Source organism: Anas acuta, chromosome 2 (assembly GCF_963932015.1).
Source record: "Anas acuta chromosome 2, bAnaAcu1.1, whole genome shotgun sequence".
NCBI classification, from domain to species: domain Eukaryota; kingdom Metazoa; phylum Chordata; class Aves; order Anseriformes; family Anatidae; genus Anas; species Anas acuta.
In genome coordinates this window covers 114090214-114202129 of record NC_088980.1, presented here as the reverse complement: position 1 = coordinate 114202129, position 111916 = coordinate 114090214, and the positions used below count along the sequence as shown (strand labels likewise).

The 111916-nt window shown below is 40.2% G+C and overlaps 2 protein-coding genes across 5 annotated transcripts; one reads left to right on the top strand and one right to left on the bottom strand.

Moving 5' to 3' along the window:
- Positions 1–42923: 42923 nt before the first annotated feature.
- On the top strand, positions 42924–45180 carry CATSPERD (cation channel sperm associated auxiliary subunit delta). Its single transcript, XM_068672828.1, is given in 3 exon segments — positions 42924–43995; positions 44954–44994; positions 44996–45180. Coding segments are annotated over 3 exon segments (741 nt in total). The 5' UTR covers positions 42924–43404; the 3' UTR covers positions 45105–45180.
- Positions 45181–48354: 3174 nt separating this feature from the next.
- TRAPPC8 (trafficking protein particle complex subunit 8) lies at positions 48355–96640 on the bottom strand. Of its 4 annotated transcripts, XM_068671802.1 has the most exons (31): positions 96267–96639; positions 91383–91577; positions 88501–88584; positions 85665–85754; positions 84264–84438; positions 83717–83870; positions 82588–82675; positions 81220–81467; positions 79605–79720; positions 78643–78793; positions 77763–77863; positions 77162–77267; positions 75490–75621; positions 73314–73538; positions 72410–72518; positions 71258–71452; positions 70953–71080; positions 70464–70538; positions 69690–69816; positions 68502–68659; positions 67583–68025; positions 65698–65845; positions 64345–64441; positions 63505–63573; positions 63351–63391; positions 61785–61970; positions 61124–61225; positions 53758–53805; positions 52264–52409; positions 51388–51477; positions 48355–49397 (listed from the first exon to the last, which is right to left on the bottom strand). In XM_068671802.1, the coding sequence occupies exons 1-31, from the start codon at positions 96421–96423 to the stop codon at positions 49163–49165; spliced, it is 4419 nt and encodes a 1472-aa protein (XP_068527903.1). In that variant the 5' UTR covers positions 96424–96639; the 3' UTR covers positions 48355–49162. The 4 variants fall into 4 exon arrangements, with proteins under 4 accessions (XP_068527903.1, XP_068527904.1, XP_068527905.1 ...); XM_068671803.1 differs by lacking the exon at positions 53758–53805 and having other exon boundaries at positions 96267–96640; XM_068671804.1 differs by lacking the exon at positions 88501–88584.
- Positions 96641–111916: the final 15276 nt, after the last annotated feature.

Here is a 111916-nt window from a genome sequence, read left to right as displayed (position 1 = left end):
TAACATAGCCACTCCAAAAGGAAGCATATTACTATACTGATGAATAAAATAAATAAATAACCAGCTGTTATTGTAACATAATCAATTACAAACCACCAACCATCAGCAAAGTAAACTGAATGTGCAAAAGCTCAGAATAACATAACACAGTGTTAATAATATGAATTGCTGAAAAAAAAAAAAATGTTCTGCAAGCACCATTCCTCATGGAGTAAATAAAATCAAAATGAACCAAGGGGAAAGACAGTAACTGCATGTTTAGATGATCAAGGCTTTGAAAGAGGTGTCTGACAATGATGCTACCTACAGAGAGAGAAGAAATATCATTAAATCATAGTGTCACAGAATCTGTTAACAGGTAAACAAGAAAACACTTTCAGGTAATCTTCTACTGACCTTTACATTTGTAACAACATCAAATCCATACCGTTTCCCTGCCCATTAAAAACTCTAATACCAGAGTGGAAAATGTATCTTCTGAGAAACACATTAAATAACAAAAAATAAATCAAATTAAATTAAATGAAGAGAGACACCACTCATGAAAAGAGTGGTTAGGGCACTCACTACAACAAATAGATCTGGTTCCTGAACTAGTTCTATATCACACTTCGCATTGCTTTTATTTTTAATGGTAATCCTCCCAGCACATCTAAAAACAGATGCAAAATGCAATGATGGAGGCTGGTTTGGGTCCAACAGTACAGATCAGAGCATGGCAGGTAAACATGATAGATAGCTCTCAGAACAGTTGAAGTTCCCCTATTTTGACTGGTTGTAACTACTCGTCTGATTCATTGGCTTCATACTGTGTTTTTGCCCCAGAGGAGAGGGGAAAGATAGCATCCACGAAATGAGAAAGCATCTTCCTTGCATGGTTCTGGTTTCATTAGTTAATTCATTATTCTTGCCATGCATTCCAATTTATCCAGTGTAATTACTAGAGTGTTCGTGCTTTTATTCTACTTGTTTCAATAACTGAAACAGCAATAAGACTCCTGTCCATTTCATATAAATCTCCAACTGTCCTTAAATAATCTATTTCCCATCTCATTTGTAAGAAGGAAAATGACAGTTGGACATTCTGTTTTCCACATAGCAATTTGCCTCAATGCCTTTGGGAAGTAGCTATTTTCCTCATTTTGGTTTAAATAAAATATATATTTAAGAGCCTTTATTTGGTTTTGTGAATCCTGGCCAAAACAAAATTCAGTAATAAATGACTTAAAGATACTTAAGATAAAGATACAACTTACTTCCACAATGTAAATGCAATAGATCCCTAAATCAATATAAGAACGAGGTTTGTGGCCTACAGGAGAAGCTGAGAGAAGACAGTTTTGCTCTTTAACAAGAATTCAATAATTAAGTGTGTTTTCAGGTTCAGATGATAAGAACCTCCTTGAGGCCATGAAGTTCAATGAGAAGAACTTAATTTTGGAAAAGAAAAGAAAAAAAAAAAAAAAAAAAAAGAGTAAATACCAGAGGTGACAGTAACAAATAGATGGAAAAAAATGCCTCGTTACCCTTGTGGAAACTTACTGTTCCAATTTCTTTTCTAATTTTGGTAGGATAAATACCTGAAAACTTTCTCATTCTGCCCCTGCCCTGCAGGCTCTTCTGTAGTTATTCTGGTATTGTCACAGTACCTCTAGGAAACACAAATCATGTTTTAAGAGACTGTTACTAATGGAAAATCCTGCAACCAAGATTCAGTTGGAAAACAATTGGTGCTGGATGCTAGTTGCCAAATGAAAAAGATAAGTGGTTTGAAAACAGCCAGTTATTAGCCCAAGTGCTACTTTCTTCATAAAAATATTGCATCTCTTTTACTTCACAGCTGACAATACCCAGCTGTACCTCACTGATATACACATGACCACATACATATTCACAGAATCAACCATTTCTTAGAAATTAAGAGCTTAAAAATATGAGGAAATCTGAAATCTGACTCCATACTGCTAGTCTCCCTCTCATGAGAGGAATGTTGTACCACTTCAGACCTACATCCTAGGCCTGTCAAAACAAGGACAGGAGGTTGGTGGTCAAATCCACCATACAAACTAGGAAACTAGAAAATAGAGGGGCCAATGGCTGAAAGGATCAAACACACTGCCAAAGAACAATGCCAGTGCTGGAATGATGGGCTCCAGAATAGGCCATGCTTGCCAGCTTTGAGCTGAAAAAGACATATCTGCAGTATGAGCGTGTGCTTTGATAATGTCACCAGTCATGTATTGGTTGTCTCTTTGCAGAATGATCATAGAAACATAGAATCATCAAGGTTGGAAAAGACCTCCAAGATTGTCTGGTCCAACCATCCCCCTACCACCAATGTCACCAACTAAACCATGTCTCTAAGTACCACATCCAACCTTGCCTTAAACAACCCCAGGTATGGTGACTCTACCACCCCCTGGGCAACCTGCTCCAATGCCTAACCACTCTTTCAGAGAAGAATTTTTTCCTAATTTCCAACCTGAAGTGATATTACAGAATGGTGCCACAGAATGCTCTATTTGTCCAAGAAAGAGGTCATAACCCTTAAGATACCCCACTTCTTCTGATCCTGAGGGTATCTAGATAGTCATTTCAGACTATATGCCTGAATTATTTGCTGAAGAAAAGTAATATGAATTTCACTCCTAACCACACCAACTACAACTAAGATAGTTAATAGTATCATCCAAACCTATCTTCATGATTTTAACGGTCTTTGAGCCTAACAGCTGTGATGTATGTATAAAGTACACCAGCTTGTCCAGTTGCAAAATACACTTTCTCAAACTTGTCATGACAAATTAACCTGTACAAAAAATACATAAAAAGTCTGCATGAGGAAGGCAATCAACCAACTACTACACCACAAAAACAGTGTGTGTTACTCAGCCATGTTTCCACTCAAGGCCAAGAGGAGATAACCCGTTATGCAGCAGTGCTTATAAAAGTCAAAAGTATATGCAAGTGCCTTTTTTCCGAAAACATTAAGAAAACAGTTGCATGAGGTACCTCTAACATAAAAAGAGACAATCTTTTAAACAAGGATTTAAAGGGAGAGCAATGGAGGAGGAGCCTGAGAATTATTCCCGGAGAACATAGACTGATTACTTGTGTCAGTAAAGTTGTCTATAGAAAGATTACACTCTGGTACTAGAACACTTAATTTTTTAATTGCACAAGAACCTTTCCTTATGAGATTGTTCTTTAATACAACAACAACAAATCCCATGGAAAACAAAACAAGAAAAAGAAAATATGCAAACATAATAGGAAATCCAACGAGGCTATTAAAGTGCCTTCAATATAATTCTTGCAGCTGCTGGTATCTGGCCCTTTCAGAACAGCAATTTAAAGAGCCATAGTTAGCTTCTTAAATGATGGAGAGTAATACATAAATACCTAGAGCCTGAACAGGTTAAGAGTGAGCTGAGTGAGCTTAGGCTTGGGTATGAATTTTACCTTCTCCCTAGACTTTGATGAAAAGTTCCCCACGGTAAAAGGCCAAGGATTCTAAAAATATTTGCCTGCTGTATCTCTGCCAAATGGCTACAGGTAGAGACACCTGCAGCATGCATTTCAGGACCTAGGGACTTCTTAGTCAATATTCCCCATTTCTGAGAGGAACACAAAAACCACCAGGTTACAGCAGAGTGGGAGAAGGGTTACTCTGTTAAGGAGAATCTATGATCCATGCAGATACAAGCTTGACTCTGGAACTTAGTGTTTGGGACATTTGCCTTGGAGAAGAGAAGAGGATGTTAAATTTGGCCCTTTTCCCATCTACCTCTTCTCCCCCTACCCTGATATTCATGCTGTCTTCTTTACCTTTTCATTTTGCTTAGTTTATATCATCTTCCTGATTAAATCCAGCATTACTCCAGTGTCCATATAGCTGTGATATATTGCATTAGATGGCCCTGGCCTCAAGAACAATGGATACATCAAACACCTCATGGGGTCCATACACACAAAGGTATAATACAAGCCCACTATTCTTATTAGCAATAGTGATAACAGAAAGAGGTATCTTTGCTTTTAAAAAATCTACCTCTCCTCCACTTACTGAGAGAAAGATATAAATGGTCCTTGGATACCTTAGAGAAGAAAATTGGAGAAAGGACATGTGGCAGACAGGCTCATCTCCTTAGAAAGTCTGATCTTGTGGAAAAGGGCCAGTGGGAAAGTTCTCTACTTCTGAGCTAGCCAGCCCAAACCCCCTGGTGCAGGCAGCCTTGCCAGCGTGTCCAGGCCATGAAGGCCTCATCCTTCACAGGATCCCTGCAAGAACATGTATTCCTCAACAATATAAGACAATAATAGCTCTGCTACAAGAAGCTGCTGACAAAGTCTCTGGCCTTGTTCCAAAGCCTAACTGATACCTGGAGTAAACACCATAGCAATTCTAGACCTCAGCCAATTGCAGATGGAATAGAAAAATATGTTAAACCACAGAGCTTTCATAGCCAGTGTTCTCCAGTGATAGATAACAGTAAATCTGTAAAAGATAAATGTTTTGAAGAAACCACAGACAAGGTACTACCAGACTCCAGGGGACAGAGGGAAGGATTGATTCAGATCATTTTCTTTGATAAACCCCAGAACTACCAAACTAGCAAACACAGAAGACCAAATTTGTTTAGAAACTAAGAACTTTGAAGCAGAAATAGATAGTTCAGACTTCAGACAGATGAACTTTTCATAGATATATGAAAGGTCTTTAGTCTTTTAAAATTAGAATTAGCTGAGAATGGATCCAAAGTATTTCTTCACAAGTGTCATTTATGTTCCTAATGATCCCATTTGCCACAAATAAATTGACATTGGACAATGAATGGGAAATATCTCCTTGCTATCACTTCAACCTCTTCATTGAAAAATGAAAATGGACTGGGACAGCCTTCTAATTGCTGTTTTTCTGAGTTGACAGGGCCAAGATTTACGTATCTACAAATGCTGTCATTTTGGGAATATTTTATGTTAGAAATTCAGACAGAATTTTTTCAGCAGCTAGAAAAAGCTGTTTACTTCTCAGACCAGAACCTTGAGTTTAGGTCAAAAGAAAAATTCAAAGGCATTGTTTATGTATAGCTTTCAAAAACTATCTTTGTACCCAAGTAACACAGTGGTCAAGCATGAAGGAAAAGGGGGACTTTTTCTGGGAATATGAATCAGCTAAGATACTTCGGAGGAGTTATTACTTCAGTGCACAAAGAAAAATTGTTAGAAATCAAGATTTTCGGTTACATGATGAGACCAGACATGATTATGTGACTCATGCCAAGGGGTTCTAAAATTGTTTTAATACCATGGCTCTGTTCCAAAAGTTTACAAAGTTGTTACTTTTTGCCAAACATCAAAGGACAAACACTAAACTATTTTCCTGGGATTTTTATTGCTCCAGATTCTTGCTAGTGTTTAGAATGACTCCTTGGAGGAAAGAAACCAGACAAAAATAGGAGAAAATAACCATTAATAAAAAATAAATAAATAATTATTAAAAAAAAAAAAAAGAAAGAAAGAAAGAAAGAAAGAAAGAAAGAAAGAAAGAAAGAAAGAAAGAAAGAAAGAAAGAAAGAAAGAAAGAAAGAAAGAAAGAAAGAAAAGAGAATGCCCAGCAATGTGCAGAAGGAGGTCTTTCAAGTGACAAGTGACATGCATTCTTTGTTCCTGAAGGAATCAGTGCCATATCTCAATATAAACAACTCATTTTTGCTAAAGATTTCTTGAGTTGCCTTTGCCTGAGGGTATCCTCCTGGGGTCCCCAGCACAAGAAGGACATGGAAGTATTAGAATGAGTCCAGAGGAGGGCCATGAAGGGCTGAAGCACCTCTTCTATGAAGACAGGTTGAGAGAGTTGGGGTTGTACAGCCTGGAGAAGAGAAGGTTCCAGGGAGAGCTTACAGCAGCCTTCCAGTACCTAAAGGGGGCCTACAAAAAAGCTGGGGAGGGACTCTTTGTCAGTGAGTGTAGTGGCAGAAAAAATGTGATGTCTTTAAACTAAAGGAAGGTAGATTTAGATTAGACACATGGAAGAAATTCTTCACTGTGGTGAGGCGCTGGCACAGGCTGCCCAGAGAAGCTGTGGATGCCCCATCCCTGGAGGTGTTCAAGCCCAGGCTGGATGGGGCTTTGGGCAACCTGGGCTGGTGGGAGGTGGCAGTGGAGTTGGAACTAGGGGATCTTTTATACTACTTATATTGTTACTACTTTTAAGTATATTTAGCCTTTTTTTTTTTTTCCTCAATCACTATTGATTTATTCCATCTTTGTTTCACATTTTACACTTAGCGATAGATTCATGAGGTTTTATTTAACTGCACTCTTTTATCGATTATCAATTCTTTCCCATTTTATGTGTATCTTTGCTTAACAACCCTACTCTTTCAAAATCTCAGGAAACCTGTTACACTACAGCTGGTCCTGCAAGTCTAACATCCCTTTTGCTGTTGCTGCTGTGGTTTAGGCAGAAGGTTATGTTAAATAAATAAAAAGTACTTTAACTTATTTTCATTTAGAGGATGGTAGCAGGTGTACAACCAGTGTAACCATTTTCCTCACTCATTACTCTCTCTGATCTGACATAATGCAAACCTTGGAGTCACAAAGTTACAATGAAAGGTGGATTACACCGTGACACATGTAAAATGACTGCTTATGAATTCCTGCAATGAACGGTACAATCGGAGCAATGGTGCAAATGAATGGTAACAACATTAGCTAAGCTACATATCCATTATCTTTTGAAAATGTAGTCTCTACTACAGTTGAGTATTACTGACTGCATGCAGCACTCGCCAAAACTTACTAACTTGTCTGTGGTCTTCTGGCTACTTTTAGCAGAGTCAGACTCGTAGCTAAAAGCAGGAAATATTAGGATAAATGTGAAACCTCTGCACTGTCTCAGCTTTACCATAAAAGCCAATTGTTTATAGGCAAACTTGCCATGCCAGGGGAATGTAGGGAAAAATCTCAGTCCTGCTGCAGTGAGTGTCACACTGACATCAGCAAGGATAGGATCTCCCCTTCCATTTAGCTGATAGAAAAGAGCACAAAGTGATTTTATTCTATGACAGTCTGGGTCATGATGTAACAGACTGGCAGATCTCAAGCAGTTATCTAAAGGTTTTAGATCTAGAAGAAGTTTAGATTTTTGAACAAAAATATCATATTTTAGCAAAAAAAAAAAAAAAAAAAAAGACTCTGGAATCAACAAGAATTTGCTATTAAGGTTTGGAGAATGACAAAAAACATCTATGCCATGCATGAATCCTGATTGCTATCAACAAGAAATCTTCTTGAAAACCCTAACAGTTATTTACTGAATTCATACATTCAAATCTAATAGGCAAAAGGCAAAAGCTGACTCAGCTTCAGATAACAAGGGAACTGCCATCATCATTCATTTATGATCAAACAGAAACAATTTTATTCTTTATTTTGTTATTATCCAATAGAATATAACCACAGCATGGCAAGTATTGATGCTCCCCAGTCCATTCCAGTATTCCTCTGTGAACAGCAAAACCTTCCAGTTTGGGAAGATACATATTAAAGGTTGGCCAGCTACCTTCTACTGTCATATTTGCCCCTGAGTATAACCCAGAGGGATTACAGGTCCAGAAATGTAATGCACTCTTCTAAACTTCATTACATTCTAACACAGAAACCCTCAGCCACATCATATTCAGGGAATGAATGTGAATGAAATGGGAAATACCAGGCCTAAAAAAATTCTCCAATTATATAAAAAAAGTGCAGTTCCACAAAAAAAAAAAAATAAACAAATAAATAAATAATTCTTAAAAACATCTGGTTTTGAGATTTTCCAGGAAATAAAATATACATTTTTTTTTCTTACAGATTCTTCTTCAGAGTTAAGTTCACCAGCTGATAAGTGAGAAAAATAGAGGTGAATTGTGTCTTTATTGGGTCACTAGTCCCTGTCTGTTTCTGTTTTCTTTGTATCTTAGGTACATCATTGGTACACCTCATGAAGTAGAATGTTTGGCTCATATTTGTTTTGTTTGGGGATATCTACAACTTATAAAATTAGGCCCATAAAAATGACTCTAGCTCATTAGTTGCAGATAAGCATTAGGCACTCTGTTGTGGGAACGAGAATCAGCATGCCTATACTTGGAAAAAAGTACCACTAAAACTGGATGGTAAAAAATTGCTTTCCAGTACTATTTGGGATAATATGCCAAGTTCCCAAAACTTTGGTTTTGGTATTTACATAGTCTGACAAAGAAACTTAATGCATATCATAGGCAGCCAAGACTGTTTCTACTTTTATCTGATCTTACAGTACTACCCTAAAGCACATTGCAGTCCTATCTGTGAGCACTGTTTATAAGTACTGTGTTTCAGCAAGTCTATTCCCCTGTAATCGCAACAACCTAACACCACTACCTAGGCAAGTTCTACAAAGTCATGAGGAAGTACAGGAAAAAATATATTATATCATCAAAAAATGTTTTGCAACATGTTTTGTACAAACAATAATAATAAAAACCTTAAAATATTTATCAGGCTCTTACCAGGCTTGACTAATAAACTTAGCAAGGGTTAAGTATAGCTGAAATTTTTTGTTAAAGAAAGAATGGTCATTAGAAATAAATAAAGATGTGGGGAAAAAAGAAATAGAGATTCAGTTTCAAATATTTTTTCTATAATTCCCCTTCCCAAAACAATTAAAATGGTATCCTTGAAAGACCTTTTGAGAAATAAAAAAAAAAAAAAAAAATCTTATTGTTAACAGGGTCATATTAAACAGTTATGAAAAAGTTGTTTATTTCCCACAAAAAATCTCCTTGAAAAAAAAAAAAAAAACAAAAAAACAAAACCAGAGGAAAAGAAGGGAGTTGTTTAGTTCTTCTTTCATTGGAGCGTAGGGAAAGGTAGACTTATAGCGTGTATAGTTTTTAAAAAAGAAATCACTGCTGCTTCACAGCACTAGTTATGTGTGGCTACTATAAAAAGAGATTCACTTCGGAAGTAGCCTGATATCACAGAAGTTTCATGCCTTTTTACAAGAAATTAAACTGTCCCTATTCAATGAAGTGGCCAAATGGGGAGGTGATCAGACGTTTGCACACCCTGAGTATGTAAGTTTCCACACCCTATCAGCAAGGCTGTCTGGGAAAGGAATAGCTTCAGGGGAAACCAGATATTATTTTTGTTTTTCTTCTAGTCAGAAAGTGCCAGCTTGACCAAAGTGAAACATGGGAAAGTGGTAGCAGTTTCAGCGGGAAAAGGAGCTCTGGTTCAAACAGGGCCTTGAAAAGCAGGTCTTATGGTGACATGGCATGCCCAAAAGAATTGAATCAGATGATGGGACTCATTTCTGAAACAACCTCTTGCATTCCTTTGGTTTACCGGCCACTTGGTGTCTCCAGCACAACTGTGCTAGCCGGTCAGGGGAAGGGATCGCTGTGCTCTGCTCTGTGCTCTTTCAGCTTCACCTCCAGTCCTGTGTGCAGTTTTGGGCACCACAGTAACAGAAGGACATAAAACTATTGGAGTGTCCAAAGGAGGGCTTCAAGCTGGTGGAGGATCTGGAGGGCAAGATGGAGGAGGAGCGGCTGAGGTCTCTGCTTTTGTTCGGCCTGCAGGAGACTGAAGAGAGGTCTCATGGTGGCCTACATTTTCCTCAGGAGGGGAGCAGAGGGCCTGGCACAGAGCTCTGCTCTCTGGGGACAGTGACAAAACTCAAGGGAACGGCATGAGGCTGTGACAGGGGAGGGTCTGGCTGGAGGTGAGGAAAAGACTCTTCACTGGCGGGGGTCTCGGCCACTGAAGCAGGCCTCCCAGTGAAGTGGTGAGGGCAGGAAGCCTGCTGAAGTTCACAAAGCGTCTGGGCAATGCTCTCAGACATGTCACACAGAGCGATGGGCTGTGATGTCACCCAGCGTTAGGCTGTGACCTCACGGCCCTCACTGCTTATATAGGGGCGCTGGCAGAGCCCGCCCCAGCCTGGCTCGTGCCTGGACTCCTGCTGAGCGAGTGTGCGAGGCTTGGAGAGACGAGCAAGGGTTTGGTGGAGCTGTGCTGGGGGGCCACTGGCAGCTGTTCTCAGTGCCTGTCCCCACAGCCAGTACCCGTGTTTCCCCGGCCCTGCCTGGCTCAGGCAGCCGGGGCCCTGTGAGGCGCGCTTGCAGCAACACAGGTGAGCTGTGTGGGGACACGTACCCTGGGGTGGCCCGCAGGGGGCACGGGATGGCTCAGCCGCGGGGATGGGGATGGGTCTGGGGGTTTCCTGCTGACCCTGGCCTCTCTCCTCCTTGCAGCGCGCAGCACCTGTCTCGGCGGCACCAGAGGGGAAGCAGCTCACCACCCGCAGCTCTCCCCAGCCTGCCGCAGCGAGACAGCACCATGGCCACAGAGGCTGAAGTCACCTGCCCTGTGTGCCAGGGGTCCCTGAAGGAGCCCAGCGTCATCAGCCCCTGTCAGCACCAGTTCTGCTTCGGCTGCATCATGCGCTGGGCCAAGAGGAGCGTCAGCTGCCCCCTCTGCAGGCAGGACATCACCTCCATACGCTACTCCATCTGGTCCGAAGACGACTTTCTGGAGGTCCAAGTTGTCAGCCATGCAGAGAACCAAGAGGACAGCCAGCAGGACGAGCAGGGGGCTGCAGTGCCGGTGCCCCCGGCTGCCGTGAGCGGCCTCCTGCCAGAGGAATGGGCGGCCCTCTTCAGGGAGCATCCTGAAATCCTCGGTCCTCTGAGGCCCTGGGTGCGCCAGCAAGCCAGGGAGTTGTTTGGGGCTGCCTGGTGGGACCAGGATGTGCTAGAGGCCAAGGTCATTGCTTGGCTGTGCCGCTTTGGGCTGGAGGAGGTGGTCTTGGTTCGCGAGATGCAGCCGTTCCTGCAGGGCCATACAGAGCGCTTTGTGAACCAGCTCATTGATAGAGCTGTAGACATGTGCAGCGACGAGTTCCTCGAGGAGCTGGGGCTCCTGGAGCCCCCTCCTGCAAGCCAGCACCAGAATGGCCCTGAGGTGGACCTGGGGTGCTCCCATGTCCGGGAGCCAGAAAACAGCACTGAAGCCACCCCCAGCCATGCTGCCTCCTGCCAGGATGCTCCTCTCACCATCGTGCTGTCCTCCAGCAGCTCAGAGGATTCTGATATCGAGGAGCTCCCCAGCACCTCCAGTGCCGCCCTGCGTGGGGGTCCTGCCCACCCTCCCACTGCACCCATCCTCACAGAGCAGGAGGAGCCCTGCAGAGAGCCGGGACAGGCGGCAACAGAAGGTGCCGCGATGCAGGGCTGCAGCCACAGGCCGTCTCCTCCTGGCCAGGGCAGGGAGAGTTCTCCTGGGGGGCCCCGGCGCCCACCGAAGAGAAGGTCCAACAGCAGCCCGGACTCTCCCAAACCCTGCAAGAGGCCGCCTCCCCGGCGCCTTTAGCAGGGCATGTTTAGTTTTGAATTAAAAAAAAATCTATAAAAGCGGTGACTCTGACACAGTGTCTTGCTCTTACTCCAAAGAGAGTTCAGGGCAGAGCCTACGTGTGATGCCACAAATGAGGGGTGGGAGGTGGGATGGGTGTTCCAGGAAACAGGGCCCAAAACTCTATAGTTTTTAAAAAAGAAATCACTGCTGCTTCACAGCACTAGTTATGTGTGGCTACTATAAAAAGAGATTCACTTCGGAAGTAGCCTGATATCACAGAAGTTTCATGCCTTTTTACAAGAAATTAAACTGTCCCTATTCAATGAAGTGGCCAAATGGGGAGGTGATCAGACGTTTGCACACCCTGAGTATGTAAGTTTGCACACCCTATCAGCAAGGCTGTCTGGGAAAGGAATAGCTTCAGGGGAAACCAGGTATTATTTTTCCTTTATTTTCCTGATTTCCTTTTATGGTAAGATCACCCGTATGGTGGACCAAGGGAAACCAGCTGATGTGATTTTTTTGGACTTCAGCAAGGCTTTTGACACGGTTTCCCATAGGATCCTACTGGACAAAATGTCCACCATACAGCTAAATAAAAACATCATACGATGGGTGAGCAATTGGCTAACGGGCAGAGCCCAAAGGGTTATGGTGAATGGCGCTGCGTCAGGCTGGCGGGCGGTCACCAGTGGGGTCCCTCAAGGCTCCATTTTAGGGCCGGTACTTTTCAATATTTTTATAAACGATCTGGATGTAGGAATAGAAGGTATTTTGAGCAAGTTTGCTGATGACACCAAACTTGGAGGAGTTGTGGACTCGAATGAGGGTGGAAAGGCCTTGCAGAGGGATCTGGATAGGTTGGAGAGCTGGGCGATCGCCAACCGCATGAAGTTCAATAAGAGCAAGTGCCGGGTCCTGCACCTGGGACGGGGAAACCCTGGCTGCACGTACAGACTGGGCGATGAGACGCTGGAGAGCAGCCTAGAAGAGAGGGATCTGGGGGTCGTGGTAGACAACAAGTTGAATATGAGCCGGCAGTGTGCCCTGGCAGCCAGGAGGGCCAACCGTGTCCTGGGGTGCATCAAGCACGGCATCGCTAGTAGGTCGAGGGAGGTGATTGTCCCGCTCTACTCTGCGCTGGTGCGACCTCACCTCGAGTACTGTGTGCAGTTCTGGGCACCACAGTATAAAAAGGACATGAAACTGTTGGAGAGTGTCCAGAGGAGGGCTACGAAGATGGTGAAAGGCCTGGAGGGGAAGACGTACGAGGAACGGCTGAGGGCACTGGGCCTGTTCAGCCTGGAGAAGAGGAGGCTGAGGGGAGACCTCATCGCAGTCTACAACTTCCTCGTAAGGGGGTGTCGAGAGGCAGGAGACCTTTTCTCCATTAACACCAGCGACAGGACCCGCGGGAACGGGGTTAAGCTGAGGCAGGGGAAGTTGAGACTTGACATCAGGAGGGGGTTCTTCACAGAGAGGGTGGTTGCACACTGGAACAGGCTCCCCAGGGAAGTGGTCACTGCACCGAGCCTGACTGAATTTAAGAAGAGATTGGACTGTGCACTTAGTCACATGGTCTGAACTTTTGGGTAGACCTGTGCGGTGTCAAGAGTTGGACTTGATGATCCTTAAGGGTCCCTTCCAACTCAGGATATTCTATGATTCTATGATTCTATGATTTTTGTTTTTCTTCTAGTCAGAAAGTGCCAGCTTGACCAAAGTGAAACATGGGAAAGTGGTAGCAGTTTCAGCGGGAAAAGGAGCTCTGGTTCAAACAGGGCCTTGAAAAGCAGGTCTTATGGTGACATGGCATGCCCAAAAGAATTGAATCAGATGATGGGACTCATTTCTGAAACAACCTCTTGCATTCCTTTGGTCTACCGGCCACTTGGTGTCTCCAGCACAACTGTGCTAGCCGGTCAGGGGAAGGGATCGCTGTGCTCTGCTCTGTGCTCTTTCAGCTTCACCTCCAGTCCTGTGTGCAGTTTTGGGCACCACAGTAACAGAAGGACATAAAACTATTGGAGTGTCCAAAGGAGGGCTTCAAGCTGGTGGAGGATCTGGAGGGCAAGATGGAGGAGGAGCGGCTGAGGTCTCTGCTTTTGTTCGGCCTGCAGGAGACTGAAGAGAGGTCTCATGGTGGCCTACATTTTCCTCAGGAGGGGAGCAGAGGGCCTGGCACAGAGCTCTGCTCTCTGGGGACAGTGACAAAACTCAAGGGAACGGCATGAGGCTGTGACAGGGGAGGGTCTGGCTGGAGGTGAGGAAAAGACTCTTCACTGGCGGGGGTCTCGGCCACTGAAACAGGCCTCCCAGTGAAGTGGTGAGGGCAGGACGCCTGCTGAAGTTCACAAAGCGTCTGGGCAATGCTCTCAGACATGTCACACAGAGCGATGGGCTGTGATGTCACCCAGCGATAGGCTGTGACCTCACGGCCCTCACTGCTTATATAGGGGTGCTGGCAGAGCCCGCCCCAGCCTGGCTCGTGCCTGGACTCCTGCTGAGCGAGTGTGCGAGGCTTGGAGAGACGAGCAAGGGTTTGGTGGAGCTGTGCTGGGGGGCCACTGGCAGCTGTTCTCAGTGCCTGTCCCCACAGCCAGTACCCGTGTTTCCCCGGCCCTGCCTGGCTCAGGCAGCCGGGGCCCTGTGAGGCGCGCTTGCAGCAACACAGGTGAGCTGTGTGGGGACACGTACCCTGGGGTGGCCCGCAGGGGGCACGGGCTGGCTCAGCCGCGGGGATGGGGATGGGTCTGGGGGTTTCCTGCTGACCCTGGCCTCTCTCCTCCTTGCAGCGCGCAGCACCTGTCTCAGCGGCACCAGCGAGGGGAAGCAGCTCACCACCCGCAGCTCTCCCCAGCCTGCCGCAGCGAGACAGCACCATGGCCACAGAGGCTGAAGTCACCTGCCCTGTGTGCCAGGGGTCCCTGAAGGAGCCCAGCGTCATCAGCCCCTGTCAGCACCAGTTCTGCTTCGGCTGCATCATGCGCTGGGCCAAGAGGAGCGTCAGCTGCCCCCTCTGCAGGCAGGACATCACCTCCATACGCTACTCCATCTGGTCCGAAGACGACTTTCTGGAGGTCCAAGTTGTCAGCCATGCAGAGAACCAAGAGGACAGCCAGCAGGACGAGCAGGGGGCTGCAGTGCCGGTGCCCCCGGCTGCCGTGAGCGGCCTCCTGCCAGAGGAATGGGCGGCCCTCTTCAGGGAGCATCCTGAAATCCTCGGTCCTCTGAGGCCCTGGGTGCGCCAGCAAGCCAGGGAGTTGTTTGGGGCTGCCTGGTGGGACCAGGATGTGCTAGAGGCCAAGGTCATTGCTTGGCTGTGCCGCTTTGGGCTGGAGGAGGTGGTCTTGGTTCGCGAGATGCAGCCGTTCCTGCAGGGCCATACAGAGCGCTTTGTGAACCAGCTCATTGATAGAGCTGTAGACATGTGCAGCGACGAGTTCCTCGAGGAGCTGGGGCTCCTGGAGCCCCCTCCGGCAAGCCAGCACCAGAATGGCCCTGAGGTGGACCTGGGGTGCTCCCATGTCCGGGAGCCAGAAAACAGCACTGAAGCCACCCCCAGCCATGCTGCCTCCTGCCAGGATGCTCCTCTCACCATCGTGCTGTCCTCCAGCAGCTCAGAGGATTCTGATATCGAGGAGCTCCCCAGCACCTCCAGTGCCGCCCTGCGTGGGGGTCCTGCCCACCCTCCCACTGCACCCATCCTCATAGAGCAGGAGGAGCCCTGCAGAGAGCCGGGACAGGCGGCAACAGAAGGTGCCGCGATGCAGGGCTGCAGCCACAGGCCGTCTCCTCCTGGCCAGGGCAGGGAGAGTTCTCCTGGGGGGCCCCGGCGCCCACCGAAGAGAAGGTCCAACAGCAGCCCGGACTCTCCCAAACCCTGCAAGAGGCCGCCTCCCCGGCGCCTTTAGCAGGGCATGTTTAGTTTTGAATTAAAAAAAAATCTATAAAAGCGGTGACTCTGACACAGTGTCTTGCTCTTACTCCAAAGAGAGTTCAGGGCAGAGCCTACGTGTGATGCCACAAATGAGGGGTGGGAGGTGGGATGGGTGTTCCAGGAAACAGGGCCCAAAACTCTATAGTTTTTAAAAAAGAAATCACTGCTGCTTCACAGCACTAGTTATGTGTGGCTACTATAAAAAGAGATTCACTTCGGAAGTAGCCTGATATCACAGAAGTTTCATGCCTTTTTACAAGAAATTAAACTGTCCCTATTCAATGAAGTGGCCAAATGGGGAGGTGATCAGACGTTTGCACACCCTGAGTATGTAAGTTTGCACACCCTATCAGCAAGGCTGTCTGGGAAAGGAATAGCTTCAGGGGAAAACAGGTATTATTTTTCCTTTATTTTCCTGATTTCCTTTTATGATAAGATCACCCTTATGGTAGACCAAGGGAAACCAGCTGATGTGATTTTTTTGGACTTCAGCAAGGCTTTTGACACGGTTTCCCATAGGATCCTACTGGACAAAATGTCCACCATACAGCTAAATAAAAACATCATACGATGGGTGAGCAATTGGCTAACGGGCAGGGCCCAAAGGGTTATGGTAAATGGGGCTGCGTCAGGCTGGCGGGCGGTCACTAGTGGGGTCCCTCAAGGCTCCATTTTAGGGCCGGTACTTTTCAATATTTTTATAAACGATCTGGATGTGGGAATAGAAGGTATTTTGAGCAAGTTTGCTGATGACACCAAACTTGGAGGAGTTGTGGACTCGAATGAGGGTGGAAAGGCCTTGCAGAGGGATCTGGATAGGTTGGAGAGCTGGGCGATCGCCAACCGCATGAAGTTCAATAAGAGCAAGTGCCGGGTCCTGCACCTGGGACGGGGAAACCCTGGCTGCACGTACAGACTGGGCAATGAGACGCTGGAGAGCAGCCTAGAAGAGAGGGATCTGGGGGTCGTGGTAGACAACAAGTTGAATATGAGCCGGCAGTGTGCCCTGGCAGCCAGGAGGGCCAACCGTGTCCTGGGGTGCATCAAGCACGGCATCGCTAGTAGGTCGAGGGAGGTGATTGTCCCGCTCTACTCTGCGCTGGTGCGACCTCACCTCGAGTACTGTGTGCAGTTCTGGGCACCACAGTATAAAAAGGACATGAAACTATTGGAGAGTGTCCAGAGGAGGGCTACGAAGATGGTGAAAGGCCTGGAGGGGAAGACGTACGAGGAACGGCTGAGGGCACTGGGCCTGTTCAGCCTGGAGAAGAGGAGGCTGAGGGGAGACCTCATCGCAGTCTACAACTTCCTCGTAAGGGGGTGTCGAGAGGCAGGAGACCTTTTCTCCATTAACACCAGCGACAGGACCCGCGGGAACGGGGTTAAGCTGAGGCAGGGGAAGTTTAGACTTGACATCAGGAGGGGGTTCTTCACAGAGAGGGTGGTTGCACACTGGAACAGGCTCCGCAGGGAAGTGGTCACTGCACCGAGCCTGACTGAATTTAAGAAGAGATTGGACTGTGCACTTAGTCACATGGTCTGAACTTTTGGGTAGACCTGTGCGGTGTCAAGAGTTGCACTTGATGATCCTTAAGGGTCCCTTCCAACTCAGGATATTCTATGATTCTATGATTCTATGATTTTTGTTTTTCTTCTAGTCAGAAAGTGCCAGCTTGACCAAAGTGAAACATGGGAAAGTGGTAGCAGTTTCAGCGGGAAAAGGAGCTCTGGTTCAAACAGGGCCTTGAAAAGCAGGTCTTATGGTGACATGGCATGCCCAAAAGAATTGAATCAGATGATGGGACTCATTTCTGAAACAACCTCTTGCATTCCTTTGGTCTACCGGCCACTTGGTGTCTCCAGCACAACTGTGCTAGCCGGTCAGGGGAAGGGATCGCTGTGCTCTGCTCTGTGCTCTTTCAGCTTCACCTCCAGTCCTGTGTGCAGTTTTGGGCACCACGGTAACAGAAGGACATAAAACTATTGGAGTGTCCAAAGGAGGGCTTCAAGCTGGTGGAGGATCTGGAGGGCAAGATGGAGGAGGAGCGGCTGAGGTCTCTGCTTTTGTTCGGCCTGCAGGAGACTGAAGAGAGGTCTCATGGTGGCCTACATTTTCCTCAGGAGGGGAGCAGAGGGCCTGGCACAGAGCTCTGCTCTCTGGGGACAGTGACAAAACTCAAGGGAACGGCATGAGGCTGTGACAGGGGAGGGTCTGGCTGGAGGTGAGGAAAAGACTCTTCACTGGCGGGGGTCTCGGCCACTGAAACAGGCCTCCCAGTGAAGTGGTGAGGGCAGGACGCCTGCTGAAGTTCACAAAGCGTCTGGGCAATGCTCTCAGACATGTCACACAGAGCGATGGGCTGTGATGTCACCCAGCGATAGGCTGTGACCTCACGGCCCTCACTGCTTATATAGGGGTGCTGGCAGAGCCCGCCCCAGCCTGGCTCGTGCCTGGACTCCTGCTGAGCGAGTGTGCGAGGCTTGGAGAGACGAGCAAGGGTTTGGTGGAGCTGTGCTGGGGGGCCACTGGCAGCTGTTCTCAGTGCCTGTCCCCACAGCCAGTACCCGTGTTTCCCCGGCCCTGCCTGGCTCAGGCAGCCGGGGCCCTGTGAGGCGCGCTTGCAGCAACACAGGTGAGCTGTGTGGGGACACGTACCCTGGGGTGGCCCGCAGGGGGCACGGGCTGGCTCAGCCGCGGGGATGGGGATGGGTCTGGGGGTTTCCTGCTGACCCTGGCCTCTCTCCTCCTTGCAGCGCGCAGCACCTGTCTCAGCGGCACCAGCGAGGGGAAGCAGCTCACCACCCGCAGCTCTCCCCAGCCTGCCGCAGCGAGACAGCACCATGGCCACAGAGGCTGAAGTCACCTGCCCTGTGTGCCAGGGGTCCCTGAAGGAGCCCAGCGTCATCAGCCCCTGTCAGCACCAGTTCTGCTTCGGCTGCATCATGCGCTGGGCCAAGAGGAGCGTCAGCTGCCCCCTCTGCAGGCAGGACATCACCTCCATACGCTACTCCATCTGGTCCGAAGACGACTTTCTGGAGGTCCAAGTTGTCAGCCATGCAGAGAACCAAGAGGACAGCCAGCAGGACGAGCAGGGGGCTGCAGTGCCGGTGCCCCCGGCTGCCGTGAGCGGCCTCCTGCCAGAGGAATGGGCGGCCCTCTTCAGGGAGCATCCTGAAATCCTCGGTCCTCTGAGGCCCTGGGTGCGCCAGCAAGCCAGGGAGTTGTTTGGGGCTGCCTGGTGGGACCAGGATGTGCTAGAGGCCAAGGTCATTGCTTGGCTGTGCCGCTTTGGGCTGGAGGAGGTGGTCTTGGTTCGCGAGATGCAGCCGTTCCTGCAGGGCCATACAGAGCGCTTTGTGAACCAGCTCATTGATAGAGCTGTAGACATGTGCAGCGACGAGTTCCTCGAGGAGCTGGGGCTCCTGGAGCCCCCTCCTGCAAGCCAGCACCAGAATGGCCCTGAGGTGGACCTGGGGTGCTCCCATGTCCGGGAGCCAGAAAACAGCACTGAAGCCACCCCCAGCCATGCTGCCTCCTGCCAGGATGCTCCTCTCACCATCGTGCTGTCCTCCAGCAGCTCAGAGGATTCTGATATCGAGGAGCTCCCCAGCACCTCCAGTGCCGCCCTGCGTGGGGGTCCTGCCCACCCTCCCACTGCACCCATCCCCACAGAGCGGGAGGAGCCCTGCAGAGAGCCGGGACAGGTGGCAACAGAAGGTGCCGCGATGCAGGGCTGCAGCCACAGGCCGTCTCCTCCTGGCCAGGGCAGGGACAGTTCTCCTGGGGGGCCCCGGCGCCCCCCGAAGAGAAGGTCCAACAGCAGGCCGGACTCTCCCAAACCCTGCAAGAGGCCGCCTCCCCGGCGCCTTTAGCAGGGCATGTTTAGTTTTGAATAAAAAAAAAATCTATAAAAGCGGTGACTCTGACACAGTGTCTTGCTCTTACTCCAAAGAGAGTTCAGGGCAGAGCCTACGTGTGATGCCACAAATGAGGGGTGGGAGGTGGGATGGGTGTTCCAGGAAACAGGGCCCAAAACTCTATAGTTTTTAAAAAAGAAATCACTGCTGCTTCACAGCACTAGTTATGTGTGGCTACTATAAAAAGAGATTCACTTCAGAAGTAGCCTGATATCACAGAAGTTTCATGCCTTTTTACAAGAAATTAAACTGTCCCTATTCAATGAAGTGGCCAAATGGGGAGGTGATCAGACGTTTGCACACCCTGAGTATGTAAGTTTGCACACCCTATCAGCAAGGCTGTCTGGGAAAGGAATAGCTTCAGGGGAAACCAGGTATTATTTTTCCTTTATTTTCCTGATTTCCTTTTATGATAAGATCACCCGTATGGTGGACCAAGGGAAACCAGCTGATGTGATTTTTTTGGACTTCGGCAAGGCTTTTGACACGGTTTCCCATAGGATCCTACTGGACAAAATGTCCACCATACAGCTAAATAAAAACATCATACGATGGGTGAGCAATTGGCTAATGGGCAGGGCCCAAAGGGTTATGGTGAATGGCGCTGCGTCAGGCTGGCGGGCGGTCACTAGTGGGGTCCCTCAAGGCTCCATTTTAGGGCCGGTACTTTTCAATATTTTTATAAACGATCTGGATGTAGGAATAGAAGGTATTTTGAGCAAGTTTGCTGATGACACCAAACTTGGAGGAGTTGTGGACTCGAATGAGGGTGGAAAGGCCTTGCAGAGGGATCTGGATAGGTTGGAGAGCTGGGCGATCGCCAACCGCATGAAGTTCAATAAGAGCAAGTGCCGGGTCCTGCACCTGGGACGGGGAAACCCTGGCTGCACGTACAGACTGGGCGATGAGACGCTGGAGAGCAGCCTAGAAGAGAGGGATCTGGGGGTCGTGGTAGACAACAAGTTGAATATGAGCCAACAGTGTGCCCTGGCAGCCAGGAGGGCCAACCGTGTCCTGGGGTGCATCAAGCACGGCATCGCTAGTAGGTCGAGGGAGGTGATTGTCCCGCTCTACTCTGCGCTGGTGCGACCTCACCTCGAGTACTGTGTGCAGTTCTGGGCACCACAGTATAAAAAGGACATGAAACTGTTGGAGAGTGTCCAGAGGAGGGCTACGAAGATGGTGAAAGGCCTGGAGGGGAAGACGTACGAGGAACGGCTGAGGGCACCGGGCCTGTTCAGCCTGGAGAAGAGGAGGCTGAGGGGAGACCTCATCGCAGTCTACAACTTCCTCGTAAGGGGGTGTCGAGAGGCAGGAGACCTTTTCTCCATTAACACCAGCGACAGGACCCGCGGGAACGGGGTTAAGCTGAGGCAGGGGAAGTTTAGACTTGACATCAGGAGGGGGTTCTTCACAGAGAGGGTGGTTGCACACTGGAACAGGCTCCCCAGGGAAGTGGTCACTGCACCGAGCCTGACTGAATTTAAGAAGAGATTGGACTGTGCACTTAGTCACATGGTCTGAACTTTTGGGTAGACCTGTGCGGTGTCAAGAGTTGGACTTGATGATCCTTAAGGGTCCCTTCCAACTCAGGATATTCTATGATTCTATGATTCTATGATTTTTGTTTTTCTTCTAGTCAGAAAGTGCCAGCTTGACCAAAGTGAAACATGGGAAAGTGGTAGCAGTTTCAGCGGGAAAAGGAGCTCTGGTTCAAACAGGGCCTTGAAAAGCAGGTCTTATGGTGACATGGCATGCCCAAAAGAATTGAATCAGATGATGGGACTCATTTCTGAAACAACCTCTTGCATTCCTTTGGTCTACCGGCCACTTGGTGTCTCCAGCACAACTGTGCTAGCCGGTCAGGGGAAGGGATCGCTGTGCTCTGCTCTGTGCTCTTTCAGCTTCACCTCCAGTCCTGTGTGCAGTTTGGGGCACCACAGTAACAGAAGGACATAAAACTATTGGAGTGTCCAAAGGAGGGCTTCAAGCTGGTGGAGGATCTGGAGGGCAAGATGGAGGAGGAGCGGCTGAGGTCTCTGCTTTTGTTCGGCCTGCAGGAGACTGAAGAGAGGTCTCATGGTGGCCTACATTTTCCTCAGGAGGGGAGCAGAGGGCCTGGCACAGAGCTCTGCTCTCTGGGGACAGTGACAAAACTCAAGGGAACGGCATGAGGCTGTGACAGGGGAGGGTCTGGCTGGAGGTGAGGAAAAGACTCTTCACTGGCGGGGCTCTCGGCCACTGAAACAGGCCTCCCAGTGAAGTGGTGAGGGCAGGAAGCCTGCTGAAGTTCACAAAGCGTCTGGGCAATGCTCTCAGACATGTCACACAGAGCCATGGGCTGTGATGTCACCCAGCGATAGGCTGTGACCTCACGGCCCTCACTGCTTATATAGGGGCGCTGGCAGAGCCCGCCCCAGCCTGGCTCGTGCCTGGACTCCTGCTGAGCGAGTGTGCGAGGCTTGGAGAGACGAGCAAGGGTTTGGTGGAGCTGTGCTGGGGGGCCACTGGCAGCTGTTCTCAGTGCCTGTCCCCACAGCCAGTACCTGTGTTTCCCCGGCCCTGCCTGGCTCAGGCAGCCGGGGCCCTGTGAGGCGCGCTTGCAGCAACACAGGTGAGCTGTGTGGGGACACGTACCCTGGGGTGGCCCGCAGGGGGCACGGGCTGGCTCAGCCGCGGGGATGGGGATGGGTCTGGGGGTTTCCTGCTGACCCTGGCCTCTCTCCTCCTTGCAGCGCGCAGCACCTGTCTCGGCGGCACCAGCGAGGGGAAGCAGCTCACCACCCGCAGCTCTCCCCAGCCTGCCGCAGCGAGACAGCACCATGGCCACAGAGGCTGAAGTCACCTGCCCTGTGTGCCAGGGGTCCCTGAAGGAGCCCAGCGTCATCAGCCCCTGTCAGCACCAGTTCTGCTTCGGCTGCATCATGCGCTGGGCCAAGAGGAGCGTCAGCTGCCCCCTCTGCAGGCAGGACATCACCTCCATACGCTACTCCATCTGGTCCGAAGACGACTTTCTGGAGGTCCAAGTTGTCAGCCATGCAGAGAACCAAGAGGACAGCCAGCAGGACGAGCAGGGGGCTGCAGTGCCGGTGCCCCCGGCTGCCGTGAGCGGCCTCCTGCCAGAGGAATGGGCGGCCCTCTTCAGGGAGCATCCTGAAATCCTCGGTCCTCTGAGGCCCTGGGTGCGCCAGCAAGCCAGGGAGTTGTTTGGGGCTGCCTGGTGGGACCAGGATGTGCTAGAGGCCAAGGTCATTGCTTGGCTGTGCCGCTTTGGGCTGGAGGAGGTGGTCTTGGTTCGCGAGATGCAGCCGTTCCTGCAGGGCCATACAGAGCGCTTTGTGAACCAGCTCATTGATAGAGCTGTAGACATGTGCAGCGACGAGTTCCTCGAGGAGCTGGGGCTCCTGGAGCCCCCTCCTGCAAGCCAGCACCAGAATGGCCCTGAGGTGGACCTGGGGTGCTCCCATGTCCGGGAGCCAGAAAACAGCACTGAAGCCACCCCCAGCCATGCTGCCTCCTGCCAGGATGCTCCTCTCACCATCGTGCTGTCCTCCAGCAGCTCAGAGGATTCTGATATCGAGGAGCTCCCCAGCACCTCCAGTGCCGCCCTGCGTGGGGGTCCTGCCCACCCTCCCACTGCACCCATCCCCACAGAGCGGGAGGAACCCTGCAGAGAGCCGGGACAGGCGGCAACAGAAGGTGCCGCGATGCAGGGCTGCAGCCACAGGCCGTCTCCTCCTGGCCAGGGCAGGGACAGTTCTCCTGGGGGGCCCCGGCGCGCCCCGAAGAGAAGGTCCAACAGCAGCCCGGACTCTCCCAAACCCTGCAAGAGGCCGCCTCCCCGGCGCCTTTAGCAGGGCATGTTTAGTTTTGAATAAAAAAAATCTATAAAAGTGGTTACTCTGACACAGTGTCTTGCTCTTACTCCAAAGAGAGTTCAGGGCAGAGCCTACGTGTGATGCCACAAATGAGGGGTGGGAGGTGGGATGGGTGTTCCAGGAAACAGGGCCCAAAAGGGGTGCTGCAAGAGGCCCCCACGAGGGTGGGGACAGGAGGTTGGTTGAGGCTCAGCTTTAGGGACAAGTAGAGACACCATCCCCTGGGCTTGGATCCCACTGCCAGAAACTGGAAATGCCTTACACTGAACGCTTCCTCAGGGGGGCTCTGTTTTTAGCAAAGATGGTGGTCACTGGAAACCACCTCCTGGTGTGATCCAGGTGTGTTAAAAGCGCTTGGTGGGTGACTGCTGAGGCCTGTCATGGATGCAATTGCAGTCGCAAAAGGGGTAGAGCAATGCTGCTCATGGATGTGGGCAGCATATCCCAATGCGCATTCAGCTCCAAGAAATGGCACTGCCATCAACACACTCTGCCTTCTGGTCTCTCCAGAGCCTTTTCAGGCATGTTTGCCAGGAAGGCAACATCCATGTCACCCCAGCTGCTGGTGCTGGGCTGGAAGCTCCTGAACACCCATAAGAATACACTGATGACAACGTGTGGGGCAACACAGCAGCAGCAGGAGTTTCTGAGAAAGGGAAGAAAATGGTCTAAATGCTTCTGAAAGGGGGTTTTGCCAGAAAGCCAAGGAAGGTCAAAGGAAGTTTTTTAGGAAGAAAACAGCAGATAGGTGTCAGATCCCCACAGACGTGACCAACAAAGGAACAGCAATGGCTCTATTTTCTCTAAACCCCAAACCCCACATTATTCTGCACTCTAAACTCCTTCCTTCAGTCAGACTCCTCAAAGCTGTGCCCATGACCCCTGCAGCCCATGGCGAAAATCTCTGAGTTCTGCCTCTCTCCTCTTAAGTCTGGACCCCTCAAGCAGCCAGAACAACCTCCAGGGTCCTGACCTCAACAGGGAGCTGCCTGGGGGCACAGACACACAAATCTTGACATCAGTCAGCTGTGGACTCACCACAAGTTACAGAATTAAGTTTCCAACAATCATTCGCATTTCTATAACCCAGATGTATCTTGTCTGCTTCCATGTGTTTTCCCCATGAAGTCGGCCTGTCCTCAATAAAATAATGGTAAAAATGTTTATGTAAATATCATTATATATTCCCACCTTTTCTCTCTTGTAATAAAGGAATTTGAAATGTATTTTTCCATCATGGGAAACAAAATGAATTTTCCTAGGTTCCTCTCCATGAGGGCGTACACAACCACACAGACAGAAGAGCTTCAGTGCGCAGTCGAAACTGTTTCAGGATGTTTTTGAAAACCATCACTGAACATGGAGAAAATAATGCATTTTTACCAATTACTTCACAAACACCAGGTAAGTTTCTGAAGCACATAGTCATACTCTTCCGGATCTGAACCACTAATAAAAGCAAAGTCGAAATTCTGGGCATGCTGTGACTTCTTGGTAATATCCATTCAAAAAAAAAAAAATCAAAAGGAATACACAGAGCTCCTGAATATATCAGTGAGCCAGAGCTGCCATCTCTGCAGGTGCAAACTTCTAGTTCTAGAGTTAGTCACTTTCATTCAACAGTTCTTTTCACTTTAAAATTTTCACATAGAATCTATTCAATCTCTTCATGCAGTATAAAATCTTTGTTACACTAGCACTGCTCCTTAATCAAGCACAAATTCTAAAGTTTTGCTTGTTTTCTTTTAAGTCTATTTATAAAAACTGGCATCTCTCTGTAGTCACTGGCAGCTTTGGAAATGGGCAGTTTTATGGATTTTCCACTCTGAGTAAAACCTTTTTTTCTCCCATACATGTTTAAAATAGGTCATTAAAAGACACAGTGGGTTATAAATGCTAATACCTCACAAATTGATCAAATTGCCATCTCTCTCAGCAGTTAACACTGCTGACAGATAAACACTGTGTAGAGCTTTGAGAGCACGCAGAACATTTGCCCACAGCCCTACAAAAGTCTGATTTTTTCTGAACAGTAAGACATTTTAAAACTTTTTATTATTATTATTATTATTTATCCCTGTCTAACTCACAGGCCCTGTTGGTTGCAGGCTGCTTTTTCCCTTTCATTTTCATCATGCCTCAACAGTTTCCCCATGCCAATAGTATTGGTGAGATGAGACCCAACTCTGCAGTCGGTGGTGTCTTCTGCTCTTTACCTGAACGTAATGAAAGGGACATGCCAACATCCTAATCACCCCCTTTACTGACTATGCACACACTAGGGCCAAACTGCCTCTGCATACCGCTGTTCTGCCAGGGCTCAGGAAGCTCCTGACGTGTAGGAGATGGGAAGCACTACAAGAAAACCTAACAATTCTCAACAGGGATTTTATACAGTCTCTGTAGACTCACAGAAGTCATCATTTGAAGATATTTGCAAAAAGTACAAATTAATTATAAAGCAAGCCTGGATCAGTGCTCTACAGCCTAAAACTGTGGAGACCAGAATCACAAATAGTACCAATACATTATTGAACGGCGCAGTGAAATAATCAAGTTCTCTGTGTTGTTTTCTAGTTGATGTTTTGCAATTTATTTATTTTTTCTTGTTGATAGCTGCTAGACACTAAATAACTGTTAAAGAGAACTGACCATTAGGAATACCTAACTTATTTTCTGAGCTGTGATAGCTAGCTGTTGCTCCTCAAGTTATTTACTCTTTACTCATAGTTACTTATAGTTATTTACTCTTTACTCCACACTCAAAGTTAATTTTTTTGGTTCTACCAACAAGTCTCTCAGTACCATCATACCTATTCACACTGCTTTAGGGTCAGTTTTACTCTGATCATTTATTATTAGCAACTGAAATGACAGAAGGGTAGTTTTGTCTGTCTCTTGTCTCCCAGTCTTCTCCAAGGATTAATCACCTTGTGAAGAATGTGGAAATATCCTGTCATTTTCCCCCCCTACCAGCCATATTTCTACTGCTGTGAATCCATCCTGTACTTCAGTGGTTAGCTCATTACCAGTATTTTATCAGAAATACCCATCACAGTCTAGGGTCACATCTGTCTCCTTTGTATAAGCACCACAATCACTTTATACATCTTATTCCACAGAGGAAAAGATGTGGGTTTACTCCCAAGAAATGAGGAGCCACCTATGCGCTGCCATCACCTGGCTGCTAGCAACAACTACCCTAGCTTTCTCTGTTCTCTGCATTAATCTGCAGGTTGTTTTCAGACAGTTAAAATGTACTAAGACCACTGTCTATATTGATGCCTCTTTAAATCAACCTTGAAAAGTTATAACAAACACTCATTGCTTCAACCCCAACAAAACCTCTGTTTGAAACCATTCTTTCCTGTTCTGCTAAGTTTTTTCAAGAGAACATCTGCTTTATCCTTGTGATTTTTCTTCATTTCTCTGGAACATAGATCTGTTTTCTTAGAAAAGGTTTTCTTCATGCACACTTTCACATCTGTCTTTGGCCAGGACATATCCTTCCTTATCTGTAGCTGAGTCACAGCTGCTCTCACACCCTGATTCCACCAGCCCTTTAAAAGATTTTGTTTCACACCGAAGGCTTAAGGTACTCGATTTTCTTCAATACTCAAAGCTCTCTGCTTAAATAATTAAGGATTTCTGTTGTCTCTCATTTACCTTGTCCAAATTCTTAATAGGACAGATACAATCCTTTCATCTAACTGCATCATTTTTGTGCCCGTCACTGTCCTCAGCTGTTTCTCTTAGCTGTCCCTTATTCTCTTCTCGATGTATTTTGATTTTTAATTTTCCCAATGACACCTTTTCATGTTTTAAAGCTACGTATGAAGATAACATATCTCTCCTGCCTTCTTCCTCTCTTTGCTTTATTCAAATTTTTATTGGCTGTAGTATCTTGACACTACAAAACTCACAGCAAGTCTCTGGAAATCAGTGTAAAGAACTCTCCTTCCATGAGCTTCCTCAGGGGCAGCTTTAAAAGAGCCCTCGGATCTCTTTCGTGGCATCAGGCTTAGACGCATTTGCTCTGAAGCATGGAGTAAGGAGTCTAATTGTGTGTGACTCAAGGAAGCATTTCTTATGTCTCATGATATTTTTGTTAGCCTTGAGGTCTTGCAGGATGTTTGGAAAGCTGCCTCAAGGTTTTTCTCCATTTCTAGAGTTCAGAGGTTCTTGAGACTTCACTGATTCCTGGCCTGGTGTTATGGGGAGACACTACAGGGTGCTAAAGAGAATCTGTTGCAGACCTACATTTCAGCAAAACGAATCCCATCTGGGTATAGCTCGTCCCAGGTATTTCCTCAATTCTGGGGAACAGAAGGATGGTGAGACAAAGCAGGAAAAACTTAAGATTGGGTTTGGCCCCGTCAATAGATGTCTTTAAGCCACCCCAGATAATTCTCCTTTATGGAGAAGTTTCTTTCCACAGTGTCTTACAAACTGTTTTCTCTCCCAGAGTGAATCACTTGCAGTTCCCCACCCTAACAGAGAAAAGAGCTCACACGACATCATTGCTGCAGCCTGAACCTGAAGCTATGCACACCCTACTCGCAGCAAAACCATGCACCCCACCGCCTGGTGGCTACACACTTGGAAAGGACTCCCTCTCTACAAACCTTTTTAGAGCTCAAGGAAAGTCTGCCCAAATGCACAAAAGCACAGCTGCCTCATTTCTTGGTATTACACAACAGAGATCTTGCTTCTCTCTGCAGAAAAAGGTTAAAACACATTGCTGCAAAAAAATAGCATTATCCCTTTCCTGTATGACAAGTTGTATCAAAACGAAGTCAGGTGCAGTTGCTAGCACTCACATTTTGCTGGACTTTTGCAGACAGTTTGAAAATACATATTACTTTACTATAGAAATACATTTTACTCTGCTATACTTTGCCCCACAGATCTTGCCTTGTTCCCAGGATGCAAACACCATGACACCAGCCTTAGCGAACAAAAATGTTGGACCTGTCATATTCCCCCAGTATCTGATAATTTCAGTAATCAAACTAGCTCAGAACCACTTAGCAGCATCACTGTTAAACAGTCTTAGTGTAAAAGTGCATATCTGAATCCTTCTGGTTGTTGATTGGGCTGCAACCACTTCTAAATGCAAAAGATAACAGATACCTCGGTAAGCCACTAGTACCAACAAAGGCTGCATCGCACAGTGCTACACCATGTCCTTCTTTAAAAATCTTTCATTTCCTCACGACCAGTGAAAAAGTGAAGCTGACCCGCGAACAAATATCAAAACCAGTAACCTATTTCTGTATGAGAATAAAACTACTCTTCCTGGTATTCAGCTTTCTTTTGATTGGAAGACGTCTGAACTGAATTTAGAGCTGCTGTTCACAAAAAGCAAGTTGGAAATTCACAGCTGAGATTTGTTTCATATCTAAGAAATATTTTTTGCTTCACATCCAGCTATAACCAGTACACGAGGGGCTGCAGAAACAACAAATACACATCCCATACCTTCACTAATCAAAGCTCAACTTTGTTAACAAATGTCCAGAGACTCAGAGAAACAATTTTCTAAGCTGCCACAAGCAGCAATGCATTTGCAAACAAAATACTCAAGGCCACTACAAAATGAATAAATTAAATCACCCATCCTACCAACCTCAGGAGCATTCAATCCACACAGTTCAGCCCTCAGCTATCATTTATTTTTTATAGATCATGGGATTTTTAGAGTAAATTCCAGATTTGCATTCTTTGTCTAATGGCTTGAGAGACTAAGCTGAATGGATAGCAGCATAATTAATTTCAATGTAGGATTTTCCTATAATTCCCTGAATCCTGGGACTGATGGCCCAAAAGCATCAATGTGGCAGGATGGAAAAAAAAAAGCAGTCAAAGCGTGGAGAAGACACACTACGTGAAACAGCTGGGTTAAAAGCCCGGCATTCGCGGGTTTGCAAAGCTCGAATAAGTCAGGAGGAGGAGGAAGAAGAAGAAGAGGAGGAGGAGGAGGAGGAGGAGGAGGAGGAGGAGGAGGGGGATGTACTCACGCACAGCCGCTCCCCACACGAACACCTGAGAGCCTCGGGCGCCGGCTCCCCACGCGAGTCCCCCACAGCCCCTGCAGGCTCCGGGCACCCCCACGAAGCCCCCGCAGCCCCCCGGCCCCAGCCCCGCTGCTGCGCACCTCGGAGCCGGGCTGCGGCGCTGCTGCCGAGCCCAGGGCAGCCCGGCCCTCCGGGGGGCTCCGCGGGACAGGGGGAGCCGAGCCCGGCCGCCCCACAGCGGGCTGGGGCCGGCCAGGTGCCCCCGGTCCCTCCGGGGGATGCTTTGCCCCAAATCCGCCGGGTGCGACTGAGGAGCTGTGGCCGCGCCGATCTGGCTGGAAAGAGCAGCAGTAATAAAGCTCGGCACTGGGGTGAAACACAGCCAAATAAAACCAGCCCCCTTATCTTCGCCATAAAAACTGGTATGTTCCCAGCGCTTCGCGAAAGCCCATCCCTCGACATCATCTTCTGCGCACCGAGGGGAAGAGGCAGCCCGGCTGCTGTAACAACCGAGGCAGATCTAAAGAGCACAGGATTCGGACTTGGACTCCCCGTGTTGTGGACGGGGGCCTGGGGCTCCCCACCCCGCAAGCCCAAATACTCCACGCTTGGCTGCTGCACAGTCTCAGCAGGGAGCTGGGTCTCCAGCAGCACCTGAGCACAAGTACCCCTGGATCTGGTGAAGACAACCTCTTCTAGGTTGCACAGGCTCTACAGGAGGTCAAATATGGCAAAAACTATAAAAGAAACTATTTTCTTTATAGTTTGCATCTGTTCCTGTAAAACTCTGATACTGAAACAGAGGAGGATGCCAGTCAAAACCTGATCTCACCTCTTTATTTTCCTTCCTGATATTAATATTAAATATATTGATTTATTCTCATTCCCACAAAGCAAGAAGTCACATAGACTGTTAATGTTACAAACATAACTATGGGATGGTGTACAATTCCCAGATACAAGCACATCTCCCAGAACACTTAAATCTTTTTTCAAAATTAATACACACCTAGAAACTGCTCTGACTTGGCCAACTCTATCAGCTGGTCTCCAAAATATATCACCATGCTCTGAACTTCACCTTGCAAGCACTCTAGCAGCAGTTCACAGGACACCAGCATGCTAACCAGTTCCTCTCTATGCCTCCATGCCTGTTGTTACCAGAGCCTTTCCACATCCCCCAGTCTCCAAGGCCACTGCTCCTCAGCTTAGAAACCCTTAGAATTTAAGAGAGCATCTTCCTCAGCCTCTGCAGCTGCAGTGATCACTACTTGCTTCTCTGTGTTAAACTTTAGCAGGAAGGAGGAGAAATCTGGCTGCTCAGCTTCTCTTCATCCCTTCATAAAATGAATGAGGCCTGGATGGAAATATCTGTATGGCTGTGGTCCATCCTCGGTACTGTAGTGAGTTTATTAGTGGTTTCTGAACACCGGTCTTTGCAGCATTAAGAGGAGGCAATGAAAACCCTGCCCCCAAGGGGTCTTTTTCTCAGCATTAGGTTCCACAACAGCTTAAAGCTGATACAAAGCAGTACAGCTGCAGTGCTGCCCCATCTCTTGGAGCTGCAAGAAGATTAAGAGAATTCAAGTCATTCAAACAAAACTATAAGAGCAACTAGATCATCCTCCTGAAACATCTCATTGAGAGCAGGAGCCTTGACTTGACTCTGTGCAACCACATGCTTTCAGATGAAACTGGTTCAGGTGTACAACAGAAAAAGGTAGAGTCTTCTTAATCCTCCTTAATTAATCTGTGATTTATCATACAGGTCCCAAATGGTTATATTAATACAAACAGCAAAAGAAGCCAAAGGCAAGAGTGTATAGATTGGTTTAAGTCAGCTATACATTGTGAAAGAACATTTGTGGGATAACAGCAAGAAGGGCAGGCAGGCCTCTGACTTTGGATAAGTGCCTTTGCCCTTCACACTCCTCCAAGAGCTGCTCAGAGCAATCCTAAATTTGGTACCTGAGATGGGCTGCACATCTCAGTTTTGCTCCTTCAGGTTCACTGTTCACAAACAGAGGCTGACGCTGTACCCATTGAAATAACATCTACCACTGGCTTCATTAAATGCAGAATTAGGAGGTTACTACACCCTGGTTTGCATCAGGAGCAATTCATTCCAAGTCAATGTTAATTCTTGAGAATAAAACAGATGTAAGACTCAAATTAAGTGAGTAGCATTCAATGGCTGCTTGCCATTTCTTAATCAGTTTTGCAGTTTTACCTCTTCAAAAGTAATTTGGAAAGACATATACACGTTTTAGGTCATTTCCGTAACAGTAAAATACCTAATAATAGCCTATGTGAGAACAGCTCTTTTTACTGTAATGTTGCCGAAATTCTGGGATTGAAAACTAGAGAAAAAGAAGTTAGATGCTGTTTTTTGTTTCCCATCAAAAAAAAAAAAAATCCTTTGGGTGGAAGAAGAAGGAGACTGTAACTGCTTAGTAAGTTCTAACCAGTTAACAAATCACTGTTATATAACATAAAACATATTTTATAATCCAGTGCACTGCTCTCAGAAACATAATAACATATATACTTCTTAAAGACTTTGCAATAGAATTGTCATCATATTTCTACCTTGCAGACCATGAATTTATCTCAGACCCAGTACAGTTAACTATCCAGGAGCTGTATATCTTGTAGTTTCATTAAATTGAGTGTAACTTTGGCCTCATACTTATCAGTCCAGGTATATTTATCAATTTCTCTTTCCCCTTTTTAATTAAGAGTTGTTAGCTTTTTCTGTGGGAGGATATCCACACACAAAGCCATTGCTCATCTCTCAAGAGTACTTCACGTTTGGCTTTTAAAATCCATGAGAGTGAGGATCCTTTAATTCACTGGTGTTATAGACGCCATTCTTGGTCAAGCAAGCTGGCAAAAACTATTAAAAATATTTCGCAGTCAAATCAGATTAATTTTTAGTCTGTTTATATTTATGAAATTGGGATGCACTCCACAGGTTTTTAAAATGTGGGAAGTAAAAGACAGGTAGTTTCTGTAGCCTCAAGATGTCTCAGTCACTACCTTCAGGGTGGTTATGCTGGCTGCTGCTGCACTGATGGACAATGAGAATTTGGGGATGAATGTTTGGGGATGCCTCCTCTGCACCTGAAAAAACTGGCTCAAGACCAGAAGGTACTGTGAGCTTCAGTCAGCTGAGAATAAAGTCTGCTGTACTTTACCTCTGGCTTGGACACCAGTTTTTTTGTGGCTGCAATCAAGTTATTTAATCTTCATCCTTCTTTCTTCCATCCATAACACAGGGCACCAATACTCACTGTGTTAAAACTTTCAGAAGGATGAACATCATGACTCAGCCCCCGTGTGAGATAGCCAATTGGCCAGTGGCTTGTGAGTCCTCATATGCAGGCCATTGTATTTTTCTTAGGTTTTCTATTTGACATAAGTTTCTGTAGCTCCTGGAGTTGTCTAGAATCCTACCTGCCAAGTCTATCTAATCTTCGCTGGACAGTAACCAGCAGTAGGTGGTTCTGGCTGTTTTGGGATACTCAGATCCTCACATTAAATCTCCTCTGGACATTAAATAACTTCAGAAATAATTTTCTGAAAGTTCTGTAACCAAATTCTGGGCAGATGTGCACAGCTGGAGAGTTACTTTCTGCATAAGAGGAAAAAAAGAAAAAATTGTGATGTGCTCCAAAGAGTCAGGCCATGAACCCACACTAGATCCCTCAGAGTGGCCCATGTCACCAGACAGCTGCACCATATTGTGATGGACAGGAGCTGGGTATGCTTGAAGAACAAGGCTATATTTAGTAATGGTCCTTAGGGGCCAAAAATGCCACAGGCAGATCTAGGGGCAATAGATGCAAAGGACTAACCTTGTTTTCCAGTTAGCCATGGATGACCTTAGTTCCTTGTAAAAGAAAGGGCATTTTTCCTGTGTTTGTAGACAATTACTTATGTAACTGACTTTCCCATTGGCATAACTCGAGGTTTTGTTTTCTTGCTGATTTCCACTCATGCAGTGCTAGTAGGATCAAAGTCTCCCATCCATGTGTTCTGTAGCCTTCGAGAATAAGATGGTATACACCATGAAAGGTTTTGTGGTTTAGTCTTGTATGAGCTCTCTCATTTAGTACATTTACATTTTCCTAATGCTAAGAAGAGCTTTTAAAGATAAATCAAAACAATGAGAGATATCCACATTGCTCCTACTGCTAAGCAGTACTGATGTAACTGTCACTTTATTCTCATCATCCACCTCTGTTGGATGCATCGATGTTCACTGAGGACATTAATGGGACGGTCTTTCATTTACTTGAATGATTTTACCATAGCTTTCGCCAGCTGAGGATCTGTGTCTGCCAAATGCAAAAAATGATGAGACAGCTGGCATCTGAAGTGACGATTTTCAGATGTGAATAAGTAGACTGTAATAAATGACAACCCATTACTCAAGACAAAGAAGAAAACATACTGTATACTCTTTGCTTTGAGGCATTTCAATGATCTTAAAGTCATGGATCTGAACTATTAATTCTAGATTTCCCTCCTGTGCCCAAATGACACATATGAAAAGAAAAATAGCAGCATCAGGCAAGGACTGGAACAGTTCCCCAGGGAATAAATGCTGAATATATTGTTAAATATTTTAGCAACTGCCTAGGTAAATATTTTGAATTATTTAGGTGTCCAATTAAAGGTAGACAACATACAAGCAAAAAATAAAATTAAAAAAAAAAAAAGCCTACATTATTATAGAAAAATATACATTACTCATACAGAATAGGTATAGTAAAACCACTAACCACTTTTCCAGATTAACTGTCAGATTCTGCAAAACTCTGGTCTATTTTGTTAGTAAATATAAGTAATTTTGTGGAGTTCTTTGATTTATTATGTAGACAAAATTAAAGCTTTTTCCTGATCTCTAACATTAGTTTCCATAACTTTCTAAGTCTTTTTCTAGCAAACTCAAATGACTAAAATAGGTCCCTGAAAATACAGGCTTGAGAATTAGTTTTATATTATACTCTTGCTGGGTTTGAAAGCTGTGTGACTTCAAATTAAAGGTACCACCTCCTTTCAGGAGACACTTATGGGGTTATAGAAGTCATTACAATTATATGGCGCTACTAGCAAGGGTGTATAGTGATTATTTAAATATTCAGTGGTTATTTAAGTTACCAGGCCCTAAATTTCATCCTTCAAATTAAGATATTTTTTTGACTTACACATAAGAACACAATATGAAATGAGCCCTATTGGTTCCTTGGACATCAATGGTTATATGCATCCATATGCATGTGTTCTTCACAAGAACCCAAAAACAAGATTGTCATCATTGTTACAGGCAGACATTCAAAATGTGTTAATGCTAAGCTCAGAATTTATTTATATACAGAGATGTTATTGTTTAGAGGATATAACACAACATTATTAAGATAGTGGAAATGAAGGACCTATAGGTAATTACTGATCCACTCTGACTATAAAATATCTTTCCCAGTGGAACAAAATATCTTACCACAGAAGAGGTTTTTATGTATTACAATAAATTGTGCAGTGAGTCATATAGCATGAACCATTCAACAGTGCTCATCATTTTTTTCTCGACTGGAGTAATATGAAAAGCTGTTGAAATATGCAGTTGAGAAACTGAAGATTTTTGGGTACCACAAATAAATTTAGAAAGATAGATTTTCAAAGCACTGCTGAAGAATTTCAAGATGAAATGAAGATCATGAAAGATTTATTAAAAAAAAAAATGAAAAAATAAACTGAAGAGAAAGCACTTAGCTCTTGTCACATTGTTTACAAGAAATGGAATACGGGTGCCTACAAAAGTTATTTTTTTAAAACAACTCTATCAGCATGCAGCAACATAGTTTTGGAAATATGACCGCTTTCAGCAATAACTTAAATAACATATCTGAGAAGGGCTTTGTGCAAAAATGGATTATGGCCTCAGAAACACTTTCTGTAGTGGTTTGTAAGGCCAAATATTTTGCCTATATAAGATATTGCAATAAATTTTCTTTGGGCTTTTAGTCAAAAAGTTCCCCTGTTTTGTTGCTGAAGAGAATTCTATAAAATCTGCCAATTATAAGTGTAATATTTATCCAAGATAGCACTAGTATCATAGGAAAAATCTGATATTTATAATACAGTTAAATAAAACATCAGAAACATGAGATATAGACCAATCATGATAAGTTGTTTGTTGGTTTTTTTTTGTTTGTTTGTTTTTTTCATGCAAGAAGATAAAGCAGCATGCACCTCTTGAGAGACTATGGATAGATTACTCACATCATCTTTATTGTAACCTCTAACATCCTTACTCAATTCAGGTTGCTTTTTTTCTTCTATCTTTCATATTTTTTCTGTGTGTGTACATACACACACACACACACTGTTTCTTGGTTACAAATGATTTCTTTGTCACTCTGTCTCTGCTCTGCCTTTTTGTGTTGGTTTTTTTTTCAGCTTGAATCAACATATCTGGTCCTGTATTAATGAATACAACTACTTTGAACCAGTATCTGAACACCAGTAACCTTTCATTTGGAAGTTCTTTTACAGTGTCTAATCTGTTGCTGTCAACAGCTCATTATCTAGGATCTTAAGTATCACAAGCAATCCTGTCTTTAATTGGGAATATCGTGCCCATATTTGTACATGGGTATCAGATCACAGCTTAATCATATCCTTTGTTTTGTTTTGTTTGTAATTATCAAAATCTAATTCTGCAGCCACAGAGCAATTCAAAGGTAATCATTTGACCTTTACAGTAGCATTCAATTATTAATTTTTGTAATAATATTTCTCAAATAATTTCTCTCTCCTAATAAAACTTGACTTGCCTTTTCATGCCTTGATCTCCCATGGACAGTTTTTTTCAGACAAGATTATTATTATTATTTTTTATTTGCATCCTTGTGCAATATCCTACAGCTGCAGTATGCACTCTTCATATATGTCTGTTCCTCATATGTAGATCTTTGCCCATTATCATAGAATGGCTTGGGTTGGAAGAGACCTTAAAGATCATCTACATGTAGTTCCATCTCCACTGACACAAGCAGGGACGCTACCCACAAGAGTACTGTTATACTCTTCCTACTAAGTAGAGATCCCATTAGCAGAAGCGTCACATTGTGTTTCATTTAAAACATTCTGGGTACTAACTGAAAGGATGCTGCAAAACAATATCAGCTTCTTATTAAAATAATAATTTAGTTTCATCTGCTTCTCATACATAGATTAGCGAAAAGAGAGTCTTCTCCTTTAATGTCCTTCCAGAACCTCAGCAACTGGCTAAAATCTCCACAGAAGGATTCAACAAAATAACAGTTCTTGGCAAAATTACAATGTGTAGCTGAAACACTCTCTTGCTTTCCAAAAACAGCATTTGTAAAGAGAACTGAATTTCCTAGGAAACTTTATACAACCTTTTGGCACTTTTGACCTGAACAATTAATATTCAGGGAATTGGGATTGATTTGCACTGATAATTAAAATGAAGTAATACTATGACAGAATGCTAGTGGTTTACCAGGAAAAAAAATAAAATGACAAATAAATAAATAAATAAATAAATCAGGGAGACCTTTCTTTACCAACTGCATTTGATAATGACGGAAAGCCAGGAGTCCGGGAAGTCACTACCTTTCCCAGTTCTCAATCTGCCCCTTCACTTTTTGGAGTTCAGCCCCAAAGCTGCCTACCTTGTTGCTTAAAGAAATATAGCAAATTTCAAATTCATCTTATAGACACAGGGACTCTATTAGTCCGTGGTATCCAGTGCCAAAGACTTGTTTTTGCATGCTTCATGCATAAAAGCAGTATCTTGAAATAAAGACTTTAATCTCCTGAGCCAGAAGTCAGTGTCCACTGTGGGGCTGTCAAGGTTGGATCTATTTCTCATTTCAGTGTCTTTGGAAATGCTACATTGGTTAATGCATCTATCATGCAGATACTGTTTAAGTAACACCATGCTGAAATATTATCATCATTCCTAGGAAGCCATACCTGACTAAACTCTCCTGACAAGAATAATTACCTGTTTAACAAACTTAACTGTCTACTGCAGCATATAAGATTTTTATTAAGAGCTGGTGCACAGCATTCATAATGAGCAGAGCCACATATATATATTCAGGACACAGTTCTATTTGGTAAACTGTTCAAACTAGTTAAGATTGTTGAGAGTACAGTCGTTTACCACCAGACAGTGCAGTAACATAAGCTCTTCTAGCAAGCATGGGTTTCTGGACTACTGTCCCATCTGCTCCTGAGGATGCTAACACTGGTGCTTTGGCTGGTACAGCTGGCTTGGTGGTCATTTCAATATATGATCAATGTAAGAGCAGGAGCTGGAGCTCTTATTTCCATACTCTTCTTCCAAAGCTGCTTGGCACTACTACAGGGCTTCTGCAAGGCTGGCACTTCCCTGTCACTCAGTGTCCTCATTCACACTGAGATACAGAGCACTGACAGCTCAGGCAGAACATTCACTTGGATAAGGTCTCTAACTTTTAAACCTTTACACTTAAGTTTATGGATTTTCATTGTAAATATTATGTTTGAGACAAAAGAAAATATGCAGCAGTGCTGCTTTTTCAAAAAATAATAATAATAATAATAATTTCTATCAATACTTAGCAGCCAAAGTAATGAGGAAGATGGCAGCATAGTGAAGAAAGTTTCCATTACATACTTGCCCTGCCACTGTCATCCCAATGCATACATTCTCATTCCTCTTGTGTAGCGGAGGCGTATAAATATGCAAAGATCTTCAATGAAAGGGGTTTAAACAACCTGTTTTCAATGGCAAGTTATCAATACTGAGAAAATTTAAGATTTTTCTTGGCAATCTTCATCAACACCAAGTTTCACACCCTCAGAAAGGATATTATAGAATACTAAAAATAGGTACAGAGTCCTCAGAAAAGTTACAGCCAGTAGCCAGCTTAATAAAATGCTGAACAAAACTATAGCAATATCTTGGACAGAAGAAAAGGTAACTTTTCTGATGAGTATATTCAACACCCATTCATTTTCTCTGAACCCTAGCATGTACAGAAGAAATTCCTTACCTGGTAGGAAAAAAATAAATAAATAAAAGACCCAGACAAACAATAAAATATTCCTTTTTTCCTTGTAACCTTTTAAGGTCCTGTTATGTAAAAGTTCTACATATTATTCTAAAAATATAAATATTTCTAAGTGGGATTTCAGTAAGTTAAAGGCAAGTTCTGCTGTAATATATGTCTATAAAAGAATAAAGGAATATAATAGTGTTTTTTGTGTAGCTGAGAATACAATTCATTCAGAATGCTTGAGGCTCTTTTGACCTATAGATAACCAGGGAGGATCTGAAAAACAGCCAGAAACAGAACATAAACCTCTAAGGCATCTCTCCTCTGCAGTCTGGAAAATAAAACTGTGATCTTTAAGGACAGATGTTAAGATGAAAAATGGTATTAGTTGTGATTCCTGAGCCACATCCCCTGAACTCAAGTGATGCATTCAATCAGTTCTGTCACAACAGGAAAACATTCTGGAGTATTCTTTCCTCCTACTCCTTCTCCCAAGCAGAGCTAGAAGTGCTTTGAGCCACCACTGCCCTTTCCCTCCTACAGCAGCTCCCTTTGGTAGCCCATGGCAGCGCAATAGGGAGAGATGCAATGTTTTGCCTGTTTGTTTTATTTTTAATTTGTCTTGTGGCAGCTGAGCTTTTTGGTACACTCAGATCATGTATTCAAGTGTAAGTATTTATTTTCTTGGTCAGAAGTAATTGTTACTTTCTCTGCAATCTCCTCAACATACAAAAATATCTTCTGTGGCCTAGGGCATCAAAATACCCAGAGACACTTGTTTAAGGACTATCATTAAGTTATTTCCTTCAGTAAGTAAAATTCTATTTTTTTTTTTTTTTTTGAGCAGCATTTCCATTTTCCTGGAGGAAACAGGGTAAGGAAGTATGCCACAGTTATCAGGAGGAGAACACCACATCTATTCTAACTTAAAAAGAGGAAAACCCAAGAAACAAAATTCACAAGCATCAGCTGAATTGATTTATACATTGCTATAGTCCATAAGCAACATTTTTAAAACATTAATTTTTCACTTTTTCAGCTACTACTAAGGCAATTAGCAGAACTCATTAACCAAGTGACATTTTACAAATTGATGATTTACTCTTGTAAACCGATAGAAATGCATAGTAAATAAATCTTGATTTAAATGGGATCAGGAAATCACTCAGTCCTGGAATACATTTAATCAGCATTCATGGTTAAAACAGAAGTGTTGAGAAAATGATTATCCTCTGCACCAGCCTACTTTTTACTCTTTTTTTTTTTTTTTCCATGAAATTATTCAAGGGTAATAAGTTTGAAAGGACAGCAAATATTAAAAGACTGAGATAACGACAATATGCGTATGAAGAAAGGTTGAAGTTCCTTCGGTGGATTTCCACTACTGCAAATATATTTTACAATACTCAGAAATAATCTATTGCCTCCTGTTACTGGAGTAACAGGAGAATAAGCAGAAAAGATCCAGGAGTCATTGCTATATCCACTGCAATTCAGAGACCTGATTTCTCTTGTCTGTGCTAGACGACACTTCCGTGTAGACAGCTCTGTATCACAGTAGATGCTGAAACAGAAGAGCTTTAAAATTAAAACTTTTGAGTAAAATTGGAAGGTAGGTTTTACATATTTCATAAATATAATTGAGAATAATATTGAAGAGAAACTCCGTCCCCATTAACCTGATCATAGCCATGACTTTACCACATATGATTCCATTCTCCTTTAAGCAGTCTCACTGACACTGACTGCTAGTAAAGCAGCCACGCTTGCGTTTTCAAAAAGAAGAATATTAGAAATGTTGATTTTGTGGTTTCATCGGTGGATTGAAAAGGAAATCAGTAAGGAAGCTTTGGTTTATTACTGAGCTTCCTCAAAATGTTCAGTTATTATGACCTCAGGTTTAAATAATGTAAGCCATCCAAAACCTGTATTTTTTATTATCGTTATTTTCATTGTATTATTTATAATACAAGCTCCCTCAGCAAAGTATAGGTATCTTCCACTCATTCTACCACTTTGGCAGAGTGTTTCTTACAACTTAAAACAATTGATTTTACTTATCTTTTTATCTTAACAAATTTGCTGTACATAAATGGCAACAGAAAAGAGAATCCTTTTGGTAACAGTTCAAAACACAAACTGTGCACTGAGACCCACAAAGGCCACAGGTACTGAGCATTATTTCTACTGCACAGGAATTCTGTCAGTAAACAGACACTAAATGTGAAAAATCTTCTGTTTTTATTTTGACACCTTTTGTGTTTGTTCTGGAGCAATACACAATATAAGCAAGTGTCAAAGAACAATTACTCTAAACCTCTGTATTCTGCTGCTGACCTTAGCAAAAGCCAATTTCAAAAGTGAAATCAAAGTGTAGCTGAATACGTTTCAAGAAATGCAGTCACTTCCAACTACTCAGAACTTTGCCCAAAGGTCAAGAAATTACACTAATAAGCATGGATTAGGTATATTTTGATGTAGTTTATCCTGAGTAGAGACATCTAATTTCAGGACTCCCAAGCTACTTAGTAAACAAAGCTATAACAAAAGTTTTTAAACACATTGAACCAAGGAATACATAATCCTCATTATGAAAAAGATGTTTCAAGGCACAAGTCACTAGAAAATTTGTATCTTTAATTTGACTGACAAGGATTTACTCAAAGAAAATCAGTACTCATTCTCTGCTGTCTTTAAATATTGAATCCTGACAGTAGGTAACGTTTATCTATGATCTACGACACCAAGAAGAATGAAGACTATTATTTGGCTCTCTATAGAAGGTCTCACTGGGAGAGAAACAGATCTCCAAAACTTCTCTCTTGAAAATTTTCTAATTGCTGAATCAAGCATTTTATTTTTTTTCCTTCTTTTACCTGAAGCTCTGAACAATAGCAATGTGATGTCAGGAGTTGCAAATACATATATGCAGAATAGAGAATCCCCTCACCTAGGAAAATAGTTAGAAATTGAGTTAATAACAATGCAGGACAGACCCTGATAGTCAGGCACTGGGTATGGCTAGACATGCACCCTGACCAGCAGCTTGCTTACACTAGACTGATCCCTTCCGTCCTTTTTGCCCCATGTTTGTCCCTCCACAAATCACAGTGATCTCTTTTCTTTTCCCACCTTGGGTTCCCCTCTCCAAATATGCCGTCATGAATTTTGTACAGTCCCAAGAAGATCTTTCCTTGCATTCCATAGAGATTTCCATAGCCCTAGGCAGTAACCCCTCTCAATCTGTCAGGGGATTTGGGGAACCTGCCCCATTATCTCAGTGGGCATCACACACAGACCATGGGGCTGTTGGCTCACCTTGGACTGCTCTGGGAGAAGCCAAGCCGTGGTGCCTCATTTCTCTGGTTAGATTATTGGGGTTCCTCCACCTGCCATTGGTCTTCTCTGCTCCTCTGTTTTTGTGGAGAAGAGTCTTTTATCATATAACCTAACAAATTAGACTTTTCCTGAAAATAAAAAGTCACCTCCACCTACTGATGAGACAGAACACGTTTAGGAGCTGAAAGCACTAGATGGCAGCAGTGCTTAACTCATATAATTTGGATACAAAAGTAGGAGAGCAGCCACCCACACAGCAATACAATGGAGTTTCTATGTATTTCCCGTGGCACCCGAGGCACGAATTTAAAACTAAAGACAATGTAGATAAATCTCACAAAACTGTTGATAAAATGCCAGTGAATACAGAAGGCAATAGCAGAATCAAGATTTTCCAATTTCATGCCAATGTAAAACAGGAATAGTAGTAATATGACATGACGTAACAATTTAGTAGTAACTACTGAATGCATTTTTCAATGTCAGAGACAAAAATATTGCAGAACTGGAATACAGTGCTCCTAAATTAAACCCTGCATACAGACAAGAAAAAATACAAAGTGCCTAGACATTCTTGGGGGGAATATTCTTGGGACAGGGTGCTCTCTACCCTCCTTCATACCTAGATAAATACTCACTTCCACTCTCTTTTCATGCCTGTTCCCACATCCATCATCGTTTTTTTTCAATCTTTTTGCTTCACCACATTCTCCTGTGATCCATTTCAAGGCCTTCTTGCTTTTCATGTTAACTTGACCTCAGCTGTCTCCAGCTCTCTTTGCATTTCCCTGTATTTTAAGCTTGCCTTATGTACCCTGCACTCCCTGACCTACCAGATGTTTCTTTGTGTTTACCCTCTGCTTCTCATGACATCTCCTTATTGTCTTCACCTTGCTTGCCTGGATAGACAGCTGCTTTATTTCAGAATGGCTGTCCTAGTTCTAACCTTGTTTGACAGAAGTACTGCTTCCCCTAAAAGTTTAAAGCTCCCAAGTTTTTTTGTTTGTTTTCGATTTTTTTTTTCTTTTTTCTTTCTTCCCTTCTGAGGTTTATGTCCCTTCAAGCACCTACATAATTCTGTCCCATCATCTACCTCCCACTTCCATTTGGCTGGGCAATGTCACCCCTCTCCCCTCTGCCTGCCTACCCTGGCAGTGCCAGCACTACCCTGATGCTGCTGAAGAGAAGGAGGAAGACACATGAGAAACCCCACAGTGCCAAGGACTGCCAACATCTGTGCAATTAATGGCAATTAGTGGTTATTTTTGATAAGGCTTAAACTCCAGATGGTTGAAGAATCATAAGACCCACTGAAAAAGCGTGATTGTGGGGCTTTTTGCTCAGGCAATGATAGAGAAAGTCCATGAGGAAACCTTGCTGCTGGAGAAATACTCTGATGAAAGCAGCTCCTCTTCACTCAAGAACTCATCTCCTCAGCACATCCCCAGCCCAATCCAGCCAGAATGTGTCCCTGCCTGGGGTCCCCTGGGCAGGGCACCCCTCAGCAGCAGCCGCCTCTGCCACACGCAGCCACTGACAGAGAAACCTCACCGGGAGGGGAGGAGCCGGCTGCCGCCATGTTCTGCACAGCCCCCGCTGCCACGTGTCCCAGCCCTTCAGCACGGCCCTCAGCCCTCCAGGAGCCAGGGACTCGGTGCTTTAGCCTTGGTGGGCACTGGTGGCCAGGTTGTGGCTCTGCTCGTAGGGCAGCAGGGACACCTTGGATTGCAGCCACGTGTAGCGGGCGTACGTGATACTTTTTGGCCTCACAGTGACATTGATGAGAGGAACCTACATGAGCTACTACAGTACCAGCCCCACCATCCTGCAGCACCCCCATGAAGGGTTTGGCTCTTAAGAGGAAGCCAAAGGTATCCACATACCTGGAGAAGGATGTTTTCATCAGCATGGACGCGTCTGAGAGCAGCATCTCTGCTCTCCCCATCCCAGAAGAACTTAAGACCAAAGAAGCTGCCATCAGCACCATCACCTGTGTGCACACAGTCACAATAATGATCAATGGTCAGGTTTACCTGTACTTCAAGAACCTTGACAGATGGAGCCCATCAGCAGGAGTCACTTCCCCTGTGTTTGAACACTCATACACACATTGCTGTTACTTGGTGGCAGACTCCCAGTGCAAGGAGCTCAGCTGGACCCTTTTTGCTTATGACACCAGGTGCTCAGTCTCCAACAGTTGCATCTTTGTTTCAAAGGATGGGAGTTACACATTTACATCTCTCAAGAGTAATATAAGAAAGCAAAGAGCACTGTTTGGGGTTTACAACTTCATCTCCCTTGCCATGACCAGCTTGCTTATCAGCAGAACTGGAGAGGATGAGGCAGGGAAGGTGGCAGCAGGGACCCATTTCATATACAATGGAAGATCATGGAAGAAGTGGCTGTCCTGCCTTCAAAGAGGTTTCAAAGTACTACTTTTCCTGACAATGGTTTCCTCCTTGTAACTGCAGGTGTCTCCCAAATTGTAGCCTTGACCCAGAACGGACATCTCCTGTGGCAGCATCAGGCTTGTCACTAGCATGATGTGTGTTGCCATGGATGAGAACATGGATTTGAAAAGCAGATATCATTTGAAGAAAGAGGGTGGTTGACCATGCTCAGCCCTGTGATCAGCAATTTTTCTCAGCTGTTATGACCAAGAAATGCAAACTTGACTTGAAGTTAGCAGTCTGGAAATCTCAGCAGTCCTGCACTGTGGAGATCCTCACAGGAAACTTTGGGAACAATATCTCTTACATTGACATGCATAGAAATATAACTTTGAAAACTCTATTTGTGCCCAAGCCTGACAAAATGTTCATTCACTTGGTGACAGGCAGCAATTCACATGTGCTGGCTTTCAGTGCAAATGTAATATAAATTGGACTTATATATGACAGAAACATCCAATAACTCTTGCATATAATTCTGGAGGAGCAGAACGTCTCTTCTTTTGCATAGGCTGACTTCTGTGATGGCATATGTGACGGAGAGATGTCTACTGTCACTGTGGATATCCCTGACAATATCATTGGCTATACTGATACGGCTCCCACAACTGCACTTACTGCAGTGCCCTGCCCACCTACAGGAAACAGCACTGAGAAGTAAATTCAGTTATACAAACAGCCAAAAACATATGACTCACAGTTTCTTGCCAGAGAAAATGCACAGCCATCTATGGAGCAAATTTAACTTTAAATCTATGGAGCAAAGCTAACTTTACAAATCTGGGATGCCCTCTCCTGACACATTACAAAAATCTTCAGGTGGCAGGTCTTAAGTTATGGGAAGACAGTAAGTACCAGAAGCATGTCTTCCAACTTTATGTTTGAAATACACAGAATGCATAACTATGATTATCTTTGAACTGCATATGATGCAAAGTGCTTCTCTCAGCCTCAGAATTGGACTTCTTTGCTGGAAGAACAGTCCATATACTACATGGTCCAAAAGAAACTATATGGGCTGTAAGAATAGAAGTGAAGCTGAGTTAAAGTGGCCCTCCATCAAGCATCCCATTCTTCATAAAGATTAAAATAAGATCATTTTCCCTCCATATAGTGGTCTATACATCTTCAAAGCCAGTGTAGTGGCTACATTGTATAGGTATTATGATTTATCTGTAACCTCATTATATATACATGGTGCTTTTCCCACAAGCTATCTAAGCTTTTGGAGAGCACCATCAGGCATTCTGATTTTATTTTTGATTTTGACAAGATGTTGCCTACCCTATTTATCACTAAAAACTGAATGCCAAAAAATGCCAAAAAGTCCAAGTATTTTCACTGCAATTTTTGAAAGCTTCTAGGAGAGCTAATTGCAGAAGTTTTGTTTGGGAAAATTTTTTGATATTACAAAAATCTGATGGGGAAACTATCCCAGTGTCCTCTTCCTAATTATAAAATTAAATTTTTGATATTTTGAAGTTGTAAAAAAAAAGTTCATTTCACAATGGTTTTTAACTTGTTAACCAGTTTTACCCATTTTTTCCCCCCATTTATCATTCTAAACTTATCGCTGACCACGTGTGGCTAGAGACAGTATAGGTTTTTTTCCAAGCATATAATCTCAGAAACATGACAGTTTAATTTTAGGAAATAACTTTTACATCAAGTGGACTGAAGATAATTTTTTGGTAGTAAGAATGAAGACTGTGACAAAGGCCAAATCTTCCAAATTTTTTTCCTTTTAAGACACTATCTACACTCAGTATCGTCATAGCAAAAAAAAAAAAAAATTAGTTCCTATATAGATCAGACAATTACTATGAATCCTGTGCATTTGCAATATATGGCTTACTTTTCGGTATTTGTTGCTAGTTAAAGCCTATTATACTGAATGTTTAAACAATATTTAAATAATGCAGTTTAAGACAAAGACATTATAAATGTGTTTCCATCACAAGAAATTTAGATTTTAATTTAGTAATATTAGATTTTAAATATTGGAATTCCCTCTCAAGCTTCAGAAGTGATATAAAACATAAAAATCACCAACTATATGGCCTGATGTTCCTCCATTCTCAAACCATCCTTTCAGAAGTGTTGTGTGCTTTCTAAGTCATATTCAAGGCCTATTGAAGACATTAGAAAACCGTATTATTCCAGATATTCATTGCACAAAACTGTAACCTGTCAATGCAGCATCTCAACAAAACTTGGCAAAGCAGCCTGGAACTAGCTGGATTCTCACATCACTTGCTTCCCCATAGCGTAGGACTTAGAAGGGCACACTCCTAAATATGGAATAGATGACAGAATTCACCCACCTCATTCCAGGACCATGCTAGTTGGTGACACAGCACAATTAGGATTTAAGTACACAAAGGTGTGTAACTACTCCTATGTTTTTAACTACTCCTATGTTTTACTTGATGCAAGTCTAATTTTCTCACAAATTCTCTACCATGTTCAAAATGAAACTGTACATTTTATTGAATTTAGAGATTTTGATCTCTTTGGTCAGCTCCATGCTTTACACAGAACATGATGTATACAACTGACAATGCTGCATGAAGGAACTGATGCTGATTTGGAAATAAAGCACTTTGGTTGATGGTTTAATGTGTACAATAGAGTCATTCCGCAGACACATCATAACAGTCTTTTCTAACATGCTTTAAAGAGTTAGACTCAGATACCACCCTTCCATCGTTGTTTTAGAATATGACAAGTTGAGAATCTCAGTTTTTTTAAGCAGCATGCTGGGAAAGAGAACAAAAGGGAGATTTCAATGAAGGGCGAAAAGAAAGCAAATGCTTTGTTTTTGGTGTTTTTTGTTTTTTAAAGCAACATGATATTATATCAACAGCATAATCAAAGTCTGGTTTATTTATAGGGTTGAAACAGCTTAGAATGCTGAGTTTTCTGAGTTTTGCTTAGTTGAGAATTCCTTGGGAACAGTTGCTATGCACAGGAAAAAAAAAATCTCATGTGTACATAAACAGACATAGAAAAGCATCTCATAAGTATATGATGAAGAGGCTGCTAATTTTACCCATACTGAATAAAACATTCCTCCATCTCCTTAAGTCTCCTGCTCACCCTGTTCCTAGAAGCATTGAGAAACGTGAAGGGTTGATCTACATATGGTAGTTCTTTCAAGCCAAGCTACGTGATCTGTGACAGTTTCTCTTTGTTTTAAAAACCCAGATACACACCAGTAGAAACATCAAGGACTGGTTTACTTAATCTAAAAGTTAGGATCATTAAAAAAAACTATGCCAGGCAGCAGTTAATTGACTCAGCAGTAAGGCTACTCTTTACAACAGTGGAACTTCTAAATCACGAGATATTTCTTAGCAGTTTCTTTTGACAGGCTGAAAGTCAGTTAAATTCTGACTCATATGTCACAAAACTCACGTGGAAACATCCTCTGTCTGAATAATGTGACTTCTGCCACTCAAGTATTCAAAGAAGTGCTGAAAACACATCAGATGTGACTTACTACTTAGTGGCCTACAGCAGGATAGCTGGCTGGCATAAATAACACTTTCATTCCTAAAAAGATTGCCAAGACAGAGCACTCGTGACATAGTGCAATGCCAAGAAAAAATTAGCAAGTGTAGCCTTCAAAGCTGCCCAACAGCAGCAAAGAACTCTGCCCCAGAAGCAGCACGTTTGTTTTATAATATTCAACTATTCTGTTAATACATCAGCATAGTCCACAGTCATTAAGTATGACAATGAAAGGCCACGTGCTGTGAATGAATTCAAAGACTTTTCAGGAATTTAAGTTCTGGAAACAGACATACAGTAGTGCTGCATAAAAGGTGTCAAAAAAAAAAAAAAAGCTTCTGAAGGCAGATTTACTGTTTCATAAGTCAATGTTGTTCTGTGATGGTATTTCCTTCAGCCACATGACACAGCAGACAGAAGTCTTCTGTTTCTCCTTGTACTCAGATAATCCACCATAAAACACATCTCCTAACTCTACGCTGGTTTTGCTGCACTCGATTACTTCACAGCCTTCTCTACATTCAGCAGCTACTACTCAAATTAAAAATCCTCACCACATACTAACTGATATTCCCCAGGTAGCTGAATCCTGAGACTTGCTCCCAGAAATACCATGTGAGAACTCAAAAGACAAATATAGCAACCTCTGCAATTTTCCATGTATACCAACACTACACATAGATAACAAGATAGAAACTTCAGAGCAAAAAGGACTAGAATGAACATATTCTAACGTACACAACTGAATTTATATACAAAATCAGCACTGGTAGGTCACCAAAGCTGTATAAAAAGGAAGGAAAAAAATTTAAAGGCAGCAGTCCATACAGTGAATATGGTGTATGTTTTATTCTATTTACAGTACATTTGTTATAAATATAATACATTTCTTGAAAATCTTGAGTAGATTTTTTTAAAACAGATCAATTGTTTTAGTTACATAATAAAGCAAGTGACAATTTAAATGACAATCTCATGGTTGTGAAATAGTGCATTCTGTGCTGAGATGAATGAGAAAAAAAATACTCAAACTGGTTGAAGAAATTATTTTTTTAAACACCATAGGTGGGGCTTGTATGTAAACCTTGACAGGTCATCGGCTTTCATAAACATGAAAACTCAAAACAAAGTTTTATACTAAAGAATTGAGGAACAGATTGGAGATACCCTATTGAACTTCACAGTAAGGTTGGGATTTATCATGACTAATGGCTTTAGACAGGAAAAAGCCAGTGATGGTTTCTTCCTGAACCATATCCTAATACAGCCACAAATATTAAACACACCATGCTGGAAGTTGTAACAGCAGTCAAGCTGCGTTTCTGACAGGGCATAGGACATACAAATATGTTCAGATTTGGAGTTAAAGATTATTTTGTGTTATGAATATCTTAATTACCGGAGAAGAAATACATTATAAAAGGATAAACGAATTTTCAGTCCAACGTGCGTTGCATTGAGAAACAAATTGACAAGTAGTCTGAATATTTTGCTATTTTCTTTCCTACACAATCTCTAGTAACAAGTTAGATGTTTGAGGTGCTATTTCAAAAAACTGCAGCAAAATGTCAACCAGCAATATAAGAAAAGAATCCCATTTATTTTGTCTTTTAGTATGATTTTTCAGAAGTGGTCAGATATTATTAATAATAATCAGTGCAGGCATGGAGTTCTGCTGACTTGTTTCAAACAAAGTAACTTGGTCCGCTAGCTTGGCAAATACTCTGGGGGTTCCAAGATTATAGACACCTGTATGAACAAAGCAAGCTTTTAGCTGCAAGCTATAGACTTCCTGGCTTTTCAGTTGAAGCTTGTACTGTGTTTGCCCAAGCCACGTAAAAGATCCATGGATTTCTAGTGCTTCTGGGCTGAAAAAGAAGGTAACAGGAGTTACTTCTCGCAATTCAGACATTAGCAGTTTACATGAACCCCTCAATTTGAAGCTTTCCCAAAACTTCTGAATGCACTGTGTGTTCACAATCAGCCCCTTACAAATATGCTTGTTTATACTTTCTGAAAAGTAACCGAAAACCAGGAATTGAACAACTAAGTTCCTACTCTGGCAGTCTTCAGATGCTAGAGTTGGTCTTCTTTGGAATCTTAGAAGTTGCTGGGTCTTTTTCGTTACTTGCCTATAATAATTTCCCTTAAATCACTGCATTTCTCAAATTCTTCATTGTTCCACCCTCCCGACCTTATCATTAAGAGGTTATCATTTTTCTAGCAAGACAAGCCTAGATTTTGAAAGACAATAGCAATCAAAGATATAGACAGAAGCGTGCTTAACATTTAACCAAGATGCTAAACAGTTTCAAAAAAGCAGCATGTTTGTCCTCTTTCCCACCATGCATACCACATCACCTTAGGGATCTGTAAAGATATTCAACACCCACTTATCAGGTCCATTTAACTGAGTCCTCTTCACTTCTTTCCAAATACCTTTTACTACTCTGTGACTCACACGAACTTTTACAACTACTCTTCCTTTGGCTCAGATGGATCAGTACAGATCTTTAAAACACTTATTATGTTGTACACCACACACAAAACTTTATACATCTATTTGTAATTATAAATTCCAGTGTACTCCCTGGTTTTATAGAACCATGACAACCATGACATAACAATAGCCTAGGTAACAAGATACCGATTGTCAGTTTTTAAAAGCACTGCATAAGGCATTCTTAAGGCCTGTCCCATGAACTAGAGACAGATCGTGTCACGTCAACAGATATAGTTAACATGGATATACACAGGCACCGCAGTAATTTGGTGGTTACAGTGGAGGGGGGTGGTTTGGTATTTTGCTTTTTTTTTTTTTTTTTTAAATAAGTGTCAAGGCATGTAACTGCAATACCCAGTCAGACTGGGTCTTATAATGCTTTAAGAGAGCAACCACCTTATGAAATCAAAGAAGTTCAGTGAATAGCTTCCCAGTTTTAAACAACAAATTGAAGACTTTATCCTTCTAATCTTTGTTTCTGAACCCGTGTGTTAGACTCTGGGTTTTTAATTTCTTGTTTACCACGTAAGACAGTCTGTTGGCAAGAAGCACGCAATCCCCATAAACAAGTCCTCGATGTCTCTCAATCTGTCATGTCATCTCCCTCCCAACCCCCTCCCCCAAGATCATTCAAATCAAGAATCCCACAGGTTTATTTTGTGGTAAATCAAGGTAAATCAGGTAGCATTGTATCTAGGATTAGGGTTCACATGAATTTTACGTGAGTTAAACTGCCTTTTATTAACAGAAATTAAAACTAACAGTATCACATGATACTGAATTCCATCTATCCCGCTGAAATATCTAAAACTTTTAGAAACAATTCACAAAATATTTCCCCAATGTAGTATTTTACATAGTACTCCAATTCCAGGTGAAAAGTCAGTCATAAAAATAAGCTGGTAAAATACCAGGGGAAATCTTAGAACCTTTATGACAACATTTTATACTAGATCACATTACAGCATAAACTATTCAAGTTTATACTTCAAAAGTTGTTTTCTACAAATGCCTTGATACTTTAAAAATGAAAAAAATAACATGTTTAGTAATGGAAGTTTGCTAAAGCCAGTATTCTGCAAGTTTAAGAATGTTTCCACTTTTTTTTTCCCCCAGAAAAGGTCTGCAAAGTTTAATTTAACTACTTGGTCCTCTCAGATACAGCCAAAAGCAAAACAAAAACTGAGAAGTGACTGAAGACACACATTTGACTGTATGAAGCCTAGATCACCTTGCATTCTTTTATTGAAGCCACTATTATAAAGATCTTATTCCAGATATTCAGTGCAGTTAAACTGCAAAACTTCCTAAAACTAGGAAACAATCTCAGGAAATGTTTTGATTAAATGCATTACCTTGTTGTTTTATGCCGCAAATCAATCATCACATCTACAACAGCCTGGGAACAATTGGAAAGTAGGAGAGTGACAGGTACCAGACAGAGGCTGCAAAGACAAATAGTTTCACAGCAATTAAAAAAAGTATAATTAAGGACTATCCAGAATAAGATTTAAGTAGTCAAAAGAAATTTCAGGTCATGCAAAATTAACATGTAGTTGTCTATTATACAACAGTCTGAGACAGTGTACATAATACAATCACTTAGTGTCACTAACTCTAGTCAATGTAAAAAAACTATCGAGCCAATTAAGCCAATTCTGTTCAGATCATTTTGATTTTAGAAGAGTCAAGCATTTTTGCAGGTTTCAACTAATTCACCCTAGTAGTCGTCTATTTGACAGGTTAATTTCGAGATTCTTCCAGGAGAAAAGCCCAAGCAATCTAGACCATTATCATCTTTATTTTTGACATAAGTCAGAACAATGGCTGATCTTGACAAGTCATATACTGTAGACATAGCAGTTCTTTTAATTTAAGACTACTGTTTTGCTGAGGAGCTTTGCTGAGCTCCTCAGAGAAGTTATGCTGCTTCCTCCTTCGACACCCACCAAAACGCACAAAGACACCAGAGTATTTATTTTGTTTTCAGTAAGTTTTGATTTCAGTAAGTTACCAGTTAACATTAAAACTGCAAACTGTGATATTATAGCCTGTTTTTTCTACTCTAAACTTCCATTTTACTTATGTATTACCTAAGCAGCAAGTTTAGGAACTCAGCAAGATTTCATGCTGTTTTGTCTTCTGTACTATAATCCACATTGCATCTCTCAACAGGATTTACATCAAATTAACAATATTTCAAAAGTTTCTGCAGAAAGCATTCCACTAACCTTTTTTGATGAAAAGAATGACTGAAAGACTCTGGGTAATGAAGACTCGTCTTGATAAGACTGGAAAGCTGCTCTGGTGTTGGTCTTGCAGGTCCTGGTGCACTTTCTGGTCGAAAAAACTTTAAGAGAGCCATTTCTGGTAACTCCTGAAACAAATTCAGAATGACATTTAAAACATTGGCATGAAACACCATGCAACACAATAAATCCAGTCACAGAAGTTACAAGTTTTTATTATGAACTCTAATTCCAGGGACATGCCTACAGCTTAATTATTCCAATTTTTGTATTTAAGCATTCTAAGTAAGGAAATGATATGGTTATCAGTTACCTTCTTTTGAGAGAGATTTCACAGTTGACTGTGAAAAAACTATCTGTGCAAGTTTCACAAAAGCAGGCTAGTGTTGTGGTAATTTGATGCGTTTTGGTTTTGTTTTCTTTTTAAGAAAAAGGGACAGCATTTTGTTCCCTAATTCAGAAGCTGTAACTAGGAAAAAAACCATCACCTACCCTGGGAAGTTCACAACAGAAAAGCCAATAACCAAGTTTCCCAGAACAGATCCAAAGTAAAGCAAACAAGTTTATGGAAAACATGCTAGCAGTGACAGGAGGATTTGAAAACATAGAATATCTTAAGAATTGTATAGCAAGCTCTTGTAGACATAGAAGTTGCCTTTCCTTGTCCCCAGCAGAAAGCCCAAGTAAAGCACTGTCATTACTTGGGATTCATACTAACGTTATAAGCAGAATCAACCTCTGAAGCAGAAGAAATCAGATGACAAAAGATGCAACACCAAATGAGGCAATCTGGCTACATTTGGTCAAGCATTACAGTAATGCTGATCAACATTTAGAATCTGTTTTGCAAGCAGGATTTATTGAGGCAGGGGCTACCTTCTTCATTGTCTTAAACTATTCTACAAGAGTCCACCTTTAGAAAAAATAGATTTTACAACAATAAATGTGACTACTTAAAGTGAGGAAAGATTTAAACATACAAATAAGACAGTACACTGCGCAAAGTAATACTTTTCATTTAAGGATAGGGAGTTATACCTTCTAAGTTGAACAGAAATACTAAAGGCAATAAAACCTGACTCAAACATACTCACAGGGCTCAGTGAAATCTGCAAGCATTCTGCAATCTGTAAACATCAATGTTAGCCTCTACTGATTTCCCAGATAAGCCAGGGTTTTTTTGGTGTTATTTTTTTTTCCTCTTTCTTCTTGAAAGTACAAGTAGCTTTCTTAAAATATATTTCATTGTTACTGTGTAGTATCTCTCCCCCCAAATTACTTTAAGCCCTGAATGAATTTATTAGTTCCACCCTAACCTTATATGTACCTAATTTGATGGAACTTGACAGCATGAAAAACACCAGCCTTTGAGAGTTCAAATTATAGTTTTTCATTTGAATGTATCTCAAATTATAACCACCTCTTTGACCATACACCAAAATCCTACATACTGTAGTTTGCCCTAGAGTTAATTACCTGTTCCAAGTCCTCCCAATCAGAACTCCCGAGTATTTTTTTAAAACCCTACAAAAGACAAATACGAAGATTTATCTCTACAAATAGACAAAAACATCATGAAATGCAGCAGGAACATTTACCGGTGAAAGTGCAGTATACTAGTAATATTTCAAATCTCTATTTCTAATACTACACCTCTATTGAAGGACTGGAAGGTAGCAAGATTAACAGTTTACCATAACAGGGCTAAATTTTAATTCCAGTCACACTCTAGGTGTCAGATTCAGCTAAAGACATTCATTTCTTCAACTGCTCAAGTCTTTTTTTTTTTTTTTTTTTTTGCTATTTATCTGTAACAAGGGCTGTATGATATTTAGCACGATTCTCTTACTTAATGCTTCAGGAGGGAATTAAACACAAATGGTAACCAAGAAGATCTGCATGCAGATCATGGAGCTGCCTATAGATATCTAGTAAGAAACGCCAAGTTTAAAGATGCATTAAACTCCTTCCCTACTCTGGAGTTTCAGAAATTGAATCAAGACTACCAAAAAAAGATACCCATACCCACTTGGGTACCTGTACCCTCCCCTTCAAGAATACACACCAAACAGATAATAGCCTCAAGTCACACTTAAAGTAAAACAAGACTAAAAATTAAATGAGCGGTATTTTGTTGCTCAAATTCTAGAGCACCAACCTAAATGGAGTTTTGCCTTCTTAAAGTTCTGAGACCTAAAGTCAGCTTGTTGACCCATTATAGTTCTCTGTAAAGCCTCTGTGGGCCACAGTACACAGCAAGCACCATATGTTCCATACAAGAAGGCCACAACGACATTCAGCATACTCCCTTTAAATAATAGTTTAGGCACAATTTGAAAATCTCAACATTATAACAGTAGCAATACAGACAAGCTCAAATGGCATGGATTTCATCATAGAAAGAGTTTGGAAGAATTGAACTTGACAGTTACAGCAGAACCTTTTTTCCCCTGTCAAGTACTATAGCTGCATTTAAGTTGGACTTTTTTTTTAATGGAAACATTCAATAGATAGCAGCAACAGAACTGCACTGCTCCCACATGTGCCTTCCAATAGCTTCAAACTGTACGACTGGTACTAGAAAAGCTGTTTCTGTTAATAGAAACTTTTTACTGTCCAAAGTCATCTACAAAGGTCAGCTTAAAACATACACCTATAAAAAACACAAGCTTACTGTTCCAACTAGAATAATCTTTATAACTTCATTATTTATTCAGTAATTATTAAAAAAAAGGACCATTAGAGTGAGGTTTTTTGCTTCTTTGAAGCAAAGAAGTGTATTACCCCTAGTTACACTTCTGAAATTGTGTACTATTCACACCAGTTTTTGATTTCTCCTGAAACTGCACTAATGAACTAATTAAAGCTAGAAAACTCAAAATTTACACACTGATCAACGTAGCTTTTGCATTATATGATACATGTAATAGATAGGTATGCCCATAATAAATACTTCAACTTTAAAAGGCACTTTCGAAGTAAGAAGTCCTTCCTTTCCATCAGATGGGCAGAAACTATGGTATCCTTACATGCAACCATTTAATTTTTTCTTTTAAGGAGTTTTGGACAACTTAAAGTTTTCAAGTTCAGAGACAATCTTCCCAATGATTGGGTCAATGTGCTCTTAAAGGCATTAGGAAAAAAATAAAACCAGAGTACCATTTTTAAATCTCAGTTTTAAACTGATTTTCCTTACCACATGATTTGTCTATATTCACTCTAACTCCCGAGTTACATCGATATTAAGAAGTAGTGCTACCAAAAGTGATCATCTCTGAAGTTTCATCCATGCCTTAAGTATTTCATGGAGTTTCCTTTGGGCTAGCACTAGCCTGATCCACAGAACTGAAATAGCAGCCCAGAAGCAAATCTTGCACAGTCCTAGGATGTACACAGATTATTCCTCTCTGAAAGAAATCTATAAGCTTGTGCATTACAAGTCCCTCCATAATAAAAGGACAGAGCCATACATGGGAACAGAATCACTTAAAGTACATTTGATTTAATGCACTCATACATACATAACCTCACGTAAACAAGTTAGAACTAAATCACGCTCATAAGTAACACATTCCACAAGTATGGGTGCTAGTAGCGTAAGATGATGATGAAAGTCTAAAGTGGTAAGTTTCTACTAGGCTGCTCCTTATCTTTAGTCAAGGTCAAGTCTCTGTTAATCAAAATTACAGCAAACACCCCAGCCTGCAATGTTACTTCAACCCCACTATATTGACTGCACTGTGCTTTTGCTTCAGAACCTTTCTGCTTGAATTGACTGGATTAGGAAAAAAAATAGGAGAAAAAATAGAAAGTAGTATTGAGCAACAGCCCTAGCTGAGAATGGATGTTTGAAGAAATCTGAAGTTACTCTATCCTTTAAGTTATGGTAGGGAGGTAAAGAACTCAAGTGGCAGAATAGCTGTATTTTAGATGCAGTCATATTTTGACCTTCATTTAATACAGCTGAATTTCGGAAAACAGACTTCAAAAGAGAAACAGACTCCCTGGCAGTATTGCTGTCAGAAAAGAAATTATCTACAAGTACCAGTCAGTTTTTATTAGTGAGGTTTTTACTTTGCCTAGGCCACATACCATGTGGCACCTCTGAGTTTCTGATTCAGCAAAAAGCTGTATTTAGCAGTTTTTTTCTTACCTTTTGCAAAAGTTGTTTTTTTTTTTTCCCCCCAAAGTACACGTGATGGAACGGACAGGTAGATAAACATTTTCTGTACTGTTCAGAGAGCTTTCTATATAACATATAAAAACATTCCTCTATATAAAACTATTTATATACTTATATATAAATACATATATAAAAAACAGTCCTCTATATAAAAACTTTCCTCTGGTTTAACAGAATCAGTATTTGTTAAACGTTCTGTCAGCATTGTGTTCCAATTCTGAAGTTCTAGAAGATCCAAGCAGCTCCTCACATCACCTGAGATACCTACTGTGTCCAGCAACCTGTGCTCAAAAACATTTAATCTACTCAATTTTGCAGATAAAAACATCATAGTGTAAACAAAAAGTCTGTCTACAGTGACAGAAAACCAGTAAGCTTCAAAGATGTAGTTATCATTGCCTTGTTTATAATGAAGAGTTTAACGTCTATAATTATATATTGAACACACATGGGAATAAAGTATAGCATGTGCATTTGAGCTTTCAAATAAAGTTCAAATAGAATTTCGCTTTTTCTCTTTTTTATAGAGAAGGTATAGAGAAATTTTAGCCAAAAACATTTTAAGCGTTCCCTTAACCCCACTATCTTGTATTTTGTGGAAACCATACTTTTTTTTTTTTAAAGCAGATGTTCTGCCAAGTTATGTTGCTGTGCTACAGGAATAATCGCATCCTGTTGTCTGTTCCACAGTAAACCAAATGGAAGTAACCTGTCCTTGCATTTTGGTCAGAAGACTTAACATTTTAGCTGAGAAACCTTAAGATGACTTATGTATCAGCACATGCAATTACCAATCTATCAGCTACTGCCTAAAGAACTTGAGAAACATGTCAATGAATGCAGATCCAGCGCTTCTCTAATGCAGACCTTTACTGAAGCTTTGTTTGACAAGTCATTCAAGTTTGAACAACTCCAAACAAAACCCTTAAAGGCTAGCAAAGAATTATTCAGTCAGTAACTGACAAAGCAGAGGTCAGCAAGTACAGAGAAGTTAATCCCACCCCCCCCACCCGAGAGCAAGCTATCCAGATTTATTTAATGCAATTATTTGAAGAATTCCATTAAGATTGGAATCACTTGGAGTTTACTTTAAAATAAATTAATAATACAAAACAAAGTGGGAGGGGGTACAGTTTTATTCATGTTTTCTAGAAGTCTACTGTGAAATTGTTCTTTGTTGAGAGTTGCTGTATTGCCAGAAGCAACAGTTCCGTTGGTGGTTACAACACCATGAAGCAGAAGCAGTTCAAGTAAAGAGGAAAAAAAGCCACTCAAAAAGCAACAAGCAGAAACACAGCAAGAAATGCAGGGAGTGGAGCAGATTTTTGCATCCTAGGTGACCACGGTTTGGAATCTGCATATATCTACTTTCCAGAACTGAGTAGCATTTACTGGTGGTAGAAAGCATGCATCTCCATCTCCCTCTGCTGTCTAGTCGACAGAAAACAGCTAAATGCTATACTGTCAGCCCAAGACACTCAAAGTGTGTAGTTTCCAACCCTGGTGATGACTTATACAAAATAAACACAGGTTTACACAGAAACTATTTGACTGTTGCAAATCCAGAAACTATGTACTGAAAACATAATGGCACAAGTACTGTTTGACTTTGTGATTTCACTGCTTGTGTACCTTTAACTAAAGAGCAAGATATTTTAAACAGAATATGCAAGCCTTAACTAACAGATGAAGTATATTATTTTCCCTGCATAGCCTCATTTAATCCTATTTTGGGGGATTTTTTGGTATTCTTTAATTCTTAACTTCATTCGCTCCACATATTTAACTGCTGCAAAGTCTGTGTTCATTTAACTTGTCACAGAGGACAATCAACTGATCAGAAATAGGCAGCATGGGTTTATAAAAGGCAGGTCCTGCTTGATTAACCTGACCTCCTCCTGTCAGGCAAGATGACCTAATAAGCAGATAAGGACAAAACTGCGGATGTTATCTGGATTTTGGTAACACATTTGACATTGTTTCCTATAGCTTCTCCTGAAGAACGTGGTTGCTCATGGCTTGGACAGGTATACAGTTCATTGGGTGAAGAACTGGCCGAAGAGTCGCAGTGCATAGGAGTTCAATCTGGCTGATGGCCAGTCATCAGTAGTGCTCTCCAGGGCTCAGTTTTAGGGACAGTTCTGCTTAACATTTTCAGCAAAAGTCTGGATGAGTGGATTGAGGGCACCCTCAGTAAGTTTCCAGATGATACCAAGTTAGGCAGGCCTGTTGATCTGCTTGAATGTAAGGAAAGCTTTGCAGAGGGTTCTCAATAGGCTAAATCAACATGGATCCCAGTCATGACATTCAACAAGGCTTGGTGCTGGGTTCTGCCCCAAGCAGTGGTACAGGCTTGGGAAAGAATGGCTAGTTGCCTGGCAAAAAAGGACCTGGGGGTGCTTGTCACACTGAACATGAGCCAGCAGTGTGCCCAGCTGGCCAAGGCAGCCAAAGGTATCCTAACCCATATAAAAAAAAGCATGGCCAGTAGGACCAGGGAAGTAATTGTACCCCTGCACAGGGCACCAATCAGACCACACTTCAAATACTGTTTGGTTTAGGGCCCCTCACTACAATAAGGGTGTTGACTTGCTCCAGTGTATGCAGTGAAGAGCACTGAAACTGGTGAAGGGAGCAGAAAACATGGCTTATAAGGCGCAATCATGGGAACTGGGGTTTAGTGTGGACAACAGCAGGCTGAGGGCAGACCTCATTCCTCTCCACAGCTACCTTAAAGGAGGCTGTAATAAGGAAGGTGTCCATCTCTTTTCTCAGATGACAGCATGTGAAGAAACTGTCTCAAGTTGCACAAGGGGAGGTTTATATTTCTTCGTGGACAGGGTGGTCAAGCTTTGGAACAGGCCACCCATGGGAGTAGTGGAGGTATTCAAGAGACATACGGACACCAAAGGACAGGGTAGAGATTCCGTACGACAGGCTCACAAGTTAGGCTTGATCATGAAGGTCTTTCCCAACCTTCAAACTCTGAGTTTGTCTTCTCTTCTCACAATATAAAATTGTATGTGAGCATAACAAAGTCTCTCCTTCTGCCATCCTGAAATTACAGCCTCTTAAAATCCAATTTCAACCTGAGCTTTGATTACCATGAAGACAGAGGAGTTAAGCATTTATTAAAAACAACCACCCTATTCTTAAACTAGATTTCAATAGCATGACAGTACAGATAGATTTCTGCTCCTGCAGAACAGAATGGTTCAAAAGAAGCTCTGAGAATTTGTTCATTAAGAAGGTACATACAATCAATGTAGCATCTATTTGTAGTTGTAACAACAATATTGATGAGAATGCAGCCTCTAATCTTTAAGAGGGTAGCATGAATTCCTCAAAACAAGTTGTGATCATTTTTGTTTAGTTTGAAACAACTGAACTCAATGCAAACATCTAGTGTTCTGATATAGTCAACAAAAAAATGAAAACCCCTATACCTAGCATGTCTAATGTTTGGTGATATGTTTATTTTAGGATGCAGATGCAATTCATTCCTACTTCTCTCCACATCCATTTGCTAGAACAAGACCTCAATGAGATCAAGGAGCAAAGTCAACAGCATTTTCTCTTGGAACTTCAGATGTTTACAGTATGATCTACTGTTCTACATACAACTTTAAAATACAGGACAGAATATTAGAATGGGAAGTAGTCAGACCAAAAGCATAATATTGTACAGCATAACTTCAGTCCACACATGCAGAGGCTTCTGTTATTTTTGCAACAGAAGCTTTTTCAGAAGTTTGGGTTTAGATTTTCTGATTCTTCAGTGAGAATGAACAGTAGCCAGTTTAGATCAAACTTATGTCCCTTCTGATCTATTTAAATTTCATAGCATTAAAGGACTACAGGGAAAAGTCTTAGTGATGTCAAATACAGGCTTATGAACCAAAGCCAAATGTACAGCTTCAGATATCCAAGTAATTCACTATTTGTGCTATAACAATCTCTATAGGAAGTCATATTTGTCTTAATGCTTTCTTACCAGAGAAGAGTAAGAGGGCTCACTAAAAGCTGTATATGTAATGCAATGTTGGCAAAAACAAAGAAACCAGCACCAAAGCAAGAAGGAACGGCATTGTACTGGTCAACAGAGAACTAAATAATTATGGTTTTTATTTTACACATTAGCCACTTTCATACACAAATTGCATCTGTCATACACATGTTTTTATGCAAACCTAACTCTTATAACTGTTACTGTTTGTGTACCAAGCGACAAATTTCTTGCAGATGTTATTTTCTTTGTATAACCACACAGGCTATAAAATTTGAAAATGAAATATATTATTAGTTTATATATTCAAATAAATATTTCAATGTCTAACTAATTTCCCCAGAGTTTCTGCTTTTGTTTTTAAAAATTTTACAATAAAGGCCTTCCCTTAGAAGTTGTGTGTAGTAGAATTCACATTTTTATCCTGTTAACACTTCATTACTTAAACTTTGACTTAATGCATTAATAAGCTGCTAGATGTAGTCTGAAATACCACAGTTTACAAAACGACATAGCTGTACCTCACTGCAGTCTTATATTAGATTTTACAAGAAGCACACAAAATGATTCAATTTACTTCCATTTACAAGAAAACAGATCACATGCAGTTTGAGAAAGAAGCAATTGCAAAGGAAAGTTTCATAGTAGATTACCTGCTTCTGAGGAAACGAAAAAGCCTCTTTCCCAACTGTGTTAAGGGCAATATGATGCTGACCTTCCAAAATAAGCTGCTTATTGTCTTCCACAACATATGCCTACAAAATACAGAGCAGAGACCACAGACATTAGCAGACCAAAATATATGTTAAGCTTTACAGTCAACATTCTCTCCTTAACTAGAAGATGTTTTGTCAAAAACCTAAATACTAACTTGACTTACATATTTATGTTTATGCTTTAAACTTTGCAAGCACAGACAACAACTGTGGTTCAGACTGCTAATTGCCACTACTTAAGATTTGCATTCGGGTAAATTGGGTCTTCCTCTTCAAAGCAGACGGGGTCACTCTTACAGATCTATGATAAAAGCAAGCATTATGAAAACTTAAAATGTATGTTTTGTTAAATTTTTTCTTTAAAAAAAAAGAGCTGATAAGAACTGGATGCATCTAGGACAGCATAAAACCATTTAAGTGATTTACTACAAGTATTAGGACTGTTTTGTTTACTTACCACTTTTTTAGTTCATTAGTCTGGTTTTAAGAAGTTACATCTGCAAGTTTTGTGCAAGTATGCTTGAAAGTTCAGGATGCCACATTATTTTCTACATGTTAAAACTCAGTCAAATTCCAGAGTTCTTACAACTATACGTACCTTCCACAGTACAACGACATTCAAGTCCACTTCACTGCATCTTTGTACCAATCTGACTGCCTCGTCAAATGATTGTTTCACAGCCCTCTGAGATCCATGAGTATGAGATTGCACATGTGTTTTTTTTAATTCAGAGGATAAACTTTGAAAAAGAAAGTCTGCGCAAGGACTAGCTGAACTTATTATCTGGAAGATGAAAGAAAGTGCTCTCAGGAAAAGATGCAAGCTGTTACACGTTTCTCTAACAGAACTTATCATTGTTTGAGAATGGAACTGAAATACTACAATCTCTTGCAAATACATAGCATATGTCATTTTGGTTACAATACTTGCTCTTTCTACAGCCATCAGCACTACATAGTGAAGCTTCCAAAGCAACATACGGGAACAGAGCTACAGATCACTGGTCTAAAATCATAAGTACTGAACTTAGAAATAAGGTCTTTGATTATTACCAGACAGCCTACCGAGATATAATCAAGTGTGGTGGAGAGAGCTGGAGTGTCTCCTCTGAACTAACATATACACAAATCACTATTGCTTTATTAATAGTGATTAGTATTTTGACTAATTATTAGGTTAATAATAAGATTCTTCCAGTTAATTACCCTAAATGCTAGTTAGGAACATACACGTTACTAGCAAAAATTAGAGATTGCATAGCATGTTCCACCTGTTTTACAGGTACAGAAGTACTGTGCTGTTTGTCAAGTTTGGAAAAGCTTAGCATAAGCTATGACAAATATCAAAAGCTTGTTAAGGAAGTGATGGTTAAGACAGACATCAGTGATGCCTGGACAAACATGATAAATAAGACTACCTCCATTTAAAAAAGTGTTAGACATTCAAGAATACTCTGTTGCAGAGCTGCTTATTTTTTCATCAGCAGAATACTTCTATCCAAAGAGAAAAACTGCTTTTTGAAGTAACTGTCTAGAAGGGAAAGAACCCTTCCCACAGGCCAAGTGGAGAATATTTGCTTACAAGAAAGCACAAGTTCATGTAGCCTATCCAGATTTTCAGTCATAAATTGAGTGTATGTCTATACATCTATAAAAGAAATGGCATTGAGTAGCTTTTCTTTGGCTTTTAAAAGCCAGGTGCATACATGGAAAATACAATCTCAACATAAAACAAGCAACCTAGTACTGACATCCAACTAACCAAATTCACTATCCTAGTGTGATTTCTGATCCAATACAGTGTCTTATTTTCTCAGGTTTTGGAAAAATATTTCATGTACCAAGATCATTTTCTAAACTGACTCTTCTTCAGACATTTGTATGCTTAAACAGAGTAATAGGATGGGGTAGCCTGTAATTTTAACCATCTTTCAAAAAAAATTAGAGAAAGACTCCCTGAATTGATTGCAACCTAAATTACTGGTTTTGAAATTTCAGTACCTACATTCATTAGAGGTTTCCACTGTTTACAATGATCTGGAGTTAGAATTTAACTTATCTTTGTGAAAAGATAAAAAAAAAAAAAAGCAATAGGATAAGTAAAAAAGGATTTGACTAGGCTACTTGCAAGAGACAAAATATGCAGTTGTACCAGTTAACTTACCTGCTCATTTCCAAAGACGATATCTGCAAATGTGTAGTTTTCTAAGGGATAAAAAGAGAAGGCATTATTTCAGCATCACAGAGTCGACTGTAGTATACAACATCCCAACTGTATTCCCCTTCAGAAGTGTTACCTCATTCAAAAGAGAACCTACCTTCTGAGTTTTTGCATCTTACTGCTTTAAAGCACAACTTTGCTTTCTCTCTGCTAGCAAGTTTAGTATCTGAAAGAAAAAATTGCAAGATTTTTTCCCCTCAACATAATCACATAGCATCACACATTAGCCATAAGTCAGCCTTTGAACTTCACAAATCAAACCACACTGACACTTACATAGCATGTCTGAACAAGCAGAAAGTAAAGATGACCTTCTGCTAACCCATTCCACTTACTTGTTTATCACAAAACAAGCTTTACTATGTAAAGCAGATACAGAGAAAGAAAGAAGGAACAGAAGATAAAATCACATCCTTCAATACTAATGCAAGAGGAAGATTTGTCTAGATTTACTTTAAATATATAAAGCATCGGCATGCATGTAAAGATAGCACATCAGATACCATAATAGATGTCTATTTTCTTGGGTTGCCTTTTCAAAAATTAGCAGGTTATATTAGCTCAGGCAGGATACACAACACTAGCAATTCTGGTATATTTCTAATAACTGAATAACATTTGTGAAATATTCCATTGATCAGTCAAAACGTTACACTGATATAAACAAACAAATAAAAAATGCCATGAGACATTTTTCTTGTAAGGCAAGTTATCAACCAACCTAAACATGGAAATTCTCCCCAAAACTTAAAATAATTTACCTGTAAATTAAGACCATTTTTTAATTAATGAAAGTTGAAAAACACTTCACTTGAAAGGAACACAAAAACACCTATAGCTGAATTAATCTGAAATGCAAGTTCAACTTCTTAGAAGATTAATTTTCTCATCAGGCAGAAGCTGGACTTGCTATCCTTTTGGTATTAAGGATACACACCTTTGTCTTCAGAGATGTTAACAGATTTTTGAAGCTTCCAGTGTTTGCTATTACTCGAAACTTGAACTACATGAAATTCTTTAACACCAGCCTCACTCTAAGAAAGAGACAAAAATGATGTCAAATAAGATCAGTCATACTTGTAATGTTCTTCATTGCACAGTAAGTGTTCATCACAAAGTGGTATTGTTGAAATCTTCATTTAACTCCTCATTCACACCATCTGCAATACAGTACTAAGGAGACAAGAACAGATTGAAGACCCACTGTAATATAAAACAGTCCCAGCTCCCAGGAACTTCGAATTCCAGTAAGCAATGCTATAAGAAGATGAAAAATCCTATGGAAAAACTCCCACGAGGTGGCATTTTAGAATAACATGACTATAATAAAACCTAGACTTGTTTAAACTCCAGTGCAGACCACTGTCCAGAAGGGGACTTAATTTCTAAGATTACTTCAAGATTCTTAGAAAAAACAAATCCCAGAAATTCAACAACTCTTAAAATTACGTGTATATATACACATAATGGAAAGTAGCTTTTGGAATTGTTTTCTCTATTGGAAAGAATGAGATGACAGTGGAAAGTTAAATTTTATACAATATAATCTGTAAACTCACTAAGTGCTTTGTACACTTCCTCCTCCTCAAAGAATGCTGGCAATATTCACCTTAATATCTGAAGAAAAAAGAACTACACACTTAACATTTAATGACAAATCGGCTCCAAAATTCTGTTATTCCACTACCATTTAAGTGTCCAGGAATTCTAATAAGCAGAGGATTTGATTTCCTGGCCTTGTTGTTGAAAATATGAGAGCAGCTTTAACCAGAAAATGTAAGTAAACTTAAATTAGCACAGTTCGACAAACTAAAATATTGTCATTTGCTTTGCTAAGCCAACAGACATATCTGCATTTGGATTGTGCTTCCAAAAATGTGAGAGTTTATTAATGAATGCGGACACAGAAGCTTCCTTCAGATTATCACTAATTCTGTTGGGGGTGTAGCACAAAGAAACACAGGTCATCTCATTCAGGAAGTTGCAAGCATTAGGAACATCCATGAATTTGGAATAAGTCTTCCAAAAGGAGCTTGAAGACGAATTCAAAATCACATACATTTAGTGTAGAGGTGGTTCTAGCAGATATCCACAGCTAGTTTTGAGTCATATCTTACTTACTGTTAGTACTTTCTTTCCAACATTAATTGAAAATATGCAAGGCTTACTTAATATTTCCAGTCAGAGTGCTAGTATAAAAGCTCTGAATTCAATATTGGTTCTACTGGAGATGTTTACATGTCTGCTGAGCTTAAGAGTAGTACTGTCATTAAAAAAAAAAAGAACTTACAGTATTGATATTTTCTACATCCACAAACACCAACATGTTGTCCCCTCTGCCTTCATCATCTTCAAGTGCATTACTTCTGCAGACAGTAGCTCGAATATGTAGAGATCGACTAGTACAAATAACTGCAGTGTGCCTTAATACTCTATGACTAGAAATGGAAGAAAAAACAACATTCTGAAGAACTAGGACTGCCGTCCATAACTTCTCATCAAGTCTAGCTTTTACATTTCTCGTCAATATCAAGCTATTAAACAATTTATTCCCTTCAACAACCAAAAAGGCATTTTTCTTTTCAACATATCATTTTGATAGGATGCTAAACAACCATGCTGCAATGGGTAGGCACTGTTCAAACAGTTTCTTATCCAGTTCAAAATACCAGAAAAGAGTTCAGAAGTTACCATGACAAAAAAAATACTTTGTTAATATTTCTTATAAGACAAGTGGCATAATGAAAGCAAACAGGCGTTTATTGGCAGAGGGATGCAATTTAACATGCTTTGGAAATACAGTTTTTCAGCAAGTAAACCATAAAAGGCCCACTAGTGAATCACACCTCCTGCACAAACACTTACTGAAACACCACCACATTCAACAAATTCCCATGAACTGGGAATTATCAAAGGGTACATTTACGTGAGTTGTAGTTTGATTTTCAAGAACATGCTGTTGATCTGCTCTTGACAGTCTTCAACTTACTTTGCTTTGGTTTACAGGATGAAAAAGTCTCAGAAGCCAAGCTCACTTGCTCTTTCTCAGAACTAGCCTGAAAAACAATGTCAGCTTGTGGCTGGAGCTTAAGTCCATGGGACTAGAGCTCACCTAAGGTACCATCATCCTTAATGTCTATCGTATGGAGGCAACTCCTAAGCCCTCATGCTACAGATGCATTCCTCCTAGCCTGCACTGCTACTTAATGAAGGCTGAGATGCTCTCCTCCAGACAAATCAATCTAGCACATATCTCCATGATGAAATTCTCCCCCACAAAATAATTACATTTGTCAAGTCCACAAACAGATTTCTTACTGGACTGAAAACTAAATCTAGATAAAGCCTATTAAAACTTTCTGCTCTAGCTTTGAGCTTTAACAGTTGTAAAATAATGTTGTAAGCACAGTACTTATAAAATAGTGAAAGACAGCTTGTAGGGGCAGGAGGTGAGGAGAGACAGACTTCATATTGAAGCTTTAGTAAACAAAAATTCAGAAATGCCTTCCTAAAGGCTGATACCTTCGCTTTCTGAGCAAAGGCGTATCTAACCCCAGAATCTTTGAAAAACAGGTTTCTCAAAATAAGTTCTCCTGAGCCGCCTTAGCTTGGGAAACATGTGGGACTTTAGAATAAGCAATAATAAAATTAAAGTTAAAAATGCTATTGTTAGCCTCTAGTACCAAACTCAACTGTTCATCGTCCCAGGAATGCTCCAAAGAAGAGCTATACAACAGCATGCAAGTCAAACTTGGTATTTAGCCCCTTGTATCATAATACAAGCACTAGCCACATTTTAATTAGGAAAAAAAAAATCTTTGGTTTAAAGCAGACTTTTTCGGTAAAGTACAGAAAAAAGTCATGAAGCTTTTCTTCTATCTCACAGAGTGATGTGCTCCCAGAAACACAAACTACGAACAGAGTCTGTATTAAACAGTTCCATTAACTCTCCCTCTGTTAAGTTAAGAAATATTGGTACTCTGACTGAAGAAGTATAGGCTATATAGTTTCACATGAAAATTGCATCATACAGTAAAATTATTGCTTAGAACAGCCGATAACAGGCCATATATATCTTCACCGCAACTCAGAGAACTTCAGTAGGTTTTAAATTTATGCTTATGGTGTTTATTATTAACAGCCTAGTAAGTAGGAGAAAAAGGTAGGTAACTTACCACATTTTTGAGTGTCTTTTAACACTTTCGTAGTAAAATAAAAAGTTTATTTCATGAACACCTTCTTCATCCGGTCCTCGTAACCACATTGGCAGCTGCACTGATGCCCCAGGAAGAAGCACTGAGTCAGGAAGTGGGACATGTATTACCTCAGGCTGACCTCCAGTGCCAACCCCAAAGTCTGCAGAAGAAGCTGAAGATAGCAGTGCTGTACGCACAGAGGTAGGATCTGTCACAACAGTCTTGTAAGCACTACAGTTTTCAGAAGCTGAAGGACTTAGTGGTGTTAGAACTGCAGTATTTCCACCAAAAGTAAAAAACTCCGGATGTTTGGACACAACCTTCAGCGCAGTAAGAGGACACTTGCTTACATTCACGAATTCCACATATGCTTTTCTGATTTCTCCACAGAGAAGCCCTGTAGGAAAGTTTATAAAGAACACCTGTATTGGAGAGAACAGGAGGAGAAAAAACTGAACACTGAGTAAAGTTATGAATGATCTTAAAAAAAAAATCTAATATTTAAACTACAGAGTGCTGTCATTAGCCAGATAAGAGTACTTCAATAACACTAAGAAGAAAAGCTACCACTTCTATTAACCAACCAACTTGTAGTGTTCTAGATAAAGAACGGCAAACAAAAACACCTATTTGACTCTTCCCTACCCATAGTTATAATTTGGCTACAAAAGCTGTTGCAAACTAAAAACTCAAAAGGGAGCATAACAATTTCATAATTATATTAATTTGGAGGCTTCAAGTCTCCTTTGGAAAACAAAACAAATTATGACCTGTCAGTGCCAAATTTAACTGGAAAAACTTTGACATAAACAAAGTTTAAGACTTCATTGTTGCAACTATATTTATAGTTCTGGATTCAGCAATTTGCTCAAAATTACCAGTAGAAAAAGCTACATACCTCCAACAAAGGCATTTCTTCTGTAATAATGGGATCTAAACGTCGATCAGGTCCATACTTAATAGATGTTTTTTCTTCTTTTGTGTTATTAAGTCGAGGCCCCTGGATTTCTAAGTCTTGTCGTCCTCGTACAGATAACCCATTGGAGACAAACTTTCCTGAAACAGTTTTAAAAAGTATTTTTTTTTAAAGCAACTCATTTTTAGGAAGTAATCTGAACTTCCCTTCCCAATCTTACACATCATTTTGATTTTTGCTACTGTGAACATGCAGCATTCACTTATTAAGAAACGTCACTGACAAAGAAATATTCACAGTTTATTGGGACACAGAATTCATTGCTATTGCAAGTTCAGACAGCCAGGTATCCATTTAAGTTTTGCCCTTTAAGTTTGACTTCAATTCTTTAAAGTTCTGGCAGTAAAGAGAATAGGGATACCAGACTGGCTGGCTAAGCGGGAAAGGGTATTGAGTGAAGGTGATCCATTTCATTTCTGCCAAGCTAGGGAAAAGTTGCTCAGAACACTTTCTTCCTTCAAAAACAGGCTACCAAAACGATTTTTATTTGAAAGTCTTTCCCACAAATTTCCAGTTCATAGATAGTTAACTAAGCTTATTTCTTTTAGACATTGGCAAGTATGTACTTTAATCCCCACTTAATTCAAGAACTAAATTTTCCCTGCGGGAGACAGTTTCAGATGAATGAAACAACAAAACAGATTAATGAACATGCAATTAAGGCATTTATATGTTAATATAAAGGAAAGACAAGCAAAAAAGTCAAGATAAGTAAACCTATATCAGCTTAATTTGTATTTGGGAATCTATACCAAAATGTTTAGTGCAACACAAAGAAGTTAAAAGAAAGTAAAACAAGGAACAAAAATAAATGGTAAAGGAGTCAATAAATTTGTTATAGACACCATAGATAGAATATATGAATTTAAGGGTTTCAGAATTTCTAAAGACTTGAAAAGAACGTAAGAACAGGTTTTGCAGAAGTTACTTCCTTTTTTTATGGTAATCGTATGGGTGCCAGTTCATTATTTCCCCATTCCAGTTATTTCCAGTTTCTATATCTTTACTTAAAGAAAGGCCTTACATTGTCAAAACATTGAACGCTTTTTTACTCAATGGAATTCACAACTCCCCCTTCCAGACACACACTTGAAGGAATAATACACTTACCTTCCTGTAATCCAATAGAAGGATCTATCCCATCTAATGTCACAGTACCCTGAACAGTGCCAAGATTATAAACGACTCCCAGAATATGTAGCTCCCCTGTTTGATGGGGAAAGAGCTTTAGTCTTGCCTGTGGAGATATGTTAAATTTTTGGTGTTGTTGCTACTAAGTAAGTAATATTACATTTAAATGTCCAATTACTAAAGACACTCATAGCTACATTTACTTTACAGTTGCATTAGATATAACTATATATAGTAACTACAGGCCATTCACTGCAAAGTACGTGTTACATAAGAAAAGAATCCTAAATTGTAACAAAACTTAACTTGAATCTCAGAAGTCTTAAGATTTGAAGGGACCACTGGAGGTCTTGCCTGACGGCCCTGCTCAAGCAGGGCCGCCTGAAGATGCTTGCCCAAGAACCTCTTCCAGTTAGGTTTGGAATGTCTCTGAGGGAGACTCCACAACCTCTCTGGGCTGCCTGTGCCAATGCTCCACCACCCACACAGTAAGCTCTGCTTCCAGATGTTCAGACAGAACATTCCATGTTTCAGTACGTGCCCATTGCATCTTGTCCTATCTCACTCTCCTTTCAGTTACTTATACACAGTGATGAGATCTAAAAGATCCAGTTCTTCACACACAGTAACATTTCCTCCAAGTCTGAACTCAGGTTGTAACACGACTGAACTCCATCCTATCCCAAAAGGTTTTTTTTTGTTTTTCTTCTTTAAGAATAGTCTTATCAATGTTATATAAAGTATGGTACTTACCACTTTTGTCTCCTCACTATTAATTAGAAATTCTGCTATTGCTTCAGTTCCTATCATATCATCATCACATTTTCCCTGAAAAAGAAGACAGACCTTCTCAGATATTACTCCCAGACAGAAAGATTGCCTATATATAATAGACTATATATACACTACATATAGACTATAGTCTATATATAGTATATAGTGTATAGACTATATATACACACTATTTCTTGCAGCTTTCCTAGAGTGTTCAGGGACAAAAAACACACATTCCAGTTTACAGACTTAAAAATTGGCTGTGTTGCATGCCCATCCTCTTGGACTTTCTGAATTCCCTTTCCGCACACCTTCTGCCTTTCAAATCTAAACAGTGTTTTTTTTTTTTTATTTTTAAAAAGAGCTGTTTTCACACCCTTAAGCTTTGAAAATTTAAGTTTTCTAACTTATAACTCCATAACTGTAACTGCCTATTGGCAGGTTGGAAAAAGATAACGCTTTCCTTACCGGCTCTTTTGCTTCATCATGTTTAGCACTGAAGTCTTTGGGTTGAAATTTCCACAGCAATGAAAGGTCAGTCAACAAAAGTGGAACTTTCAGTGGGTTTCGGAAAGAGACTTCTACAGTTATTGGTTCTATTAAAGAAGTAGAAGAAAATAATGACAACAGCCTACCCCCATCATTCTGAAGGCTCACTTAACTCAGAAGACCAATACAATAAAAAAATTGGTTTAAATCTACAACAGAGCAGAAAACACTGTACAAATTTATTTCAGAAATAAGTGAGCTAACTGTATAAATCTCAGCTTTACCTTCTACCACAGCAAGGGGAAATCTGGAGTTATCTGAATAGCGATTTAAGCAGAACTGCGTTGGTTGAAAGTTTGCAGGTACTATTCCTTTGTTGATCACAGAAACAACCTGCTCCTCAAGTTCCTTCCACTGTTGTGATGACTCCGAGTCATACTCCTGATCCAGACTTACATGTGTTGCTGCCTGCTTTTCACCTAATAAGAGTAAGGCAATCTTAGAAAGTGACAACATTGGCATACAACTGCAGAGGGCTGCACTGGCAATTTGGTAAGCATTGTTAAAAAGATTCAGTTCTCAGTCGATTAATCAACCAGTCAGCAGATTGCCAGAGACTTCGTTGTGGGGAGCTGGGGTCAGCCTCTTCTCACAGATAACTAGCAATAGGACTACAGGCAATGGCCTCGAGTTGCCCCAGGGGAGGGTTAGGTTGGAAATTAGGAGACGTTTCTTCTCAGAAAGAGCAGTCAGGCATTGGAATGGGTTGTCCAGAGCACTGGTGGTATCACCATCCGTGAGGGTTTTTAAGGAAAGGTTGGACCTGGTGCTTAGGGACATAGTTTTGTGGATGATATTGGTAGTATGGGGATAGTTGGACCAGATGACCTTGGAGGTCTTTTCCAATCTAAACGATCATATGATTCTGAAATGCATGCATAGAAGATACCAAGGACCGAGATCACTTATGTGCAAATATTGGAATTCTATGATTTTAGCATGCTATATAGTATACTCAGCAGTACAGACCCAGCTTAAATAAGAATTTTCGCTCAACATGCTTTCCATTCACGAATCAGTGTTTCAAACATCACCTTAGAGAAAACTAACTGTAAAGATAATTTCTAGCTCTGACACTAGCATCTAGCATTTACTAAAGCATTTAAATCCCTTTCATGAAGTTCATTACAGACTTACACTGAAGCTTTCAAGCTATGAAAGCAGATGTAACTCAGTACAACTGCCTATAAGGATTTCATATTCAGACTCCTTGTTTAGAGAGCAGGTGCTAAGCTGAAGCTTTTCTTTTTGAAATCCAACCTCAGAAGATATCTTCCTACATTTTTATGTAACAATGATTTTCAAGAAGAGAAGTTGCATAGGTTTTAGTTCCATAAAAAAAATAATTTTAAGCTGTTTACATAAAGTTTTCTAACCTTCTGCTGGTCTTCGATCATGCCCAAAGAAAATACGGGTTGCTGAACTGTTAATATATGGTAAAGGAAGCTGTGGTAAAGGACCATCAGGTGACAGCTGGGTTACATTCTAGAGTAAAGGAAGAAAAGAATCATTATCAAAGTACGTAACATATATGCTGCATGTTACTAATGTTTGAATGATAAGGAGACCAAGTTTTAAACATTCAACACTTGAAGTATTATTAAATATGAAATGAGTCATTTCAATCAACTGTTCTAAGAGCTCATTCTGTCTCAGTTTTAGGTAGTATTTTCTCTCAATAAGATCTTAAAGTCCATGAAGTCTGTAGAAAAAAAGTTAAATAAAATCTCCATTGTGTACTCTAACCACTGGTGTGACTGCATGGCTGTTGCCAGCTTTATTATGATGCAAGGCCTAACTCAGAATTTTATAAGCTACATTCACTATACCACCATTTGATAGACTTTCACCACACTGTGGCTTCAAACACCAGTCTCAAAAAAAGGTCTAACATAAAATAGCAAATACTACAATCATTCTGCTTATAAGCTTTAGAAGACACTAAGCAACTAGAAGACCGCAAGTTGTGTGGAGATATCAGCACTAAACACCCTGTAACATACACTCATCCGTGTAAATCCGTTAAGTAAATAAACTTCCATTAGGAAGTTTATATTAACATCCATTAAGTAAATAAACTTAACGCACACACACACACACACTAGATGCAGCAAATTTGCTTTTTGAAACCTAAAGTAAAAAATAAGTGTATCAACTAGAAAAAAACAAGCCTGGAACAACGCAGGTGTGACAGAAAATCATTCAGTAATATACATGTAATAAAAAATTACCATTAATGAAATTGCTGACCGCTTCAGGAATTAAAAGAAAATCATTTACCTTATAAACATAAAGATACTCTCTTAAAAAAGCTCCTTGCTGAGCTGGAGGTTGTTTACTATCATTGATCAAAATATGCCTGAATGCAGACACAGCATTATCAAGCTGACGAAGCGTAAAGGACTGGCGACCAATAGTGAAGTTAATATGATCTTCTGCAAGAGACCAGCCTTTCCCCTTGTAAACCTGCATGGCTTGACAGTAGCAACGTAAGGCATGTTTTTTCTGAAAGAAAAATAAAAAGATTATTTCTCAAATAGTCCCATTAACCAAGCACTGCAACTGTAATACCAGGAAGATTGAACAGCAAGTTGTTTACCACAATCCCCACTATATTAAGCATAACAACATTTGCAGAACTGTATCTCATAGAACATGGTCAGCATTAATCTAAACACTATTTCTGTGTTGGCTCCTACAGCGCAGTGCCTAGCTTGCAGATAAAGTTCACATTCTCCAGTATCAGTAACAGGCAGTAGGGTTAGAAAAGAAGAGAAGACTAGTTTTAAAAATACTGTTCTGCATTACTTTTAAACTGACTGCAGGAGCTTGTAGAGGCCTATTAGCAAGCCTTAGAGTAAACTACATTTATTACATCTCACTCTAGTAACTGGATCTTCATGCCACATCTCCACTTAATTGTTCAGTAAAAAAAAAGACGCTTAAGACAAAATCCACACCAAGTAAAGCAACAAACAGCCCCTAGAGTACATGTAGGACAAAATTACCGATGGCATCAGCCAATGTGAAATATATGTTTTGCTCCCAATGACCTCTACAGCTCCTTAACTGGATACATCAGGACCTGGACATTCAATCCCAAGTCTACATACTGAACATTTGCATAGGTATTCACTATACAGGCAAGTCACAGCTTCTCAAAACATTCCCTTATTTACAGCATTAATGGGAATTAATCCAAGATAAGTTCAAATAAGCATGGCAACAACAGCAGAGGACAAGCAGTAATAGTCTAGCATCAGGATATTTTAATATGGTAATATTTAGTATTGCAGTATGTAACTGAGCAGCCTGGCTGACTTTTCAGTAGTTTTTTAATATTTTGGTGCTTATAATGATATTGAAAAAAATAGCCTATGTTTACTGCAACACTGAAAAGCATTTCCTGGAAAACAGAATCTTTACAAGAATTAAACAAGCAACAGAGCTGTTACCTGAATATTGACTCAAAGCATTACAAAACGTATGCAGTTTCCCAGGCAGAAGAATGAGATTTTAAAAAAGTAAAATAGAAAAAACTGATCAGCAGCTAGTTATCAGCAGCACTGTCAGAACTACAGATAAAGAAGCTACTGCAAGAATAGAACAAAGTGGGAGAATACTCTTATTTTTGCCGGAGGGGAAGAAGGGAGAGGTCTGAAAACACCTCTATACACACAGTTTTGTTTCAAATGTAGATCTGATGCCTAGGTTCTCCTGTATTATTGACTTGAAATACAAGTTGTATTGATGCCTTGTATCACAGGTTTGCAGCTTTTAAGTTAAAAGAAATTGACTGTTTGTGGACAGCCCTATAACTGAATTCCAGTGGTTAACCTCAACAGAAATCAAACAAGAGGTCTGTAGAGTCTACTGCACAACTGAGACACAAAGCACGTGATTCGTGTCCAAACTGAGTTTTATCACAGAGTTAGAGCTGCCTGCCCAGGAATGTGAGTGGAAGTAGAATTAGTTTGTAGTGGTTTAATTGGTAGAATTGATCCATAACCAGATTCTAAGGTTTGTCTTGTACTATTCATACTCTTAAAACTCCACTGAAAAGTATCCTGTCTTCCTCGTGCTTTAGCTGTGTATCTAAGCTTCGTATTATTCTAATAGCGTTTAACAAAATTAACTTCCACAACTCACACATCTCAAGATGAAAAATAGTTCCTTACACAATGAAATACAACTCTTTATTTGGGGATAAAATTGAGACTAAGAAATTAAAAAGGCATTACTGAATTTCAAGCCAGTGATCTTCAATATTACTTCCAATACAAATATAAAAGACCAAGGCAGGAATCATTTTCAGAAGATCACTGAGCTCAACACTTCTAACACAAAACTATCAGAAGCTCCATGTCTTTTACCAAACTAATAATCTGAATGGCATGTTAAATGTGTTAAGTATCAAATACTTATCATATTTTCCATCTGGAAAGATAAGACTTACCTGTCCTGCTTTACTAAACCTGTGTCCTGCTAATATCATATGAAATGCAAACTTCCTAACCATGGGACTTTTCATGTTTATAAAGCAGTGTGCTGCCTGCTCCAACAGAAGTGCACTACGAAGATCAGAATCCTATTAAAAAGGGAAAAGGAGAATTAGCCTCAAAATCAAATATGGATGTAACTGTAACAGTAGCTTGTTTTAATGCTAACAGGAAAAAGATGTAACATTGCTGTAAAGTTGAAAAGATAAATATAAACATTGTATGTATGAACACAAAAATAAATGAAGACTAGAAGTATTTTTCACTGTCACATGCATAGCGATAAAAAAATAGTGATCACAAAAAGTGCTGTTAACAATCACCTGCCTCCCATCCCCATTTATCAACCAGCTCCAGTGTGGATTACAATAAATATGTTCTGCCACTTCAGTTACTCAGGCTCTATGGACTCTATCCTTTTTCCTCCCTCTCCCCCTTTATTTCAGATAATTTTATTAAGCCTCAAAATAAAAAATAAGACTAAGATAAAATAAAGAAAATGTAGCTTATTGAATTTAGATCACAAGAACCAGAATGCTTTCCTTACAGCATACAATTCCTTACTATTTATACAATTCCTTACTATTATCCTCTTCTCATGCCAAGACACAGCTATATTACTTCAAGCAATAAGAACAGAATCTATTTGATTTTACCACCACTCAAGTCTGTTATCAGTAGCGTCTAAGTATGTGCCTGGACTACAAATATACTCTGAGACAATTTCACAGTATCCTATGTTTTCCTTGCAACTGGCAAAAGACAACAAAAATATACTACATATAATTTAAAGAAATATGATCACACACAGCCACTAGTATTTAAATGTAAGTAACTTACACTGCTCACATAGAAATTTGGTTCCAAGTTTAAGGTAAAAGGGCAAGAATGAAGCTATAAAGACACTTGAGAGAATAACTTATGAAACTAAGTAAATTTATTCCATGCTTAATAAATTCCAGGAATTCTCGGAAGCATCAAATTCGGTGCAGCTTGCTACAAAGCTAGAACTAACTGCTAGATAGACTTTCCTCCAAGCTACACAGCTTGAGAAAGTGTGAAACAGATGTAATACCAGTAACAGTTTAGCAGACCCTTTCTGGGCTGTTAAGAGCTAGTTCCATGCCTAATTTAAACCAATTAGTATTACAGAAATGTTCAGGCTAGCTTTCACTTACCCAGTAAGCTTCTAATGATTCATAGCAGCTAAGCTGCAGTTATGGCTTCATTGCTTAAACTATTGAGAACTTCTGATTGTATGAGAGATAGTATTCATCACAGCTCTGGCAAGCCATGCTAGTATTTTTAACCCACAAGTTCTTAAATTCAAAATATAACACACAAAAGCTGAGCAGATATTAAAGAAAACTAATTCCAAAGCCGAAAACAACAAATGCACATTTAGCAGCTGTTTAAAGAAATCAAGTAAGTCACCTGACTTGAAAGAAAAAATCAAGTACTTGTTTTTTCACTTGCAGCATAAACAGCTTTCTTCACTTCAAGCTTTAATTGGCCATTTGCCATCACTGGATAGGAAGTACCCCAGGATAAAAAGCAGTGTCACCTAAAAGCACTTCAGTAAGTACACAAGTAGAGGGAGGACATGAGTGGAATAAACTAGCATTTTACCTCACTGGTTAAACGAATCAGAAGAGCAGCTGCTTCTGAATATTTGCTTTGACTTTTTAAGATTTCAGCACTGAGAAGTACACAGCGTTCAGCTAGAACCATGTTCCTAAAGCAAAAACAAATATATTGAATATTTATTGAAAAGAAACATCGGAAAACTTTTCACCTCAAGTCTGACAAGTTTCCTCCACGTTACAGACTGGTGTTATTCATCCTTTTTGAATTTAAAAAAGGATAAGTGTCAACCTGTTTTGTAAGGGAAGAACTTGTACCGTTAAGTGTCTCATCCTCCTATAACAGCAGCTTTTTTAAGTCAAAGCTAGAAAACCTTTGAGTACATCATATTTATAAAACACTAACTAAAATAATGCAACTGACCACTACATGATATGAAAAACAAGAAGTTCAACTATCAGAAACAAATTTAATAAGTACTCTGTTAAGAACAGCAGGCGTGTTGTTCCTAGATGAGCTAATGTAACCTACTCTTTAAACAGGTTATCAACTTCTGATCTTTCAGTTATCTGCCACTGTCTGCAGAAAGAATGTTAAGCTACTAACTAATTCATCTTTCATAGGATCACCATGAAAGTAAACATACTTGCAGATATCTCGGTAAGTCTGAATTGCTGTTTCCATATAATGAGCAGGATAAGGTCTAGGAGCTCCAGGCTGAAGAAAAGCTGATACTGCTGCCATTTCCTACAAAGAAAAGTCAGTACTGTCACTGCAGATGTTTTCAACATGTTGAAAATTTGCAAACACTGATGAACACATCTCAACAGCTACTGTCTCAAAATATTCATGTAATCAATTACTGGCATGTAAGAATGCACTGTACACACTGTAACTGATAGAAGGTTTAATAAAATAACTTGCTTAACATAAAATAGCTTACTTAAATAAAATAGCTTACTTAACAGCTCTGCTTTTAATTAACTAAACAGCAGCAAAAGTTATACACATTCACACAACTGTTCAGTTGATATCACACCAACAGTATGCAGCAACGATGATTCAGTACTGCTTTACAAGTCTAAGAGGCAAATTATCTACTGCAGGAATATTTCTGATCAAATTTGTATTTATTCTAAATTGTACAGCACCATATTTAGTGATATATTTGCCAGGAAGTCAAGTAATTATTACAGGATATACTATTAAGTTACTTCCGACCCACTTGAGTTATTAGACAAGTTTAAAGACCCATTTTGCTAGAGGTTACACTATAAGCATTCTCCTTTCTGTGTTTTAGATTTTAAGAATTGAGTCTCCAATTTTTATTCATGCTTTTATTCCCTTCATAAAACAGCAGCCAACAGCTTTGAGAATACTTTAGGACTTGCCGAAGATATGCAGTAAGTTTGTCAAGACCATTACAAATTTGGATGTGGAGAGAAGAGATTGTGTTTTGTTACTTCCATACATATTAGAAATTACAGTGAAGAAGTCATAGGATATTTAGAATGTGAAGTACCAACCAGCGCTCCAGCTGCATAAAGCATTGCCTGATCATTTAAGAAGTCTTTCTTTGCTGTATGGTAACAGCTATATGCAAGCTCATAGTGTTGCACCAAAAAGCACAAGTCTGCCATTTTCCGGATTTGAAGTTCTGGTGCTTCTGGTGGATACCTATAAGTACAAACACTTCAATTTAAAGCCCTGATTTCAATATGTAGAGCATAACATATTTCATTCTCATCTTAATTTCTATTCAGAGAGAAGGAATATAATCTGCATTACTTTCAACATTACCAAAAAACAACTTACTAAGAAAAGTGAAGCTGCTTCCTTTCTGCCATGTGTAACGTGGTTTCGCAGCCTACTTTCTGATTAACAAGATTCACTATCCCACTAATATTCAAAGAAAGCATTCCTCTGAATGAAACACTGAAACAAGTATGCAGCTATCACTGAAGCTGCTCACTATGATTAACTGCTAGAGCTAAAGAAACCTGTAGGAGAAGGAAAAATAAGACTTTACAGACTGTTCACCTAGCTGCAGTTATTTATCCCCACTACTCTTCAACAAATAAAAGTTTTAGAAAGACCATGCCTTATGCCAAAACACAAAGCAATTTTCTGTCTTCTGCTAGTATCAGTAACTTTTGGTCAGTCAGTATATACAGATCTTTAGTGCAAATTCAGTATGTTTTCACATATATTTGTTTGTAAGAAGCAAACCATACTCACAAATTCAAAATAGAAAACTGAAATGAAGAACAGTTTGATTATGAGCCCTAAGACAATTAAGACAAACCACATAAATATAAAGCTGTAAACAAGGCAGAGTGCTTTGTGTGATTCCTTCACCAATCAAAGCCTCCTATGGTACTGCTGATTCAGTTCACTTTGAGGAATACCGTTAATAAACACAGGCTTCCACCCCAAGAACGAGGTACATTTTTATTTTGATTCAGAGGTAATGACTGAAATAACTTACAGCAAACCAGAAGTATTCTTTAGTTCATTTATACTTTTCTCTGGAACCTTACTGCCACTAAACCATTTCTTAGTAGCAGAAAATAATGATCGACTCAAGCCTTTCCTGGATATTAACTGCAAAAAAAAGAAAAAAAAAACAACAACAAATTAGTGCTAGACTGCAAAGGATATAAATAAGTTACACCCAACTACAGATCCAAGCTCCATTAATAATTCCCAAATTCTATTTTCTTCAAGAAAACAGAAGGAAGAAAAAAAGCAAAAAGAACACACGTCATTGGAGTGAATCACTGACATACATCGTAATCCATATTTAATGAACTTCAGCTGTCTAAAACTGTCTATTGCTGCTGTAAAACTTCAGGTATCTCAATCCAGAAAAAAAAAGTCTGATGCATTTGCTTGAATACAGAGCACCTATTTCCTGGTATATTTCAAGAGAGAGCATTCTCCCTATCACCATGGGAAGCATCACCACATTGTAATACTTTTGCAGTGTCAAGTGTGCTAGTTATACCTGCAAGCAAGGTTACACCTTGTTATTCTTTCAGGAAGTCCCACAAATGAGACATTCTCCACAGGGAATTACCATTCCTCCAGATCTAAGAAAAGCTACATTTCTCTTTAAAAGTAGTGTAAAAAGAGTTTTTTTGTTTTTTGTTTTTTTGTTTTTTTTTTAATGCATTAGGAATATATCACTACATCCCCAGCCATAAGGCTACACTTTATTTAACCATAAAGCTTTCCTAACATAAACACAGTCAGCATATACTATGTTCCAGAAGTCTAATGAGGGAGACTGTGCTCCTCACAGCATACTGTATTACTCTCAACAACCCTCTACTAAAAACTATAGCCTAATTGGACAATTCAGTCAAAAGACAGCTCAGATAACAGACTGATATTTGGGTTCATGTCAACTGCTAAATCCAGTAATTTGATTACACTTAAGTCAGTCAATCTGTCTCTTCAGCTCTTTAAGACACATAGAATTGAAATACGTTTAAGATAAAAGATCTTACTGAGAGAAAAAAAATTAATGCATGCCCATGTCTTGAAATAGGCATGAAGTTAAATAGCATACTTCCAAAGAATACTTTGGAAGAAAGAGACAAATACTTGGCTGCAAAAACTGCTGATATCAGAACAGAAGTGCATGATTTAAGATGTCCATGCATTCCTTTCCTTGCCAAGAAGCAGCAATTGAAGCGTCCAGCTTTTCTGGAGACACATATTGACAAAGATACATTTCTTAGCTTTAGTGGTGCATTCAAGTATTGAGAAAGTACATTTTGTTCTCTATGCTAGAAGCATCCAGTAAAAGCCTAACAAAGATTTTAGGAGCAAAGGGTTATCTCTGACAGGCTTTCACCAAGCCTTTGTACTGAAGTTTTATTGACACAGGTGTTGGATTTTTGTGTGTTTTTTTTTTTTTCCTTTAAGGACAAATGGAGCCAAAAGGATAACTGCTTCTCTTAAATTTGCTTACAGCTTTCAGTAAAATTATTGAGTCATTAGATGCACAGGGAAGTACTAATTTCAGAACAGACTGTTGAGTAACTGGATTTATACCACAACTGTTTTTGACTAAGAGTATGTAAGAGTGAACTGACCTGATCGTTGAGTTGCCGTATTGTCTTCTCTATATGTGGCAAAAGCCCCCTAAATGTAAATTCCTGTATAAACTGCCTAATTCGATCATGATCTGTGAGTGTTAAACAAGCACCATGAGGCATTCCAGAGTTCAATTTCTTTGACTCCTGCAGTGATGTAGTAGCCTTCAAATAATCAGTGCTATCCAAACTGCCGCTGGGATGATCCAGTTGTAAGGGATGAGTCTTGAAGTTGTTTGACAGGCCATCTATTAAGAGATTGAAACATGAAAATCCTTGTATGAAGTTATTGAAATATTTATGGTTTTAAGTGTTATTTTTCTTAACCTTAATATTTTCCTTATTATTTCCTCTGTTAGGCAGAGCTAGTCAGCCATTCTGTACTACAGATCAGTATCAGCAGAGAACTATGTGAATATTATGTCACTCCTTAAATTAAGAAAGCTCAGGAAGTCTTAGGAAACGCAACATGCCTCAAAGTATGTTTCCAGTTCTAGCCTAGAGTGCAAAGAATTCCCAAATACGCTGATTAGTATCAAAAGTACAGAAGCAAAACAATGAAACAATAAATTTAAGTCAAATATTCATGAAAAGATGGAAATGCATCAATTGATGCAGTGGACAACATGGATCCAGTTATTCTTTTCTATTTCTAGGTTAAAAGCTCTAGTTCTCCATGCCTTCCTGAGAAATCATGATGAAAAAGAACCTCCTCTGAAGTCACATTACTTCAATAAGAAGGGTAACCACTTTCGCATCTAGCTAGCCAATCTACATCAAGACACCTACCCACTCAGATTTTAATAATCCTCAAATTTATAATCTCCTTCCAATATATCAGTTTGCTTCCTCTGGGCCTTGCTAGCTCTAAGCAAAGCTGAGCTGTGAAAGCAAGTTATATTAATTGTCAGAGTTTGGTGACAATAGTCTTAAAGACAAGCCTAAAACTTCAATACCCGTCTCATTACAGATACACTCTCCAGTTAATATCAGTCTAATAAATCAACTCCATGTTTTCATTTATTGACATACAGTTACTACCTTTGAGCACTGAGGAAATTACTTATCTCTTAACAAAACACAAAGTTTATAATTACCAACTTTTTTCCAATCTCAGTTTGTGGGCTACCTAACATTTATTCTATACCTTGATTAAGTTTGAGATAAAGTTCCATAAATCTACAATGTATTAAAATTAATTTTAAAAATACTCATGAAGTTTAAAACTAATATAGTTAATACTTAACATAGCAGTATATGTAATGGCACAGCAGAATCTGCCCAGCATTCAAAGAACTACTATCACAGACAAGGCAGCTCTATAAAAGCTATCACACCAAGAAAGTTTGATTAAAGTTATATAAATACCTTTAATTTCATTATCTAAGCCATCCGATATCAAGTGATCAGTACTCTTGTTTGAAATGACAGCATAAGAACAATCTTCATAGCAGTCCTACCGGAAGGGAAAGTTAGTACTTTAAGAATAATACAACACACACACAAAAACCAGTCAACAGTAATTGTTAACTTTATAGCAGTTAACCAGATTAGGAAAGTACATTCAACTAATGTTCACATATATTCACTGAAACATTTTTTCAGCCTTTAAGGTCCCACCCTATTGTAAAGATGAAACTTATAATCACCAATAGATGAAGCAAGCTGCTTCTGGTTTGCTCAAAATAACTTCACGGTCAACTAAAGCAAGCAGTTCCAGCAGCTGATTGGAACTCTTACACAGCAATGCCCATAGCAGTAAAAAATATGCTCCCTAAAGTAATTCCTGAACAAACTCAAAAAACCTACAGTGTGGAATAGTTGACATGGAACAAAAAATAAAAAAATAAAGATTAACTGGTTTATGGTGGAACATTACTCACTGCTCCTCTTAACAGCTTACAGAATATGAATAGCTTTGATTTTCCAGTGCCAGCTAGATTTGGTAAAGAACTATGATTCCACAGACATCTTTTAATCAGATACTGCTAGAACTGCACGGCAGTCAAAAGTAAGTTCAAGAAGGCGCATTTTTTGGTCTTGAAGTCAAAAATAGATATTCATGCCAAACAGAACCCAAAACTCTGAACATACACTATCATTTGCTATCTTAGCAGATTACAGGCTATACTTGACTGCAAGAAATTACCACAAAAAAAACAGCCATATTGTTTAGTGAACTACACGGACCTGTAAATAGAAACATTCTGGAAGTGACGAAAATTAGTCAAAATGAAGGTAAAAGATTACTACAAAAAAGACTTCTGCCTTATGCATTGCAGGCAACCTCAGGAATCCACTGTTTCCATGTTCCTTTCAGTCTAGCACTTCTGTGCTTCTTAGAGTCACTAAGTACCACAGAGGACAGCTCTCTGAAAAAGGACTCACCTAATGCCCTCACTAAAAAGGCAGGTTAAAAAAGTTAAATCTTACATAGCTGCCTTAATTTCTTCTACCTACTAGCTTTTTTTTGTTTGTTTGTTTAACACTATAATACCTGGTTTTGGATAGTGTTTTTCTGAAGGTATTGGCTCCAAGGATCTGGTATCTGTTCATCTGTTCCTCTGTTAGACACCCGAGAATTTATTTTCAGCAAATAGCAACCCTGAGTTCCATACCTCTGCTTCATCTCTTCATAAATGGAGTCAGCTCTGGAAAAAAAAAAAAAAGCAACATCTATTCATTTTGATATTAAGCCAATTCTAAGTGTTTACCACAACAAGTTATTCTAGACTATTGCAAGTACAGTTTAAGAAGAAAAAAATTTGAAGTGGTGTTTTATGCAAGAGTTAAACCAACTATCTCTGACAATTTACTCAGTGAGCTAGCAAAGAAAGCTTCTACTTCAAGAACCTGGGCCTGATTCTTTTTATTTTACATGAACACAATAATTAGACTTAAAATACTACTTAATGAAGTTTGCCTTGATAATTGCATAGTGGTTAATACATTCTATCATATACCTAATCTCAACAGTAATTTATAATTGCAAGCATTTCAGTCGAAAAGTTTATCTCTAAGTTCACTGAAAACAGAAGACCCACCTTTGCTCTTCTCCTGTGCTTACATCATGCAGTAACACGTAGTATTTGAGCGTGTTTGGTATAAACCATTTTGGATACATATATTCACTACTATGCTGAATTCTATGTTGTTCTTGAGACAGCTTCAGAAATTGCTCCACAGGCTCCGGTTCACTAGAAGAAACTACAAGCATACCTAAATTCATGTTAAGGACATTTACCAAGAGCCCCGGAACAGCCACTGATGATAAAATAAGCAGTATATAAACACTGCATTCATTCTGTTCTAAGCCCATAAACTATACTGCCATAAAAGCAAGTGCAACTAGAACTTGGCCTTGGCCTAAGTCTCAATAAAAAAAAAAACACACTATTTAAACAGTCAAGTAAGTGTTAACATCTTTAAAATGAAACAGTAACTAGCTCCAGTTCTGAAACTAAACCCAAGTTTAACTTGATATATAACAGCTAGTAGTTCATTATATTTCAAATCCAGGTCCCATATGAAACTTTTTTTGTAGATATATAGCCGAAGTTCACTTCAATGCTCACTTTGCAATGTTCAAAGAGTTGGGACTTCCTTTTTAGGGCATCACCTGAGCAACAACAGCCAGTGTTCATAAACACAGCAACACCTACTAAGTAAAAAACAGATGTGTTCTTTTACCTCAATGCAACTCCATTATCATTAATGAGGAACAACCTGCTCTGCCACATGTATTCACCAAATTAAATAAGAGAGGCCAGAAAGCAAGTTGTACTTCACATTACCGCAAAGGCTAGATTCAATATTTTGTCAAATTAATTCTGTATAAGATTCTGTCAAATCTTATACAGAGGTATATCATGCTGAAATTGTGAATTAGTTAAATGTTAGAAACAAAATGTTATGAAACCTGCAGCCTTATCTGTATTGTGAAGCTTAACACCAGCTACACCATGAAACAGTGTATATTTTTATTTTTCCTGCAGGCAAACAAGTCAAGATTAAGTCACAGCAACAGAAACACTGAAAGCATTTAGGCATCTTTCCAGACTTCGTCCAAAACAGCTAAGAGTCCACTGTTTTTTCAACACACCCTTCCCAGCCTCCCTCATCCATCTGCTATAAAAGCTATAAAAGGCTGCAGGTGCATCCCAAGCACACAAGCTCTGTTGTGCTTGAGGACCTAAAGAGTTATAGCAGAAATTCACTCTTCTTAAAGTGTTACACATATTAGCTCAGAGTTCAGTTTGAAGTGTGGCTTTTACTACAGAGAAAACCTGGACCCCTTACAAAATTAGTCTGTATAGTTGGACATATTGAAAAGGGTACATTTCAAAGCACTGTGGCAAAAAGTTGTTCCAAAGTTTCCTGCATTACATTTCTGCAGCCATCTGTAATAGTCTCCACCAAAGACGTCTGTAATGCTCAAAGGATACATGCAACATAGTGGTTTAAGAACTCATGATCTGATGCAGGCATGGACTGAAGAAAGCACTCTCTGTAAGACTCAAACCAAGGAGTAGTAGCTGAAACACAAAATAAGACCAAATTTAAGTATTTAGCCAAACTACCGTTTAGTCATTTATAAAAAGGAAATAAAAAATACTATGCCTAAACTCTGACAAGATTTGCATGGGACAGAAAGGAAGGGGAAACAGTCTAAAATGAAATCAAAAATATACAGAAGTAGGAGAAACACTTGAAATTAAATCCTGTGAAACTGAATAGCATCTTAAGCACCAACTTCTTCGGTATTTCAGGCTCACATATTCAGTCCTTGTTAAAGAACCTTACCACCCCTCTAAAACCACAGAAGCTTGGGAAAGCAAAAAAAAAAAAAGTTATTCTGATGATCACTGTATTTGTCTTGGTTAGGAATGTAACAATTGACTGAGAAGTAAAAATAATTTTTGACTATGCAAAGGAACTAAGGATTACCAAAACCCTATCCTGCCAGGTTTTTTTTGCAAGGTGTTGTAAATTGGCTTGACAGTAGTCCCCCTCCTCCTCTCTGCTAAATAAATAAAAACAGACAGTTTGTTGTTAGCTGGCCAAGCAGAGAACCAAAAAGCTGAAATCTCAGATCTAAGTTGTGCCATTAATGCCTTATAATGTTCACCTGTCATGTTCAAATAGCCTTTTACAAGGGGGACTTTAATATTAAACAGTATCAAGTCAAAGGAAGCCAAGCATGTTTGGGACATACAAATAACATGTGAACTTAATCTTGTCTCTTTCCACAACAACAATCTAGCCATGAAACAATTGTTCTCCTTTCAAGCCATCTCAATTCTGCAACTCCTTCACCTAAGTTGAAAAGAAGACCAGATAAAAGTTAATCCATTTTTAATAACCAGGCTTCACAATGAGCAGTTAGAACCCTGAGTAAACTCACCTGCAAACTAGAAAACAGTAACTGGTACCAAAAATGCATTAATAAGGTATTGAAGGTATGTTTTCCACATACAGCCCCAGTACATTCCTTGATTTGATTCGCGTAACAAGTTCTAAAGCTTTGTTGGCCTCCCCCTGCCACCTCCCAAACCCTTTATTTCCTAGCCAACTTCAACAAACTGAGTTTAATTTGTACACTGGAATTCTCTTGTAGTGCATTAAGTTAACGCTTTTTGTTTAATCTTACATTGTCTGGCCATCTTATATCAGCTTCATCCACACTACACATCTGAACTCAGTCTAGTAGTCAGCACATCTAACTTCATAAAAGTGATCAATAGAAGGCAAACAGCTAGCTTTTGACTACAGTCTTTCTAACCAACTGCTCTTTGAACACCCATTTATGGTGTGAACAATCATTTGGCTTTAACTAAGGCTAACAAATATATATGTTCCTGTTATTTAAATAAAGGAAAACAGATTGTTATTAAAAACACACCACAAGAAGGTGATAAATACAAATTTTTCACACATATAACAAAGCTTTGTAATAATTCAGGTTCAGATTCTACAATGTTAAACTATTAAGGTAAAAACATTAAGTACATTTTAGTTTGAAGCTCTATTCTCAGTTTTCTATTTCTGTTGAACCCAAGCAAAGAAGTTAAAGTCTGACACATCCACAAACAAGAACGAACTGCATCTGTTTTTCACCCCCTCTGTCTAGTAAGAACCTTGAAGTGCCTATAAAGGCAACTGACTTTCCTGAACACAGACACAAACTTCACAGTCCTAAAATGTTTGAGTGAGTACTGTTAAATCATTCACATTCAATATTTAAATAAACATACACCACATTCAAAACAAAAACAGTGCCCAAGAAAAATTTCAAATGTAACATATGTAAGTTTCATATATAATACAAGTTTCAGCAATGTATAGCAACACTGTCATTTAGGAACCTGTATGCTCTGCATTTTTCCAGTATATGTTTATAGGTTGCTAATCAAGAAGAACTGAAGTTTAAATAACTTGCTACCATGTTCAGAAATTGATACTTCTGTTCATACATAACAGTTTAAGAATAAGAAGTCTGCTTCATTAGGCTTTGTATTTTTTAGCTACCTCACTAAGATGAATTCCACAAATACCAGTATGCTAGCACCTTCAGAAAGTATTTAGCAGCACCTGAATGGACACCACAAAAGGACAGTTACTATTAACTGAAGGCATAAGCTTTGCTAATGATTAAAACTGAAGAACATTAGAACTTGGCTACTTTACAGTGAATCTCTATGTTGTGATCTACAAATTGAGAGGTCAATAGCCAATGCATTTTGGTAGAAACAGATCTTAAAAGACACGCTACAAAATGTTTTGTTTTTAAGTCATACACCAGAAAAATTGTCAATATGGCAGAATCGCATGAGCTCTAGTACAGTTAACTCTTCAGTTTCAATTGAAGGAGTGCCGCTGTCCCATGAAAGGAAATTCTAGGAAGAAGCAGGAAAGTATTTGCATTTGGAATACAGAACAGTGATAGCGGATGTTCCCATAGGATCAAACAAGACAGTGCTTTTACAGCATCAGACCATTCCCCTGCCCCAGCTAGGCACTTATTGGACTCCATGGAAAGACCAAACAATTTAGGTTAACAGCAGTAGAAATGCAACTGAAAGAAAAAAAAAAAAAATCAAACAACCACCACCACAATTTTATTTTTTTTATTATTCTAGGGGAAAAAATGGAGGAATGCACATCTACGCCAAGAGAGGTGCTAAACAGTTGTAGAAGATGGTAAGGAAAGGTGGATGGAGCACATGGAAAAAGGAATAAAGGGCAACTTGGCAAATTGGCACCAACCACAAAAAAAAATACCTGAATAAAACGTGGATGTGTTCAGTTCCATCAGTGTCTCTTTCCAATTACTGTACCAAGGAACACTAGCCTTAACTGAGCGATCTGACAGAAAAAACATGGTATTATTATACTAAAAAGGGTCAGGTGCAAACACACTATTGGCTTTTACTCTCTGGTAGCATGAAGTAGAAAACCTGTACCATGCATGCCTATAGTAGACTAAGGCATTTGATTTCAGACAACCTCAGTCAGGCCACATTTCACAACATACTTTAATAGAACCCAGTATTTATTTCTGATTCTACCCAAATTCTAGGTCTGAATAACATAAGTCTATGAAGCAGTAGAGAATTAGAATTCTATATAAATATATTGCTATTTTTCTAGTTGGAGTAAGTCAGTAATTCATGAGATTTCTCAGCCTGTAGAAATGAACTACAACTGAACTGAAGAGATCCACTGCTGAGAATGATTGCTCCAACATTATCCCTTGTATCTGTCATATTCCTGTATTGCTGTACACCAGAGTTAGCATCGTGCCCTAAACAGTCACAGCAGTGATCCAGCTGAAAGCTATTTGGAAGAAAAATACAAGTCCTTTAGTAGGATCACTTCCCCCCCACACACACACACCTACAATGGAGAGGCACACATGGCTGAAGGCAAGCACCCTTCCAGTAATCAAACAGGTCCATCAGCACAAGAAGATGATGGAATTATGAATGCAACTATTAACAAGTGTAACAAAGAATGATTGTAACCAATTAAAACAATTCACTACAGCAGTCCCTAAACTTCTCTGAAAAAGAGCAGTATCGCGATCCCAGTGTTGGTAATACCCATGCATAGTTTTCTTAAGCCCTCTCTTTATATATTCCTCCCAAATATATTGCATTATTCAAGATCAAGGAAATATGTTTCAGTATTGCCACCCTAAAAAAATAATTTACCAAAAAAAGCAGCTAATTTAAAGAGATCAATATATTTTACGTTTTCATGCAAAAATATATATACACACACACACGTGTTTTATGGCCAGGAATGAATGCTTCCATCATTTTTTAATAAAATGCTCTAACAAGGTAGAAAAACAAATTCAAACATTCAAACATTCAAAGTTTTTCTAAGTAGAAGAACTATACCTGACAAGATAGAGACTTCCATATATCCTCCTACAGTATAATGGGATTCAAATTTCACGATCAAGGACACTGTGCTCGTGTTTTGTGCTAAAATCTTAAGAAGGTGTACCACAGAACTAAGAAATTATCACGTGCTTCTGTCCTTGTGCACAACATTAAATAAATTATACTCCCTCCTCTGTCAACCAAGCACACACCCAGTTTGAACAGAAATAAGAACCTAACCATTGAGACAGAACACAGTCATGTGAGAATTATCGCATCTGAGGCTCCAGAAGCAAATAAGGAAAACAAAAGGAGAGCTATTTGCTTCCAAAACTACAAATAATCATATAAGAAACTACCATGTTTTATTGTCAGAAGGAACCTTAAAGATCCCCCAGTGCCAAACCCCTGCCATGGGCAGTGACATCTCCCACTAAACCAGGCTGCCCAAAGCCCCTTCCAGCCTGACCTTGAACACTTCCAGGGATGGGACATCCACAGCTTGTCTGGCTCAATAAAGTCACTATTACCCATTCTCTTCCTCCCCCCACTTCCGTAATAGTTCTAAGGGCCTCAGTTTAGAACATTCACCTTATTAGATGACCCCAAGAAAGCAGAATGGCTTTAATCTCTAGAATTCAAACAGACTTTCCAACCCAAAAAAAAGTTTCCATATTAAAATAGCTAGCAAATAAACCAGTTTCTCAGATAAGAATGGGCACAGAAACTGAAAGAAGCTACAGCTTACAGCAGAAGCTCAAAAATTACAGTTTTCAGGGTCAAGTCTTTTCCTTTACTATTGATATTTCACATCCAGTTGAGGATGCAGCTTGCAAGCTAGAAATTGAAGAAGATGTAGAATTACACATTTTTCAACATCAACGTGAAAAAATATACTATGACATCAGCTACTAATCCTCATGAATTTTTCATAGAAAGTATACAGAAACCCTGTCTTTCCCTATAACAGACCCAAATTCCCTACTGCACATCTAACTACGTAAAATAAATTACTTATGTTTAAATAGGGCAATGCATACATGGTTTGAATTAAGTATGTACTCAAAGGCTTTAATAGATTAGGGTCTTAATTGGGAGGAGTTTAATCTTCTCAGCTCTCAAGATCAGTTCTCAATTAGCATTATTCAGTGTCTTTACTCTAGAGATTGGAAAGAAGTCATTGTTAGAAGGTTCTAGTCATTGTAACAGCGAAATATGAAGCACTGAGTTTCATGGCAAAAAAAAAAAAAATAAGAGACTTGCACATTGTTCCTAAAGATCTCCTTATCCTTCAAGTGTTTACAGTGACTTTATGAACTCTATGCATTAAGCAAAAAGAGACGAACACAAGACAGGAGGAATAACTTTAAAGTAAATCCATACGTTAGTAGCAACAGTGTTCGTATTTATCTAAGCAAGGGTAACAGGTTAGTGTCTCAATTATGAAATAGGAAAACCACTAATCTGATAAGGTAATCATAAAACCAAAGAAAGAGTATTTTCAATTTTAAAATAATATGATGCTTTAACAGAAGTTCACAAGAACCACAACACTGGGGAACAAATTTAAGTTATGAGTCATAGTTGCATTAAATTAGTTTTGTTTTTTATAAAATGCTAGAAGAATATTTACTAATTTAAGTTTCAGTACAACAACAACTCAAGACCAATCAACCCTCAGAGCAACTTCAATACATGTCACAAACTTGATATCAAGGTTAGGAACCTTACAATAAATTCCAGCTTAAATTACAGGAAAATATAGTTACATACCGCTAATGTTGAGATCATAATCCCCAGCGGTGATCACGTTAGCTACCAGTCCTTCAGCAGGCTGACTGACAGACACCACTTCATTCAGAAGCTTTCGAATGGCAGCGGGCTGAGGTGGGTGAGTAATAATGTTGTTGACAGCAATCTTCAAATTTTTAATTATATGAAGCTGATTATTGGGATCTCTCATGTGAACTAAAAAAAAAAAAAAGAGGCTTTGTTGAGAAGTATAACAGAGTTAAAATAGTTACCATAATTATTATTTCTCCAGACTTCCTTCTTTAAAGGTTATGTACTTCATTAAACCCCATCCATCAATTTTATATTTCAGTCCACAATATCTGAGTATCAAAAAAGAGGGGGGGAGGGTTATTTCATGTTCAGCATTAAGCTCACCTATATAGACACATGAAAATATAAGCAGGATCTTAGTTTAGAAAAAAATACCCACTCTAAGTAAGAAGGTACCCATAAGATCTTGAGAAATACGCTGAACTTCTACTGAAAGCCCATAGGAACTCCACATGGAAGGCACATTATCTTTCACATTCCTAGGAGTAACAGAAGAATCTAGCATGCAATAACAACATTTAGGAAACTCAACAGGGACAGCATAGCATTAGTTCATCCTAACGAATGTACCCTTTCATTTATAACACTAAAGTGTGATCACCTTAACTTGAAGAAATGTTTTTTAAATTCACCTGTTCTCCAAAAGACACCACGCAACTGATTTAATAGAACATTACTGAAAGCTATATTTCTCAAGTAATAAGCTATTTTTAGCTGATTAACCAAAAAAGTCGATGTTAATAACACCTGCATATCTGAATCACTTTTAAATCCTTGTTTGAAAACAGAAATAAATCTTATGAACACAAAACACTGATTTCAGAATTACACGCAAGTATACCTGGATTATTGCAGGCAGCCTCAAAAACAAAATCCTGACAATGCGGTTCATACCATATGGACATCATGTTTATGACAGAACTACAAATAGCTGACAAGTGTTTAAGTTGGCACAAAGGTTGCTTATTTACAGAAAGTAGACACCAATACATACAATACTCAAAAAAAAAGCAGCAGATGCAATATTAAGACGAGCCTTTAAAATGATGATACCAACCTTATGTTATTAGCACACTGTGGTTTATGCTGTCTGACTTGGGATATTTATCCCCAAAATGATTTCCCTCTCTACCAACTCCTCCAAGAAAGCCATCAAAAAGAAAACACTGAGAACAAAACAGTCCCAAGACCACAGCCTAAGAGCTGGGGGGGAAAGAAAGGGAGGGACATGATGAGGGGGTAGGGTAGGAGAAGGTTCAGCGACTTCTCAGTCTCCTGAAAAGCAAAAAGTTATTCATCATAAGTAAATAAATAGAAGGGTGGACCACTACAGATAAGTGTAAAAATTAAAGGTCTAGCTCTTCATAGCCCAATCACTTTTAGAGAAAGAATCACTCTCTTTTGTATCTTACAGATAATTTTACCAGAAGCAATAATTTGAGCTTTATATGACTCGTGAATACAGAGCTCCAGTTGCAGAACTGTAGGGTCCCCCCCCCCACCCTCCAACTCATCAAATGGGGTGAATTTTCAACCCTTAGATTACTAACCCTACAGCTACAGAATTACTGAAAAGATCAAATGCAAGAGGAAGTAGCAGGGACAACCAACTTAGAGAACAATTTGTTTTCTCATTGCAGCTATAACAAAACTCATCCTCGCTGTCTCTCCTAAAATATAATAGCCATAATAATAAAAACATGCACGTTTCCATCCAGGATGTAGATGACATTTTTGGCATAGATGCAATCCTAAGGGCTGACACAAAAGGACATATTTGGAACCACAAAATTTCAGCCTTTTTTTTTTTAGTAAAAAAAAAAAAAGTATTTTTCCCAAAGCAGAAGTGGTGTGTACCAGAACATCTTCCCAATAAGAAGATGAGGATATTCAAACTCTAAGACGCTTATAAACAGTGAATTCCTAACAAACTAAACTCAAATAAACAAAGTGTAATAAAAGCTATCTCAAAGTGACACATGCTAGTTGAAGCAGCAAATTCTCCTACCATAGCAGCACTAGTTCAGATAGTATTTTTAAAGTATCTCAAAGGAATGGGATGCAATGTTAAAGAAAACATACATTGTATAGGTAACTTAAATTAGCCAGCAACTGTTAGTAACAAACATAGTAGTTAAAAAAAGACCATGACTAGTTAAAAAAGACCATGACAAAAGAAGTTTGGGGGCCTTGTTTTTGTTTTCCTGTGAGGTCAAAACTTAACTGGGAGAATAAAGTTGTCTTGATTTCTCCTTCAATAACAATAAGTGACTTAATTATCAAAGTCAAAACTCCGAAAGCTACACTGGAGAATTCTGAACGTGCAGTGAGGACTTCTTAACATCACAACTTAAGACAACCTTAGACTGTAAAGGTATTTTTGGCTATGTCAACATTAGCAAGTCAGTCAGAGACAGAAGTCGATCAGTAGATTAGCTCTGATTAGTACTTAGTGCAGAGGCCCCCTGCACCTACATCATGTTTGTGGGGTTCTCCCCGAAGTCAGATGTAATCTGGTCTCCAGTTTTCTTCTCCGTTAAGAAAACTGGTGCTAAGTCTGAAGACATCAAAACAATCATGAACCATAAGACACAGTTTTGGAGAAAGGTTTGCATACACACATTCTGTTGTAGAATGATCAGATCGTTAATAATGTCTCTCTTTTTATTGGGCATAAAAACGTGACCACAGAAAAAAATTTAATCCTATGTCTAGCCAAATTTATTATCTCACAAAAAATGCAGTTTCCAGAGTCTGGTGCATAGGATTCAGTTAGCAGTACCACTATGCTGCGACTGTTAATGCAACACTGTGTGCAGATTGCCACAAACAGGTTTCCCTGTCACAGAGCTAGGAGAATTGTTCACTACTACACTAACTTCACAGAAACTTTATTGCACTTAATGAGTCTTCTGCCTCAAGAAAAATGACTACTACCACTTTGCTTACCCTCACACATGCTGGCTTTCGTTGCAAGAAGTTACTTACAGCATGCAGAAATGCATTTTCCATGAAGCTAGCAGAGGAAGTCACGCTTGGAGTGAAGAGCTGCAGTCAAGCTCACAGTGTGCTGAATCAGAACACACCGAGCAGGGCCACACACCCACCGTGCCAAGCTTCAGCTTCTCAGTTCTCCAAACCTGGGCCAGGTTTTGTAAAGGGCAGTTCAGACTGTCAGTTAGGCAGCCTGGAAAGACCAGCAAGGATGCCCCTTCTCTAAGATTCCTCATGACAGCCACAGGTGTGAAATCAGGAAATGAAAACTGTGGAGATCTGGACACAGTTCACAAGCATATTTATTTATAAAGTTACACTACAGAACTTACAGAAGACCTACCACAGAAACATCAGAAATCATGGTAAGATCATTAAGTGGCAGAGCTTTCCTACTCCAGTTATCAGAAGAATACCAAAATCCAGTCAGTATCTGTCTCCCAGGTAACAAAAATCAACATCCTTGGGTGTACTAAGGAATGGAGTCTAAACTTCAGCTGTAACCAACTCCTTTACAGAGTAAAACTTCCAAAACAGGATGAAGGAATAGCTTGATTTATAAACATTAACACACTACGGCACAGAGCTCTGCATTTACACAGGAAACACCAAGAAAGATTCAGGTTTGACAGCTCCTTAATTGTTACAACAGTCAAACAAGACTTTATTATTGAGGAACAACAAAACTAAGCATTCTTCATCAGAGCTGATGCTTCATTTTGAATAGCCTGACTGGTTAGTTTTCTAGATGCACTGCCTTTTGCCAAAGAACCTAAGATGATGTTTAAGACATATCAGCAGTTTCAGAACTCCAAGGACTGAAACTTCTGCATTTAATATTTATATCTGTTCTGCAGTCTCACATGATTCGTGAGAGTTACCAGACAAGGAAAAATAGCTATAGAGAAGTTACTGCTAAACGCATTTTTATACATTTTCAAGGCTCGCCACAAATTAAGGTAGATTTTCACACACACTAGCTTTCAAGTTGTTGCCACTCACTAAACAATGCAGAATATTTAGCTCAAGTGACAGTACAAGTTTCAGTTTCTTACACTGCTTTCTCAACACAAGAAAGCAGTTTTTCTGAGCCAAGTGTCTGCCAGGAACCAAATTTGACAAATGCCACTGCATCACTATGCTGATGAGCAGATCTGCAGCTCTGCTCTGACAAGCAGTGAATTGAAAAGCACGGCTTCAAGTTATTACCTGCAACATTTTAGGTGCTACAGTAAAAGAGCCCAATCATTTTTCCAGTGGTCAATTCCTAGTTTTACTGTTTTCTATGTGCTTTTTTTTTATCTATGCTTTGTAATCAGTTTAGTGCTCCCCCTCATTGAGGCAAGTCTTGCTCATAGAAGGACTGGGAAAAAAAGAGATGTATACACAACAGGACAGGCGAAAGGAGGCAGGGTTTCATGACGTTAGCTGTCATTTGTGAGACTTTCAATATCTAGACAGCTTACAAAGAGCCTTACCCCGAGAGAAGCTACTGCGGGAGCTCCAGGTACAGGCACCAGGCAGACACCAGCAGGACAGCTTAATAGACCCCAGCCGGGGAGAGCTGGCTTTACACACACCCATCTCCCTGACCTTCTGCTTCACGGCGCCTCGGGGAGAAGCCCAACTTCCCGAACCCCACGGAGCAGAAGGGAACAGCCGCAGGCAGCCGGGGCAAACCCAGGGAAGGGCAAAAAAGGGGGAAAGAAAAGGGGAAAAGGGGAAAAGGGGGCAGGGGGTGGCGTCCTCGCCTCCCCCCGGCCTGCAGGGTGCGGCCCCGCCTTCCCCACCCTCCCCCCAACCCCCACGGGTACCGACCTTCGGAGGTGAGGCGGCAGAAGGGCTTGAGCAGCTCGGCGAAGCCCAGGTTGTTCCTGCGGGCCAGGCGCTCCGCCTCCTCGCTGCACAGCGCGGCCACCAAGGGCACGAACGAGTCCTGGAGGAACTCCTGCACCGACTGCACGCACTGGGCCATCGCCGCCGAGCGCCGCGGCGACACCCAGCCCCGCCACCTCCCTTCCCCGGGCCCCGCTGGCTTCTCCTCGTCCTCCTCGTTGTCCTCTCCCTCCTCGTTGTCGTTGTCACTGTCGGCCCGCCGGGGGCTCAGCAGCAGGCGCCCAGCGCCGCCGCCGCCGCCATGTCGCGCCCCTCAGGTAGCGCCCGCTCCCGGCGGCCCCCGCGCCCGCTCATGTGATTGGCCCAGAGGGGCGGGGCCGGGGCGGGCTGAGGGAGCGGAGGGGAGGGGGCGGGGGGTGCTGCGCATGCGCGGTGCCTCGGTGTGCTCCGGGGTGGGAGGAGGTGGGGGGGGGGGCGGGGGGCCGGCACCAACCGTCGCTGCCAACCGTTGGGCGGCGTGAGGGGGCAGCCCCCGCGCACCGGCGTAAATAAATAAAGGAACGAGCCCCTCCCTCACGCCAAATAAATACATAAATAAATAAATAAAAGCAGACTCGTTAAGGCGTGAAGAATTGTTTGGGGTTTGGCTAGCGGGCCTGTCGCTGCTCGGCTGAACGCACGAAGCGAAAATTGCATGGGTGTTTCGCCAGTGGTCCTGTACAAATTTCTGCTGCTTTCAGCCCAAATGAACTGTGACAGGGGAGGGTCAGGCTGGGGGTTAGGGGAAGGTTCTGCACCCAGAGGGTGGTAGGTCACTGGGACAGGCTCCCCAGGGCAGAGGTCACAGCACTGAACCTGACAGAGTTCAAGAATCATTTGGACAATGCTCTCAGACACAGGGTCTGGTTTTGGGTGGTCCTGTGTGGAGCCAGGAGTTGGACTCAATGATCCTTGTGGGTCCCTTCCACCTCAGGATATTCTACAATTCTGTGCTTTTGCATTTGTAACCTGCATTAGGACATGGCATGGAAGGGAGGCAACACTGCTGAGCAGTGATAATTAAGAACGAGTAATCGCAATAGTAGGGTTAGGTTTTAACATGCTGCCAGAGACTTGTCAAGACCACAGAAAAAGCCCTATGGTGTTTGGAAAGCAATACTGAGCAGACTATAACAGATTATGATTTCAGTACTCAGGTTTGGAAATCACTTGCTGGTTTCTGTGCACTTGACAGGCCTGCCAAGGGGTAGAAAGTTGCTATAAAGTGAAGCAGGTATGTACAAGAGAGAGAGCCAGTCCTGATGGAAGATTTATATCACAAGATTGTTCCTTCCTAATCACAAATGCCAGAGAGATCTTGTAGGTTCAGTGGGAGATTGCACATTGTGTTTTCATACGCATGATTTACAAAGTCATAAGAAGCCAAGCCTCATTAAAGTGTAAGATCCTTTAAAAAAATAAAATAAAAAGAGGATGTGGTTATTTCTGTAGTTGATACTACGGAATGAGTGCATCCTGTTTGAAAAATAAATAAATAAATAAACCTTTTAAAAAGAATATCTAATTGTCTTCCCTAACAGATTCAGTAATTTGGAAATTTGTGTTAACTTATCTATCTACACCAGTTGGGTCAGCTACTTCCTCTGTGGATGAAAAATTAGTTTTTAATTCAATGATTCTATGTAGGCAGTAAAATATATATATATATATATATATATAATAGGCCAGATTACTCACTGTTTTCCAGGTTTGAATCCTGGGAATGTTACCCAAAAGCTACTCGGTACTGCAGAAAAAAATATTTTGGCTTTGACAGATACTAGAACAAGTAGAAGGCCAACATTCTCCAAATATTTATGGCTTGTCCGCATCTGTAAATTCCACAGTGATATTCAAAAGTAATGTTTCCAGAGATAAAATATGACCTCCAGACGGACACTTTGAAACACTGGTGCTTTTCCCCCATTCCACTTAATCTGTTACTTCAGAACAGTGCATGGATTATATCTGGTAGATTGAAGTGGACCACAAAAAGTACCAATCATGATCACAAATGATTTGATATTAAAAGCTATTTTAAATTTTTGAACATCTCAATGTCTTTCTAGCAGAGATTCGACTTTCATTTATTTGTTGCTCTTCAGAGTGTCAGTATGTGACTATCAATGAACTTTGGTAACCATTACACTATGAGAAATAAACATTCATTTTTGTTGTTTACAGAGGGCAAAATTTATAAGTTCTTTTTATTGCTACTAAAGCAGCCATGCATTCTGAACCTAGTCTTATGTGCTCAAAATTTATTCTTTGTCTATAAAAACTTTTTGTACACCTTTTCTTTTTACCCAGCATTAGGAATACTAGTCCTAAGAATTTCTCCCTTTTGTGATAGTTCTCTTCCAGTGCAGCATTGTCCAAAGGACCATCTCTGGTTTGATTCAGCTCTTCAGTCTCACGGTCTGTGTTATAGTAATAAAAGTTTTATGTTTTCCCAGGGCTTAGAACCGTTGATTCGGCCTCTGACTTGTCTGCTCTGCTACCAAAGGATAAACAACCCCATCCTCAATGGACACAGTAGCTCAGGGTGTTGTATCCCAGATCTGGTGCTAAAAATAGTCTACTCAAAGAGGATTCAAATAACATTATCTTTATTTACGAGGCAGAAGGTACATTAGAAAGAATATAATATATCATCTTTAATTACATGTATCATTCCAAAGCCTGGAAATAACAAAACAATCACAATCACCGAGACAGAAAAAATATCCACTGTTTCAACTGAAAAAAAAAATAAATACATAAAATAAAATTTGGACTTAGAAGTGTATAGCCTCTACTCTTCCGTGCTGCTTTGCTGCTGACAGGAGTGTGTTTTGACTCCCTTGAGCTAGAAGTCTTCTGAGTTTGGAATTTCTTTGATTCCTTTGTGCAGATGACAAAGCCAGACATTAGGAGCTTTCTGCTGCACTGAGTTGCTGCAGAGGAAGATTTTTTTATTTTGCTTTGGGTTGGGTTTGGCGCTTTTTGTTTGTTTGTTTGTTTTGTTTTGTTTTGCCTGTTAATAAAATGATACTTGTGTTATCATATAGGTTTAACATAGAGAACAAAGAATATGGAATTGCAAATGCTGTGATCTGTAGTTGAGTCCAATGCTCTCATTTGTCATTTTTCAAATACAGAACAGGTCCATGTTCCTATAAGTTTGTTACGGGTTTAAACTTACCCTTGAATGTTTATATCATGGACTCCCAACTTCCAGCAAACTTAAAGGCCAAATTTGAGTTTTTGCCCAGTTCAGACTTCTGCAGAGCTATAGAAGTAGTATTTCACACACGTTTGTGTTTTTTTGTTTGTTTTGTTTTGTTTTGTTTTGTTTTCTGTTCTGAAGGAAGATTTTACACAGCAAGGCAGTAAGAACAGTGGCACAGCCTCAAGTGTGTTCCAGCCCCATGGTGTCTGTAACACTGCTCCCAGCTTGAACCCAGGCAACCTTCTGACACTCACATGTGCAGGCTGAAGAAGGTCAAATCTTCAGCTGCAGTGGTTAATCAGAAAGGTTTACCCTGCCTCGCCTGAGGGAGAATTACAAAGAGCAGATGATGGTAGACAGTCAATCTCCAGTGCTTCTGAATCAATTGGGCACTCTCCTGTCCCCGCTCAAGGATCACAACACCTTTCTTGGGCATGGGATGGGAATGTGTGATAATGCAATTCTCCTTCCAGGCATGATGATACCAGATCTTTCTGTGAGCAACTCCCATCTCCTAGAGAGATAAAGGAAGAGCTGGTAGCACTTGATAGTCCTGATCTGGGGTTGGATTTCCAAGGTAATGGCTCTCTAGCACCTCCTCTTTGTTCCCAGGGGAAGGCATCTACCACTCCCTGTCTCAGCCAGGATTAACAGCAATCTCTGCACTATTGCCCCAGAGATTTTAAACTAAGAGCCCCTTTTTGTTAACAGATGTAAGTCTAAAAAAGACTCGATAAGAATTAATTTAACTTTTTAATATAAACATAAGGTTTGCACATTATCAAAGGAGAGAGGCAGATGAAAAGAGGACAGGAAGGAAAGTGAGCAGGTCCAAACCCAGCACTGGGGATGGAGGCTCCACTCACCACAGCACTGAGGGACAGGTATAATGCTCCTCACTTTGCTCTTACAAGTTAGTGAAGAGGATGCTCTCCCCAGACACACACACTCTTCAAACTTTCCTTCTCTTTGAAGGAAAGCTCTCAGAGCTTCCTTTGAAGGAATGCTCTTAGACACTTTTATCTTTAGTCAGTCTCCCTTGCTATAGGATTCTCTGAACTGTAATTGAAAAATGTTCCAGATTTTGAAGGGCCCTTAGCCAGGAGAATTCCTGGGGATATATCTCCTCTTTGATGAAACTGAGAGTTATTGATGTTAACAAGGATGAACTAAAGAACAGATTCTTCATGCTTAGGTGCCATTTGAACTAATTTCCACAAATCAGTTCCCTTTTTGCACTCTAAGTGTCCCTGTGGCACTTAGCCATGTGCGAAACCCTACACTTAATATGGCCCCATATCAACATGTATACTGCTGAATAAGGGTAGTACACAGCTTGGAAATGAAGGTGGTGAGAGGTATGTGCCATGTGGGCATGAGGCAAGCTGTGGTTATGCCTCAGGTATCTTATATCAATGTCTTATGCCTAAGAGAAATTCACATCAAAATCTTCTAATATTAAAGAAAAAAGAAAATAATTTTCCTTGCTATGTGATGGAAATAAACAGTATTTTCTGTGCACAAAAATACATTAAACTAGACCCTAGCATGCCATGTGTGAGAAATGATACACTTAAGGGTACTTCAGATAAGCCATTAGAAGGTGATTTAGCAAGCAAGTCCAATCAGGCAACTGGGATGGGAGCTGGGGCTCATCCAGCTGAGGTGTTGATCCCTGCAAAAGCTGGGGCAGAGGCCAGCACCCCAGCACCCGTGGTTCTTGCATGCACACACAAAGGCATGTGAATTGTCATGCAAAATCATGTCTTCACATCAGAGAGTCTATAGATTAAAAGATGGGACAAGATGGGAGATAGATATAAGACATAGACACAAATGATGTAAGTATAGAGGTGAGACAGGGAGGAAGCAGTAAAGTGTTTTGTTTTTGTTTTTGTTTTGTGGTTGGTTGGTTGGTTGGTTGGCTTGGCTTTGTGTGTGTTTTTGTTTGTTTGTTGCTTCAAGACAAAGTAGAAGTACAAATATTAGCCAGCCTGCAGCAATCACCATCATTAAGCCAGCTTCCCACTGTGTGAGAGGTAACAGCTTTATAGATGCATCCTCGTGAGCGTGAATTTTAAAAATAATATTCCAGCCTCATTTTCTCTTCAGGAAGGAAGCAACATGCAGCGTGTACAGGGTCCCAGATTTGTGCCAGACCCACAGGACAAAAATTAAGTTTGACACACTGTGTCAAAAAGCAGAAGAGCAGAATTTAGAAGCAGTAATATCCCTGAGTTATACTGTAGCTTTTAATGTAGTCAGTTTTGACTCTGATTTAAGACCAGATACTGTATCTCTAGCAAATGGATTGTTGCTACTGAAGTCCACAGAAAAGCTGAAAATTTTCATGGAACTTGCACAAGTTATGTTGTTAAAAGATTTGAGATGCTAAATTTATAAATGTTTTGCTATTCAGTTAAATTTTAATATTTTGAGTCAAATGGCAATGTGCTTGATGCAGAGGAGCAGATATCTTAATAGTAAATTTTCTCATCGATTCTCTGACAAGAGAATGGAGTCACATTTTTGTCAAACTATTTTTTTATTCAAATATATTGTATAATTTTGCTTTTCTATATATTTAAGTAATTACTTCTGGAGACATAAGGAGTAAATGAAGTCCAAATGAGTTGGACTTGATGATCCTTACGGGTCCCTTCCAACTTGGGGTATTCTATGATTGTATGATTCTATGAAAATTATCCAAACAGTAGATTCTCACTTAGCAGTCAACAATCTTCTGCATAACAAAGAGTATTTTTCCTAGGTCTTTTGTTACATAAATAAAGTGCTACGTACTGCACAATCATACAATAATAATAAAAGCCTTGGGACAATAATAGCAGAGTTTTCTATTGTTTGCCAGATGTTACTCCTGGGCATAAACTACTTGAGATTTCCTCTCTTTTGTACAATTAGATTTGCCTGTCTTTCCAAAAACAAATTTCTTTTCACCATGTTACAAAAATATATATATATATATATATATATATAAATGAATTAGACCAAACAAACCAAAAGGACTAAATAAATGTTTCCCCGTCATTAAAAAAACAAACAATAAGCTCAGTCTTTGAAGTTGTGGTATGGATTTTGACTGTAAAACATATTTTAATACACTGCAAATAGTCACAGAAAGGCCATCTGAGAATTACTAGAATTTAATAGTCATAACGGTCAGGTAGATGCAATTCATCTATCATACCACAGGAGGACTGAGGAGAAAGAATTAAAAAAAAAAAAAAAAAAAACTACTTTGTACAACCTATTGTACACACAAGTAATATTTTCAAATCAACATTTTGATATTCACGTTCTAATTAACAGTATTTCAAGTACCCTGCTTAGACTCTGTGACTATAAAACATCACTGCTGGGAAAAAGAATTGAAGAGCAGGAGAACAGGGAAAGATAAACACTTGGGAGAGGTTTTTCATACTAAGGGCATGGTGCAAAATTATATTGGAAAAGATTCCTTTAGGTTCCACGTTCCTTTCATTTTCTGTGCCTGGAGAGTTCAGAGAAAGCTAGAAACAGTCCAAATAGCATGTAAAACCTTTGAGTTTTACCCAGTTTAATAATTTTTTCAACCCTAGTTCCTGCTGAACAAAATCAAAAATAAAAATAACTACAGGGTGTTTCTGTTTATCTTAGGAGCCACCATGTGGATATCTACTTAAGTAGATTCACAAAGTAATTCAAGCCAACTTAGGCCTGCCAAAAAAAAAAAAAAAAAAAAAGGAAAAAGAAAGTGAGTCCACCCTCCACAGTTGCCTAGCTGCACTCCTCTTTGTACCTCCATAAATCTGGCATAAATCTGGCACTGTTTCTCAAATGGACATTTAATCAGCAGGAGTAATGAACTAAGAGATCTAAAAATTAATCCTGTTTTTAAAAAGTGGTCCAGCTTACCACTTGACCGAAGAATCTGCACCAAGAGAAGAAAGGGGCAGTGACTTTGGGCAGGAGCTGGGACCAGCCCTTTCCAAGGATGTTTGGGCTATGAGTGATCTAAGCAATCTGCAAAGTCACCCTGCAGTTGATGAAATATTCCTTAGACAGCATAAAGTGGATATGCAGAGAAAATACATAGAATATAACTTGTTATATTAACAATATAGTAGTAACAACACAATATAATAATAATAATACAATATAATATATTTATAATATAAATGTTGTTCAAATTCTGTTGATGCACTCTCATCTGAAGCATAAAATAGTCAATTCTGACTTTAATTATACCAGGAATCTCTGAATTTAGTACAAGTATGATTTTGTCTCCATTATTTGTAGGGATGTAGGACTTAGCTTGGAAAGAGATGGAAGGCAAGGAAACAAAGTCAAAATCCCACTTCAGCAGCTTCCAGATAGCACAATACCTATAAGAGAGCCATCCTCACTGGTAAGTACTGGGACTGAATAGGTAATTTTAATTTTGCTCTATGAAAAAAAGGGAAAGCAGAGGAAGGAAAGGTGTGCTAGATTGAGTCTGACAGTGCTGGCTCCCAATTGGACAGCCAGTCAAAAATCTCTATTTCTTCCACTTCTTGTGTCCTGTACCAAGGTAAAATCCAAACATTCCCAACATTTCTAAACAGCATGCTTCAGTTTCTACATTTAGTAATGCCATTTAATTGGAAAAGCTGTTTCCCATTACAGCATAAATTATGCACTGAAAGCATGACATTTACAAGTCAAAATAGAAGCTTTTTTAAAAATTGAACATTTCATCTGACCTGAAACAAAGTTGTTTTCTCCCTGAAAAGATGCCAGTTAGTAGGATATTTCCAATTTTCAACTTTTGTTCCAGTCTAAGTTGAAAAAAGAAAACTAATAAAGTCATTTATTGAGGAACAGAAATTCCAGTAACCTGTTAGATCTGCACCTTCTCTACTTCACCAAATTCATCACATACTCCTGAGCTAAGACTGCCCTTTGCTTTGAAATGGGGCATTCTGTAACACAAGTTAAAATCCAGAAGTTTTCCATGGTCAAAACTGAGAGGCTCACAAACACACCTCTTGCAATTACAGGCAGGTCCAAGATGATTGCAGTACCCAACTGCAAAGAGGTGTGGTGTCTCTAATTAGAGTGTGGTCTGTGGCTTCACACCTTTAAAATTATGCAAAAGGCTTTGCAATAGCTTGCTTCCCATTTGCTTCCTGCTCATACTGCCTCAGAGGCCTCCTTTCTCTCAAACCTGTTTTCCAAAAGCATGGCTTGATGCAGCATGCTGTCTAGGCTCTTCAGCTAACCCTGGCTCAGACCTGTTGTTCCCCTGCTTTTCAGGGGAATTTTCTTAGGGCAAAATGTGGTGGAAGTACTGAAAATTGAATGTTCATTCAAGCATACGTTCTATCATGGAGAAAGAAAAAAAAAAAAAAAGAAGAAAAAAAAATAAATGACTTCTTCAAATCGATTGGGAAAGCAGTGACTGTTACAGATCAGGGAGCAACCTTGGAAGCTAAGCCAGCATGGATTGCTAGCTTACAATGAAACAACAAGAAAAAAAAATATAAAAATCAGTGTACAAAGTTGGATCTGGAAGCCTGATACTGCCAGGAAAAAGTATTGGACCCAAATCTCAGTTAGATTAAATGAGCAGAGCAGAGCAAGAGTTTCAGGCTAAAGAAAGATTAAACCTGAAGGAAGGTTCATGTGGCTGAAGTGGGAAGTTTGGTGATTCTGTGTAGAAGCCACAGCTATAGAGAAGATCAGATAAAAGGAACTGAAATACTCAAAATACTAATGGAGGCTTTTGAAGTTATTTGGCTTTCAATAGGCTATTTTTTATATGTCAATAACCAGAAATAAATTCCAAATACTGTTGTTTTAGTTTTGTTGTTGTTGTTGTTTTTCATTATCACTTTTCCATGAAAGAAGCATGGAAACTAAGTAATTTCATAAATTAACAAAATATTTTAGTCTTTCTCCTAAAATGCTAGCAATTAAAAATATCTGTACAAGGGTTTTCCCTGGGGAAACTGTATAGTACTTCAAGATACCTGCACATATTAGAGATTACACAATTATTTTATAAAAGCAGATTCATGGCAACACATGCTGTCATCTGGCAGTATGTGTCTACTCTAATTGATCTTACTCAATTACTTAATTTTATGACTCACCCCAGGAAAGGTTAAGACATTAATGTTTTTGAAAGCTATGATGAATAATATCACTGTTGGAGATTACTTTCTCATATAATAGCTTCATTAAAAGTAGGTAAATAGATGAAGAGTCATCTGTAAGAAAGCTCACTGAAACTGAAACTCATATTTCAAGGCAACAGCACTGCTGTCTTCTGTATGTGGATTTTCTACTATCTTCCTTTTGGGAGTGGAAAATACTTGTGTCATTTTGACTTGCACAAATGACAGGAAACTCAAGTGAGGAAATCCTCTACAATTTTAGTATTTTTTTATTATGACAGGAAATGAGGAGGAAAGGCAGTTCAGTGGGCTCCTTCTAGGCCAGTCAACAAACACCCATTGTTGTACCTGAACATGTATTTTCAATTGTAAGACCATGATTTATGTGTGGGTGGGAAAATGTGCTGTGGTTCAGGAGCAATGTTCACTACATGCATGTCCACGTTATACAATGGGAAGTTCATTGCAAAGCTGGTGTTCTGGAACAGCCTCCATGTATCCAATCCCCATCTATTGTCCCCATATCCACAGTGCAGTTTTATGCAGATGATCCATGGGCATGTCCTATCTGAAGCATGGTAATTCTTGACAGAAGGGATTGTGAAGCTACATTAACAGCCCAAGAGAGAAAAATGTGTTGTGTTTTAACATGCAGTCTGGTGAGGTTATGATATTTCCAGTTCTTCTCTGTCAAAGTTATGCTTATATACCTTCAGAGGAGACTACGTGCTGCAAATATCATGGCTTTGGTAGCCATTATTGTTGTCACACTAGCAGGTAGAGCTCAGCATCTTCAAGCTATTGCCTACTAGAGCATCCTCATCTTAAGCTGTGACCATTTCTGAGTGAGATACAGGAGGAGACACACGTCTCATCAGAGCAGCTTTGTGGTCACATGGAGGTGCTAGAAAGGGCAAGCACTACTTGACCTCTGTGTTCTCCCCCTACTCTCTCTTGGCAGGCCTTTATTCTGGCAGTAAGGATCATTTTCCATTTCTCATGGAAGCTTTACTGTACACAAGGATGTACCCTGCCTGCAGGAGGGGTGAACTGATGTAGGGTTTGCCGCAGTCCCCCTCTCCACCTGCTCAGGATTTTAGTGTCTCCTCTGCAGTCTACCCTCTGTGGGACAGACTATTTTAGGTTATGTTTGGGTTTTTCCACTGTTTTCTTAATCACCCCTTTCAATGCCTGCTCTGAGATTTGCTAAAAACAAGACATCAGGCCTGAGGGAATGAGAGAAAGACAGATTTATCTACACACAGAGAAGATGATATTGTTTAACTTCTTTAGGGAATCAGCCTAAAATCTCATGAATGAACAACATTGTCCCTCGGCAGCTAGCACACTCCTCTCCAGAATATTTACTTTAATGATGCTCAAAGACCTCAAAAACAACAAAAAAAAATTACAAATACTGGATTTTTATGTCTGAGTACAAAAAGCTGTCTGATATGAATCAATAAATATCCAACTTTGCCCTACGTGAACAGTGATGTAATTTATTTCAAATTGTGTGAAAAGTGCACAGCACTCAGATAAACATCAGCTATGCCGAAAGGTTTAGTTCCATCTCTTTATTAAGAAAAAAAAAAAAAGCGAGTTGCATTACACAGAGGTTCATTCACTTGTCCTTCACTTAGAGCAGTGAATCTAATGCAATAAATATAATCATTTTCCACTTTTTCTGTCTGCTATCCCCATTAGAGCTTATCTGCTTTCATTGATAGTAGTGCTACCAGGGAACCGCATGCTGCTTCTCCACCCTGCTGCTCCATTGTGTTTGGCCCTGACTTACTCTTCTAGAAATAGAGTATACGAGCATGCACTTGGCTATTTTCTTTGAATGGGTCCAATTTAGCCTGGAAACCAGATTATACTCTTCAATGTCCACTGTCATCTGTACTTTTGACTCTGCAAACAGTCACTTGATGATTTTATATTTGTCTCCAGATTATTCATAAAAATATTATCCAAACCCAGGTATGTATGTTTTTGACACTACTTTGTAAGACTTATCATATAGTATTTCTTATTTCCTATGCACCTTATTAATATTATACAATACTAATCCATTTTAGTTTGACGGGCATGAAATACCAAGTTAAATAGTCTACAGAAGTATCTTACATCTGCATAGTCACCAAAAGCAATTATTTTTGTAAGTTCAGCAAAGAACAACCTCAGTTCAGCTGACAAGACCAATTTCTAGAACTATGTTAGAGGGCATTTATTTTTATTGACTGAACTTCTTCTTTTACATTTTATAACCATTGAGGTCAACCACATCAAGTTGGGCACAGGCTCCCGAGTTTTGGGTGGTCTTGTGCGGAGACAGGAGCTGGATGCCATGATCCTTGTGGGTCCCTTCCAACACAGGATATTCTGTGATTCTGTAATTCTGTGTCACTTGAGTTCAACTTTGGAGGATTTCCATTGTATGCTCAGAATTCTTAACAATAATTATCAGTAAGACAGAAATATCCTCAGCCAAATCTTCTAGAATTGTTGGCTGAAAGGTAACTGTGCCCTCTTTTTACTGTATTTATTCCTAATAAATGTGGTTTAACACTTGCCTTGTCATTATGGACTGGGAAATTACGCAATATTCTGATCAGATATAAGTACATCATTCTACTCCTTACAAATGCCATAGTTAACCATTGAACACTTTCTGTATCATTAGCACTATACTGTTAATCTAACACCAAGCCTTAACTGCTGTTTGACATTTTTTTTTTTTCATATTTTAGATTTCCTTCATTTTTCCTACTTTTACTAGGCTTGAATTTTCTTTGGCTTCATTTGGTAATTTTTATTGCCATATTTATGATTGCTATGTACCTCTAATTGTTGTCTTTACTTCCTTTTCCAGAAAGATCTTTTAATAAAATAGTGCTTTATATTATTTAAAATATTGATGTACACTTACCACACAATAAAATCTCCTGATACACACTCTAGCTTTTGTTAATATAGCTAAGTTTCTCCTCATACATTATTGGATTTTCATATTTCTTAACTAATATTTTTTTCCAGCTAACTAATCAGGCAGACATAGACATTTATCTGTATGCAATATCTAAACAAATGCATACACATAGGTAATGACTACTCAGCTGTAAACATGCGCACATGTAAAAGAGCTTGGCTGAGCCTGTACTCTGTCTGCCCTTGTTTGATGTAATTGGTTGTGACCACTGGTCTTCAGGCAAGAACAAGTTTCCAGCCTTGCGATCATTCCATCTTTACCCACCACACTCAGGTCTATGTGCAGGGCACCTATTTTGTGCTGGAAAATTATTGACAGTAATTCCTGAAAACTCTAATGCAGTCTTACCACTGTCTTCACGAGACTTCCATTCTCCATAAGTCAATGATGACAACACCGTTTTTATTTTCACATATTATTGACGGGCACTTAAGGGCTTATTTGCTTTTTTTTATGCCCTTTAAAAAAAAGCATTTTGCTTTTATCCTTCATGATTTAATGTTTTCCATACATTATTCATATTTACATTGTCAGACTGTAAATTCGTGTGTGATTTACCAGAAAAACTACAGTTTTAGTCCCTGATTGATTTTCTTTCATAGCTTTTGTACTTAATTATCGTATAGCAGTTAGTGACATTTTATCACATTGTATTATTAATGCAGTGTTAGAAATTAAACTTGGATATAACTGAGATCTAAATCTTAACCAAGCAACACCAAAAATAACCCAGCAACAGACAAAATTGGAGTTCAGCCAATGTCAAGGTGTTACAATTTTCCTCATGTTTTATTTGATGCTAAAGATAAACAGTAACTGACAAAGGAAATTCATTGATTTGATTCTGGCTGACAAGATTTCACATATGCTGGAACATATTTTGTTGCGGTTTCTGTAAAAATGCATAGTGCTTTTTGATTTTTGTTAATGCTGTTGTTTTACCTAAGACAAAATACAATTCTTCTTACATTTGCTTTTATTGCTCATCAGTAGGTAGCATAGGAGTAAATAGAAAATGCACAGGAAATATTGCTATCCTTCTGCTGCCATTACATGTTTGATTTGGCGAGTTAATAACATGACTGTCAAAGCTGTTTATATTTAAATGTTCAGTGGAGATAATCATCACTGTAGATTCTGGGTCCAGAAAAGGGTGATATCTTCCTTCAGAAGCAAATCTGTGATGGAAATTTCCATGAAAATCACTTGACAGAAGATTACGAGTTTTACTGCAGGCCAGACACAAACTGAAAGATACTGAACATGCAGATGCTTTCATCTTGGAGTTGCCAAATCTACTGCCTTTCCTTTTTTATTTCTTACTCAAAAGTGGGTCATACTTGATTTTGCTTCAGTAAAAAATATTTAAGTTACAGAAAATGCATTGGATAGTGGAAAATATACAATTATCCTGAGACATGCACAGATGTCTTCAGTCAGTCTTTCTAACTGAATAATATTCAGATTTGCTCAATATTTATATTTCCTTAATATTAAAAACAATAATTTGTCATAATAGATAACACTGCCCCAAAGATACTGGAATACATTCTAACTGTCCTTAATATAGCATGTACAACTTTTAGCCAAATGAGAAAAACCTAGAGAGATTCCAATTAATTTATTTGCATTACCAAATGTGTTACAAAATTTCCAATACTTGTAGAAATAACTGGGAATACTACTACTGTTCTTCAAGTGTTCACATAACTGGGGACACCTAAAAGAAATCTGGTTTAATTTAGCTCATCACAGGCAAAAATAACCTGTTTCTTTAGTAGGTTGCTTTGACAGTTGTATTAAGGCCACTGTGTGATGTTTGTAGGTGTTCAGCTCCTACCAGGGTTTTCTCCTGGGTCTTTCAAAGTCATCCAGCAGTCATTTCCACCAAGAGTAGAAAAGCTCCATGCATGGGGACACATCTGTGAGAGAACATGGCAAGAATAATCACAGCTTAGTTTCTATAGCTCAGCACTCCTTCACCACTTTAGCTTCCACTGAAACTAATCCACTGATGGGGAATGTGGGCTCATGTCCATTGGCTAGCAATTGCTAACACAAGGATATGCCTCATGGCTTCCATTGCCCTACGTTATTTGCCACAGACATCCTCAGTGTTGCTATCACTAGAATACCAGGTAAAGAAATAGGATGCAAACAGGTAAAACAGAAAATCAAGGCCTTTCATAACCTTTATTAAGAGAGACAGCAAAAAGACATTTCTCTGAAATACCTACTGTAATTGTCTATATATTTTTTAGCCATCATGTATTTCCTTTTTTTTTTTTTCTTTGACAGTGGTACTTGAGGGTCCATCATGCTAGCAACAATCAATTTGGACCATTGCTGTCCACATCTGAGACAACGCCATCTCCAGTGCTAATGGAAATTTGTTTTAGATAGTAACAGTTGTCCGATTTATCAGTGTTGAGATAAACTACTGCTGCCTACCACGATTTCAAGAAAAATGTGGATTACCCTTGTGCTTAATTAGTAGCTAATATGCATCACTGCAAGCTTTCTAATTCAGAAAAAGTCACAGAATCACAGAATGGCTGGGGTTGGAGGAGACCTCTGGAAGTCACCTGCTTCACCACCCCACCCAAGTAGGGCCACCCAGAGCAGGTGGCCCAGGCCCATGTCCAGGCAGCTTTGGAAGATCTCCAAAGTGAGCATCAAAAAGACCAAGAAGATCCACAGCTTCTCTGGGCAACCTGTGCCAGTGCTCCGTCACCCACATGTAAAGTGCTTCTTGGTGTTCAGAGCAAGCCTCCTCTCCTGTGTGCCAATTTGTGCCCATGGCCTCTTGCCCTTGCACTGGCCACCTCTGAACAGAGCCTGGCTCCATCCTCTTGTCACCATCCCTTCAGTTATTCACAAACCTCAGTGAGATCCACCTAAGCCTCCTGTTCTTCAGGCTGAGTTTTCCCAGCTCTCTCAGCCTCTCCTTAAAGGAGAGGTGCTCCAGTCCCTTATAAAATTATCATTTTGTAAATCTGCACCACAAGGAGTTACAACAAACACACTGGGCATATTTCATTTTGACACTTACTACACTCTAAAAAACTCAAGACCTAAGACCTTCAATGACTTCAAGACACTTCAGAACTTCAAGACCTCAGTGTCCTGCCCATAACAGGAGACTAATCATGCAGTCATATGCAAGTAGTGAAAGGATGAGCCATCTCTCCTTGGTACCACCACTGCTCTGGGTGGTTCTGAGCTGGGGCTG

Bases quoted from the DNA above. Each gene is read 5' to 3' on its own strand.
- TRAPPC8 (XM_068671802.1), bottom strand. From the start codon at position 96,423: ATGGCCCAGTGCGTGCAGTCGGTGCAGGAGTTCCTCCAGGACTCGTTC. The intron at 78,794-79,604 runs GTAAGTTATTTC...TTGTACTTATAG, and splicing joins AAGAATACTTCTGGTTTGCT to GTATCCACCAGAAGCACCAG. The intron at 71,081-71,257 runs GTAAAGCTGAGA...CTTCTTTAATAG, and splicing joins TCCCCTTGCTGTGGTAGAAG to AACCAATAACTGTAGAAGTC.